Source organism: Phoxinus phoxinus (assembly GCF_949152265.1).
Source record: "Phoxinus phoxinus genome assembly, chromosome: 24".
NCBI lineage: Eukaryota > Metazoa > Chordata > Actinopteri > Cypriniformes > Leuciscidae > Phoxinus > Phoxinus phoxinus.
This window is the reverse complement of record NC_136899.1, coordinates 7,913,523-8,057,701: the sequence shown is the minus strand read 5'-3', so window position 1 is coordinate 8,057,701 and position 144,179 is coordinate 7,913,523. Positions and strand designations below refer to the sequence as shown.

General features: G+C 37.0%; 8 protein-coding genes and 2 long non-coding RNA genes across 27 annotated transcripts in view; 4 read left to right on the top strand and 6 right to left on the bottom strand.

The window, feature by feature from the left end:
- The window catches only part of zmynd11 (zinc finger, MYND-type containing 11), a 16,385-nt gene extending 8,868 nt beyond the window's left edge, over positions 1-7,517 (bottom strand). For 2 of the 7 annotated variants that reach the window (XR_013796256.1, XM_079601032.1), the window contains exons 1-5: positions 7,254-7,472; positions 4,360-4,491; positions 2,828-2,987; positions 2,079-2,102; positions 333-494 (exon numbers count right to left, since the gene is read on the bottom strand). Coding sequence is in view for 4 of the 7 variants with exons in the window: in XM_079601032.1 (XP_079457158.1) it covers positions 333-494; positions 2,079-2,102; positions 2,828-2,987; positions 4,360-4,475 (462 nt within the window). In the remaining 3 variants the exon portion in view is untranslated. Of the gene's footprint in view, positions 1-332; positions 495-1,717; positions 1,751-2,078; positions 2,103-2,827; positions 2,988-3,109; positions 3,156-4,359; positions 4,492-7,253 lie in introns of all 7 variants that reach the window. The other 5 variants (XR_013796257.1, XM_079601034.1, XR_013796255.1 and 2 more) reach the window with 4 other exon arrangements.
- Positions 7,518-12,236: 4,719 nt separating this feature from the next.
- Positions 12,237-40,611, top strand: vipr2 (vasoactive intestinal peptide receptor 2). Its single transcript, XM_079601828.1, has 13 exons — positions 12,237-12,602; positions 18,855-18,957; positions 21,881-21,988; positions 26,344-26,438; positions 32,822-32,919; positions 33,272-33,407; positions 34,190-34,340; positions 35,326-35,386; positions 35,559-35,628; positions 36,770-36,861; positions 37,396-37,531; positions 37,682-37,723; positions 38,711-40,611. The coding sequence occupies exons 1-13, from the start codon at positions 12,552-12,554 to the stop codon at positions 38,882-38,884; spliced, it is 1,317 nt and encodes a 438-aa protein (XP_079457954.1). The 5' UTR covers positions 12,237-12,551; the 3' UTR covers positions 38,885-40,611.
- A 15,465-nt stretch (positions 40,612-56,076) lies between these two features.
- On the top strand, positions 56,077-57,110 carry LOC306992229. Its single transcript, XR_013796245.1, has 3 exons — positions 56,077-56,222; positions 56,495-56,547; positions 56,770-57,110. It is a non-coding gene; the product is annotated as an uncharacterized lncRNA (long non-coding RNA).
- Positions 57,111-58,248: 1,138 nt separating this feature from the next.
- Positions 58,249-112,493, bottom strand: LOC306992225 (uncharacterized protein). 9 transcript variants are annotated; one of them, XR_013796244.1, is made up of 4 exons: positions 62,042-62,130; positions 58,768-59,085; positions 58,594-58,668; positions 58,249-58,470 (listed from the first exon to the last, which is right to left on the bottom strand). XR_013796244.1 is itself a non-coding variant. In XM_079600877.1 (4 exons), the coding sequence occupies exons 1-4, from the start codon at positions 83,001-83,003 to the stop codon at positions 58,446-58,448; spliced, it is 297 nt and encodes a 98-aa protein (XP_079457003.1). In that variant the 5' UTR covers positions 83,004-83,125; the 3' UTR covers positions 58,249-58,445. The 9 variants fall into 9 exon arrangements, 5 of the variants coding, with proteins under 5 accessions (XP_079457003.1, XP_079457001.1, XP_079457000.1 ...); XM_079600877.1 differs by lacking the exons at positions 58,768-59,085; positions 62,042-62,130 and adding exons at positions 82,727-82,850; positions 82,931-83,125; XM_079600875.1 differs by lacking the exons at positions 58,249-58,470; positions 58,594-58,668; positions 58,768-59,085; positions 62,042-62,130 and adding exons at positions 65,703-66,292; positions 66,408-66,482; positions 66,584-66,719; positions 82,931-83,122.
- Positions 76,687-77,885, top strand: LOC306993155. The gene is made up of 3 exons (XR_013796408.1): positions 76,687-76,832; positions 77,094-77,146; positions 77,517-77,885. It is a non-coding gene; the product is annotated as an uncharacterized lncRNA (long non-coding RNA).
- Positions 90,524-101,411, bottom strand: LOC306992227 (C-C motif chemokine 8-like). 2 transcript variants are annotated; one of them, XM_079600881.1, is made up of 4 exons: positions 101,143-101,411; positions 90,972-91,098; positions 90,823-90,890; positions 90,524-90,736 (listed from the first exon to the last, which is right to left on the bottom strand). In XM_079600881.1, the coding sequence occupies exons 1-4, from the start codon at positions 101,219-101,221 to the stop codon at positions 90,714-90,716; spliced, it is 297 nt and encodes a 98-aa protein (XP_079457007.1). In that variant the 5' UTR covers positions 101,222-101,411; the 3' UTR covers positions 90,524-90,713. The 2 variants fall into 2 exon arrangements, with proteins under 2 accessions (XP_079457007.1, XP_079457008.1); XM_079600882.1 differs by lacking the exon at positions 101,143-101,411 and adding an exon at positions 91,706-91,902.
- Positions 102,395-103,973, bottom strand: LOC306992224 (uncharacterized protein). The gene is made up of 4 exons (XM_079600873.1): positions 103,603-103,973; positions 103,399-103,531; positions 103,223-103,297; positions 102,395-103,100 (listed from the first exon to the last, which is right to left on the bottom strand). Exons 1-4 carry the CDS (start codon positions 103,673-103,675, stop codon positions 102,863-102,865), a joined length of 519 nt encoding a protein of 172 aa, XP_079456999.1. The 5' UTR covers positions 103,676-103,973; the 3' UTR covers positions 102,395-102,862.
- On the bottom strand, positions 108,665-110,609 carry LOC306992226 (uncharacterized protein). Of its 2 annotated transcripts, none has more exons than XM_079600879.1 (4): positions 110,335-110,609; positions 109,247-109,373; positions 109,098-109,165; positions 108,665-109,012 (listed from the first exon to the last, which is right to left on the bottom strand). In XM_079600879.1, exons 1-4 carry the CDS (start codon positions 110,411-110,413, stop codon positions 108,990-108,992), a joined length of 297 nt encoding a protein of 98 aa, XP_079457005.1. In that variant the 5' UTR covers positions 110,414-110,609; the 3' UTR covers positions 108,665-108,989. The 2 variants fall into 2 exon arrangements, with proteins under 2 accessions (XP_079457005.1, XP_079457006.1); XM_079600880.1 differs by lacking the exon at positions 110,335-110,609 and adding an exon at positions 109,980-110,294.
- Positions 112,494-113,932: 1,439 nt separating the features above from the next.
- Positions 113,933-115,513, bottom strand: LOC306992637 (eotaxin-like). The gene is made up of 4 exons (XM_079601764.1): positions 115,399-115,513; positions 114,851-114,977; positions 114,653-114,734; positions 113,933-114,458 (listed from the first exon to the last, which is right to left on the bottom strand). The coding sequence occupies exons 1-4, from the start codon at positions 115,475-115,477 to the stop codon at positions 114,423-114,425; spliced, it is 324 nt and encodes a 107-aa protein (XP_079457890.1). The 5' UTR covers positions 115,478-115,513; the 3' UTR covers positions 113,933-114,422.
- Positions 115,514-132,266: 16,753 nt separating this feature from the next.
- On the top strand, positions 132,267-138,866 carry LOC306992980 (uncharacterized protein). Of its 2 annotated transcripts, XM_079602336.1 has the most exons (7): positions 132,267-132,357; positions 132,871-132,982; positions 133,233-133,453; positions 133,572-133,686; positions 133,954-134,177; positions 138,135-138,252; positions 138,424-138,866. In XM_079602336.1, exons 1-7 carry the CDS (start codon positions 132,288-132,290, stop codon positions 138,572-138,574), a joined length of 1,011 nt encoding a protein of 336 aa, XP_079458462.1. In that variant the 5' UTR covers positions 132,267-132,287; the 3' UTR covers positions 138,575-138,866. The 2 variants fall into 2 exon arrangements, with proteins under 2 accessions (XP_079458462.1, XP_079458463.1); XM_079602337.1 differs by lacking the exons at positions 138,135-138,252; positions 138,424-138,866 and adding an exon at positions 137,581-137,744 and having other exon boundaries at positions 132,272-132,357.
- Positions 138,867-144,179: the final 5,313 nt, after the last annotated feature.

Below are 144,179 nucleotides of genomic sequence, written 5' to 3'. Positions count from 1 at the left end.
TATAGATAAATATATAGATAAATATAATAACAAGCCATTGAAGTAGATGTGTGCTGGTATTTGGTAATACCGGTTATCGCGGCATTAAATATGTACAATATTATTACCGTGGGCACTTCAAAATACTGTGAACAAGTCTAGATAACACATTAGCATAATTGTTTTCATTTCTCTGAACTTAGAGTAGCTTAATTTCCATCAACGAGTCAAGATTCAGAACGTTCTCCAAACGCAACCCTAGACACCTTTACTTTCAGCCCTGCGGACCTCAATCACGCTCGATTTTTGCTCTTTTGTTGTAAAAAGTTTGGGCACATCTGTTCTGTCCCCACCCTGCAGATGCCGCACTGCCAGTGGGAGGTTGAGTCCCGTGGCCGGTGGTCTTCAGACAAACAGCGGAGGTGGTAAACACGGAAACAGCCGTCACACTCCATCACGTCTCCGGGAAGGTGACACTCAAAGCAGTACCAGTCGTGACTTTCTGCTTCCCAGTCCTGAAACACACACAAGTATAGTAATGCACATCCCCGCCCACCTGGGCCACCACCAAGCTCACCACTGATCCAGGGAAGCTTTGTCCTGCAAATACAATCTTGGAAAATAGATTTAAGATCAGCCCTCTTTCTTTGAAATGCTTAGACTCTGGGGTTTCTGTCAAATTAGTGACCAGAGCCCCGAGGAGGCAAATAGTAATAAATATGTAGTCTAGGTAAAATCACTAGAAACATTACTTTCACATTTATAATATATACAAGTATGTATACTGTGTATATATATGAATCAAGTTTGAAGCTGAGAAAGCGCAGAGTATGAGAGCTGTTCTTATATGATTATCAGTAGAGCAGAGAGAGCAAAAGTATAAAACCCCACTCATTAGTTATAATAAAGAAGCAATCAATCAAAAGATTGTAGGTGTATATGTTTATATTATGAGAAGAACACAAGCATGTTACATTTTTGCTTTTAGGATCCATTTAAATGGCCATTTTTCCATGTTTTTACAATGCTTCTGAACAATACGTGTGTGTAGTAGTAAAGACTTAAAGCCTGTTCTACACGGATTACACACTTTCAAAGCCTAAGAAAGGCACAGATTTAAAACAAAGAAAATTCCACTATATGCTTTCAATCAAATGGCCATTTAAATCAAACCTCGTATATGACAAAATATTATTTGAACGAAACGGTGAGCAATCACATTCTCACATGCCACGATCACATCCACCATGTGTTAACAGTAACACTATCCTCTAAAAATATCATCCATCTATAGTACATTTCTCAAAACACACCAACACACACCAGAGGCAATCCACCATTTTCACTGATCTGGTTACAGTACAAAATCTCTAGGATTTGGCAAACGTTTTACTTCGGAAAATGCTGGTGCTGTCTACAAATCTTTTTATTCTTACCTTTAAAATGGGGCTAAACCAGTGTAAGATGTTACCAGGGGTTTAAAGCAAAAATGCCAAAGAAAGTGACAAAAATCACCTTAATACTAGCATAATATTTCATAAATATGAGTCGTTTAGTTTTACAGGTAATAGATTTCCATCCTTAAATAGAAAAGCTAACTTCTGACACTGGTCTTAGCCCTAGTAAACAGCTCCGCAAACACAGGTCTAACTGGTTCTGACATTGAACTGGTCTTGACATTGACATACAAAATCTTGATTTGTAAAACATGTAAGATTAATATGTGAAGCATACGCACATCTTGAAAAAGAGCATCAGTAGGCAAAGAGGGCTAGAGAAGAGAGAAATCACTAAAAATGAGCATTCAGTGGCAAAACAAGGCGAACAAAACCTCACACAGAACAGCACTGAAGTGACAAAGCTCGCTGAGGCCAGTATATCCGCAGATACTGGTATAAAAAGTGTGTATTATCATAATATTTAGATTTAGAATTAAATAGAACGATTTAGATTTCAGATTTGGAGGCAAAAGTCTGAAGGCCACGTAGAAGCTTCTTTCAGTTCAGCTGCTGTCCCATGCGCAGGTTACACATACTATTAACTAAAGGGCAGATTATATTGTTAATTAAAGAAATCACAGCAACTGGATGTGAACATACCTTGCTTCCTTCTGACATCTGCTCCTGCGATTGCAAGTGATCCAAAAAACATTGTTTAAAATCCTAATCTGAGAGCTGCGATTGGCTGAAACTAACCACAGGCGCTCCGTGTTAGGGACTCGCAGGTGGGTGTTTGGTGTAAGAAGTACCGCAATTCAGCATATTCATAAATGTGCCGTTTTTACATTCACTAACGCTCAAACTTTTGGGGTCAGTAATGCAGTAACGTGACTCCAGCCTTCAATGTCACATGATCCTTCAGAAAGGAAGTTCTTTCATGCAAATAAGCAAATATTTTACAATTTCTTTTTAAATGAAGACGACACATATGGCTGATGAAGACTGGGACGGATGCGTATATTCCCCAAAAACAAACAGTGCTTCCTTCAAACATGCTCTCTCACACAGCAGAGGAATGTCTCTGTGCTGGTGAAGGCACTGGAACATCTGCATCTGCCATTACCAGTGCATATGGAGGAAGTTTACAGCTGAAAACTCACTGTTGAACATTAGTCATGAACTTTATCAACTGATTATTTGGTCCATATAAGCTAAGCAAATAATCAAATATTTGCGGATGGACTTCAGAGGTTCATGACTGTGTTGGGAGCCGGCAGCATATCTACATTTTGAGCTCTTTATTTCGTTTGATTAATGTGTAGCCATGTTTACCTTTCGCATTTTTATCTAAGAGGCATGTAGATAAAAGTATGTTGTTTAAAATAGACATGCTCTGGTATATGTCTCACCATCTCGTCTCCTGGGAGCCAGTATCCCTCTTGCTCGATCCCGGCTTTGGAGCCTTTGCAGCCCACGGTGAGCGTCTCCACCACCAGACCGTCTTTCACGGCCAGAACCAGCTGCCTGGCCGTTTCTTTAGGGTGCATCCCATACACACGACTTAAATATCTGCATGAAAACAAGGCCATCTCTTAAGATATTTTAAATGAATACATTAAAGGTATAGGTCGCCCAAAAATGAAAATTCTGTCATCATTTACTCTAGGAGTGTAACGGTTCAAATTACTCACGGTTCGGTTTTTGTATCACGGTTTTAGGGTCACGGTTCGGTATGTGCTATGTTCAGGGAAAAAAGGACTACTGTCAAATAACAATAAAGAAAATAAGAACAAATAAGTCAAACTACAAGCAACAGCACAAATGAATACAATAGACCAAAGATACAACTAAAATAAACAGTGCTTTTTTGAGGCTTTTCTAACAGAAGTTTTCAGGTACAGAAATGTTAAATAAAATGGCATATTTCACTGTATAAAATTAAAGATTAATCCTTATTAAAGTTACAAAAGTTATTTAGTCAAGAGCAGTGGGTGATTTCCTGGTCTTTTGTTGTTTGATTAACATTGAAAACAGACAGCAGGAATATTAAGCTGCTGTCACTTTAAGACAAAGCACTGATCCAATACACTGATACTGAACACATGCGTTATCCTTCTCGACTGTTTACGCTCACCTAAGACATAACCGACTATATTTGCTAGGAATAGGATACTCGACAAGACGGGCACGTTTGACATCATTTTTGTGTGAATTTGTCCGTTCAAACACAAGACTTGAAAGAGAACTCAATGTTTGTGCGCTGTCTGATACGCGGATTTCCACATGCAAGGTTCAGATGAGTGCGCACTTTCACGTCTTCTTGCGCTTGACTGGTCATATTAGGGCATACAGCGCTCGCATTGAACAAAGTTTACAAAGAGTGACTGTTTTGTCCATGTTTTTTTTTTTTTTAAATCATCGCTGTTGTAAAGTATTGGGAAGCCAGAATGTGTATCCATCGACAGAAACATACATTACCCGAACTCTGTCTGTTTTACACACTATTTTCAACAAACCATATTCTATATGCGTCGTCAGAATTGAGATGAACCGCGGTGCAAGTGCTTGCTGAACCGTGGGTGGAGAACGGTGTGGTTTGATTTTTTTACCGAGAACCGTTACACCCCTAATTTACTCACCCTAAAGTTGTTCCAAACCTGTATACATTTCTTTGTTCTTTGTATTTTGAAGAACAGTTGTCAGGCACCATTGACTTTTATAGTATCCCCCCCCCATACTATGGAAGTCAATGGTGCCCTACAACTGTTTGGTTACAAACATTCTTCAAAATATCTTCTTTTGTGTTCAGCAGCAGAAAGAAATTCATACAGGTTTGGAACAACTTGAGGACAGTAAATGAGGACAGAATTTTCATGTTTGGGTGAACTATCCATTTAAAATGCGATAGTGTTGTTAAAGGGAGTCGAGTTACAGCAATTACTTTGAGATTCTGTCCATGTTTGCGATTTGTTTCTGATTGCGGATGACTTCAATGGCCGACCAGACATACTGAACCACCTTAGGGTCCGCTTGCCTCTTCTTCACCACCCTTGACATTGTGGCCAGTTCCAACCTAGGACGAATACCAAAACCCTTGAACAAAAACTCACGCTTCCCACAATAAACAAAGTACAGGCTTAAGAGCTTAGGTGCTTGCATTAAAGCAAAATTTGTCTTATCAGAGAGAGCATTAAATTACACCATTTCTCTAAACGGTGCATCTCATGAATGATTACCCTTTTCATCGTTGTGGACAAACAATAGATCTTCTCAGAAAATGGCACCACAATAAACATAACTTCTTCATTAAGTCTCCATCTAAATGGACTCTAAACTTTATAAAGAGCTCTTGCAACTAACCACATGAGGTTAAACATTAAGCTTTCTTATATAACTCCTCAGAACAGCAGCGTTAATGTCAAAGGATATCAAAGACAACAACAAGAAGAAAAACTAAATATAGTCCTTCCCATCATCATAGCAGAGATTTACAGTCAAAATGACATGTAGAGTTGCAAAACCAGTTCTATAAAAACCCTCAACAGTATTCACTCTGCAAAGTGCCCGCAGTGTTTTAGGTCTCCGTGTGGCATGAGGAGCAGATAAAAACGGCTGTCACATTTAATGCTGTTGTGCGTACTGTAAGTTACAGCTTCTCCACTCAACTGCCAGATGGTTCTGAAACTCCTTCTGTACGCTGCAATTTATTAATGAAAGTGCGTTCTAATGAGTTTCCAGGAATAAGAACAACAAGACACACTCATTAATTAAATTACGGAAATAACAGTTTTCGAGGTACAAGACATTAATCTAACAATGTTGTAACGCCTCTGCTGACAAATGTTGTTTCCATTTCAATAAACAAATAATGTCTGGAAAGAACAGACGTAGAATGATATGCAACACCATGACATTATTCATGTAAAGAAAAGAAAAACTTTTAGTCATTTGCATTTTGCAACATTCAAAAGTGCACTCAGTCAGTTCGCTCATGTCTAGTGCTTTTGTTGCGGTTATACTGACTCCTATTGGCCTGGATGCATGAAGTTTCGATACTAAATTCTGCTGTTACAACACACCTGTCTATCATTATACTTTGTAAAGCACATTGGTCATGCCTGAAACTGTTATAGGTAAAACATTGGGTGAATTCCAACTGGTGTTTTTGCATCCTTGAAGGGCACTTTGGGAAGGAGACACCTTTTCCAACATAAATGTTCCAAACGAAAGTGAACAACTGAATCCCTTCGCGAAGGGCCCTTCCACAAGTCTGTTAGCGAAGGGAGCATGCAATGTCACTTCAAGGAAGTAATTGAATTGTTTATTGTCATGTAACCCAGGATGGCAAATCCTCACAATTAATTTACATTTAGATGTGGCGGAAGCGTTAGAGTTAACGTATAAACAATAATTCAAGTTGTTTTGTTATGCATTTCAGATTTAGTTTAAAAAAAAGTTTCATAGGTAAGAAATGTTTTTAATGCTTCATAACTTATAAAGTTAAGAGCAGATCGGGAACAGGCACATATAAAGCATATTTTAAAAGCTTCATTATAAATGTACATTTATTTATCATATTAACAGCAATAATAGGATATTCCTGTTGTTGCTGTGTGGTGAGATTCCATGTGAAGCTAATGAGGAAATTACATGGTCTTGCTTTGCTCCCTTTGCCAAATGCGTTCCAAACGGCATCATTACACACAAGTGCCCTGCTCCCTCCAAAGTCCCCACTTCAAGGGCTCTGCCCTTCTGAGTGCAGGACATGGGGATGCTCATTCTGATTGGAATTGACCCATTGGCTGAATTCGGAACCGCATACTAGTGCATTACTCTTACTACTTTTACCATACAGTATCTTTCTTTGGCAGAAATACTAAATAGTATGCGGTTCCGAATTCAGCAATTATTATTATCATCATCACTACTAGCAACATGGTCATTTGCATGACTAGTCACGTGACGTCAACATAGCAGCACCTATAAAGTGGCGACCCGCTCCATGTAGAATAAAAACACCTTTGTGGAAGACTGATATACATCTACATTCTTAATCATGCGTATTTTAATTTTATTCATTTATGTGTAAAAAAAAAAAAAAAAACTAGTTAGCAAAATTAACTGAGTGCTGCTTTGATGTCACCAGCGAGACCTGTCGCTTTATTGCGCAATACATTTGCAGAAAGGATGAGAACCGATCGCTTCCTGATCGAATATTACCACCACAACGTTATGTTTTGTAACAATCTTAACTTTTATTCACACTATTACAGTCTACAAATGTTGCCAGTGTTTTTTTTCAAACCGCCCACAGATTGCTACAGTATCAACAGCAGCTCATGTGATCCACAGCCCGAGTGCTGGAATGTATGGCGCAAAAGCATTAAGAACACGTTTATATTAACGAAGCGACCAAAATAATGTATTTTCAAAATCCATGATGACTTTAACAGCTGCCTGTCTCATTTATGATCAATCAAATCCAGTGCAAATCCCGCTTTTCGGTCACAGTGCCTAAAAGAAACAACATACGGATGTCTAAGAGTCGCAAAACTACAAATGTTAGGACATCGTAAACGCGCGAGCTGTTTTTGTCACGCGCTTCATATAATCAAACCGCAAGGAAACACGATTAATAACCGAATCAAATTGCAAATGGAGGGAAAACCTTCATCGGTGCCTAGACATTCTTGTTGGTTGGTTGGTGAGCTACATGGACGCCATGTTGATATCCCTCCCTCGTTTCTAGACAAAACCAACCAGTTGGGAGTGGATTTTTTTGTTCTTCTTTGCCGTGAATGTCATGAAATCGATCCGGTTTATGCGCTTACTTACCGCTGTCCGACAGCTGATCAAACGCCTCGCCGTTCGGTCGCACTTTAGGATGTAACGCAGCGCTGGTTACATTTGTGTTTCCGGAGTTAAATGTCAGAATTGTGGTTGGTTGGAGGAGCCCGGCCACAGTTGAGAGCTCGGAGGGGGTAAACACACACACAGTACAGGCTGTGGGAGAACTCTAGTGGCAGGACGCAGGAGGTGCGCGCTTTACTTTGCACGTCTCACCTTTTTTCACTTTAATTTAGCCTACTACATTTCCCCCCCGGTTTCACATAGTCCCAGTCTAATATTGGAGCTGTTAAACTGAAAGCAATTTGCACTGATATATCTAAAAACATGTCAGTGCCATTGTTTTGTCTCAAGATGCACACCAGTCATTTTTTCTAAGGCACGTTTTTAAAAGCTAATTAAATGTCCTAATTAAAATGAATTCCTAATTCTGGCTTAGTCTAAACCCTGTGTGTGAAACCGGGCCTTATTTTACTTCTTCTTTTTTTGTATTCATAAATGTAAATTCACTTTTCTTAACTTGTATAGTTGGTAATGATTTATCTGACCTCTGTTAGATACGATGAGCACATCATCTATAACATGTATGCATTTATTATTATGATTCTGCAATATTTTGAGACTTTGCTGGAACATGTCATCAAATATTAAATAAGCTGTTTCATTTTTCAATTCAGTTTATATTAAGTTTGTTACTGTTAGTAAGGAACATGTCTGAATACAAACCCTTTTTATGTTTTCTAGCAACAAACTAAATTAAGTTAAATTAAAATAAAAAAATGTAAAAGATAAATTAACAAAATAAAAGGTTGCAATAACATGGTTGCAAATGTATAATATCAGGGCTGGCTATGGGAACAAATATTGGTTTGTTGTAGTTGATAAACATATATTTCCTATAAATTAAAGAAAAATATATTTTGTGTGATAATTTTTTTCCAAGTCTAACGACTATAGACTAGAATAATAGAATAATGAATACTAATAATTTATCTAAATGTGTCAACTAAATATAACTTTTTTAATAATAGAAATAAGTTCATAATTAAAATAAGTTTTACTTCAAAACCTTCGCATTGAACGAATGCATAAATATGTATGATCCTCAATTTCTTATGTAATGTTAATAATTTTAATTAAAAAGTAATGCTAATTATACTAATAAAGCATCAATTGCAGCTCTTAATATATTATAAGAGCCAGAAACTGTTTTTTAACAAACATTCTTAAAAATATCTTATTTTGTGTCCAACAGAACAAATAAAGTCATACCAGTTTAGAACAACTTAGTAAATGATGACAGAATTTTTATTTTGTGGTGAACTATCCCTTTAAGAAGATGCTCCAGCAGATGGTGCTAAATTAACACACAAAGACTGACACTAAAATGTCTGCAACCCATACAAAAAGATGAATATATTACTGCTTCATGTCACCTGTCCCATGTCGGTTTAGAGTTGTTAGTGAAAGTCTTTTTCCAATTTCTTTTCCCTTTAGGTTTGTATTGTCAGTGTGCATCTAAAGCACTAATATTACATTCCTTAACATGAATAGAACAACTTGAGTTTTGGTACTTAAAATAGTATGTTACAAGGATGCACAGTGTTTGTATAGTCTGAACTTTTATTAGCCATGTCCCTCTAAAAGCTGTGCCACTATGTGCTCATAGTCGTAGGTCATTTCCTAGAAATGGAAAGTATTCAGTTGTTTTACCATGTGCTTGACCACATTTATTTGGATCCGCGTGTGCTTACATTTTCCCTCACTTTAATATCACAACAAAAAATGTAAAAGTCTAAACACATCTCAACGGTTGACAAAATGTTTGTCATTATTTCTATTACTCTGCTTATATGTCCTTTTTTTTTAAAGAGAATTTGCCAGGAATGAGAACACTCAGAAGACACTAAATAAATGTGTTCCATGTGTATACATCACTACATAAATCATATTTTCTTATGTAAAGACTCATTTTTATTGTGCATAATGCATAAGTTACCAGCAGTCAGACATATTCCTTTCAATATTAATATTTTTGTAATATTGTATACTTTAAAAAAATAAAGGTTCCAAAAGAAGGTTTTCACAGCGATGCTATTTTTCAATGAACAGTTCTTAAAATAACCTTTTTTTTTCTTAGAGTGAAGAACATTTTAATCCAATTTAAAGAAGCTTTTGTGGGTTTAATGTTAAAGTTTCTTCATGGAACCATTGATGCCAATGAAGAACCTTTGTTTTTTAAAAGTGAGCAGTGTTCGTCTTGTTGCTAGGCGGATTGTTTTGTACAATGTAATAGTTTTTTTTTTCTCAGCAAAAGCTTTAGAAGAGAGTATGCATAACAAAAACAAAATTTGATCCCCCCCCCCCACAACCCATGAAATATGTGAGACTACCAGTCTAATATCAGATTACAGATTCCTGTCTGAACTGAATCCCTTCATAATGACATGTCCTGGATCAATCCACTATATCTGGAACTATCAGTACAGGCATTAATCTAGACTCTCATTTTTCCCTTTCAGATTTTTTTTGGGGGGGGAATGATAAACCATTGAATCTCCATAGAAGGAGAAATCCCGTCTGGGTTTTATTTGAATATACGCATCTGCCTCAAAGTGCTTCTTTTGTGGGGGAAAGTAAAAGCATACTCCAGTATCAAAAGCCATAAATGATGATGAACATGTCAGTATTTTCCTTTGTGAAATGTTCCAGTGCAGATGGTCTGGATTTGAGAGAGTAATGTCTTCTGTTCATCTCTCCACATCCAGCTTACTGCAAAATAAAACTGGCTACTCGTGCATTTATTCAAGCCGCATGAAATCCTGCGTAGTTTGACAGATCTCAAAATATACTGATTGAATTGTGTTTTTATCTGTCTGGCTAGCGTCTGGTTTGCACTGCGTTTGAAATGCGTTCTCAAACATCACATTGTGATTTATAATGTGTCACACTAGCCTTAGGACAACCAGAAGAGGTCACTGTCATGTCAAATCCCAGCCATGCAACATTAATGAGCAAATTCTCACACTATAGTCTGTTTTTTTCACATTATCCTCAAGTAAAGGTAAACATTAGCTGTACTTTAAAATACCTCGCCTTATAACATTCTTTTTCATAAATGTCAGTTTGATACACTTTTGTGTCAAGTCAATGGCTGCTCTCTGATTTACTTATTTCCACATTTGTCTCCGAACTCCATCACATGATGTTCACAAAGTCACATTAACTGACCAAGAACAAACACAATGCTTATGGAACTGGAACACTTTAGTGCTGAGAAAGTTATTATTTATTAAGCTGCCGTTCAGCGCAACTGACTTCTGTATTTGACAGTTTTATCAATGATTACTCAAAATGTATCAAGTGCATCCAATTATAAAGTGTGAAACAAAGAATTGCAGTGTGAACATTGAATTCATAGTTGAAAAAACAGTAAGGCGCAAAAATGTGCAACGTTTCCTCTATACACACAACACTACTTGAACTTATAGAGAGGATGTTTTGTTGTGGTCACTCTGTCTATTTTATCACATCTATGACCTACATTGTGGTTTGACATTGTAAAAGAGTCTTAGCACGCAGTTTATTCACAGGTTCACCCACAAGACTTCCTCTGTCTTTAAGCACGCAGAAGGACGCTTATTTTCTCAAGTTATGGTAAACTAATAAGAAAAGTCTTTGGAGTTATAATAATTAAAGAAGTGAAAAGATCCATTGCATCTTCCACTGCCTGTTAGAATCCAAGAGAGACTTCACACTTACATCTTATTTTCACACTCGTTTTCATGCGTGTTACCCGAATGTTCTTCGCAGAGATCTAATGAATTGTGTTTTTTCACAGCCAGATGTAAAAATGTTGTTTGTTTTTTACACCCAGATGTAAAAATGTTGTTTGGTTTCATAGCATTGAGCTTTAAGTTTATATGGTTTATAGTCAAAAGTCCACTTACACAAATGTAAGGAGGGCCATCATTAGGGCGGTGGAACTGCTGCGTCTGCATCGGGCCCCGCGCTTTAGGGCCCCCGCGGCGTATGCGAACGGACCGACCGAGGGTGGCCCCTGTTTCCTCGACTGGTTTTGTATGTTGGTTTTAAATTAGAATATAATTATAAATTCTGTCTTTATGATCGAACATGTTATTTTTCATAAATGTCAAGTTGATGCAAGTTGTAACACTGTAAAAAAAAGTTGCTGCCTTAAATTTTTAAGTATAATCAAACTGAATGTTTCAGTCATTTCAACTTAAATTACATTAAACTGACTTTAAAAACCAGTTGAATCTAGTTTAACTGTTTAGAGATTTCTTAACTTATTTTTATGAGTTAAAGCAATAAAAACAAATGCTGTCATAACTTATTGATGATTATATACACACACACACACACACACACACACACACACACACACACACACACACACACACACACACACACACACACACACACACACACACACACACACACATACACACACACACACACACACACACACACACACACACACACACACACACACATATATATATATATTTTACAGTGTATGTGTTTTTAATATTATAAATGTATTAAATGCAATGTTTGTTGACCAAAACAATGGTTTGATATTTTTGTACATTTTACATTTTGCCGTTTCATGAAGACTTTTAATTCAAACAAGTATTTACTATTTAAATGTTGCTGAAAAGCCAATAAAGGCTGATTCTATTGGGACAACTTAAATTGGGGCATGTTGGCTCAAAAGCCCAACATGTGTTCAGTGACCCAAAAGTTGTTTCCTGGCAGTGGAAATGTTCGATCACTTTTTTTTTTTGTGGCCAGTGATTTAGGATATGTGTCTATACAGAGACTGACTTTCAAAAATAAACCTACTCTGAGAAATATTTGCTGAAGTAAAAAGTGTAACAACTAGCACTATAGCCCATAATCAGCTAAATCACCCCAATTTGAGTGACCTCAAAGCAGATACACACTCTACAGTGTTTGAAATGAATGCCAGTGAAATATCTGTCCAAGTCCTGGCAGTGTGTGGCGCTTCTGATGATCAAGAGAGAGGAGGAGGAACAGAATCAACAGCCTCCCCTCAGCGCGCGCGCACGCACTCGCGCTCATCCATCCTGCACTCTACACACGAATTTTGCGCGCTCAGAGAAGTGTTTTCACCGGACATCTTGGCGCAAGTGGCTTGTTTTCTTCAGTCCTCCAGCATGACTTCTCGCTCTTGATACTGAGGACTGGCTGGGATTTATGCTAACGAGATATTATTTATGAAACCAGCAAGAAATAAACATGAACCTCGTGAACTGTTTGGCTCTTCTCTTAGTTTGGCACGCGCACTCGGTAAGTACCTGCACCGGTAGTTATGAGTTTGTCCGCCTCAGGTGTGCGGGTTTCAATTGTCAAAATGTTTTCATAAAGGACTGCATTTCAGTAAATGTGGGATTTAGAGTGAAAAGTCCAATCACATCAATTGCGAGTTTTCTTTAGTTGTGGTTTTGTATGCTAGTTTCAAACCATTTCTGTGGATTGTGTCCGCCAATCATATTTAGCTACAGCTACTAGTAAACAACATTAAAACCACGCGTGTTTCAGACAAGAGCTATATAATGATAGAATATTTCAATTAAAAGGTTGAACTACTGTTCTCAGGACATGTTTGTCAATGGTCACGTATTTAGTTGGCATATATTTATAGTTTTATGCAAATTAGGGTCACACTTTAGATTATGGTCCAATTCTCCGTATTAACTAAATATTAAGTACGACTTTTGCTTCAATACACTTCTAATTACTGTTATTTTGAAAGGTAGTTGTTAAGTTTAGGTATTGGGTAGGATTAAGAGATGTAGAATATAGGCCTATGCAGAACAAGGTATTAATTGTGATTATAACAGTTAATATCCTACTAATATGCATGATTTTAGTAGTGAGAATTGGATCCTAAACTAAAGTGTTACCCAAATTATGAATTATGTAGATCTATTAAATAAACATCATGACATATCAAATGAATTTGATGCGATTAAAATACCAAAATTTTTTTGAATTTCAATTTCAAATTGCATATCAGCTTGTAGTGATCAAGCTGGTTTAAGAACCTGAATGATGGTTTGTGGTACAAGGTGATCTACCAGGTTGATCTCCCGACTGCCAGCTGAGCCATTATTGAAATCTGCTTGGACAGACCAAGCTGACCACAAATGACAAGCTTGGACTAGATAGAAATCATGTCAAAGCCAGCTATCAAAAGAATAACAAATAGGCTACCTTTTACACTAACTGCTTCATTAATCATTTTGTGCTTCATAATCGCTTTAATTAAAAAAAAAAAATCTTAAAATAGACTGTTTACAGTTTAGCTATGATGTGAAAACAAACCCCATTAAGACATCCCCAGTTACTGGAGGATAACATGTACTGTAAACATCTTCAATAAACAGAATCATTTTTTTTCTTGGGGACCAACGATAAAAATATTAAATATTCACCAAGTAATCAATACTTGTTGTTTTTATACAGTATGTTTATAAAGTATAAACGTATAGCTGAGAAATATTCAAAAGTGTGAAGCCACAGTCTCCTCTTAATGCAAATAGTCAGATCCAAAAAAAAATCTGAGGTAACTAGTGTTAAAAGCCATTAGTGTTGAAAGTGCTTAATTTCTATTGGTTTATTGATCTTCACTTTGCATCAACCTTCAGTCTCTTAACCTTCAGTCATTCAGACCTTCAGCTTTCAGTTCTGCTTGCACTGGACACTCTTATACAGATTTAGATTAAATTACAATTTCAATTAGTCTTTTAAATATGCTAAAAAGAGAACATAACAATGTTTTGAAGAGAAGTGGGTCAGGGCTATTGTAGACAGGCTCTCTGTGGTGATTCAGGTGTTTCGCCCAAAGGGGTTTCACGAAAAGATTCATCGGGGCAAAAGCTCAATTTCTTGCTGTGCCGTGTAAAGCTGGTGGCTTGCAGACTAATAAAAAGCTACAATGAAAATAGTTTTCCTCAAACATTTTAAGATGTGCACGCAAAAGTGCTTCAAAAGTACTTGCATTGGTCTCCTAATGCACTTTTACAGTTATAAAGCCGGAAAAAAAGAAACATAACACAAAGTTAAAATTTGGATGCATCAAAAAAATTGCAGTTAGAAAATACACAAAAATAACAAATGCATTAATATTCCAGATACAGTACATTCTCGTATGCAGTTGTATTTCTAAGGTTAATTAATCTTTTTCTGGGAAAGATACTGATCAAAAATAGGATTTTTCCCCCCAGTGTAAATACCAATGTCAAAGATAAATAGTTTGCTGGAAAAGCGATGCACCATAAATAAACTTATATAAGCTATTGTTTACAAGCCCTGTTTTTAATCTCATTTAAATAAGCCTAAGTTTATCTATTCAAAAGTCCATTTATCAGTTACTTATCTTGTAGATCAGCGAGCATCTCTTTATGACCTTAATTAAAGTGCAACACTCTGTGTCCATATGGCTGCGTCCCCAGAGGCACAGATACACGCAAACTCAATCTTAGTATATGCTGCAGAAATCTTTAGTTGTACCATATATGAATCTGTGTAGTCGGTCTTCTATAGGAATCGACTGTCCTCGATGTGTTTTCCACTCTACAGTCTTTGTCATGGATTAGTATTGAGAACGCACATGAGCGTAATTGTTTTGTGTGCAGCAATGTTTATATTGATACGAAATAACATTTTTCTTGTTGTACTACTTTTTTAATTTGCAGTGATTTGTAAAGCTCATGCAATATCTGCCCCCCCCGAAAGCCCCTAAAACTAGGTTTCAATCCGTGGATCAAGAGGTATCTTCAGATACTGAAGACATATTACACAGAGATCCTATCAAAGCTCTGAGAGGAAGTTGTGTGTGGTTGTGCTCTATTAGAATTCAATCCATTCAATCCCTGACCAATTTCATGCAGCAACATTTAATGTCTTTTTTCTTTTTTTTTCACTACTCCTCTGTCCTCCTGGGGTTTGATGGTATTGTATCGTATTTACGTGACAGGCTTTTGTGGTGATGAAAAATTTAGTGGCAGAAAAAACAGTGTTTTCTTTCAGTCTAACCTTTTTTCCCCAACCTAGGCACTTTTCTTTCCTGCTTTTCTGAGTAATCAGAAAAAAATAGTCTAATATCATTTTTGAAAGAATTTCCACATTGTTTATGATAGTAATAACACAGCTTTTTGTGTGGAGCACAACTGTCTAAACAAGGCAATAAACTCTCAGAACGCTTTTGACCTTGAAATGCATTTCTTATTCTCGTTAATTACTTTTAGAACAATATGGGAGAAAGTGAGAAATGGAAAGTTGGCTTACATACTGATAACAGTTGCACAACTGCTTTTCACCGCAAGCATGAAACCACACGTTCTCACTTAATCAGATGATGACATTTGCAAAGTTTCATGCTTTCCAGCTGACCCACTTCAATTCAGTCAAGGACTGCCAGAATCCAGATTCACAGATTTAAATCATCTTGACTGTGTCAAGAGAAACATAGTAGCACGAATGCAAATTGTCAAGCCACAGAAGAGATAGTAATCATGTTCATCATGTTAGGTTTAAACTTCAACAGTCGCACCTTTTGTGTAACATTTCAGTGCGTTTTATTCACTAACCACCCGCAATCGAATTTAACCAAGCTATATCTGTGCTGTGAAGCGTCATCGTTTTCTGTGAAAATAAATGACCAGCGACTACGTTTCATTTGAAGTAAATTTCCTCCGTAACCTTCATATAAATCTGTAGTCCTGTAAAAAAACTTATGGAAATGAGTTTGTGGTTGCAGTTACTCCAGTGGGATTTAAACATGAGCGAGCAGGAAAGTGTGTCACACTTGCAGAGCTGTACAGCAGGGTGCAAACAGAATAGTGTGACGGAGTGACATTACTGACACTGAAATTCAAGATCACTTTTATTTAAAGAGGAAAATGCACTGGATATGCTGCCGCTTCAACCTCTGCCTGTATATATGAGACAGACCGGGGCAAATCACAAGGGCAATAGCTCATAGGAATAGAATTTAGAGTAAATAAAGTCTCATTTTTGGGTTCTCTATGAGTAGTTTTGTTTGTTAGTTTCAAATGGTTAAAAATCCTCAGGTTGGTGGAAGTAGGCACATTTTTACATTGTAAATATTTATTAACTAAATATATTTAAGTTGTATTATGGCTTTTAAATGTTTCAATGTTTTTTTTTATTAACTACAATATTTGTTGGTCAAAACAAATAGTTTGATATTTTGAATTTATTGTTTTATGTTACATAAATGTTTTACTGTTTAAATATTGCTGAAAAAAACAATAATAGGCTGTTTAATAGGTTTCATTGTGACAGTTTATCCCATATAATAACCGTTACCCCATAGGACGTGGTCTGTTATTAGAAATCGTCAACTTATGATAATTTTTACAGAAAAAAAAGAAAAAGAAATTCATACTTTATTCAGCAAGGACACATTCAATTGATCACAAGGTATAGTAAAGACATTTGTTACAAAAAATATATATTATCAAATAAATTTGGTTCTTTTGGACTTTCTATTCATCAACAAAATATTAAGCAGAAGTTTTCTAATATTGATAATAATAAGAAATGTTTCCTGAGGAGCAAATCAAGCATATTAGAATGATTTCTAACCGTTTTTTTTAATTGTAATAATATATTAATTTGTTTTTAGTGAGCAAACTTTTAAACAGTAGTGAATGTGTCAAGAGAAACGAATTAAAAAAAATAATCTCACAGTCTTGACTATATGGTATTTAAAATGACTTCTTTTCAGATAAAGGTTTGTAAAGGTTTTACTTGAAACATCCTTTAGAACTCTGATAAGTGTCATTTATCTGATTATCTGAACTATTCATCTCATTTTGACATTTTTGCATCCCCGCTACTCAGTTTACTTTGAGAAAGCTTCAATCTCAAGTGGAAGTGTTTTAAATGTTTATTGCACCAGATGCTCCCCTTTCAACAAAGCCTCTATTCGTTTTCCCAACAAATTATTTTCGAAAAACATGTCAATTCCCATGAAGCTGAAGGATGAGTCAGATATGTGCCCTGGCGACCGACTGCTGACAAGACTCAGTCTGCTAAACCAGAACAACACACTCCATGTGATGCCCTTTTCTCACAAATGTCATTAAAATTAGATGTGCAAAAGGAACACTCTTGGAGCTCATTTGGATATTTTTAGGAATGCTAAGATGTTTTTGGATTCCGACTTTTGGTAATCTACATTCTGAATCCATTCTCTCTCAGTGGAAGCTGAGAAATCAAATCTGTTTTGGACTGTAATTGCTCTCAGCGCAGCGTGCGTTTGCTCTGGCAGTCACGATCCAGAATAATCCTGATGCAATCGCTCGTGTCATTAGCTAGTGTGGCGATCGTTCTAGTTGCGATACAGAATGGAAAGCTCTGGACTCTCGTCAAAGATGTAGCTGAAGATTTTGAAAGAGATGAGCAATGACAGACTTAAAGTGTAGGCTTATGTCCTGTTGTGATTTGTCTCTGTGCTGTTCACTTGGGAAAACCCAAAGCCAAAGTGACTAAGAGTTCACACGCAGCGCAAACACGTAAGACGTACAAGGTGACCTTGTGTTTCAAACGTTTGGGTTTAAAAATGATTTGATCAAAATACATGTCAAAAATTCAGATTTTAAATTCTAACAGCCTGTGCTTTCAGAATGATTTTAGAGCATTTCCCCCCACATTTATGAAGCAAAAACTATCCATGACTAAGCCCCAGCCGATGAGATCTTTAACCGAAGACTTCATGTGACTCTGGTTAATTCCCTTGATATCATTACAGTTCTTATAATAGAGGATTTTTAGTCCATCAGTTGAACAGGCTTTGTGACGGCTCTTTGATCACGCTAGCTTTGAATCCAACTGTGTTGATCATCATTTCAGATGATGTCACCAGCAAGCCGTCTCAACTGAGTTAGCAACCTTCAGGTGACAAACCTCATGATGTTTATGCAGATCCCATAAGCTCGAGGGTGCAGGTCTATGCAAATATATATTGACACTAAGACCAGGGTTACTAAAGCTAAAACAATTAAAAAACTTTATCTACAACATTTCTCATATTAATTTAGTTTATTTTATTATTTTGTGTGTGTGTGTGTGTGTGTGTGTGAGTAGATTTAAGTTGTCCTACTTTTTAATTTTCATATTTGTTGGTCAAAACAAATATTTTGGTATTTTTGCTGTTTAATTTATTGTTTTACGTTTCATAAATGTTTAACTGTTTAAATATTGCTGTTTAATAGCAGGTTTTACTGTGACAACTTACCCCACAATGACCCCTAAAGCTGAAATAAAAAGGAATACAAACTATTTATACTTTAAAAAAAATATATAAAAATGGCAAAAACACACAACTAAATTACGAAAACTTCAAAAGTAAAATGAAAATGGAAAATATAACAATAAAAACACATTTAAAAACTATAATAATATATCTCAACGATACAAAAACAACACTGACTGAGATGTTTCTCACTTGTTCTCGGATGACATAGCATTGAGATCATACGGTTGATTTTCTGTCTTTTGCCCCTGAAGGTCAGCGGGAGACATGCAAACTGTCACTTTCTGTATGAGCTGCAGATGGCCGAGAAGGAATGTTTGGGCAAACTGGCAAACGACTTTCCTGCCAACACCAAAGGTAATGTATTAGTGAGTACGCATGATGTGCACACGCACGTTACATCATCTTCTGAATCCTCTTACAGCATCTGTGTACAGTATGTTGGATGCCCAGAATGTGAAACTGCATTTCACTAGTAGACAAATATTGTAAGATGAAAGTGTTATGTGTGTTTGTATCATGTTCCCCACAAACATTACAGTGAAAGAAATCTGAATGAGCTCTCGCCACATTGTTTGTCCCACATAATCAGTTAATGTCTCAATGTTTTTCTGTCGGTGTGTAGCAATGCTCTGGCAGATGTAGAATCACATTTACTGTTGGCTGATAGTGGTTGAGTTGCTTTTGGCTCCAGCTTTTAAGGTCAATGTTGAATGTGATATTTAGATTGTCTGGATAGTTTGGTGCAGGGATGACATGTTTTTGTAGGCCAAAATGAATTCCAGTTCCATCGTTAATGGGTTTTTTGAATGGGATTTTGGTTAAATCCTTCAAATGGGTCTGTGGTGAACGCAAGCTCAAGATATCCTCATGTTTTATTCTATGACATAAAACATACCATTAATATGGTACACCACATGAATTTTTCAAAGCTTTTATGTGTCTTGAAAAAGGCTGTTGCTAACAAGTGGCTAAATGGGACTACAGAGGTTGTCAGGGACATTAAACATCAGCCAAACGGGTAAAGTCATTGAAACACTTTCACAGCCTCGTTGTGTTTATTACAGTAAAATTACGGTTGGACCACTGTAGTCACATGGACTATTTTAACGATGTCTTTTACTACCTTTCTGGGCTTTGAAAGTGGTAATAACGTTGCACATTGTCGCATTTCATCAATAATATCATCATTTGTGTTCCAAAGATGAACGAATGTCTAACGTGTTTGGAACAACATGAGGGTGAGTAATTAATGGCAGAATTTCCGTTTTTGGGTGAACTACTGTACCCCTTTAAGTGGGTCTGGACGAGGCAACAGAAGATATCTCTTTTTTTTAATGGAATAAAGATACTCATAGTTTTATGATGAGAGCTCTCAGATCCTACTTTGAAGCTTTTACGATCCCAGATGTTTTAGTGATGACTCAGTGTTACTGATGCCAGTGTTTCAAAGGGCCTTGGAAAATATTTTCTTCTGCATTTTCCCAGCTCGTAGCATCTCTGGTCATTGGCCGCAATCATACAACCCGCGGTTAATAATCGTCAGGGACCATATTTGTCATTTGTTTATTTATGTGACAATTCTAATGTTAAACAACTACATTTAAACATTAAGCCTAAATCGGTGTAATCATTGTGCAATCATAGACAATCTGTTCTTTATTTTTGCATGTTGGGTTTGCGTTTTTCTACATGCTTTGCATCCGTTTTAGAACAAAATCAGAAGTGTGGGAACAACACTGCTTGGGTTTGCCTTGATGACAGCTGTATGGTGTCCATCAACAGACAGATGTTCCAATTAATGGTAATTATTTGGCAATAAAAACACACAGGTCTTGACCATTCGAATGGGTGAAATGAGTGACGAGTCCCTCTGGAGATGATTGCAAAAAAAAAGAAAAGAAAAAGGTTTTGGACCACTTAATGTATCCCATATTTCTGATGGTTCATAAAAGGACAAAGTGGACTGAGCGCCGACCAATCAGAAGCAATGTTTACTGTGTCTTAAACAATGCTTGGTGAGTGACCTGTTTTCTCTTAGTTTAGACTTCTTATTTTCCCTCAGAAAGACCAGCTGTTTCAGAGAAGATGCAGCTGTTTAAATGAATTGTTCCGAATGAACCGAATGAAAATTCGGTCATTATTTACTCGCCCTCAAGCCGTTCCAAACCTGTGTGCCTGACTCTTCTATTGAACACAAATTGTTGTTTTTTTACATACACACAATACTGTTAAAAGGATTTGAGGTCAGTGAGATTTGTTTTTAAAATAAAATTTGTTTTTAAAATAAAATAATACTTTTATTCAACAAGGATGCATTAATTTGATCAAAAATGACCGTAAAGATTTGTACGTTGTAACATTGTTTCAAAAAAATGCTTTTCTTTTGAACTTCCTCTTCATCAAAGAATCCTAAAAAAAATTATTACGTTTTTTACGAAAAATATTAAGCAGCAAAACAACATTGACAGCAAAACAACAATGTTTTCAACATTGATAACTGTAAAATATTTTATTTTGGTTACTCATATACAGATTGAGCAATTGGCATCTCAAGTTCCAAGTTGCCAAAAAGCAGCATAAAATTGTTATAAAACTTATAAGTATTACTAACTAATGCATTATATTTCAAGTTCAAGTGCTATATAGTATTCCAAAGATAAAAGAAAGTCATACAGACATGAGGGTGAGTAAATAAAAACAGAATAACATTTTTTTTTAGGTGAAATATCCCTTTAGTACACAGACTGAATACATGCCCTCTTTGCTGTGCCGTTTCTGAGAGTGTTTGCAGTTGTAGATGACGATGAATGGGGGTGTGATGTCATTTGCAAACCTCTTTGACCATCTTTCTATTTATGTCCAGACCTTCACAAAACACTCATCTGACCACAGATGCTGGAATTTGACCCGTCCCTGTGGGCTGGTCTCAAGAGATTCAATGACTTTCTCCTTTTTTGTATTTTTTTGGTTGTACTGTAGTACCTTTACTGCTAAATGAAAGGCAAACTGAATGCATGTTCCATGCAGTGTTTGGTGTGTTAGGTTAAAAGAGAAAAAATGGTCAGATTCACTCAACTCATAAAAGACTGTCAAAAACATTGGTAAATGAATGCGGATCTTATCTTAACCTACATTTTTCCAGATTCCTGTGAAACACATGTCAAGTTTCTCATGTGCAGTGCTGTGGTAACTTTTGTTGAAAGTTCTGCTATTCCAGCATATTTTTCACAAAATGTTTTGAGCTTTTATTTTGTTTTCTATGTCTACGTTCTTACAGGTTGCAGGGGGATGTGGGACAACATTTCTTGCTGGGACCGTGCCGATTTTGGAGAGGTGGTCGTCAACACCTGCCCCGCTGCCCTAAAAAATTTGTTCACCAGAGATGGTAATTTTTTTACTTTAATATTTGCAAACTATCATTTATCCATCTTAGCATGATCCATACCCCCCCCCCCCTCCCCCCAAAAAATAAAAATAATAACAATAATAATATTGGTCTTTACAAAGTCAGAACCACATTTGGAGGACCAGATACCCTTTTGAAAATACCTCATATATATCTCATTATGTGTGAAAGGACCTTCAATTTAAAAACTTTCTCTTTTGGGGCAACATAAGAAATGATGACAGTCTTTCCAGAATTTATATGATCCATTTTGTAAGTTCCTTAGAGAGGAACTTTATTAAAAGGTGTGAAGATTTTCTCCAAAGGGTCTCACCAGTGTATATAATAACCTAAACAGGTTCTCTAATGGCATTAGGCTGCAAATCCCTATTTTGAACCTTAAGTTTATAATCAGTTCAGCTCTCAAGTGCACAAAGCAGATATGACAATAATATGCTACTATTATTTTCAATTTGAGGGCTAGTTTTTTGTAAAGTAATTGAGTGAATTGTGCTGACGTGATTGTGAGTGTGAGTAAATTAATGAGTAAGGGAGTAAACTGAAGGCTGGAGTGAATGAATCACGTCTTTCCCCTTCTGCTCGGACATGCTCATTGACCCGTGGACCCAAGCCGAGGGCACAGGACCAGCACACTCGTTCTTCCGCACAGAGAAGTTGTCCGTCAAGCTCCAGAGTGTGGGAGTATATACAGCCCATGATTCCCCAACCAGTGTATTTCCAGCCCTTTCTAACCTGCTGGCACAGAGAGGTCACGCAGGAACACATGAACACATGGTGCCGCGGGATATCCACAGAGTTAAGGAGCCAAATTAGCCCAGAACATCTGGAAACACACGCTGAACTGTGGTTTTATAGCACACGATTATCATTTCCAATCAAGCTTTCTAATGTATGGCTGAACTTTTCACAGATGAATCACTGTCAGCATCATCAGCATCATTTATGCTCCATTAGCTGTTACCTCAGATATTATCAGCTGTTTTTTTCCTCCGCAAAGTAGCTCTCAAAAAAGCAACGCATTGCACTTTCTCAACCCAGTGTTCAGAGGCATATATTTTTAATCGTTTGACAGAGGTTAATGGATCAGATATATATATCACCGACGGTACTTTAGTTTCAGGTGCATTGGGGTTGTGTGGGCTGTAAATGGTTCATCTTCCCATTCCTCTTCCTCGGCGGAGCTCATGTATGTTACATCAGGGGTTTTCAATCTGGGACCCAGTTTTAGGGAGAGAAAGTGCAAAAACATATGTTTTACTCTTTCATTATGTTATATTTTAAACATTTTTGTTTTGACGTAATAGTTTTATGTTTCAGGAGATTCAGAAATCATGAGATAATCAATTGTTTTGGAAGAGGTTTTTAACAGTATAAAGACAAGTGAGCATATTTTGTGTAAAAAGTATTTATTTACATAAAGAGAGAGATTAACTACCTTTCTTTGCAAAATTGTCTTTGTCACCTTTAGCTTTACCTTAACACTGGGGGTTGTACAGCAATATTATCTTTAAAATGGCTTTAGAGCAATATATTGTGAAATTACCATTTTTAAAAATTATTTTAAATGTATATTATTACATTTATTTATATATATAAGTATTAGCGCAGTTGCACACACTCTCCACTGTGTAAAATTTAAAAAATCTATATTTATAATAAATTAACTATAAAACTTTCTTGTTTTTGAAAGAAGTGTCTCGTACTCATCAAGGCTACATTTGATCAAACATTTTTAATATACTTTGACATGTAATTTATTCCTGTGATGGTAAAGCTGAATTTCAGCACCCATTATTCCAGTCTTCAGTGTCACATGGTCCTATATGTGTATGTGTGTGTGTATACAGGAGCCGTTTGCAAAAAAGAAAGCCCCAGTGTTACATTACTGCAGTACACCTGTCATTTCTACAGTAGCCTTCTGGAGGACGTACACAATTACTCCACATGTAGCATTCTTCTTGTCTTTGTTGCTGGTGTCATGCTAGACATCAGGGTTTTGGACTAATGTGCCATGCACAAAATGGAAAGTAGCTGTCTGTCAGGCTTTTGCCAGCACAAAGCTCTGCGCCTTTTGCATTTGTGTCCCTGAATGGCAGTGAGAAGCAGCAAAGCAGTCCCGTTTTGTGCTCCCGCAAAGCACTTATGCTTCTGGACAAATACATGTTTGATTACCCTTCTGACATTTTGAATTCAAGATAAGAGCTCACATGATGACGTAAATTGGCAGATGCCTGTGAAAAGGACGAGTACGCTGGACCAGGTTTTCAAAGATGGGTTAGTTAGCACCTTTATAAAGCCTGAATCTGTCTGTTTGTACAGACAGACCCTTTTGTCAGGCCTGCGTGTGTGTGTTTGAGTGCCTGTACGCACGGCACGTATGTTCAGATCTGCATGGCTGGGTGTGTGTGAGCATGTGTGGGTGTGTGTTTGGGGGATTTGTTTCAGGCTGGACACGGACAAAAATAAATCTCCATGTTGATACATGTCAGCAGAGTTTACATTCTCTCTCTCTCACACAAAGTGCTCTGCAGTGATGTAGTTGTGCTCTCCCGCATATTCGGCCCCATGAAATGCCATTAAATATTCATTCTGCTTTCCTCTCAGTCCTAAAATATACATAGAACATACGCATGTCGCTCTGAGTAACACAGAAGAAGTGTTTTTAGAATCACAAACTATTGATGTTAGTAAATACAGTATTATCAAGCTAGGTCTAGGTCAATGATCTACTGATAGAGTCCAATGTCTGTTGGGTTTCTGAAGTGAGGAAGAAAAGTCCTCTCTCTGTTTTTTTAATCCATTAAATTAGCATAAAAGCAGAGGCAAATTTTTTGCCTTTCTCTGAAAAAAATGTTTGAATACTTTTAATTTTTAATCACAAAAAAGAAAATTACAAAGAAAAATAGCTTCCAAATTAAGATGGATCACCGTTTATTATTCATGCTAGAAATATGAGTGCGAATTTTCTCTGTGTATAGGCCCTATATAGTATATATACACACACATACATTATTATTACTTTTTTTATTACATAACCAAATTGCAAAAATATTTGTTTTATTAATAGTAAATTACTATTTTATTATAATAAATATAATAACAAATGTACATAATTTTAGTAGTTTTCAGGTAAATAAACCTACAGCTTGTTAACTTAGTCTCTGCATATTTAACTGGGATATAATCAAGTATTTTACCATGCATTGTCTTTAAAGTACTTTATTCTGATGGTCTTCACTCTAGCCAGTACTATTTTTAAATCGGATGTTCCAAAATGTATCTTTCAGCCCACATATTTTCTTGGAAAGGACTTGGACTTGGGTGTTATAATATTTGGTTGATTTGTAAATGTGTTCATGCACACTTTGTTAGCCTGCCAGCTGCTCTTCTCCAGGTGTAATGGTGGTCATTGATGCCGTGCAATGTGTAGGAGGCTGTTATCGCTACGGAGAGGATTAACAAGCCTACACGCAGATACTTTAGTGCATGAACACACAAATATACTGTATTTATACTTCACACTCAGCCTCTGAATGCATCAGTGATGTGCAAAACTATTCCATTATCACTTGTGCCATATGGATTTACAAGTATAATGAGTGAGTGCAGCCCATGTAGATGGAAAATGTAAAGGTAATTGCACCTAAAGATAAAGGCTGGACACAGAATAAAGATGTATTTCAGAATCGTTTTACTCTATAACCAAAAGGAAAAATATCAGTAATCTAATAATAGTTTCCTTTCAGAAAATGTAGATTTTTTTTTTAGGACCAATAATTTATTGCATGCAAAGTTATCATCTTTACATTTAAGCACATTCAAACCCCTGGTTCTCATTATCCAAATACTAATAAAAGTTACTATTCTCATTAACATAACTTAAGTAGTTATATAGTAATCATAAAAGTAAAATATATTAATATTCATATTCAAGTATTCATTGTGGTAATATTTGTTTTAAGCGTCTTACTGATCCCAAACTTTTGAATGGTATATACATAATTTTGGTTTAAATAAGAGAATACTCTTAAGTGAGAGAATGCATTTAATTATCATGAAAATGATTCTAAAATTTTGATTCTTTATGCAAAATATTGTGTATTTTTGTCTTTTGATTTTGGGTGAAACATTTCTTGGCAAGCTTGGTTGAGCTTCTCTCGATTCTTGAATAATGAACTTTATTAGCTTTCTCTGATATCTCTGGTCTCTCTGCGATCTGCAACGCTGCAAAGCGTTACCTTCCAAAACACTCACTAATGCTCGTTGTCAGACTAAATTGCCATTAATCAGTCTGATAAATTGGCTGTTAACGAAGCAATGTCTGTTTGTTCTAGGGATCATTAGCAGGAACTGCACTACAGAAGGCTGGTCCGACATGTATCCCAGCATCCACAGCGTTTGCTTTGAGCCCAGCCCCAATGCAACCAAGGTGAGTGACTGAATACATGCAGTCAGATCTTACCCAGTCAATTGTCCTGAAAACAGATGCCATCAGAATGGGACTTGATTGTACACAGTATTTAGGATCATTGCGCTAACTATCCTGAAGGAGCTATGCATGAATGGCAGCGGTAAAGAAAGATATTTTGCCTGAAAGGCGCTGTTGTTCCCTCTCCACATGTGCTACAACGACTGTGTGTGGACGCTGAGGACATTTCAGGACCCTAAACCTTTTAGTGCCTGCATCCCCGCCAGCTGGGACTACCTTTGGGGCAGAGACCGTGTTTGTGTGCATTTGGAGATGCGAGTGCGTACATGAATGCATGTGTGTGTTCATGCGTGTGTCTGACAGAGGCAAACAGTCGTGGAAAGCACTAGAGTTTTAAAAGAAAGCGAGCAGCTGGCTCAAGTGTATTTTCATAGGCTTTCAACCAAATTGCTCTCTGTATTATATTTCTTATCAGGATCCGAATTTGGAGACAAATGATTTTAGATGCGTTTGAAGTTGAAAAGAGTGCCAGAAAGCCCCCAAAAATAATGATAATAAAAGAATCAGAGCAGAGAGGTGCTTTTGTTCTTTTATGGCAGAATTTATATATATATATAAAAATGTCCAGTAAGGTAACATTTCTCATAATGACACTATTTTCTCAGTCCATTAAATAGCTTGTCGTGAAACGGCAGTCGCCTGTGAAATTTACAGTTGTATCCTGTGATTGTGCTTTAGAGATATGAATAATCATGAGCTATTGGATTGGAGAGAATCTCTGCAGGAAGTGAACCATGGCAATGCCAGTGTCAAGACCGACTGCCAGAGCGGAGGAGTGAACTGAATCATTAGGAGTTTTCTTTCGTTTTTTCTGCAAGTATTCTATATTGGGTGGTTAGATGTTTTTTTTCTTCTTCTAGTTGTACCTAGTTGGTCCGTAATTAAAACTCACCAAGCACCAAATGTGAGTAAAAAATTGGCGGATGACTTTTTAAGGAGCAATGACATAAAACATTTGACAGACTCTTTTATCCAAAGCACCTTACATTTCATTTCAAGGTACACATTTTACATTCTTATCTGTTCTTAATAGTAATAACAATAACCGTGATACAATAATTCAATCTAATTGTCAGAATTACAGGCTGAACCCCACTGATGTAAGTCAAGTTAGTTATTCAAATCAAATCATGTAACAAAGAAAACATCAGTCATGATGTGCATAATCTAAAGCTTCTTCATTGCCATTACAGGGCCATCAGGGAACATCCCATAAACTAAACTCTCCCTAATATAAACGGAAAATTAATTTTTTTTTATCCCCATTTCATTTTTGTAACCTTTAGTCAAAACATAAGTCATGAGATGTTTTTAACTCGTACCCATGACCTGTTTTGCCTTAAGATTTGTAGCATCATTAAGTCTTCATGGCATTGTTTATCAAATAAATGCTCTTAATAGATCTGTGCTGTTTTATAGGGGTAGGGAGCCTTGGGAATGCAGGGAACGATAAGAATGTTGGGAACCTTAAGCTTCAGTCGTTATATGTTTGAGGCCATATGGAAAAACTGTCATTTTGACAAAAAAGAAACATCTACAACATAATCAGATGAAACCTCCCCTGCAGTCTAACTCAAACAGCCGTCTGAGGGAAAGAAGAGCATTTAACACAAAAACCAAATAAGGCTTTAAATACAAATGTTAAGTATCTTGCTCCGTTTAAGTTATTATGACGAATAAATGTCCTATTAAGAATTAAAATGTCCCAGATTAACATAAGTCAGTTGGCAAGAGCGAAAGTTCAGCCAAAGCATTTTGAATGTAAGATTGTACAATTTAATAAATTATGATGCTGAAATGTTAGTCTTGGTTATACACCAAACTGACATTAAACTGCACTGGGAGGAATACTATATTTCAGAGAAAACGAATACTTGAAGATGACAGGGCTCAAATCTGCTATAACTCGAGAAAGTTGCAACGAAATCCGCTTTTATTAGAGGGATTTTCTCTAAAAATGTCAGCACATGTGTTGTGTGTTTTATATTACTTTTATATTGAGTGTTTGTGGACTAGCGTGGTCTCCAGCAGCGAGGGCAAACGCCTCTTATGGCTGGATAATCAGTCCTCTGAAGCGCAGTGAGTTGTCAGAGCGACTCGAGGTGATACCGAGGATCAGAGCAGACATGCTGACACGTCGGCTCTGATTGGCTAAATGTTGAAAGGAGATGCATGCAGTGACTGAAGCATCCTTGAAATGCTGCAAATCAGCCTGTCTGAGGCTATAGACACAAAAACGGGATGATCCAGCATATAAATTGGATTTGAACTGGATTTCATTAGAACCTGTTTGACATTTAAGCATAAGGTTTGCTTCATTTATAAACTGAAGTGGAAATGGGTTTCTGAAAAAAAAAAAAAAAGCATACACATTTTTTTCATGTTTTTTTTAAACACACAATATTCAGAAGTTTGGGCTCAGTAAGATGTTTTTGAAAGACATGCTCACCAATGTCTTCATTTAGTTAATCAAAAATACAGTAAAAACAATAATATTGTGAAATATTTCTTCATTTTTATTTTTTATTTTAATATATTTTAAAATGTAATTTATTCCTGTGATGCTAAGCTGAATTTTCAGCATCATTATTCCAGTCTTCAGTGTCACATGATCCTCCAGAAATAATTCTAATATGCTGATTTGCTGCTCAAGAAACATTTCTTATTATTATCAATGTAGAGAACAGTTGTGTTGCTTAATATTTGTGTCAAATTTTGGTAACACTTTATTTGAAGGTGACATAGTTACACGTTACTACATGTACTTACTAATGACAGTAAATTATGCATAATTATAAGTAACTAACCCTAACCATAACCCTATAGTACATGTAGTTAATTAATATCAGCACCTATTTGAGTAAATACAATGCAACTATGAATGAATGAGGCATTATATAGCGCTTTTCATATGTACTGTACACCCGCTTTCCTCAACCAACACTGATGTCCAGCAATGCAACTATGTTACCTTAAAATAAAGTGTAACCAAACTTTGTTTCCTTTTCCCCAATTTTTTTCACGATTCTTTGAGTATAAAGTTTATTTGAAAATAAACAGCATTTATTTGATATTGATATTTTTGTAACAATTTAAAAGTCTTTATTGTACATTTTGATCAACCTAATGCATCCTTGCTGAATAAAAGAAAACGTTTAAACTGTGTATATTTGTCTACAATAATAGAATGGTTTAAATAAATGAGCAAGTCTTATGTTATTCAAGTTTTTTTTGCACAAAAAACATAAATTTCCACTGTTTTTCTAAACCATAAAGTTATGTTTTTGCTACTGCACCTTTAACACTATATGTAAATGAGCTCTGTTATCATTGGCTAACCTCTTTCATGTGATAAACAATCACTTTCATTTCATTCAGTTCATTTCATTTCAAAAATCCTGTTTTATTGTACTTGCGTATGTTCTTTAATGTTTAGAGAGGCAGTACGTCTCCCTAGAAATGTTTTCCATCACAACTGGTCAATGGACTTTTGACATCACCCAGAGTTCAGCACGTGCTCCGCGGTAAGATGGTTGGCAGCGGTGTGGTTTGGGATGGTGCCCAGTTGAATCCGCGCTGCTCGTTTGAGCGATGAGGGGACAGTTCGCTGTTTTTCATTCTGATCCTGTGTCAGGGGAAATGAAACATTAAAGCAATTTCCTGAAGGGTAGAGAGACAGTAGCAGAGGGCACATTCCCATCCTCGCAGAGTTCTCTCGTGGAAATTAGCAGAGATGACTGAAGTCGTCCTCCTAAGGCGTTAGTAAGAAGAACACTGATCGACCTTGAGTCAAACCTGTCTGAAACCTGATTTCTTGAGCCCCGTCCTGCTTCGCTTCAAAGAAGTCCTGCCCCGGGCACCTTCAAAGAAATTAAAACAAGCCCATTGACGAATTAAATTGGACATTGATCTTCTAAACTTGGGGTATTGATTCTCTTTAAAAGGACACCTGCTATTCCTTAAGGGTTGCCTGATTGATGTACGGATAGACCGGTTTGTCTTTCACTCTTAAATTAGTACTTTAGACTGAAGGTTATTCAAATGTAATCATTTACTAATCACTTTACAGGAGACAGAGGCTTATAAAAGCATCTGGCTTTGATTTGTTGTGTAATTTCTGCATCACTTTATAATTAAAGTATTATAAAGAATTTAATTAAAGAATGTTTTCAAACAGTTTCCATACATCATCTGCTATTGGTCAGAAAATCAGATAAGCCTGCCCCTGAAACTCATGTCATTGGTTGAGCCAGCATTGCTATGTGGGATGAACTTTTGCAGAGCACTGTTTGATAGTTTGATAACCAGCCTATATTTTAACGTAGAAAAAGGACACACATCTCCTTAAAGTCTAAATAGACTACTTAGACATGGTCTAAACAATGCTCACCTTTTCCTAGGCCTTGCGTCGTTGAGGTCCAAGTGCCATATTAGTGTCACTTTTAATCTGAAGTTCTCCAGAAGTTTTCCATGGGCATTCCCTGAAACACATATCACATCCAACAATAAATAAGAGACTGTCTGAAGAAGGAAACAATCCCTCATCTCATCTAAAGCCAGCACAGAGGCTGGTTTCTGTCTTCCTCTTTTAACTGCTACAGCAGTTAACCTGCAGGCCTCTGGTATGAAAGATGTTGCAAAACAAAAGAAATGTCAACCAATGGATTTACTTCTGTATTGATATGTGTGTTTTTTTCCAACACGTTTTTGTTTTTATTGTTTTAACTAACTCTCTTGGAGTTTATATTTTAATCCTTGTTCCAAAAAAGAATAAACCATTTCAATATTTATTGCTGGAAAATTAGTGAAATGCATTAAACTTTGCCCAATTGTGACGTTAATAAAATCAAGAAAAAACTACCGGTAAGACATATGTAAACATAATTTTTTTTGTGTTTTCCAATTTTTTTTCAATTATTCGGAAAGTGCGAACTTTGTATTTATGACGCAAAATGTATAACTATGTCAAATACACAGAATATACACTATACTATTTTTGAAGTTTAATGTCATACAGTCCCGAATGTATCATAATGCTCTGAAGCCAAAGCAAAAACGCGCACACAGACAAACACATTCTAAACGTACAGATAAACCAGAAGTTGTCAAATATTCATCTGACGGTGTATTCGTGAGAATTTCGCTGAATGTTTCTTTCAGCTTTATGTTTAAAGTAGTGCAGGAGGAATGTTCCTGTTAATGTTGATGAGTGGGTGCTCTGGCTCCAGTGTGCCATGTAGTAAGTCAGACTGAAAGAATACTGTTTATGGGGGATGAATCTGTCTGAGCTTCATCACACTCTTCCACGCCAAGCAGCTGCCTGTCCAACATGCCATTTCCATGGTTATTATTCACCCTGTGATCCTTGTTATGTGATGTTATTTTACAAAAGCGTATTTGTTCATCTTAAAGTGTATTTCAGACATTCCTGTCTGAAAATTTTGTCCTAACCATATCCCTACCCATAACTTTTTCCTAAAATCAGAGGGTAATGATAGGTAAATAACACTGATGTAGAAGCTAAACTTGACATAAACTGTAAACTTGTCTCTCAAATCTGATGTTGTTCTGGGATGTTGTTCCAGAATCAACAAAGATGTTGATCCAGGAACATGTTGCACTTAGTGAAATCATGTTTACAATGTAAAATGGGATAGTCTAAGTTACTACTATTGACTATTAGTGTGCTTAACGTGAAATTGTTCATGTAGCCCAATATTATTTTAATATTTTAATTTAGATTTTTAAAAAATTAATGTAAAGATAGGTGCACATTGTGATCAAACTAACAATCAAAGAGTTCAGATTTTAACCTAGGATCAGAATTTGTCCAAAATCATACAGTGTGAACCTGAAATGATCATACAGAATACGTTTTAATAAACCAAGTGAAATTGCAACCAGTGTTAATCATGCATTTCTGTTATGAGGAAATATCAGCTTTTACATTTTGCTCTACTGGGGAAAAAAAATATGATTTTTGTGCATCATGAGCGTGGGTGGGTGATGACAGAATTTAAATGATCTGGAAAATGTGCAACATGATTAAACTAGCCAAATGTAGACATGTTATACTTTTACAGTAGGCCTACCAGTCATCTTTTTTTGCCTACAATAATCAGGCAACTAGATAAAGATAAAAAGTTATTTGAAATAATTTAAAATCACTTAAAATCCACTTGAATCAAACAGTTGTGTCCCCCCCCCATGGCATGGTGTTGTACATGCCTTGGAGTGTCAATTGAATTTTATGTCTTAATCAACTGAAAATATAATATTGCAAATTGAAGTGTTTGTCATACTCTGTTTCTCTCTCTGTCCAGCTTGTATTCTACACGGTGATGAAGGCCCTTTACACGCTCGGACACAGCCTCTCTCTCATCGCACTTATCACCGGCAGCACCATCCTCTGTCTGTTCAGGTTTGAAACAAAGTCTTAAATAGTTCCAGTAGTTGAGTCTGCTTTATATTACAGCACACTTTGTATGGATGGATGAGCCTGCCTTATATTAATTGTAATCATTTGGCAGGCTTCTGAACGACTATATTTTAAACTTTTTGACATTGAGGATAAACATTATGCTTGGCGCATGGCTTTAACCCGATAGTGTTTATCTTGCTGGAATGAAATTATTAATTTAAGAAGTTGTCTGGAGATGTGATGAATGGAACCGTGCTTAAGACGTCTTTGCATTTTTCTCACAAACTAACCGTAAGCACAATTAAAATAGAAAGAGGCCATGTTTATTTACAGCACTGTCACGCTCCAACAGAAAACTCCACTGCACCAGGAACTACATCCATCTGAACCTGTTCTTCTCCTTCATACTGAGGGCCATCGCTGTGCTGGTCAAAGATGCCATTCTGTTTTCCCACGAGAACGTAGAATGTACTACGCAGCCATCACTGGTGAGTGACTCCATCCATACAGAATTTCCACAAGCAAATTAGTGTAATTAAGGGTATGTTTACACGGCAACAATATACGAAAAACGGAAAAGTTTTTCCTTTGCGCTTTTCACGTACATGCGACAACGTTGTCAAAACGATCCTCAATCACGAGGATCCGCGAAAACGACAAAAAACGCTTTATTATGCACTCCAGGCCAGTAGTTGGCGATGACACTTTAAAAAAAAGCACTACGTGCCTATAGACTGAACACATATTATGCATGCGCATGACGTCACCGTTTTCACAAATTCACAAAAATAGGATCAGCCCCAAACTTTTGAACAGTACTGTGTAATTTCTGCACAACTAGTGACCCTAAACAAATAAAAATACTAATTGTTTCCTAACACCCAATCACCACGTAATCCCAATCGCAAAGCATTAAACCAGAAGTTGGCATACCAGACAGATCAAACAAACATTGCAATGTTTGAAAGAGCTAATACTTTTCAGGAAGCCAACCTTACAAATGGTTTACTTTCAGCTGTCTGAGCACATTAAACTGAGATATGAGACAGTATTTTAACATCGAAAAAATTACACACTTCACCTTTAAGGGTCTGAACTGAGCTAAGCCAAAACATGCGTAGTCAACAAAACAGATTTTATGCTTCATCAGTTTTAAAAGGTATTTATTTCTGTCACTGCAGACCCTAAAACCCCGAATCTTTACACATGTTTGCTTGTCCCACAGTGTTTCAGAGATATGTACATAACGCAGCTCTCTGTGCTTGTTTAGATTGGTTGCAAGGCCAGCCTGATCATCTTCAACTACTTCATCATGGCAAACTTCTACTGGTTGCTGGTGGAAGGTCTGTACCTACATACCCTACTGATGGTCATCTTCTCCGAGAACAGACACTTCATCATCTATCTCCTCATTGGATGGGGTACGTCTTCATTCGAAACAGAGACACTGACCTTTATGAGCATTTCATTTTTCCGAAATCATTTGTTAACCTTTAGAATAAATTCAAAATGACTTTTCAGTCTTTTCATGTCAGTGTTTTCAAGCAGGTATTTGAGTAAATAGGGTTATTTGAGTCTGAAGCTTAGAAAGGTTCCACTTCCCACTGCATTTAATGCGTTTGCTTTCATCCTGTCTGACATGAACAGATGCGTGCATAGAAAATCATTTGAGAACACACACCTCTTCACGGTGTAGCGCTGAATGTCTCTTCCTTAATTCATTCAAACACTTCTGAATAGATGTCGCTCACTACTCCGAGGAAAAACAGCGAAGGGAACAACATGACGTGCCATCGGTCTTGTTCAGGCTGTTTGTCTTACATTATGTATTAGTATGTCTTTGTAGTTTGTTGCGTCCCTGGAGTTCCCAGGCGAGAGAAAGGAGAGCAGGATCTTCGTTCGTTTTTAGAGGACGGGCTTGGGCGTGGCTTGCTAGACTCATCATATCAACACCTCATTACGCTTCTCTTTCATCATGACAGTGACGACTAACATGGCCTCTTTAATCATCTTCTGTTTACCAGCATTTCCTCTCCAGCTCTTCTTCTGTCTAGAGATAGTGGCCCACCTCCCAACAGGAAACTCAACTAACAGATTTTTCAGCAGGTGTCCGAGCAGAGATGCTGTCTGTCTGTCTGTCTGTCTGTCTGTCTGTCTGTCTGTCTGTCTGTCTGTCTGTCTGTCTGTCTGTCTGTCTGTCTGTCTGTCTGTCTCTCTCTCTCTCTCTCTCTCTCCCTCTCTCTCTCTCTCTCTCTCCCTCTCTCTCTCTCTCTCTCTCTCTCTCTCTCTCTCTCTCTCTCTCTCTCTCTCTCTCTCTCTCTCGCGCCTATATTTACATTGATTACACATAAAGGAATGTCCGCACAAAGTCTCTTGATATTTTATCATTCCCTCTCCTTCCCCCAGGATTCCCCACCGTGTTTGTGATTCCATGGATTGTGTGTAGGATTTACCTCGAGGACACAGGGTGAGCAGTTGAGCACAGCATAATCAGACGGTGACAGAACTCACATGAGACTCTTAATAGCGGATATTTAAACCTGAGAGATTAAAATGAGGCAAAAGAAGATGAAACGCATTCCCATTTGCTACTCCTGTTATGAAAGCACTTGTAACTCTTTGATGTCTCCTCTTAATAGATGCTGGGAGAGAAATGACGCTCCGATTCCCTGGCGGGTGATCAACTGGCCAATCATGGCATCTGTCATTGTGAGTATAACCTCACACCAGTACTTATAAACACACTGAGACCAGCCTCGTACTGTATGCATTATGTCAGGCAGGGAGGGATTTTGCCAGCAAAGCAGACACTGGGATGTGCTGAGTCTCACGAACAGTTTCCATGTCCTGGATGAGACGTGAGCGCAGGCATGTCAGGAAGAGCGAGCAAACGTGCTGTCACAAGTGCCTCTCTCAGCACGCGTGCCAGGGCTCTCTCTTGTGTCCGCGGTGCCATTTCCATTTCGTAAACCCTCACCTGCAAAAGATCAAATGTCTTTGGACAGCATGATGGCTGTGTTTGACAGCTTTGCCTGAACGCATCCAGGTCAAAATGTTCCTCAGCCCTGTAGAGCCTAGGAATGCAATAATAATAAAAAACGTCATATGTTTTTCTAGCAAACGCACTCAGCTCTGATAATTCATGTGTTTAGATAACTCTCACAGAGCATTGCGCACCATCTACCACGTATCTATGTCTCTCTCACTCAGAATGCGACTGGTCGATGAAGCTTTGGCCAAGATGTTCTGTTTGTTTTGGTTTTGGTTTTTATGGCGGGATTAATTGTGAGGAACAGAAACAGGTGCCCTCTTTTGTTTCTACTATCTGTCTGATGGATTTAAGGAAGATGGAAATGGCAGATGATCATTTTACATTTGAAGTTATGCATTTGGCAGACCAAATCCCTTTTTGTTGTTGGTGCTTTCAATGTTTTCTAAGAATCAAACACATGATATTATTTTTGCAGTGTTATTTTAAAGGCCAGATCAACTCCTTAAAGGGACAGTTCAGCCAAAATTGACAGTTCTGTCATCATTTTCTCACCCTCATGTCATTCCAAACCTGTCTGACTTCTGTGGATAAGATATACAAATATATTTTTGTCAATGGGGTCAACACTGGAGCATCTTTTTGGATGAACTGTTCCTTTAAGGCAGCAACTGCACATTTTCACGTGTTACAGTGTGTGCAATAATCCTGTAATCTGGTTCAAGTCTTACAGAATGTTGTTGAGAACTTCTTGTGTCAGATCCAGTGAACAGGATTCAGTGGTAATGTTTAGTCTGGAGAATGTCATTGTATAAAAGAGGAATGATATAAAATCTTGTTCTCTTCCTCTGTGTTCTACAGTTCAACTTTATTCTGTTCATCAGCATCATTCGAATCCTGGTCCAGAAACTGAGGTGTCCTGATGTTGGTGGAAACGATCAGTCTCAGTACAGGTATTGCAAATGGATGCCAACTAATTTTCTATTCTGCAAACATGGCATCAGCCACCATGTTTGAATCCTCTTACGGGCTATTCAGGTCATAGCTGAGATCTCCCTTTTAAATTTACCAGGAGTTGCATTCTAGCATGAATCTCTGAAAAATAGATGGAAATGGATGGCTGCTTTCCATTTTTATCCAAGGCTTCCACTATCTTGTGTCCAGTGCTAAATATATTTGCATTGAAATGGGGGTGAAATATTAATGTCGCGATTTTTAGCAATCTGAGTTTTTGTTCTGCTGAGAGTGGCACGTTCTGTGTTTGAATGCCCTGTTGCTAATGCATGAGAGGCTGTTGTCTATTTGATGGCTCTCCCAGATGCACTTTTCCCTTTTTGTTCTTCTAAAGTTGGGATTTCGGTTTGGAGCTCTCCATTGTATGCTTGGTAATAACTCTCCTTCTGACAAAAATTGCCATGCTATCATAACAGTAGGGGTCCCTCCTTATCACTCCGTCCAAATCCGGTTACTCCTCTTTCTGTTTACAGGAGGTTGGCCAAATCCACACTTCTCTTGATCCCTCTCTTTGGCATCAACTATGTTGTTTTCGTTTACATCATAGAAGAAAATGGAGAGATGGAAAACTACAAAATATTCTTTGACCTTGGCCTCGGATCCTTTCAGGTGAGGAATATGCCTGAGTGTTCACATTAAATTGATCAAAAGTAACAGTAAACATGTTAAAAAAGATTTATATTTCAAATACCGGCTATTCTTTTGAACTTTCTATTCATAACTGTTGTACCACGTTAACTCTCTATGTTCCTTTCACAGGGCTTGGTGGTTGCGATTTTGTATTGTTTTTTGAATAGTGAGGTCAGTGTGCAATCTTATCAATCTTATCGACATATCTCACTTCGGTTCTTTTCCAAAACCTAGAAGGGAGCGACTTGGAACACTTTACATAAGCAGCAACACAAATAGCTCTAGACTGAGGTTCGCATGTAGCTAAGATATGCAAGATATTCTAATAAGCATTAAAATGCATGGCACACACACATTATTGGGATAAATAACTACATTTTAAGGACACTGAAGGTTTTTAGCAATGTTTTTATATCAAATAAAACATTCTTTATTTATAATAAACTTTTCTCTCGCCCTGGACACCATTTTTATTAGTTTGTAGCAATGCATTTAAGGATTGGCTTTTGCCTTTGAATTAGGTCAAAAAGGCAATATAATTAAGTCACAGCACCCTTCATTTCCGTAACTATGCCTTAAAATGCTACCTCCTCTTCAGACAGCTCACTAGGTTTTGGAACAGAGCCGTAGTATTCCTTCCTAGTTAAAGTCAACATGAAACATTCACAACACATAGGTGTCTGTTTCACAGTCAGGGCTTAGGTTATCTTAATATATGTCAGTGTAAGTTGCTTACAGTTAAAACAGCTCAAACATGCATTTTAGTCTGGGACTAGCTTGAGCAGTGTCTGTGAAACCAGCCAATTATGTAATAAATGTCTGACATAAAGAGGGTAATCTTTGAATGTAAGCTGGACCCTATTATCAATTTGGGATTTGGGAAAAGTTGTCTAAATTATGTTGTTAGAAGTGAGGGCTTAAAAAATAAGAGGGATTGGTGACAGTTTTTTCAAAGGTGGAGCAGCAAGTAATTACATTGTGATGAATAAACTACAAAGAAAAGTATTTTTGTTTGAAATAACTGCACTGATGAATTACAATGAGTCAAGGAATGTGTATTGAGTACATAAATTGGTTCAATTTTGATTTCATGTTGACTTACCACGCTGTGTATGGCTGTGCTAATGCTAATGGGTTTTATATTTGACTGCTCTGCAGGTCCAGAGCGAACTCAAGAGAAAGTGGCGGAGTTTGCGTTTAAAGCGTTACATCGGCCGCGACTACCGTTTGCACAGTTCCTCCATATCCAGGAATGGCACGGAAAACATGTCCCAATTCCATCGTAACTCAAGAGCCCAGTCTTTCCTACAGACTGAGACCACCGTGGTGTGAGACATCCCAAGAACAGAAGCGGCGCTATATGAATCATGCTCTTAGTTCACTGCCCCTCGGCTAACAACTCGTTTTCTTTTTCAAAAGCTTTACGCTGAAGAGGACGAGGCTTTCTGAAGCATGAGATTGACATGCAGGAGACATGATGAGGATTCAGCATCTCTATGAGGCATGAGTGTGTTGTCAGTACAATGCGAAATCTTGCTTGCCAAAAAAACGTTAAACCAAACTTCTGTGAGTGAGAGTATTGGTGCATTAAAAACTATAATTCTGATCACAATATATATTGTTATTTTGTAAACACTTTCATAGCATTAGGGTCAGATTATATAATAGTGTTATGTAAATGCTACTTAAGACCCACAGCCATTTTCTTAGGCTCATGGAGATGCTGTGCCATGCTATCAACACATGAAAACACAGCCGCCACCCCAAGAACAAGTCTTGGATGAATTCAAGAAGGTATCACCTCTATACCAAACTCAAATGTGAGGTTTTTACAAAGAGGACATTACCGCTGGAGGCGTCCAGATTAGTCTCGGACTTTTTTCAGGAGAATATGTCTTTCTTCAGATACACACGGACACTGACCTACACTGAAAAGACAGTCGTGCACTCAAATGAAAAGCGGTGATTGTAAGAAAAAGCAAACATTCTTGCTCTGATATTGAACTGTTCTTGTGTCTGCAGCATTACTTAATGCCATTTTGTCATTATACGACCCCTGGGATTTTTTTTTTTAACCTTCTGGAGAGCAGTATGAGCTCTCTCAGATATAAGATTATACTTTTTCCAGGATATGTATATTCTAGCATGTGAATGTAATTAATTTCTTCGTTATTATGCGAGGAGATTCAGTAAAGTCTTATGAATGAAATGAGTTTTATCGACGAGTGTGGCATAGATATTTAGTTGGCCCACAAAAAGATCAAGCGATAAACCAAACGCGACTCGCTGTTATTACTTCGCAAACTCTTTTATTTCGTATCCCACTGATCAGTCATTTCAATGGAAGGTGTTGACGGCGTTTCTGATTATTTCGCTTTTGTGTTGCTCTGCCTCACATTGTCAGGGGGGTTGGGGAATTGTTCACTGCAATGAATCCTGCTGCCTGTGCTCTTTTCATTCAACTGAAAAACAGATAATTAATCCAGCAGACAGTTGGACGCAGATTTAGGTCAAGTGAGCTGACAAAACACAGCGAGTATGAAAGTGACATTTCAGTGGGAGCTGCGCTCTGCGTTATTGTCGCAAACAGATTCTGGGAAGTGTGGTCCACAGACCACACAATGGCTTGGAGAGGAGATCGGATCTCTTACAGCCGGGCCTGAAGAGCGAAAGGTCCCCGGGACACCACGTGCAGCTTGCGTTCATCTAAAGTGACACAGATGCCATGGGCAGGGGCATTCAGCATCATTATCAGACTGTCAGGGGGAGAAGAAAAGATGGAGCTTTAATTAGACCTGGCAGAAAGGAATTATGTGTTGTCTAAACGAAATATTGAAGGAGGCTTTCCGGGGTTTATTCTGGAGGACAGTATGCCTCTGTGAAGAATCTGGCGTGTTTGACATGATGTAAATAACGTTGTGCACTTCTCTTTTATTATATTTAACCGTCTGCAATGTTTTCATTGAAAAGTTGTTCTCAGTTTTTGCAATTGTTACATTTTTGCTGAATGTTTCTTGTAAACTGTATTTTTCATTAAATGTGGACGTTTTTAAACTGTATTCAGTCACTGTTTTAATCACTATTTAGCTGATTTCATTTGAAATTAATTTTCACCACTTGTTCTAACTCTACCAGCGATTCATACTGCGGTAATTGATATCTACTTAATACGGCAAAATTATTTAGACGTGCGATGTCGATATAGTAGATAAGGTTGTTTTTAGGATCCTGGTTTGTGAAGGGAACGATAAATGGGATGCTAAAAAAAGGAGCAGTGAAATACGATTACACTTCTCCCTTGCCGATCAACAGATCAGCTTCACCATCAACACAGATTATATCACACACAGATGAGGTTGTTTTGACTCATTTCCTGTTCTAATGTCGTCTGTTGTCTTATCGCCTTCCTGTATACTCAAAAAAGGAGTGAACATGCTCCTCATTGGAAGACAGAGAAAAAAGTAACAGTGAATAACAACTCTCATTTTCAGACCACTGACTTCCACATCCACAGTTTCGTCATGCAACACCCTAGCAGAATGTGATTTCAAAATTTTTCCTAAGCAGATACGTTTAGATGCGCCATCAACTCCATAAAAACAATTGACATGACAGAATGTCACAAATGAAATTTCACGGTAATTCACGCAGCCTGATTATGGAGTTTCGCAGCCTTCAGTGTAACAGTTGTTTGGATGAAGATTAGGGAATAAAGGATGGCACACTGCCATGGCAGAGATGTTTCAGGCCTCCTGCCCTATGCTCATTAGCAGTGTTTGCAAGCGATTTCCTGCAATTAACTAATCATTTTTGTCCCATCCAACCACTGTTATTATCAGTGTTGGGCAGTAATTGTCACGAACTTGCCGTGGAAGGAAGACGAATGATGCAGGATTCAATTAACATTAAAGTTTACAGGTGAGTAACACATAAAGCGTGAACACATTAAAAAAATGACAAAGGATGAACAGAACGGGGAGTATAAATACACAGAGTGAGGAGGGAGCTAAACAGGCACAGGTGGAGGAAGGTAAACTAATCAGGGACTAACGAAAATACATGACATCATGGTGACAGTAATTAGTAATGTTGTTACTTTTTGCAGTAACTAGTAGTGTAACTAATCACAGAGTAATGCCACAACTTACATTTGACAACAGTGTTCTTGCACGGTGACACCACGTGCACATGAATCTAGGAATGATTGTATTGTTTGATTTCAAGTCACTTGGGGTTGAAGCAACAAAAGTAATGTTGTTAGCAGCTATTTTTTGGATGGTAACTGTAATATTAGGCTAATGAAATCTTAAATAGTTACAATACTGGTTACTGCAAAAAGTCATTGTATTACTGTATTGCTTTACTAGTAATGCATTACTGCCCATATAACTTTGAGTAAATTTGTGTTACAATATAACTTTCCCATCCACCTTCATCCTGATATACATACCCACCATTTTCAAAAGACTTCATAGAAATCAAAACATTGTCCTTATGACCTTATGTGAACTCTTTTGACAACATACATAATGAAATATAATCATGTCTGGGTTACAGGTGGATTATAGCTACAATTAGCATCAAGCTAATCCCATGACAATTCCTGGGATTAATACTACGCTTTTACTCATAACTCACTTTAAACCATCATCGAGTGTTTGTATAACTTATGATTGCAATCTGCTAATGGGGATTTTGGTCATATGATGAAGCAGAAATATTTTGTTTGTAGCATTTTCGAATGAGCTAATCGCTACAACAGCTTAGCATTTCTCATGAACGCATCCTTTCTCAGACCAAATAGCCCAAATTACATGAAAATCACATAGCCTACAATATGCTGTCGTAATTGTGATTAGCTTTTTTATGTTCAGTTTTAATTTAAGCTATGCTTGTGGTTTTGTAATTTTTTTTTTTTTTGTTAGTTTTTTTTTTTTGGTAAATATTTCGATTTAGCTTTCATTCATTATTTTCTGTGAGTTTTGCATAGGCAAACACAACTTACGTTTTCTTCATAAACTTTAAAATAAGCCAGTTGATTGACAATTTTGCCAATGGAATTTGTAAATGTGTGCTAATGTATTCCTGTCACAACTTTAAGAAAATGAGCAAAGTTATTTGCCTACATTAGACAACATCAAATGCTTCTGACTTGTTAATGAACACCTGTGCCTTATCCCTTCACACAAAAAATCTCCAGATGCTTCACTTTGGCAATGATCCATCGCGATTCGTCCCGACTTATCAGCGCTGTTGACCTCTGTGCCTCAGCTAAATAATTTGACATGGGTATTAGGCAGAAATGACATGCATCCAATCCTGTGACAAGAGCTGAGTTGTCAGCCTGTGGATGTGGCAACAGTAAGAACCGTGTGCTCAAAATCCAGTGAAGTGGAAACCTCCACACACTATACTCTTGGGAGCTGCGAATCTCCTTTCAGAATCCTTGCATCAGATGGAAATAGACAGGCATTTCAAATCTACACCGTCCAAATTGCTGACTGGTATCCGTAATTGCGTGGCATAAGCTTTAGAAGGATAGAAAGGGCCTTTTGGGATGCTACGACCGGTCATTGACCCCTGTTCACACATACAATGTCTGGGAGTCTTTGAAAACATGTTGTCCACTAGGAACAGCTGTACTTTTGCATTTGCCCCCTGCTTGTCAATGTGGCCACACAGCGAGGTGTTCCTTCTGTTCTGTCCTGTTCTCCTCTGGAGCTCAGGCTGGCCTCATCGATATCTCCTGCTGTAAGCAGAAACCTCTCACTGACAAACTGCTCTTTTCTGAGTGGACGTTCGTGCCCAGGTGAGTCAGGAGTTTATATGCTGATATTGATGCCTTAAAAAAAGCCAAATCCAAAAACAATAAACATTTTCACCAACTATGTACATACTACTTAAATTGGAGATGGCTTTTGTTTACCATTACATTACAGTGCATTATAGTATCAGACAATAATACTATGATACCTTGATATATAGTACAGAAATTGCTTGGTACATTTAAAAAAGCAAGGCATTATCGTCATATATATACAAAACTACAGTATTAGCATGTTAAATTGTACACATTTTAAAAAAAATCTTGACTCCTATTCAAAAACCATGGTACTACATGGCATTACAACATAATGGCAAAAATGCATTTACGATGGTACCAAGTCCAAAAAACAAATCACCTTGGTACATGGTCAAAAGCATGGCAATACTTTGCCTTATTATAACAATTACTGTAAATAGGCCTACTGTATATTATAAAATATGTATTATAACAATTCTAATAAACACACAAAAAATGCAAACTATTTCCATGTTTTGGACATGTACCAATGTAGTGTTTTTGGACTTGGTACCATAATAATACCACAATTTACTATGGTAATGCCATACTTTTTGAATATTAATAAAGATAATGCCATGCTGACTGGAAATGTACCATATGAATACTGTTGTTTTTTCGATATGTATCATGATAAAGCCATGGTTTAGATGCCTTTGAAGGGATAAATATAAGATCAACAACAGGTGATGTTGAATTTATGAACGTGTGCTGTTTGTGGCACTGCTACAGTGAGGTGATGGAGTCAAACATTTCCACTGGCTCAGATGGACAGTGCAGTGTTTAAGCCAGACAGGCAGCAGATGGGGGGTTTATACACCTTGAATAATTAATTTCCTGACCAGGAAAAAAAAGAACACTCTGAACTCCGTCTCCAGGGACGGGTCTAAAATATCCATGAGGTGGAGAGTAAACGGGCTGTTGAGGTTTCTTAAATGCTCAACACAAATTAGGAGCTTTGGTGTGGAGCAATGAAATCGATATGTTCTATTAGATTAGATGTTGTAATAATCCATAAGAGAGGATTGTTCTTATAGTGCCAGGTAAAACAAGACTCTATGTCACCACACAGATTAATGACACGACAAATGACGTGTAGTTTGATTTTCTTGTCTACCACATTGTTCTTGGCATTGCTTGTGAAGTTTGGGTGGGCGAGTGTCTGTACTATAAATGGATCACAGCAGCAGATGGAACGGAATTCACTTCAGACCAAAGCATGTTTTTGAGAATATTCCTGTATCAGAAAGTTGCTATGTTGCTAACAATGGTGTGGGTGTGAATTTTAACATTTTAATGTATCATTCAATTATCTGATGTATTCTGAGAAATAATTATTCATACTTTAAATATACAAGAGCTTTTTTAAATAAAATATTTACATGATGTGTTAATGAGTATGGCTTTAATCTGCTGATTAAAAGTTCCTCTCTTATGGCCACTGTTGTGTAATTTGCTGTTTCCTATTATTCTTCAAGCATGAAAGGCATGAATGGCACAAAAACTCCTGAGACAGGAATACCTCAGGCCAGAGGGAATAAGTTCTTGTTCTGTTATTGAAACATATAAGCTGCTTCCTTAGCTGCTGATGTAAGGAACAAAACCAATCGAGAACAGCAAGATGCTCACAAGAAGGCTGAATTATTCCTCTCGTTCTAGGAAAGTGCTCCTCTCTATGACTTTATTCTGTATTCTCTGCCTCCCTCTATTGGCATTACAGGATATCTGCATGTACTCAAAATTGTACTCAAATCAGCACCCTACTGGAATTTTTAATACCAACACAAGTCCCCCTGGGTGAAAATCAGGTGAAAATCAAGCTTTTAATGTATTTTATTTGTCTATGTGGTGTTTTTAATATGCTTTAAGACAAACCATTTGCAAATTCATAAGTCAGCACCAAATTGACCAATACTGAGTATTTTCTCCTTAAAGGGGGGGTACAATGGTGTTTCATGTATTCAGAGTTGTTTACAGTGTTAAAGAGATGGATTATCATGCTAATAATGGCCAAAGTTTGAAAAGTTATTTTGAACGAATAACAGAGAATTTCTGTGCTGAAAATCATACTTCCGGGTTGCAACACGTTTCGGCTGGTTTTTTTCTATCGTAGATCTAATGACGTAGACCAGAGTGGAACTCCTTATATGAGCATTGCTCTCGGAAAAGCGCGTTCACGCACACGTCGACCAGAGGAGAGAAAGACCGCGCTCATCGACGCGCTACTACCGGAAATCATCATCAGCAGCGCTAAATAGGAATGGTTGATGTCAAGAATGTCTCGTCTCCAAAAAAGTGTGTTTTGGGATGTGAGGGAAAGTTTACCTTGTTCAGCTTCCCAGCGAACCCAGTGTTACTGGAACAGTGGATGCAGTTTGTATTTCCGGGACAGCAAAGGAGTTCGGCAAGTGCGGTTTTGTGTTCTGGTCATTTCAGTGACGAATGTTTTATTAACAAGGCCCAGGCCGTCGCTGGATTTGCAAACCGGTTGCAATTAAAACCTGGCGCGGTCCCAGTGATAAAACACCCCATTCATGTAAGTACAACGGTATCACGCGCTCCCGCTTGACTCTATAGCTCCGCCCACGCCCAGAATCAAGGACCTCGGCTTTTTCCGGATAGAATCGGAAAGCTGTATTTTTATTTTATAAATATGATTAAACTAAAGACTTTTGGGAGATATGAAGGACACACTATTACTCTATAGGTACTCAAGATTAACATGAGATTGACTGAAACTAAGTATTTTACCCCCCCTTTAAAACTGCAGTGAGCCAATTAAAGACTGTCTCAAAAACGCGGGTTTGAAATCGCTGGTGTTTCTGACGTCACCAACTGCCTTGTAACCAATCAGGTTAACGTGTGATCGTCAACAAGAGGATCTCTGAGCTGGTGCGAGTGAGTGGAGTCGGGGCTAATTTGCATATTCATAGAACTACACAAAGCACTACATATACTACATGAGGCAAGGATGTAGTAGAGTAACATTTAAGCTATTTTAAAGTGCCTATATTATGTTTTTTTCAAATATTCCCTTTCATGCAGTGTGTAATATAGCTGTAATGTGGCATTTTATATAACAAAACACTACACTCTTAGAAAAAAAAGTTCTGTCAGCTAGAATATTTTAGGGGTTTCCATCATGGGATCATTTTATGGATTTCATTTTAATAATTGTTTTATTTTAATTAGATTTTATGAACTCAAAAGTTTGAAAACATCCATCTGTCTGTCTGTCTGTCTGTCTGTCCGTCTCTCTCTCTATCTGTCCGTCTCTCTATCTATCTATCTATCTATCTATCTATCTATCTATCTATCTATCTATCTATCTATCTATCTATCTATCTATCTATCTATCTATCTATCTATCTATCTATCTATCTATCTATTTTGAACACTTTAAATGTTAGTTCTGGAAATATCTGTCTGTCTGTCTGTCTGTCTGTCTGTCTGTCTGTCTATCTATCTATCTATCTATCTATCTATCTATCTATCTATCTATCTATCTATCTATCTATCTATCTATCGATATCGGCTGGCACATGCTCAAATTCATCAAGCACAAGCACAACCAGTAGTTGCTGATCAGAGTTTATTTTTTTAGTTTCAGCGCACATCATCAAACATTTCCATGTTTTTCTGTTACTAATGGATGACATAGATGACATTTATGACATGGGTGGTATGGACGACATGGGAGACATGGAAGTCAGGAGCTGGATCACACTCTCAGCTGCAAACTGCAAAAAAGAAATTAAAACATTTCTATACAGATACACTTCTATACATTTTCGGAAGAAACTGCCAGTGTTACTTCAAAGGCACCACTAAAATGGTGTAGAACACTATGTGAACAGTTTATAAACATTTTATGTTGTTATAAATTCATCATACTTGTTGGTTTTAACTTACAAAGGCCTAGCTTTCTCCTGCACCCATGGTAGTCTCGGATCAAGACAGAACTCTCCTCGTTCAGTCTCAAAGCTGTTAAAGAGAATGAAAAGGTTAAATCTAGCATCAGACACTGTTGATCTTTAATCATGACATGTTTTCTTTAGAGAAGAACTGATTCTTACACGACGGCCTTCACACATGGAAGCCTTTGTTTTTGCAGCCTGACATCGATGATAGGATCAGTAAACTGTTCTCGAGTTATTCTGGAGGTGACAGTACAGCATAGTCTCACCTTCTGATCAGCATCCTGCGCTGAGACTGAAGAACAAGGTAAACCTCAATATTCCGCATCATTCTATCAGATAGAATAATATACAAACAGTTTCAAGCACTTTACCTGTTATAGTCCAGATCACAGATGCAAAAAACATAACAGCCAAACTCCTCATGAGGATCCTTTGTGTCTCCATTGTCACAGTCGATCTTCAACTCTCACTGCTTGTGTCTGAGAGAATATATGCAAGGCACTTTCTAGTTCACCTTAAATAGTCAATAAAGCGGAAGTGGGCTACACCATGTCCTTTGCAAGCACATTTATTTTTGTGGATGATTTCATCATTGTTCTGTTTTCAGTATAGTTTAGTTTGAAAGTAAACTCAGTAAACGCATGCTTACTGATTGAGACTCAGTCAATTTATTGGCAGTAAAATTATCTGGTGTATTACAGTTTTTCTCAGTCGCTTTGGTGCATTTCTCACATCACTATTTACATTTGCACAACAGTTAATGCAGTTCTCAAAACAATTAGTACAAACTGCAAAACCTAGTTGATAACCTGCAAAAGCGTGTCACTTGCTCAAAATGGATCGCTCATTCCTCAAAAGCAAGTATTCATGTCAATTAAAGTGTCAGTGTCATCAAGATGAAAAGTCCTGACACCATTGCTTATGAACAAGATAGTCAAATGGCTTTGTCATGTTTTCATTATGACGGTTTTTTTTGCATTTGTTTTCCAATGCAAAAAAGTCAGATCTTGGTGACAAAATGCTCAAGACAGCACTATATACTATTTGCACAGCCATTTGAAAAATACAGTAAAGTTACACATTACTGTATTTAGTGAGGTAACTGATTACAAGACACTGAATATGTATGTTTCACATTTTTACTGCATATGCTCTTTGCAATTCTAATTTGTTCACAGCATTGTGCAAAAGAAAAAATACACCCTTATTTACAACAAACATAAACTCCCTTTGGGTAGAGCTGTGCACAACTGTAAATAATATTGCAGTACATATTGGAACATACAACATACATAGTACTGTAATCATTCATGCACATCCAGACGTTCCTCTCTGTCTGGCCACATATTTTCATCTACATCACAGCGAATATCATCTCTTGCAATGCAGCGAGGAAAGCATCTCCTCGAGTGGCGAATCCTCTGCAGGACTCTGCTGTGATGCCATCACATGCTGCACCCATGGCCGCTAGCAGGGCCATTTGGGTATGTGGATGCCGGTCATATACCTTCCACCTCCAGGAAGAGAAAAACTCCTCTATTGGATTTAGGAATGGTGAATAGGGAGGGAGATATTCCACCAGCATTCCATCATGTGCTGCAAACCACTGTCTGACGACATCTGAGTGGTGAAAACGTACATTATTGTATCCAAAACAACAACATGCTTGCTCAGATGGTCTCCATTTAGAACCCTCTCATTCTCATGGATTATGTCCCTGTAAAGAGTGTCTAAAATAGTCAGCAGATGTTGTGTGTTGTATGGACAAAGACGGGGGAATATGGGTGAGGACGCCGTTTTCTGAGATGGCTGCACACATAATATTCCCTCCTCGTTGGCCTGCGACATCAATGGTTGCTCTCTGTCCAATGCGATTCCTTCCACCTTTTGCCAAATTGAAACACAATGACAGTAGTGCAGTGCAGATTGTGTAGTGCTGAATTACTGTCCATTTATACACACCTGTTCTCCCGACGAAATGTTTGAATAATTGAATTTACAGTATTTCTCCCAACATTTGGCTGCACCCTTCGACCAGCCTTAGCCATTGTGAGGCCGTGATTGACAACAAGATCCACAATTGTAGCCCTGATTTCATCAGGGATCCGCTTATGTACTTGGCCTCTTCTTCCCCTTCCCCTGTTTTGTCCCCTTCCCCTTCCTTATAATTTTCTTATCATTGGTTGCAACTAATGCTTCATACACCCTTTCTCATCAGTGAAAGTTGAGATTCACCTGAGAGAAATTGTTCAATTTAAGAGACATTTTCAGGAAAAAAAAGATTTAAAAAAAGTTTAAAATTTGCTTGACAGATTTTGACAACTAGTTCAACATTTTTGTATGTAATGACTCAAGCAATAAAATGAGGACTATTAGTTTTATATGGAATGACTATTCAGCATTCACAAGTATAGTTAATTTTGACTGAAATGACATAAGCAAATGATAATGTTATAAAACAGCAGAGAGTTGTATGAAAGCAATTGATGCATGTCCAGAAGCATTTGCAATTTGTTGGAAGGAATGAGAGACTGCTATGATGTGCACAAATGACTAAATGTTGTGGAGGTTGAACTAACTGTTGTGCAAATGTAAATAGTGATGTGAGAAATACACCAAAGCGACTGAGATCAACTGTAAATAGGGAGTATAGGGTGTGATCACTGTTTTAGGAATACCTCGTTGACATTTATCCACACAGCAGGAAAAATTGGGCTACACATGGACAGTGTGTGTGGACATCAGTGGACTGTGCTGATGAAAAAATATTCATACCCACTGTCAGTGAGATAGCAAAGTATGGTTTGGGTTTAAGCCTAATTAAATGTTTCAAATTAATTCATATGGATTTGGAATGATGTGAGGGTAAATCATTTTACTTCAAGAACATATCTTCCTTTAAGGCTTTTTTCCCGACTTAAATATACCAATGAAATGAACATATTCAGCAATGTCATGCATATAATCTTCTGCATTTTCTGTAGTGTTGAGTGTAGATGAGATCACTGAATATATAGAGCAGCAAGATACAAATAATATCAGTCACCCTTATCCAGTTATCATCAGTATCATCCCGTGGCTGCCTGTCGTCTGTGTGCTTCTGCGGTTACTGGTGTCTTTGAGGAACAGGATTGCAGAAAGGGGAATTTCCCTTGATTTTAGGCAGCATTAAAATAAGCTTTAAAAGCTGACGACTGTAAGACTAGAGGCTTGTCCAGACAGCAAAGCGTCAGGGGCGAAGACAAGGGGCTGAAGGGAACCAGCGAAGACGGAGCTTCTGCATTTTCTTCCGCTATTTTATTCTAGATCTGCTGTACAGCAGAAACAAACTTTGTTGCATCATTTTTCTGTTATCACTGTGAAGCTGCTTTGAAACAATCTGTATTGTAAACGCGCTATATAAATAAAGGTGACTTGACTGACGAACTGGCTGAATCTTGATACGGAGTTGGGAGAGGGAGGTTGGGAAGAGACAACTCAGACTCTAAACAGGGCGATGAAACCGGACTTATGCCGGGCAGGACCAGTGGCAATGAAGGCACAGACCATTCAAGGCTGGGCAGGACCAGTGGTGATGATGGTAACACAGAAAATACAGGGTGGGGAGCACTACCTCTGTTTCCCAATTGATAAGTCATTCCTCTTCAAAATCCAGTTCCACCAAAACTCCCACTGGTACGGATGTAGCCGGCTTACACACCTGGTCAGACTTTCTTTGGGGTTCAGGCTCCGGGTGATGGTCTGCGCTATCCTCCTGCACCACGGCAGGCGTAAACGCCATGTCTGCGCTAGGCTCTGGAGTCGTGTCTGTAGTGCGGGGTGAAGGCTGGCTGGACTCTGGGTTTGTTGCGGACGGTGGCGTGGACTATGGGTAAACACTTTCCAGACGCAGAGGATGGCCAGAAAAGTTTGAAAAAGTTGTGGAGGAGACCAGAAAAGTTGAAAAGTAGGACATTAACCTTGTCAACATTCAAGTTCACAGGCCCTATAGAAACCTGTACACACTCTGAAACAACAACCACAATCTAAATCAGTAGTTGCTGATCATGCTTTATTTGTAGTTTCAGATGCAGTAGTTCCAGCTCACATCCTCATTTCCCAATCAACATTTCCCCTTTTTTCTTGTTCAAATCAGTCACTTAGATGTACATCAGACTTCTTGTCAGGATGATGTTAGTGGTAGTGTAGAAGTCAGGAGCTAGAACACATGGGTTTCAGCTGGATTATTTCTTTGAGCTCTTCTGCTGCAAAAAAAAATACATTTACATTTACAATAGGTACATTTCCTGAAGTAACTGTGAGAGGTGTTTACTGTGGCAACACCCAATATCACAATGCCATAATCATCAGTTTTTCCCCTTGACTGTGTAACAATGTGCCACAGTGCACTTGCCCCAGGTCTCTGTGTTATTCTGACTCTGAGCTATGGCTGGTTTATGCTGCTATACGGTTGTTAGGGTGCTCTAAATGGTTGCTAGGCTGTGAGTAGACAGCTGTGAGTGTAATATTAAATAGCTGGTTGCTAGCCTGAATTAAAAGAGCCACCCTGATCCAGCCCATGTTCTGGACCAGATTTGACCCAAGGATGATTTATGTGCTACAATTTGATCCATAGCATATATGTATATGATTATTACTTCAAAAGCACCACTTAAAATGGCGTAGAATACTATACTAAATATGTGAACACTTTATAAGAATTTTACATTGTTACAAATTCTGCTATATTTCAAACATTTACTCAAACGGGATTGTTCTTGGTTGTTTCTTATCATGGCTGTTCCCTGTCCATTGCAAGCACATTTAGTTTTGTGGATGATTTCTCATCACCGTCTGGATCAGTCACACTTTATATTAGGTGACCTTGACTAACATTACAGTTTATTTTATTTTATTTGGTACTATATTCACAAGTAAGGTGTACATTTTCAAAACTCTAGTGTGTGAATATCCAAACCGATTACACTTGTAACACAGCTGATCATTCTTACAAAACCTGATCATTTGTGAACATTTCAGTCCACATAATCATTGTTTCAAACACAAGATTATTGTAATATGTAATGAGAACATTTGGTTTAAGCACCGAAACACGGCAGTATGATCTTATAATTTAGTAATTTTAACAGTCAGTTCATTCAACAGCAAACAATGTAAGATACATGTTTCAAATCCCTCGTTGCTGAAATAATTACAGTAATACTGGCTACAGTTGCCGCATTAGAAAACACACATTACCTAATTGAATCCATAATGTTTGTAACAGTATCTATCTAGTGTGTTATACAAAGGTGTGATGAAGTTATGAAACCCATGAGGTTTTGTGCTAAAACTGAGTTTGCTGGCAATACAGTAAATGTTCCCACTGTACTATATGACTGAACTGTAGTTTCGTGATTTACAGATATCTTTACAGTCTTTACATACACTCTGTAATGCAAAATGCTGTATTTGATGCCATCTGTCTCCCTGATGCATCTCTGATCAATCTGATGTTACTGTACCATACAGTCATTGACTGTTTCCTCTCCCTTCAATACTCTATCCTGCTATATGTTCACAAATTGCAAATTTCTCTCTAGAGGCGTACCAACTGCTTATTTGATTAACCATTTGTCACGGTATATAAATCCTTTGTCTCTTTCTTGTCTCATGGTCTGTTGTTGTATGTGTGTGTACTGATTGTGTGGGCGTGCCGGCTCATTAGCACTCATCAGCAATCAAGCTCATCACTCCCGTCACAGCTGCAGCTCATCTCATCACCCTATATATGCTCACCACTTTCTCATCACTATTGTCAGATCGTTGTTTGTGGTGTCCCGGTAGTGTTCCAGTCTGCGTCTCGAGTCCTGTGCCTTCCTTGTTCCTGTTCCTGTGGATTTATTCTGGATTCTCTTCCCTGTAGTGATGGCAAAATGAGGCTTCCTGAACCACTGAGACCTCGCAGCCCATTGCTTCACCCAAAGGTTCATTACTCGAAGCTTCATTCATTATTGCTCACTAGTGACACCTAGCTACTGTGCTACGATATAGCAGACAAATAAAGTAATTCTGAACCAATGATCTGAGCAGACTTATGATGTCTGTATCTCCCCCCCCCCATTTCATTTATTTATGTATTTTCTTCTCACTGTAATATCTGTAACCTTTCATTTGCAATAATAAAAATACATGACATTTGTCCATTGCCTGGGTATAAAATACAATATGTATCTTTCTTTGACTGAATTTACTTATTTAATTATTCATAAATTGTTTGGATAGTGCCAGTATGAACAACAAAAGTGAAACGAGTGCAGTGCTTATGTTGGAGGGAGTGTAATAAAGTAAACTGCAACATAATAGTCTGGGGTGGGAAAAGTTAAGAATTGTTTCTGGAAGGTTTTGTGCCGTGAATGGTTAAAGTTTTAGTGCAGTGTTGTGCTTATGGGACTGTATAGAGGAGTTTGCAGTTTGGGGTGGGTGAAGGTAGGATTACCATTGATTTTTATTGAGAAACAGATTTTTTTCAAGTGTGTTGGGGTTTAGACAATTCCTCTTCTTGGACAAAACCTCTCCAGCCTTGGAAAATATCCTTTCACACGGAACAGAGGATTCAGGGGAACATAAAAATGCCAGTGCCAGCGGGAATAAATGAGGATAGCTACTGATGCTTCTTTTGAGCCCAGACAGGGAAGGATTTCCTCTTCTTTAGCTGTCTCCATTACCAGGAAAAGTAACAAGCAAACACATCAAAAAGGGCAATCCGAATCAAAAAGCAGTCCAGTCCAGATCCAAAAATCCAATCCAAATAATCTTATATCTAATTAATATATTAATAATATAGCTACTCCCTATAATATAGCTACTATAATTAATAATAACAATTTACTATAACTATTCTAACCTGATATAATTCAATAATATACAGCCCTAGCACATATATGACACAATAATGACAATGAGAGCTAACTCTCTTACTCTGACACTACTACACATGCTTCTACTACTCCTGACAACACCCACAAGGTGGCGCGAACCCCCTTTATCTGGAAGCGACACTCAGAACGAACCGATGACGTATCCACACAAACCGAGGCCTCGTTTGTCATGAGTCACGTGATTTTCACGTTAACAACACAAGCCTCGAATCGCGGCTTCATCTGGCACGCCCATTTTTTCTCGACACAAGCTCCGACGCCTCGGTTCAAATGTCACATCACTACTTCCCTGGATTTATCTCACCGCACTCACCGGGTTCATCTGGCCATCGGGGTCCCTGCGCCGCTAGCCTGTCTGTTCTGGACTTTGACCTTCATTATAATATATACATAATAAAGAGCTTTTTACTTGCATCTTGCTTCCTCTTCTCATTCGTTACACCCTTAAGTTCAGTTGGATTAAACAATAGACAAATGTATTAAACTGAACAAGAAGAGAAACAAATCAAAAGTTTAAAGGATAGGCTACTTTGTGATTTTGTGTATTGTACTAACACAATTGAAAACATGCTGAAATGTGTGAAAAAAGTGCACTTTTGATGATCTTTTGTTATATTGGCACTAAGAGTTTTGACAATGTACACTTTACTTGTGAAAATAGTACCAAAGTCAGAAAAAAATAACTGTAAATACCTACAATAACTATTACTGAATAACTATTACTGGAAAATTCCCACATTTACTGCCAATGCTTGAGCTTGATGTATTAGAACTAAACGTATTTGTTTAGGGGTTAGAGTTTAGCTTTGGGGTAAGTGCGCTATAGTAAGTAAAGGTATTGTATCAAATGGTAAAGTATACTAAAGTGTGACCAAATTATCTGTTGTAGTATAACGAGTGGTTGGTGATCTCTGTTTTAGAAATACCTGGTTATCATACAATATCACACGATGACATCACAACATCATTTAGTTACTTTTAGCAACAAGTCGACCATGGTCTCTCTGAATACTCAATTCTGATTGGCTGGAAGTTCCAGTCAGTTTAATAATTTGTTTTCACATTGGGCGGTTCTTTGTTTCCACAGCTAACCATGAACTAGCTCTTACTTAAAGCATCCACACAAAAAAATTATTTACAAAAAAACACAGAAGTAAATTCATGGCTACAAATCACAAAAAGAGAACAAGAACATGATCCTGATACAAATTATATGTGAGTATGTGAAATTATCAAGAAATCCAAGTGTTTCTTTTTTAATTTTCTTGTTTGTAAGTTGCTTTTGTCAAAAAACATTTGCTACATGAATAAATGTCAATAATCAGATCCAGATTGTCAAGTGATTGCTGTCAAATATGTATTGTTTATTGTTTCATCTCTAGATTTCACTGTTATCTCATTGATTCTCACTGAAGGATCATCAGTGAAAGTTCATCCAGGAGAAAACACAACACTTCCCTGTAGCATTACAGATGACACAGAGATTACCTGGATCATTACAAATGGAAACCAAACATTTGTCAGAATTTTGAAACTAGAATATCTGTATGGAGGTTACTCTAAACCAGAGCCCTCCAATATTCACCCAAGTTACTCTGGGCGGATAAAAGCTCTCAGTTCATCCTCAAACACTCACTCTCTGCTTCTGATGAACATCACTGACACTGATCTGATGCTCTACTGCTGTATGGACTATAAGACTGAGCAATCTCGCTGCACAAAACTGGACTATGAAGGTAAAAAATTTTCCCCATATTTTTTCATTTAACACTTTCCTAGTGTATTTTTGTATCAAACCTCAAACTGAATTAGAAATCAGTATTTTTCTGTCATATGTGTAGATGTGGATCAGCAAGATACAGATATTTTAAGTCATGATTCAGTGATCCTCAGTATCGGCCCGTGGCTGCCTGTCGTCTGTGTGCTTCTGCTTCTGATACTGGTGTCAAGTGTCTGTGTGTGTTGGAGAGCAACAAGACCGCAGAAAGGTGAATATTACTTAAACGTGATTTTATGATAACATCGGACAGCTTTAAAATAATCTGATTACAATCAGTTACTCTAAATTAAATACTAGCTGATTACATCTTTAACAAAGTAATTTGATTACTGTACTAGATTACTTTAGTCTATACAATATTTGATGCAATTACATCAGTAGTAACTATAATAACATTTCAGAAAAACTAAGAGTAATGCATTACACCCAACACTGATTACATTATATTTACTATATTTTTGTATAATGTTTTCTCTAAAGGTTGTGCAAGAACTAATGACCTACACCCGGACTGGATTCACAATAGTGTTCAGGTCAGAATCTCTCATACATTAGTCTGCCGTAATTTCAGTTTGCAGGTTTCCAAGTTTCCCAGTATTTGAGAGGCTAGAATTAGATATTGTATATGTATATATGTTAGAGCTCCTGAAAAAAAAGTCGAACAAAAGTCGCCATAGGCGAATAAAGCTAATTCTGACTGATTTTGATTCAGTAACCTTTAAGCTGATCACATTCCCTTTCTTCTTGCTTTCCAGGGTGAAATAAAGTTCGGTCATTTTACATTGAGACGTGAGGATTTGACACTGGCTGAAGTTATTTATACACCACTGAATAATATTTGTTAAATCGTAATTTCAAAATTCTTTGAAATTTAACACTTAACATACCTACACACATTAGCAGATTATTAAATACACACTGAATGTGTTAAAACTAATTATTTTGTTGTGATTATATGGCATCATAAGCACCTCTTTCTGACTGAAATGAACAACATTGGCTTTATGGATACATTTATTATCAATGTGTTTTCTATTTGTAATTTTAATGAGATTTACTAACAGTTAAAAAAGCAACACTTATAAAAAAAAGTGCAAACCAAACTGAAATGAATTTGCTTGTGGGTGATGTCTAGGTAATGACTTTTGAACATCCTAAATGTTTTTCATGCCAACCATATAGTTTAGTGACCGTTAACCACATCTTGTTTTTCATAGTTGTCAGTCACAATGGACATTTATAACCACACATAGCGCTTTACCACAATGCACCACTAATGGGAGAAATGTACTATTGTATCTGTGCTACAGACCACAGCAGGTCCAGAAAGCGTGCGATCATTTCAGAGAACAACAGATGGAAATTCTCACCACAAGACTGCAAATGAGTTAATATCTTCTTATTTCAATGCATGATGTTTGTTAAAAAGGGCATTAAAGTGGATTGGTTCAGATAATCAACATTTTGAATAAACCCTTTTAGAAACAATCAGTTAAAGGGGTCAAGAACTGGATTATGTTATTATTTATTTTATAATGTTAGTATTTTTTTTTTTTTACATAAAAAATTGTCAGAATTTTGAAATAGAAAGCATTTTTTCTAGCCTAGGCGGTTTTCAGTTTGGGCGATTGGAAATGGAGCGTTCTTTGATCGCATTCTGTATATAATTCAAACAGTTTAAGATTATTTTCATCCTACTCAGAGAAACGATGTGAAGTTGATCTTTTAGTCACTGGCTTGATTTACCGTAGCCTACTGATGCATAAACAGTACTGAACGATTTGGAGAGAAAGATAATCTGTCTGAACTTAATAATTACACATCAGAAATCACTGACCACAGATCAGGCATTAGAATAAAGTTTACTTGCATGCGGCGTAACCATGTGCCCCCCCTCCCCTTTTCTAGCCTTGGTTTCAATAAAAGCTGTTTTCAGAATAACAAGGACGTTTTGAAACTTACAGGATATTTTTTATAGTATAATAGCCTCTTAACTGTCAAAAGATCAATAATTTTTTAATAATTTGTTATTGAACCAATCACAGCATTCAGCGAATTACCATACACAAGCACATACACTTAGATAGAAACAATTTACACAGAATGGTACAAATAAACAAATGACTCAAGCTCATCGTCGCTTTAAATATTTTCGAAATAAAACAGTGAAAGCTCTTAAACTGTAAAAATAGTTTTTTTGTATTGTTAATTTGTATTTTACAAATTTTACAAACACGCTGTGTGGTGGGACCCCCTCAAAAACGAGATGATTCATCTCAAAGAGTTAATCGAAATAAATGAATTTCTAATAATGTGCTCTCATTATGAGTTTGCTTTTAGACATTCATGATTCATGATCTGTCAGTTGATTGGGAAGATCGTCCCTCAGGAGTGAGTTTACTGAGAGATGATGCTGGTGGTGGAGTGGAAGTCAGGCTTTGTTTCTTTGAGCTTTGCTGTAAAAAAAAAAAAAAAAACTATGTGAATACAAGAATACTATGCTAAATATGCAACACTTTATAAGATTATGTTGTTACAAAGTCAGGTATGTTTCACCGCACTTGTTGGGTTTAACTTACAGAAACTGCTTAACTTCCTCCCTCACCCATGTTAGTCTCGGATCAAGACAGAAATCTCCTCGTTCAGTCTCAAAGCTGTTAAAGAGAATGAAAAAATTAAAACATAAATCTAGCATCAGATGCTGTTGATCTCTAATCATGACATGTTTTCTTTAGAGAAGAACTGATTCTTACATGACGGCCTTCACACATGGAGGACTTTGGTTTTGCAGCCTGACACCGATGATAGGATCAGTAAACTGTGCTCGAGTTTGTTTGGAGACGGCAGCACAGCATGGTCTCACCTTAGAATCAGCATCTCCTGAAACTGAAGAACAAGGTAAACCTCAATATTCTGCACCGTTCCATCAGATATAATAATATACAAAGACTTTCAAGCACTTTACCTGTTATAGTCCAGATCACAGATGCAAAAACCACAACAGCCAAACTCCTCATGAGGATCCTTTGTGTCTCCATTGTCAGTCGATCTTCAACTCTCACTGCTTGTGTCTGAGAGAATACATTCAATACTCTTACTAGTTCACCTTAAATAGTCAATAAAGCGGAACTTAACGCTTGTGCTTTGTTGAAAACCCTGCAACACCTTTTGTGTTCTCGGTCAAAAATGGCCGGCCTTTTAAAAATTACTTGTAAATAGTTTGTTATGCGATATCACCAAATGTTGTATTCAATCTATCAACTTCTTGTCTGTCAATTGGCACAGGTTTTATATTTCTTTTTGGAACGGACTGATCGTAGGCCTAGGCCTCATTGATCTGAGCTCATGGACCTCAGTAGGAGTAATAAAGTAATACAAATTGGAGTAATAAAAGCCTGATTTGTGGATAAATTTGTCAATATTCAACAAAATATGGAGAATATCACACTAGTGTGCTTTAATATTTAACCCTAACCACTCTCCTAACCCTAACAGAAAGTTTGTTTTGAAATGTTTAGATTTTTTACAAAATGGAACAAAGTCACACTTGTGGAGTTCCCAGTCAAAATGACCGCCTTACAAAAAATGATTGCTTGTAAATCGCTTGTTATGCTAGATCAACAAATATTAGATTCAATCTTTGTCAACTTGTTTTGTTTCAATTAGGACAGGTTTCATATTTGTCTTTGAAACTGACTGATTGTAGACCTCATTGATCTGACGATAAAGTTAAACATAAAGTGATGAGAAAGAAAGCCTGTAATACTCAAAATAATTTGTGTGTGTGTATATCCATGCATGCACAGGTCCGAGGCCTTTATCTTTGCAAGCACACATATAATTATGTGAACATGAACATGATGCTCCCGAGCAATAAATATGTGTCTTATTTAAAAACATATATTGTCGGATCTATTTTCGATCTCCCCGTTCATTTTCAATGTATGGTCATTTTTTTACCAATATAAGCTCAGATCAATGAGGCCCACCACAATCACTTTTTTTTTTTTTTTCTTTACAAAAAGTTTGAATCCAATTAATATTTGGTGATAATATAGCATAATTTAGATTCAAAAGGTACTTTTTGTAGGCTGTTCATTTTTGACTGGGAAACCACAAGTCTGACTTTGTTCCATTTTGTACAAAATAAAAGCATTTCAAAACAAACTTCCTGGTTAAACATGAAAGGACACTAGTGTGATACAGTGTACAGAATCATTTTACATTTTATGCAATATTGCTAAAATTACACAAAAATAATGCTTTTTTGGTAAAAAAATTAGATAGATAAAGAGCAGATAAAGAGTATCTAAAATAAAAAAATAAGTAAATAAATAAAAATCCTGTCCTAATTAAACAAGTTTACAAAAATATTTAATCCAATATTTGGTGATAATATAAAATAATGAGAAATGTATAAGCAATTTTTGTAGACCGGTGGTCAGATTTGACAAGAACACCACATGCAGGTGAAAAAATAATAATAATTTACCACAAACTGAACTGCATCAATAATCTCTTATTTTACACGACAGACTTCAATCCTTTTGACATAATGCTGACATTTACACTTGCTTTAAGAGAGAGAACATGATTTATAGATTAGTATTTTGTTAGTGGCTCTTCAACACGAACCCCTTCTAAATAACACGTCTCTGTGTGCATTGAGAATGTTGTGCTTGTCAAATAAAATCAGTCATAATAAATAAATGTCATTTCTTGTGTTTTTTTGCATCACTGTTTATTTACTGATTCTTATTCATTTCAAATACATTTTCTGAATCTTATTTATGCTACATATAAAAGTACCTAATCACGATTAAGTATATTGTATTTATGGCAAAAGTTAGAATGAAGGATAAACTGAAAAAGCATTTAAACACAACTTCTTCTCACGTATTTGAAGGCTACTACGGGCCATTGAGGGTAAACGTCATAATATGCGACTCCATATTACTTTACGGAGAGCTTACGACCCACTACCTTAGAGAAATAATTCACTTAAAAATTAAAATTCTGTCATCAATTACTCACCCTCAAGTTGTTTCAAACCTGTATGAATTTCTTTCTTCTGCTGAACACAAAGGAAGATATTTTGAAGAATGTCAGCAAAAAAGAAATAAAGGAAAAAATACTATGGAATGTCAACTGACATTCTTCAAAATATCTTCTTTTGTGTTCAGCAGAATAAATAAACTTGAAACAACTTGAGGGATGTAAATGATGAAAGAATTTTTATTTTTAAGTGACTATAGGCTATTCCTTTAAGAACAAAATGTGCAACCGAATAAAGTACAGATCTAGTTTTAAAGAAAACATCTCACCACAATGTTATTTTTGTAATCTTGACTCTGAAACTCTCACACATTCATTTTGTAATTGTAAATACTCTGAAGACTTTTGGAAGCAAGTAGCCTATCTATGATAGTTTTTGATACATTCTTAAAATCAAAATAGAGGAGTCTATAAGACTTAATACTGGCTCCAGAATTGATAACACATTAAAGGTAATAATTCTTATTGGGACGTTTCATGTAACGTTATAGGCCTACATAAAGCTAATGTCTATTACACCCTCCTTTAAGATTTTCCTAAAGATCTTAAAATATGACTCATTGAATTCAATTACTAAAAATAATAAGTGTATAAAAACAAAAAAACAAAAAGTAATTTGTAGAATTTAATGTTTTCGCCTACTCTGTACGATACTGTTATCCCCTATTCTGTTGGCTTCTGTTTGATGTTAAATATCAATTTTTTTATGAAAGTTGAATAAAAAAAAAGGACTGAGCTACGTATAAATTAGCTAATAGGCCTATTTACTAGCCTCTAGTGTGGACTTTACTTTCCAATTTAAGTAAGAAATTGTGAATGGCTGGTGCAACCCTACCCTGTTCGGGACCGTTAGTTTGATGAGAATTAGTCTGATATCTGAATGTTTTTTATTATTTTTCTCCTTATCCCTAACATATATCTAAATCAAATTAAACACCATCAATAAAAAAACTAGCTAGGTTAGCTGATTACCTTAAGAGGCCAAAATATACACAGCAATCAGGTCGTAGTTTCTCAGACAAGCGGATGCAATGAGACCTCGAGCTTTTCCTGTTTGTTCATATGACCTGATATGACAATTCGTCATAACATCGTAGTCGGTTAACCTAGTGCGCCATCTCCTGGGGAATCGCCGTCTACAAAACCGAGCACAGTAAAACTTGACTGAAAAATCCCATTTTTTGTATTAATTTTTTTGCTTAAATACACATAGCTATATATATTCTCTTTTAATAAATTGATAGGCCTATATAGATACTAAGATTTGCGGCATCTTTAGGCCTCAGTCCTCAATCTCCTTCAGACCTGGAGGAAAGATGATCACGTTATGAGTGTTTTTTTATTTATAAATACATAAGCATCATATTAAGATGTCATATTAATATAGGGTCCTTTCAGTCTGAATTGAATCCAGCGCGCTGTTGGATCAGAGCAGTACTTGTCCTTCTCTGTGTATAATCTGCAGGACAGATATACAGTACCACTGAAATGAACACAATATCAGGCATATAAAACTGTGACGTGTGTAGAGAGAGCTTACACTATAGCATCCACACACGGACTCAGAGCGTTCTGATGCCTGTATCCAATCAGTTTAACTTCAGGAGGGATTCTTCCCCTCGACACTTCCTTACAGCAAGTCACTCCAACTCTAGTGGGCCGACGATCTGAAAGAGAAACAGAGATTGAAATCTCCAAAGCGTGTGTAGTGTGCGTACTGTATACAGTATGTGTGAAAACAAGACGATCTTGATCTTGATAACGGCTCCATCAAAGAAAACTGCTATAGCTAAATGCAATCTGTAATGGATTCACCATCAGCAGAAAACCTACTCCTTACTCTTGATTGGCGGGACCTCTGTAGAGAGGGTGAGCAGCTTCAAATATCTTGAAATAAACATCTCTGAGAAATTTGCTTTAACATGATGTACAAGCCAAGTTCCCAGGTGAATAAAGCCAGACACCGAATGTACCATCTACGACAGCTGAGGAAATTCAGGGTCTCGCAAGCAATCCTGAAAACGTTCTATTCAGCAACAATAGAAAGCGTTCAAACTCATGTATTTCAGTGTGTTGTGGGAACTGCACTAATCACTGTGAAGCTCTGCAGAGAGTAGTGCACTTAACTGAGTATCACAGGGTCTGCTCTCCCCTCTCTGCATGACATCTATCTCAGACCATGCAGAAATACAGCTGTTAAAATCATCAAGAACTCCAACGCCCTGATAACTGTCTGTTCAGTCTGATAACTGTCTGTTCAGTCTGATAACTGTCTGTTCAGTCTGATAACTGTCTGTTCAGTCTGATAACTGTCTGTTCAGTCTGATAACTTCTGTAGTCTGAGGAGAAAAACTGAGAGACTTATGAGGAGCTTCTTCCTCAGGCTATTAGACTCCTTAACGTGGACATGCATGTATCATTCAAGTCTCTCGCTCAGTGTATTCAAGTTTATGAAGTGTCAGTTTGCATATAGCACTTTGTCTTGTTGCTGCCATGTAACATGCGTTTTGCACATTCTCTCTTTTTTGGACATCATATATTGCTGTATAATATTACTGTTTTATTATATAGGCTACTGTTTTTGCACTGCTCAGGTTTACTTTATATGTATGCCAGTCTATGGAGCAGACGCGATTTACATTTCACTGATTGTGTATATAACTGTGACAAATAAATCTTGAATCATTAAAGAGATAGGCTAGTCCACCCAAAAATGAAAATGATGTCAGAATTTACTCACCCTGATGTTGCTCCAAAGCTGTATGCATTTTCTTCTTCTGCTAAACAAAAATAAGTGATTTTGAAAAATTGTAATAGTTTCGTTTCCCATTTACTTCCATTGTATTGTCCATTCAATGGAAGTCAAAGGGAACAGAAACTGTTTTGCTATTAACTCTTTAAAATATCTTCTTTTGTCTTTCACAGAAATAAAGTCAACAACATGAGGATGAGTAAATCATGACATCATTTGGGTGGACTATGCCTCTGGATTATGAAAGCATGTTGATGTGGAGTAAATGGATCAAAAGTGTATAAATGTAAAAAAAGTTCAGTAAAATCAGCAGATCCATAATAATCAGTACCCAAAACTTACAGTTGACTTGCTGCTCAGTAACACACACAAGAACCATCATCATCAGAGCTAATTTCCAGCAGAGATGCATGATGTTTGCTAAAAATATTCACAAAACCAAACGTGGAAGACGTAGATTCTGTTTTGAAGGTGCTATCTAGACTCAAATCCTTTTATATGGTATTTTTCAAAGACAGGATATTGACTTCCTTTGCATCTCTAACCAGTAAGAGTAGCCTGCAGACCCCATGTGACAAACCAGTCGAATTCATGATCACAGCATTATGATATCCTGCAAATTTAGGTTCTTCAGAAGGTTTCTCATAATCAGCAGAAACAGTTTCATTGACTGTGTGCTGCATGTTTAGTTACTTACAGTTGCCCAGTGCACCAGTGAAGCATCCAATGAGGACGACCAGAACAGTGACGGTGATGAATCTAGAAGTCCAGGCCATAGCTCTCGGTGTCCAGATCACAGGTGTTGGTCAGTTAGTTGGTGTTGATAATGTGTGTTATTATGAGGAGGTCTTTTAAGAGATGTACAATAGCAGTCAGATGGAATAATGCGTCACAAACTTACCACCACTCTTTTGAAAGCATTGCATCGAGTGATCATCAACTCTGAAACATTCACACCTCTCACCCACAATACAGTCAGTTTCACCCGTCAGCATCATTTATGAGAAACCAATATCCCCCCTTAGCAACTAATTTAATGAGTTTAGTTAAGGAATTATTTTTCTGCTGTTGAAAACAACTTGAAGCTGATGTGTTGAGTTTCTGATTTGTGTGTCATTTGGTGTCCTTTACCTCAATGGATTTGTTCACCTTTATTTATTGATGATTTATCAAGTACTTTTATATTTGCGTCATGTATAACTGGGTGTTTCTTCAAATATGAGCACTTTTAATTCTGTGGATTTTTTTCTCTCACATTTGAACCACATACTCATTTCCACCACATCTCACATTATGTGTTTATTATGAAAGATTTTTAAGACAGTTTTAATGGGACCTTCATGTAACAGAAAAAATAAAATAAAAAATATGTTAGTTTGAATAAAAATTAACTCATGAGACCCGAAGGAACATCCAACTATTATGATAATATTATGAAGATTATTATTCTTTTTATGTCTCTTATAAAAAAAATGTTTTCTTTAAACCCATAGAAATTCAGATATTGTTGTCAAAATCACTTTAAAACAGTTGTTCCATTATTACCCCTTAGCAAATATTTATTTATCAGGCTGTGAAGTTTAACCTGAATGACTTAAATTAACATACTGTATATGAATATGTGGAGAAAACAATCGAAAGGGACTTTTTCATTGTCAACACTCAATCATAATCAATCATGGCACATCAATAGTTTTATTCCATCTTATTCATACAAATAGCATTTGATTATGGATGAAATTTACATAGCACAAGGAAGGACATACATAGCCGTCAACCATCTGCAAATAAAGATGCTAAAGAGAAAGAAATCATCGTTCCTGACAGAAACCTCTTGCACACATTCAGAAACATCAACCACAAGCAAAACCAGTAGTTGCTGATCATAGTTTATTTGTAGTTTCAGATTGCACTCGTTCATTTGCATAATCAACACAAAGATTTCCAGGTTTGTTCTCATACAAATCAGTCTTAATTTCACTCAGACTTGCGTCACCCTTCTTGACACAGGAGTCAGTGACACAAGTCCATTACCAGTACATTGAGTGAAATATATTTCAATGTGAAATAAAAATGTATAAGCTACCGTAATAATTTATTTAAACATATTTGTTCTAAAAGTTTAACTATAATTCGGTTTCTGAATAAAATTAATACATTTAGAAATGTCACTGTCAAAGTACATGCATTTGAAAACATATATTTTAAATATTCAATTTAAATACACCTAATTTACTAACCGTCACTTTAAATATTGTCAAAATTCATCAGCAAAATCTCTTAAACTTTTGATTTAATATTATTATAATATATATAATATTTTAAAACTCATAACTACTTTCTACTTGCTTTTAGACATTCATGATTCATGATCTGTCAGTTGATTGGGAAGATCGTCCCTCAGGAGTGAGTTTACTGAGAGATGATGCTGGTGGTGGAGTGGACATCAGGCTTTGTTTCTTTGAGCTTTGCTGTCAAACAAAACAATGTGAATACAAGAATACTATGCTAAATATGCAACACTTTATAAGATTATGTTGTTACAAAGTCAGGTGTGTTTCACTGCACTTGTTGGGTTTAACTTACAGAAACTGCTTAACTTCCTCCTTCACCCATGTTAGTCTCGGATCAAGACAGAAATCTCCTCGTTCAGTCTTAAAGCTGTTAAAGAGAATGAAAAAGTTAAAACATAAATCTAGCATCAGATGCTGTTGATCTCTAATCATGACATATTTTCTTTAGAAAATAACTGTGATTCTTACATGACGGCCATCACACATGGAGGACTTTGTTTTTGCAGCCTGACACCGATGATAGGATCAGTAAACTTTGCTCGAGTTAGTTTGGAGACGGCAGTACAGCATGTGCTCACCTTCTGACCATCATCCTGCGCTGAGACTGAAGAAAAAGGTAAACCTCAATATTCTGCATCAGATAGAATAATATACAAACATTTTCAAGCACTTTACCTGTTATAGTCCAGATCACAGATGCAAAAAACACAACAGCCAAACTCCTCATGAGGATCCTTTGTGTCTCCATTGTCAGTCGATCTTCAACTCTCACTGCTTGTGTCTGAGAGAATATATTCAAGACTCTTACTAGTTCACCTTAAATAGTTAATAAAGCAGAACTTAAACTGCATATGGTACATCCTGTCCATTTATTTTTGTAGATGATTTCATCATTGCCATGGTTTCATCGGCATATCTGGCGTTCCTAGTAATTTAGATTTGGAGTGAAGTCATTTGTCGTGGCTGGTGTAAATGTAATCTGCTTAACGAATATATGTAAATGTAGATGGGGGATCATCTTTAGATGAAATTCTCAGCTCAGGTAAAGGACTAGATTCAAATGAAGCAAAAGGAAGGAAGACCTGACGTCCTACTATTACTTCAACTGAGAGGTTTGTTGGGGAGTTTTGATAGTCGTGGGATGGCATGGGTCACGTTTTCCATTTCATAATATTCTTAGACACAGATTCTCCATAACGGTCAAATTCCTCTGAAATGCAAGACACTGTCATCCTTCAATGACAGATTTAAACACATCCACTACTGAAAAGGCAATTTTCACAAATAAATGTGTAAATACTAAATTCATATATTTAAATATATAATAAAATGGACTAGATATACAGAACAGAAAGGGGTTTCATGTATATCCATTAATATTTTTCTGTATGTTTTTATGTAAAGGTTATTCAAAAATGATCTCCAAGACTGGATTTACAATAGTGTTCAGGTCAAAATCTCACATACTCTGTTTATTCATTTTTTATGTAGGCCTATCAAATTCTCTTTTTTATCTTGCTTTCCACTGTGAAATGGGATGAGATGATTGGACACTGGCTGAAGTTATTTATCCACCACAGAGTAATATTTTCTAAATTATCATCCTTCATACACCTCTAGCATCATCTTTTGTGCTCATACACATTAGATTGTTTGTTTAATTGTGTCAGAATATGTTACAACAAGTTTAGCCAATGTAAGGACATATACTGCAACTTGAAAAGTCTAACTTTAGCATCACCTGTACTGTTGTCTTCCTCTCTCAGCTCTGATATTATTTTCTCGTGATTAGCCCATATGGTATCATAATTCATCATTCATTGCTGTCAGTCATGATGGTGATTTATAACCACACACACTAGCGCTTTACCACACTGAACCACTAATAAGAGAAATGCACTATTGTATCTGTATCTGTGCTACTGTTATGATTTCAACCTGTGTTCCCCTGTCTTGTCCCATGTTTTGCAGTTCCCTGTCATGTTGATTACTTTCCCCAGGTGTTTCAGATTAGCCACGCCCCCTTGTTATCTTGTTTAGCTTGTTAGTCTCTGTATTTAAACCCTGTGTCTTATTTCAGTGTTTGTTGGTTCTTGACTTTGTAATGTTGTCCTGGTCCATAGTCTTTGTCTGTCATGTTCTGAGTCTGTTTAATTAAAGCTGCTGCACATGGATCCTGCTTCGTCCTTTGATTCTACCTCAGTGTCTACCTCAGGTTTGTTCAAAAGGGAATTCTGTGGATCGGTTCATTTAATCAACATTAAAAAAACGAACAGTTGTGAATTCCATCCATATGTTGTTAAAGGCCCACTGAAGTGCCTTGAAACCTGCAACATTATTCAATGTGTCGACTTAATTTCCACTGAAACAGGCAGAGAAGGCGGGAGATATCGAACAGCTCCTCTACTTTTTAAAAATTGCCAGCCAATAGCGTTTAGTTTATATCACAGCTCGGCCTGAGCGGTTGAGCTTGGTAAAGCCGCAGTTTCCCCCTAATCTCTGACCGTTTCTCCTCCTAATCTCCTCCATATCGCTTTAAAATACAGCATGCAGAATTCAAAAGAGTCTGATTATACATTTTGTGCGCCGACTCGCCTATGATCCGCTCTGTGCTATCGGCTGCTAAAAAAAGTATGTTCTATATACTCATATGCACACCAGAATCTCGCTGGAAGTAGAAGATCATCCAGGTACTTTTTTTGCCTACTCTTTTATTAGTACTGTGAATTTGGACATACTGCTTTTCGTCTACTATATAGTAGGTATGTGATTTCGGACGCAGCTACAGGTCCTTCTCAAAAAGTATATTGTGATAAAGTTCATTATTGTCCATAATGATAAAAATTTAACTTTCATATATTTTAGATTCATTGCACACCAACTGAAATATTTCAGGTCTTTTATTGTTTTAATACTGATGATTTTGGCATACAGCTCATAAAAACCCAAAATTCCTATCTCAAAAAATTAGCATATTTCATCCGACCAATAAAAGAAAAGGGTTTTTCATACAAAAAAAGTCAACCTTCAAATAATTATGTTCAGTTATGCACTCAATACTTGGTCGGGAATCCTTTTGCAGAAATGACTGCTTCAATGCGGCGTGGCATGGAGGCAATCAGCCTGTGGCACTGCTGAGGTGTTATGGAGGCCCAGGATGCTTCGATAGCGGCCTTAAGCTCATCCAGAGCGTTGGGTCTTGCGTCTCTCAACTTTCTCTTCATAATATCCCACAGATTCTCTATGGGGTTCAGGTCAGGAGAGTTGGCAGGCCAATTGAGCACAGTAATACCATGGTCAGTAAACCATTTACCAGTGGTTTTGGCACTGTGAGCAGGTGCCAGGTCGTGCTGAAAAATGAAATCTTCATCTCCATAAAGCTTTTCAGCAGATGGAAGTATGAAGTGCTCAAATCTCCTGATAGCTAGCTGCATTGACCCTGCCCTTGATAAAACACAGTGGACCAACACCAGCAGCTGACATGGCACCCCAGACCATCACTGACTGTGGGTACTTGACACTGGACTTCAGGCATTTTGGCATTCCCCAGTCTTCCTCCAGACTCTGGCACCTTGATTTCCGAATGACATGCAAAATTTGCTTTCATCCGAAAAAAGTACTTTGGACCACTGAGCAACAGTCCAGTGCTGCTTCTCTTCGCTGTTTCTGGTTCAAAAGTGGCTTGACCTGGGGAATGCGGCACCTGTAGCCTATTTCCTGCACACGTCTGTGCACGGTGGCTCTGGATGTTTCTACTCCAGACTCAGTCCACTGCTTCCGCAGGTCCCCCAAGTTCTGGAATCGGTCCTTCTCCACAATCTTCCTCAGGGTCCGGTCACCTCTTCTCGTTGTGCAGCGTTTTTTGCCACACTTTTTCCTTCCCACAGACTTCCCACTGAGGTGCCTTGATACAGCACTCTGGGAACAGCCTATTCGTTTAGAAATTTCTTTCTGTCTTACCCTCTTGCTTGAGGGTATCAATGATGGCCTTCTGGACAGCAGTCAGGTCGGCAGTCTTACCCATGATTGCGGTTTTGAGTAATGAACCAGGCTGGGAGTTTTTAAAAGCCTCAGGAATCTTTTGCAGGTTTTTAGAATTAATTAGTTGATTCAGATGATTAGGTTAATAGCTTGTGTAGAGAACCTTTTCATCCCTCCGCCTATGTAGTGGTGCAATCAAGACTTCTTCAATCCCAGCTCTCCAGGTGGAGGTTGGGGAGATGCCTTTATCTCTGAGACGTCTTCAGCTTTCCACGGTATATTGGGTAAATTTGCAGGGGCATAAACAGGGTCATCCAACCAAACCAGTGTTGAACGCATGCTGGGAACATGGAAGGAAGCAATTTAACAGTTTTGGATGGGTGGGAAACAGACAAGCCGAGAAACTGGGAATAGTTAAATTAACTAACAGCTGTACAGTGGCGTTATCTGCTATTCCTCCTTGGTTATTTCCATCACCAGTTGTGGATCTTGAAATCGCAGAGATATTAAAACAGTGCAAAGAATATGGTGGGATGAACGATCTGGTAAAACAATATCTAGGTCTCAAGTACAATAATAGTATTCAAATATTTACAGACGGCTCAAAAGACCCAAATACTGGAAAGACGGGAGCAGCAGTATATATACCACATTTTCAGAAATCAATTTTAAAAAGAACTTCAGACCATTTAGCAGTTTACACTGTGGAACTTTTAGCTATTTTACTAGCACTCACGTGGATAGAGGAGGTTGGGCCTAACCAATATATCATCTGTTCAGACTCAATGGCATCATTAATAAGTATTGCAAATTGTAAATCTGTTTGTAGGCCTGACTTGATTCATGAAATCTTTCATTGTTTATATAGATTACATAATCGTAATATTATAGTGTGTTTTATGTGGGTCCCATCCCACGTTGAAATAGAGGGTAATGAAGCAGCTGATCGTTTGGCTAAAAAGACTCTTAAGTCAGACCTGCAATGGACAGTTCCATTGAGTAAAATGAAAATGAAAAGTGTCATTAAAACAGGAATCAATAGGTTATGGCAAAGGCAATGGGAAAAGGAGACCAAAGGTCGATTTTTATATAAAGTACAGAAGCAAGTGACAACAAGGAGGCAGGGTGGTTGGAAGCGAAGGGGAGAAACTGTGATCACAAGGTTAAGAATTGGACATACAGGTCTCAATCATAATCTCAGTCGTTTAGGGAAACACGCAACAGGACTATGTATTAATTGTGACAAGAGAGAAACTGTAGAGCATGTATTACTAGAGTGTGAAGCATACAGCACAGAGAGAACCATAATGTTAGAACAAGTCAAAGAACTAGGTTATACACAATTATCAATAGAGGGTTTACTTTCTTTTTCTACATCAAAACCATCAGCATGGCCAGCTCTCATGAGATACTTAAAAGAAACAGGTATATTTGATCGAATTTAAGAACAACCAAGAATATACAATATATATAATTATTTTTTTTATTTTATTTTATTTTTTTATCATTATAGGCTATATATATATATTATGTTAGTATATAAATCCGCATTGAAGCTCCACACCCCAAACTGTTGGTGGCGGTAATGCACCAAATTGGTATGCCAACCGCCAATAAATGTAAAAAGAAGAAGAAGAAGAAGAAGAACCTTTTCATGATATGCTAATTTTTTGAGATTGGGTTTTCATGAGCTGTATGCCAAAATCATCAGTATTAAAACAATAAAAGACCTGAAATATTTCAGTTGGTGTGCAATGAATCTAAAATATATGAAAGTTAAATTTTTATCATTACATTATGGACAATAATGAACTTTATCACAATATGCTAATTTTTTGAGAAGGACCTGTATATCGTGTCTCTGGGCCGGAGCAGACTGTGTCACACAGAGGCGATTCACGTCACACATGAAACCAGACTTCATTCGCCCCAAGCATATTTACACTGTCTAAATCGTTCCCTATCCCCTAGTGCACTGTGCCATTCACCATGTAGAGAAATAGTACATGTGTGAACAAGTGACTGGGGTGGGACACTTTAGAGATTAGAAAGCATTTGATTGGACAGAAAATCTGCTGAAAGGTTGATGTGCAGTGATGTCATCAAAATCATTGATCCATACTGGCAGAAGTGAGAGACGTTTTGAATGCTTATATCTTCTAAATAGGAATTTTGTCATTGTTTTGGAATACACTGCTTAGATTAGATAACAGTAAGGCTGACATATTCATACTAAAAGAAAAATATATATTTTTTGATTTCATGAACTTTAAAGAATTGGTATATAATTTATAGTATATTATGTTTCATTAGTGCCTGATTTTTTTTAAATGTTTTTTTTTTAATTTTCTGTAAGTTTTAATCAAAGATAATACTGCTATAGCCTATCTGATGATTTTTCATTTAGTTCTAATGTGATCTTTTATTTAACTCGTATTCCTATAGTTTTTGTATGACTATGAACTTGCATATATTCATACTGTATTATTTAATATATATTTTATATATCATTACATGTCTTAGTTAATGTATACTTTTGCCTATTTCTCTAAGCATAGAGTATACTTTCTTCTTGGAAGAAGTTGGAAGAAGATTCCCAAGTATGATATATGCTCTGTTTCTCCATGCATGGGTCCTCCATGCAATCACAATTTCCATAAGGAAGTGTCAGTAAAAGGGTGCATGTTTTTTGACCCACTAGGTTTTTTGATGATGATGTATTAGGTTCAACACCTGCTCGTGGAGCATCGTGTGAATGAGGTAAATACATTTTCTCACCACAAAGAGTACCAAAACACGGTACAAGAAAATACTAAAAGTACCAAGGCCTATTAAAGTATAGGCTACCATGTCACATATAACTGCCAGAGTTGGTTACTTTTGAGGTGATTTTGAGGAATGGTGTCATTAATAAGTCTTTTATAGATACTTGTAGCCCATAGTTACATTAAAATAGTATAACTTCCCAATTTTTGAATGTCTTGTTTAGGGATGCATGTACGCTATGCAAAATCATTTCTGTTTTTGTTTTATGAATCCCATAACATCTTTCATTTGTTTAGTTGCTAAACACATGGTTGACACTTTGTCAACCCAATTTGGCTGATAAATTGCATGACCTTCTCTGTGCATTAAATATTGTTCTCCTCTAGATGGCGTACATTCTGAAACACAATATATTTAGTATGTAGAGAAATATCTCACCCTAAAACGAAAATTATCTTATTATTGGCAAAATATCAGTATGCTTATCTGTTTTTTTTCCATTTAATTAAAGTCAATGGAGACTGAATCTTTCAATCTCAAAAAGGTCTCATTAAAAAGTATCATTACCCCACAGAAGAGAGAAAGTAATTTGTAAATATTTGCAGCTAGCAAGCAGCGATTGCGACCCTGGTGCCTTTAGTTACATTAAAGGCACCGGGGTGGCGGTGCCACCGGCTTGGGCCCTCCATCGCTGCTTGCAGCTATATTTATTTATATATATTTGGGGTGGAGCCGAACCCTAATACTGTATTCGGAAAGGGACAAATAACGTGTTTTTTACAAATACTTATTTCGAACACATAGTTTAAAAAATATTTGCATTCGGGAACAAGAAAACTTTTTTTTATATCAAAAAGCTGCGTTTCCTCATGAGGCCGCAGTGCATGCCCGGATGAGTGAGAGAGTGACGGACACAGGCTGCTCCACACAGCAACAGAGAGCGAAAAAACACTAAACTCCATCACTATTTTTGTTGAATAGATTTTTGTACCTTAACTGGGTTCCTGAGGCAGTTTATAACTTTCGAGAAGCGGAGTTTGATCGGGAGATTATTCCATTACGCTACATTATTGACGTCTGCAGTCGGGTGCTCTCATGTTCGCTGTTTAGCGCGGTAATAGGTAATTTAGACAATAGGCTGTTGACAGAGGGACGTTAACGTTCGGTTAAAAAGGTTAAAAATGCTTGTGTAGTTGTGTCGAATTGTATGCACGTGTGGGAGTTATATGGTACGTTTAAGTTACTCTGTCTTTTGCAGACAGCAAGATGTAGGCTAGGCTTCATAATGTTCACAATGGTATTTTATTAGTTGTTGGTTTAACCATGGATGAGGTAATGGCTGTTATGTTATTTTCTTTTCAATGACGTTCCTTGTTTCATTGCTGGATTTATGGAAAAACATCAACCAATATTACATATCCATAATTATTATAATGGATATAATTAAAGAATACTTACAATATAACGTAAATTATAAGTGTAACGCAAATATATATATATTTTTACGCCTATTTTGAATTTTACTCGAGTACAAATACAAATACTTCCCCCCCCCTCAACAAATACAGATACAAATATCGGCTGCTTTGCACACCCCTAATATATATATATATATATATATATATATATATATATATATATATATATATATATATATATATATATATATAAAAGGGGAAAAAAAAGATCTATATATATATATCAGACAAGTAATATTCACTGTCTCTGTATAATATTCACTGTATATACACATACACTTAAAAAAAAGGCTACAATGGGCCTACCTGATTTCAAACACAAGAGGGCAGTATTTTCCTATGTATGACTTAATTTTTTACTAAATAAATAGCACATTCTGGCTGTTTTTTAACTTATACATAATTCTTAAATTGAAAAAAAAAAGAATAAAATGGGTTTAGTTCTGATATTTGTATATTTTTATATAGAAATAAATGGTGTATAATAATTTTTTTAGAAGATATGAGGCTTTTAGTGTTTCCTTTTTGGACATTACTTTAATCCCTCGCCATAGCAAAACCGTTTGAGATATTTAATATCCGTTCACATTTTAGCATCTTTAATGTATTTTCATCATGTTGAAAAAGTTTGGTGTGAATAAAATAAACCACCGCTAAAAACTCAGAGTGTAAAATATACCAAAAAATCACATTCAAACTAATGAATGTAACTTAGAAAGTTGTCCGGCTCGATTAGAACAACATACCGATTCTTGTGACTGTAGGTAAAACTACCCCCCCCCCCACTTTTGTCAAAAGCATCTTGAAAGTGACACACTTCCTGCTGCCAGTTGGCTGCCATAACTTTTACTCACAATAGTCACATCCATGTGACCTCCATCTGATCGGCCTCTTACAACTGATGAAGGACCAGCGCCAGGACACGACGACGCCGCTGACCTGAAGTGTCAACCAGTCTCTCCTCCTCTCTACTCCGACTTCAACCAACCGGATCTGGACAAATACTCTGATTCATTCTGAACTTCATACACTGTTCACTCATTGGCCAGAGGAGAACTGGCCCCCGACTGAGCCTGGGTTCTCCCAAGGTTTTTTTCTCCATTCTGTCACCTGATGGAGTTTTGGTTCCTTGCCGCTGTTGCCTTACCTTCTGGCTTGCTTAGTTGGGGACATTTAATATTCAACAATATTATAGATCTGCCTTAAAGGTGGACGATGATGAAATTATTTTTTGTATTATTTTCATGTTATCACTGTGAAGCTGCTTTGATACAATCTGTATTGTAAAAAGCGCTATATAAATAAAGATGACTTGACTTGACAACGAACACACTGCTGAAGTTTCATCAAGATCCATTAATGTATGCAGAAGTTATAACACACTTCCTGTCTCTCTTTTCTCGCCATACATTTGTTTCCTCGCCACGGCCAAACCGTTTAAGATATGAAAAATCCCCTGGCAATTTATCATCCTCAATGTCTTGACTTCACGCTGACTGAGTTTGGTGGAGATTAATTGAATTCTCTAGGAGGAGTATTTCAAATTCCAGAGCATAGGTTTTTCAAGCAATCTTTAATAGCCGACTTCCTGTTGGGCTGGCGTAAAAAGTAGAAGTGCAAAGGATATATGAACTGATGAGATAAATATGTGTACCGAGTTTCATATTAATTCATGCAAGCGTGTTTGATTTATGGACCAAGTTTTCGGACAATGTTCCAGGGGGCCCTGTCGAGCCCCCCTGCCACGCCCTGGAATAAATGTCAATAATCAGATCCAGATTGTCAAGTGATTGCTGTCAAATATGTATTGTTTATTGTTTCATCTCTAGATTTCACTGTTATCTCATTGATTCTCACTGAAGGATCATCAGTGAAAGTTCATCCAGGAGAAAACACAACACTTCCCTGTAGCATTACAGATGACACAGAGATTACCTGGATCATTACAAATGGAAACCAAACATTTGTCAGAATTTTGAAACTAGAATATCTGCATGGAGGTTACTCTAAACCAGAGCCCTCCAATATTCACCCAAGTTACTCAGGGCGAATAAAAGCTCTCAGTTCATCCACAAACACTCACTCTCTGCTTCTGATGAACATCACTGACACTGATCTGATGCTCTACTGCTGTATGGACTATAAGACTGAGCAATCTCACTGCACAAAACTGGACTATGAAGGTAAGATTTTTCCCCAGATTTTTTAATTGAACACTTTCCTAGTGTATTTTTAATTTAATTAGTTAAAACAAGAGACAAAGATGTGAACTTCATTGATTTTGCGTCATCTATCAAACCTCAAACTGAATTAGAAATCTGTATTTTTCTGTGTCATGTGTGTAGATGTGGATCAGCAAGATACAGATATTTTAAGTCATGATTCAGTGATCCCCAGTATCGGCCCGTGGCTGCCTGTCGTCTGTGTGCTTCTGCTTCTGATACTGGTGTCAAGTGTCTGTGTGTGTTGGAGAGCAACAAGACCGCAGAAAGGTGAATATTTTAAACGTGATTTTCTGATAGCATCAGACAGCTTTAAAATAATCTGATTACAATCAGTTACTAAAGTAATTAAATACTAGCTACTGATTACATCTTCAACTAAGTAATTAGATTACTTTAGTCTATACAGTATTTGATGCAATTACATCAGTAATAACTATAATTTAATTTGAAACCTTAGAGAGTAATGCATTACACCCAACACTGATTACATTATATTACTATATTTTTGTATAATTGTTTTCTCTAAAGGTTGTACAAGAACTAATGACCTGCACCAGGACTGGATTCACAATAGTGTTCAGGTCAGAATCTCTCATACATTAGTCTGCCGTAATTTCAGTTTGCAGGTTTCCAAGTTTCCCAGTATTTGAGAGGCAAGAATTAGATATTGTATAAATGCATATATATTTATACAGCTGTATACAGTACATAATGCACAAAGTATTCTGTTCCAGATGTATACCACATTATAATTATTATTGTTTATTTTTTTCCCCTTAGTCTTATTTAAAGGTTATCTCTGGTCTTGTGTCATGAATGTATATATGTTAGAGCTCCTGAAAAAAAAAGTCCTCGTGTGATTGCGCACCATTGGCGAATAAAGCTAATTCTGACTGATTTTGATTCAGTAACCTTTAAGCTGATCACATTCCCTTTCTTCTTGCTTTCCAGAGTGAAATAAAGTTCGGCCATTTTACATTGAGACGTGAGGATTTGACACTGGCTGAAGTTATTTATACACCACTGAATAATATTTGTTAAATCATAATTTCAAAATTCTTTATACACCTAACATGTCTTGCGCTCACACACATCAGCAGATTATTGAATACACACTGAATGTGTTATAACAAATTATTTTGTTGTGATTATATGGCATCATATGCACCTTTTTCTGACTGAAATGAACAACATTGGCTTTATGGATACATTTATTATCAATGTGTTTTGTATTTGTAATTTTAATGAGATTTACTAATAGTTAGAAAAGCAACACTTATTAAAAAAAAAGTGCATACAAACCAAACTGAAATGAAGAAGTAAAACTTTTGGATGAATTTGCTTGTGGGTGATGTTTTTCATGCCAACCATATAGTTTAGTGACCGTCAGGGGCGCCGCTAAGGGGGGAAAAGTTAGGACGATTCTAAGGGCCCACGCACTTTTGGGGCCCCTAGAGATTGATTTTATTAATGGAATGGGTGTGGTGGGGGGCCCAACCTCATATTCTTTCATAGGGCCTAAAATTTCTAGCGGCGCCCTGGTGACCGTTACCACATCTTGTTTTTCATAGTTGTCAGTCACAATGGACATTTATAACCACACATAGCGCTTTACCACAATGCACCACTAATGGGAGAAATGTACTATTGTATCTGTGCTACAGACCACAGCAGGTCCAGAAAGCGTGCGATCATTTCAGAGAACAACAGATGGAAATTCTCACCACAAGACTGCAAATGAGTTAATATCTTCTTATTTCAATGCATGATGTTTGTTAAAAAGGGCATTAAAGTGGATTGGTTCAGATAATCAACATTTTAAATAAACCCTTTTAGAAACAATCAGTTAAAGGGGTCAAGAACTGGATTATGTTATTATTTATTTTATAATGTTTCCTGGGGTGCCCCTAATGTTAGTGTGATTTTTTTTACATAAAAAATTGTCAGAATTTCGAAATAGAAAGCATTTTTTCTAGCCTAGGCGGTTTTCAGTTTGGGCGATTGGAAATGGAGCGTTCTTTAATCGCATTCTGTATATAATTTAAACAGTTTAAGATTATTTTCATCCTACTAAGAGAAACGATGTGAAGTTGATATTTTAGTCACTGGCTTGATTTACCGTAGCCTACTGATGCATAAACAGTACTGAACGATTTGGAGAGAAAGATAATCTGTCTGAACTTAATAATTACACATCAGAAATCACTGACCACAGATCAGGCATTAGAATAAAGTTTACTTGCATGCGGCGTAACCATGTGCCCCCCCCCCCTTTTCTAGCCTTGGTTTCAATAAAAGCTGTTTTCAGAATAACAAGGACGTTTTGAAACTTACAGGATATTTTTATAGTATAAATAATTACCACAAACTGAACTGCATCAATAATCTCTTATTTTACACAACAGACTTCAATCCTTTTGACATAATGCTGACATTTACACTTGCTTTAAGAGAGAGAACATTATGTGTAGATTAGTATTTTGTTAGTGGCTCTTCAACACGAACCTGTCCCAAATAACACGTCTCTGTGTGCATTGAGAATGTTGTGCTTGTCAAATAAAATCAGTCATAATAAATAAATGTAATTTCTTGTGTTTTTTTGCATCACTGTTTATTTACTGATTCTTAATTATTTCAAATACAGTTTCTGAATCTTATTTATGCTACATATAAAAATACCTATTATAATTACGATTAAGTATCGTATTTAATGCAAAAGTTAGAATGAACAATGAAGGATAAACTGAAATTCACAGCATTTAAACAACTTCTGCTCACGTATTTGAAGGCTACTACTGGGCCATTGAAGATATTTTGAAGAATGTCAGTAAAAAATAAATAAAGGAAAAAAGTACTATGGAAGTAAATGGGGTACATCTACTGACATTCTTCAAAATATCTTCTTTCGTGTTCAGCAGAAGAAATAAATACATAAAGGTTTGAAACAACTTGAGGCAGAGTAAAAATGATGACAGTATTTTCATTTTTAAGTGAACTAGGCTATTCCTTTAAGAACTAAATGTGCAACTGAATAAAGTACAGATGTAGTTTTAAAGAAAACATCTCACCACAATTTTATTTTTGTAATCTTGAATCTGAAACTCTCACACATTTATCTTTTAATTGTAAATACTCTGAAGACTTTTGGAAGCAAGTAGCCTATCTATGATGGTTTTTGATACATTCTTAAAATCAAAATAGAGGAGTCTATAAGACTTAATACTGGCTCCGGAATAGATAGCACATTAATAATTCTTCTTGGGACGTTTCGTAGCCTACATAAATCTTAAGTATATTACACCCTCCTTTAAGATTTTCCTAAAGATCTTAAAATATGACTCATTGAATTCAATTACTAAAAATAATAAGTGTATAAAAACATCTCTTACTAAAAAAAGAAAAGTAATTTGTAGAATTTAATATTTTACTCTGTACGATGTAAGATATGTTACATGTGTCCCCCTAATGAGCTAGTTACAAATGAGCTAATAATTAATTATTAATTAGCCTCTAGTGTGGACTTTTTTGTTCCAATTCAAGCAAGAAATTGTGAATGGCTGGTGCAACACGATTGTGGTACTTTTCTCATTATCACTAACATTTAGATATCTAAATCAAATTAAACATGATCAATAAAAAGAACTAGCTAGGTTAGCTGATTACCTTAATAGTCCATATACAGCAGGTCGTAGCCTCTTTCTCAGACAAGCGGGTGAGACCTCGATCTTTTCCTGTTTGTTCATGTTCGCCATAACCTCGTATCGGTTAACCTATCCTAGTGGGCCATCTCCTGGGGAAGTGCCGTTTACAAAACCGAGCCCAGTAAAACTCGACTGCAAAATCCTAATCCTTGTATATCCAGGTAGATTCCCGTAGATGCAAAATCTGAGTATAAATGTAAAAAAAGTTCATTAAAATCAGCAGATCCAAAATAATCAGTACCAAAGGCTCTTTGAAAAAATCCCAAAACTTACAGTTGACTTGCTGCTCAGTAACACACACAAGAACCATCATCATCAGAGCTAATTTCCAGCAGAGATGCATGATGTTCGCACAAAATATTCACAAAACCAGATGAGGAAGACGTAGATTCTGTTTTGAAGGTGCTATCTAGACTCAAATCCTTTTATATGGTATTTTTCAAAGACAGGATATTGACTTCCTTTGCATCTCTAACCAGTAAGAGTAGCCTGCAGACCCCATGTGACAAACCAGTCGAATTCATGATCACAGCATTATGATATCCTGCAAATTTAGGTTCTTCAGAAGGTTTCTCATAGTCAGCAGAAACAGTTTCATTGACTGTGTGCTGCATGTTTAGTTACTTACAGTTGCCCAGTGCACCAGTGAAGCATCCAATGAGGACGACCAGAACAGTGACGGTGATGAATCTAGAAGTCCAGGCCATAGCTCTCGGTGTCCAGATCACAGGTGTTGGTCAGTTAGTTGGTGTTGATAATGTGTGTTATTATGAGGAGGTCTTTTAAGAGATGTACAATAGCAGTCAGATGAAATAATGCGTGTCAAACTTATCACCACTCTTTTGAAAGCATTGCATCGAGTGATCATCAACTCTCAAGCATTCACACCTCTCACCCACAATACAGTCAGTTTCACCCGTCAGCATCATTTATGAGAAACCAGTTTCTGATTTGTGTGTCCTTTACCTCAATGGATTTGTTCACCATTATTTATAGATGGTTTATCAAGTACTTTTATATTTACGTAATCTATAACTGTTTCTTCATATATAAGCACTTAATTCTGTGGATTTTTTTCTCACATTTCAACCACATGCTCATTTCCACCACATACATTATGTGTTTATTATGAAAGGTTTTTAAGACAGTTTTAATGGGACCTTCACGTAACAGAAAAAAAAAAAAAAAATGTTTGTTTGTTTAAAAATCAACTCCTGATACCCGAAGTTAAAGGAACTTCCAACTATTATAATATTATGTAGATTATTATTCTTTTTATGTCTCTTATAACAAAACATGTTTTATTTAAACCCATATATATTCAGATATTGTTGTCAAAATCACTTTTTAAAACGGTTTAAAAAAATCATAAGATGTACCATCTTATTCAGTTAACATTTGATTATGGATGAGATTTACATAAGTAGCACAAGGAAGGACGTAGTCATCAACCATCTGCTAATGTAAGAATAAAGATGCTAAAGAGAAAAGGTGTTCTCGTTCCTGACAGAAACCTCTTGCACACATTCAGAAACATCAACCACAAGCAAAACCAGTAGTTGCTGATCATAGTTTATTTGTAGTTTCAGATTACACTCGTTCATTTGCATAATCAACACAAAGATTTCCAGGTTTGTTCTCATACAAATCAATCTTAATTTCACTCAGACTTGCGTCACCCTTCTTGACACAGGAGTCAGTGACACAAGTCCATTACCAGTACATTTAATGAAATATATTTCAATGTGAAATATAATATATAAGCTAATAATTGATTTGAACACATTTGTTCTAAAACAGTTTCAATATAATTCAGTTTCTGAATAAAATTAATACATTTAGAAATGTCACTGTCAAAGTAGATGTATTTGAAAACATATATTTTAAATATTCAATTTAAATACTAATTTACTAACTGTCACTTTAAATATTGTCAAAATACATCAGCAAAATCTCTTAAACTTTAGAAATATTTAAATATATTATAATATATATAATATTTTAAAACTCATACTTTCTACTTGATTTTAGACATTCATTATTCATGATCTGTCAGTTGATTGGGAAGATCGTCCCTCAGGAGTGAGTTTACTGAGAGATGATGCTGGTGGTGGAGTGGATGCTGGTGGTGGAGTGGACATCAGGCTTTGTTTCTTTGAGCTCTGCCTCTGCTGTAAAACAAAACAATGTGAATACAAGAATACTATGCTAAATATGCAACACTTTATAAGATTATGTTGTTACAAAGTCAGGTATGTTTCACTGCACTTGTTGGGTTTAACTTACAGAAACTGCTTAACTTCCTCCTGCACCCATGTTAGTCTCGGATCAAGACAGAAATCTCCTCGTTCAGTCTTAAAGCTGTTAAAGAGAATGAAAAAATTAAAACATAAATCTAGCATCAGACGCTGTTGATCTCTAATCATGACATGTTTTCTTTAGAGAAGAACTGATTCTTACACGACGGCCTTCACACATGGAAGACTTTGATTTTGCATCCTGACACCAATGATAGGATCAGGAAACTGTGCTCGAGTTATTCTGGAGACGACAGTACAGCATGGTGTCTTCACCCTATCAGCATCTGCTGAGACAGAAGTAAAAGGTAAACCTCAATATTCTGCATCAGATAGAATAATATACAAACAGTTCCAAGCACTTTACCTGTTATAGTCCAGATCACAGATGCAAAAACCACAACAGCCAAACTCCTCATGAGGATCCTTTGTGTCTCCATTGTCACAGTCGATCTTCAACTCTCACTGCTTGTGTCTGAGAGAATATATATTCAAGACTCTTACTAGTTCGCCTTAAATAGTCAATAAAGCGGAACTTAAACTGCATGGTACATCCTGTCCGTTTATTTTTGTAGATGATTTCATCATTGTTCTGTTTCATCGCCATATTTGGCTTTCCTAGTATTTGTGAAGTCATTTGTCGTGGTAGGTGTACATGTACTTTGCTAAATTAATATATGCAAATGTAGATGGGGGATCACCGTTTGATGAACTTCTCAGAAGATTTCTAACCTTGCTGTCAGTCATTTAATTGATATAAATTCAATGTATGCTGAAAAATGTTTTTTACATTCCAATAGAACAAGTCATTTTATCAATAGAGTGTTTTTTATTTACTGAATCATATATTTTATCTTTTAACATTGACCAGTTGTAAATGAAGCAAAATAGGAAGAAAGCTGATGTCTATACTTTCACTTCAACTGAGAGGTTTGTTGGGGAGTTTTGATAGTGAGTGCATGGCATGGGTCAAGTTTTCCATTTCACAATATTCTTAGACACAGATTCTCCATAACAGTCAAATTCCTCTGAAATGCAAGACACTGGCATCCTTTAATGACAGATTTAAATGAAATCCTATCAAATTCTCTTTTTTATCTTGCTTTCCACTGTGAAATGGGATGATTGGACACTGGCTGAAGTTATTAATCCACCACTGAGTAATATTTCCTAAATGATCATACTTTATACACCTAGCATCATCTTTTGTGCTCATACACATTGGATTGTTTGTTTAATTGTGTCAGAATATGTTACAACAAGTTTAGCCAATGTAAGGACATACTGTATACTGCAACTTGAAAAGTCTAACTTTAGCATCACCTGTACTGTTGTCTTCATCTCTTAGCTCTGATATTATTTTCTTGTGGTATCATAATTCATCATTCATTGCTGTCAGTCATGATGGTGATTTATAACCACATACACACTAGCGCTTTACCACAATGAACCACTAAAAGGAGAAATGTGTAGGCCTAGTTGTATCTGTGCTAGGCTACAGGTGATCATTTTAGAGAAAAACAGATGGTAAGATGGACAAACTCTAAAATGGTTTATATCAGCTCAGATGACTTTAATACATTGCATAAGGTTTGTTCAAAAGCCCATTATGTGGATCGGTTTATTTAATCAACATTAAAAAAACGAACAGTTGTGAATTCCATCCATAGACTATGTTGTTAAAGGCCAACTGAAGTGTCTTGAAACCTGCAGCATTATTCAATGTGTTGACTTAATTTCCACCGAAAGGAAGACAGGGCAGGACATATCGAACAGCTCCTCTCCTTTTTAAAAATAGCCAGCCGATAACCTTTAGTTTATATCACAGCTCGGCCAGAGCGGTTGAGCTTGGTAAAGCCGCAGTTTCCCCCTAATCTCTGACCGTTTCTCCTCCTAATCTCCTCCATATCGCTTTAAAACAGAGGTCTTCAATCCTGCTCCTGTGGGCCAATGTCTTGCAGAGTTTCGTTCCAACCCTCATCAAACACGCTTGAATCAGCGCATCAAGCTCTTCAGATCGCTTGAAAATACAAAGGCAGTTGTGCTGAGGTTGGAACTAGACTCTGCAGGACAGTGGCCCTCAGTGAGCAGGATTGAAGACCTTTGCTTTAAAACACAGCATTCTGTGCAGAATTCAAAAGGGTCTGATTATAGTTCTGTGGTATGCGCTGACTCGCGTATGATCCGCTCTGTGCTATTGTGTCTCTGGACCGGAGCAGACTGTGTCGCGCTGCGCCGATTCACGTGACACATGACTTCATTCGACTAAATGGAAAGCTTATTTACACTGTCTGAATCGTTCCCTATACCCTATATAGTGCACTATGCATTCACCATGTAGAGAATAGTAAATGTGTGAACAAGTGTAGTAGGATTTGAGGGCGAACCAAACACAAATGAATCTTCCAGATGATTCGTTCAAGCATAATTTCACACAAAACTCAACACCTCAGACCCCAAATCACCAATCCAGAACTATAAAATCCAGGCTCCAGCCAGTCTGAGCTAACCAATGAAAACCCCCAGCTAAGAACTTTATGGCCATGCAAGCTTCAAAGAGATGAGCCCAGCTAAAGGAAGAACGTGTCAGCGTTTGATAGTTTGGAAGAGACTGATTGGTTCAGAGATGGCACAGCTCGGGACCCACCATCTAACTACTCGTCTCACTTTTCTTTATTTTACTTAGTTACCCTGCCTATAGGAAACGACAAAAGGGTTAAATGAATGATTGATGGTTCGTTCAGCTCATGTCTTATAAGTGCATATAGAAACTTGGGATTTCATTATCTCACTCTTAAAACTCATTCTTTCCACACTCTTTCTTTCTGCAACTCCTGAATGTGTGTGTGTGTGTTTGTGTTTGATATTGTTTTTTTTATGTGTTAGAATAATCAATAAAGCCTTGTTTGTATTTTAAAGATAATTGTTCTTGAGTTATGTGCATATGAATTTAATGTCTTAAACTGCTGATCTAAATTACCTTGCTAATAAATAGTGTTTTCACTAGTTTGGATATTTACTGTCACGATCACACACAAGACGAGAAGACAGATCCAAGTGCGGTAGTTTATTGAAGGGTAATCCGTACTCACAGTCAGTCCAGGCAAGGGTCGAAAGTCCAATAAGGCAATCCAAAACACAAGACACGAACAGTAACAGGCAGGAACAGAAACGGAAGTGTGGGGACATTAACAAGGACTCCGTGACAAACACTGAAACAGACAGGGTTATATACACAGGGAAATGACAATGCTAATGGGGAATAGGCTAAGTGCAATGATAAGTGACAAGGGACAGCTGAGTGTAATGAGAAGACAAGGATCGTGGGAAATGTAGTTCAATAGTGTGATGGACACCGTGGGGAAGGAGGACATCTAGTGGTGACCCAAGGAACATAAACCAGACACTGTGACATAACCCCCCCTCTACGGAGCGGCTTCCAGACGCTCCAAGACCCACAAAAAACAAACAAAGAGTCCAGGCAGGAGGTGGAATGGTGGAGGATCAGGGGCCAGGTCCATGGAGGGGAACAGGAACAAGAGGCGACGACTTAGCCGGCGGCCAGGGTGAAACCGACAGTCCATCGGGCGGCCAGGGCAGAGACGTCAGTCTATCGGGCGGCCAGGGCGGAGCAGACAGTCCATCGGGCGGCCAGGGCGGAGCAGACAGTCCATCGGGCGGCCAGGGCGGAGCAGACAGTCCATCGGGCGGCCAGGGCGGAGCAGACAGTCCATCGGGCGGCCAGGGCGGAGCAGACAGTCCATCGGGCGGCCAGGGCGGAGACGACCCCTCGGGCGGCCAGGGCGGAGACGACCCCTCGGCGGCCAGGGCGGAGACGACCCCTCGGGCGGCCAGGGCGGAGACGACCCCTCGGGCGGCCAGGGCGGAGACGACCCCTCGGGCGGCCAGGGCGGAGACGACCCCTCGGGCGGCCAGGGCGGTGAAGACCCCTCGGGCGGCCAGGGCGGTGAAGACCCCTCGGGCGGCCAGGGCGGTGACGACCCCTCGGGTGGCCACGGCGGAGACCTTCCCTCGGGCGGCCAGGGCGGATCCGGCTGTGCAGGCGTCCAGGACGGGGCAGGTCCTTCGGGCGGCCATGGTGGAGACAACCAGGGCGAAGACGACCACTTGGGTGACCACGGCACAGGAACAGCAACAGACACCGGCTCAGGAACTGCAACAGACGCCACCGGCTCAGGAACAGGAACAGACGCCACCGGCTCAGGCACTGCAACAGACGCCACCGGCTCAGGCACTGCAACAGACGCCACCGGCTCAGGCACTGCAACAGACGCCACCGGCTCAGGCACTGCAACAGACGCCACCGGCTCAGGAACTGCAACAGACGCCACCGGCTCAGGAACTGCAACAGACGCCACCGGCTCAGGAACTGCAACAGACGCCACCGGCTCAGGAACTGCAACAGACGCCACCGGCTCAGGAACTGCAACAGACGCCACCGGCTCAGGAACTGCAACAGACGCCACCGGCTCAGGAACTGCAACAGACGCCACCGGCTCAGGAACTGCAACAGACGCCACCGGCTCAGGAACTGCAACAGACGCCACCGGCTCAGGAACTGCAACAGACGCCACCGGCTCAGGAACTGCAACAGACGTGACGTGAAGTCCAGGCTCGGCAGACGTGTGTCCCCTCCATGCATGCAGTACTGCCAATGCATAAAAAAGGAAAACAGCCCTCTTGGCCGTGGCAGGACTTACGGGAACAGCGTCTGGCACAGGAACCGTCTCTGCATCGGCAGACGTGACGTGGACAGTCTCTGGAACGGCAGACGTGACGTGGACAGTCTCTGGCTCGGCGGACGTGCAGTGTCTCCTCCATGCATGCAATAATGCCACTGCATAAAAGAGGAAGACCGCCCTCCTTGCCATGGCAGGACTGATGGTAGGCAGTTCTGAGACGACCTCCGAGATGACAGCAGGTTGCACAGGGACGGCCTCTGGGATGACAGCAAGCTGCAAGGGGACGACCACCGGGACGACAGCTGGCTGTTCGGGCACGGGCTCCAGGACGACAGCAGGCTGCACGGGGACGGCCTCCGGGACGACAGCGAGCTGCTCGGAGGGGACGGCCTCCGGGACGACAGCGGGCTGCTCGGAGGGGACGGCCTCTGGGATGACAGCAGGCTGCACAGGGACGGCCACCGGGATGACAACGGGCTGTACGGTGACGGCCACCGGAATGACAATGGGCTGCACGGGGACGGCCACCGGGTTGGTCTCTGGTTCACTGGGGAGGCAGGAAGTCTTCCTCGTCCTCCTACGTGTCCGCGAGCGACTGGGTGCTGTTCTCTCCTCGGAATTAACCGGGAGCGCAGCACTCTCCTCCCTGAAACGAGCACACAACGCAAAACACTCATCTAAAGTCATGCGTAGCTCCTCCTCTTCGGCTCGAGGATTCCCATTCTGCTGTCTCCTCTCCCTCTTCGTGATTGAGAAAAAGTCACGAAGACTCATACCGCTGGATCTTGTGGTGACGGAGTCCTTCTGTCACGATCACACACAAGACGAGAAGACAGATCCAAGTGCAGTAGTTTATTGAAGGGTAATCCGTACTCACAGTCAGTCCAGGCAAGGGTCGAAAGTCCAATAAGGCAATCCAAAACACAAGACACGAACAGTAACAGGCAGGAACAGAAACGGAAGTGTGGGGACATTAACAAGGACTCCGTGACAAACACTGAAACAGACAGGGTTATATACACAGGGAAATGACAATGCTAATGGGGAATAGGCTAAGTGCAATGATAAGTGACAAGGGACAGCTGAGTGTAATGAGAAGACAAGGATCGTGGGAAATGTAGTTCAATAGTGTGATGGACACCGTGGGGAAGGAGGACATCTAGTGGTGACCCAAGGAACATAAACCAGACACTGTGACATTTACATCCGCTGCAGAGCTGATAGAAATGAATGCTGGATGAGTCATTTGCTCAGCCGTAATAATAAGTGATTCTTTCGAATTCCCTATATATTAATTAATAATTCCCTTTGAGCTAAATTGATCTGTCTGACCCTTACACTAGTGACTGGGGTGGGACACTTTAGATTCTAGAAAGCATTTGATTGGACAGAAAATCTGAAGTGCAGAGTGATGTCATCAAAATCATCAAAATCATTGATCCATACTGGCAGAAGTGAGAGACTGTAAGTTTTGAATGCATATCTATCTTCTAAATAGAAATTTTGTCATTGTTTTGGAACACACTAGCTTAGATAACAGTAGGCCTAAGGCTAACATATTCATAAAAAAAAAAAAAATCACTTTTGATTTCATGGGCACTTGAGAGTGTTCATCCTGTTTCCATGTCAGTATAAGGGTGCATGTTTTTGACCTAAACCGAGTAAAAATGGACTGATAACCAATCATCATCATCAAAGCTTGTTCAAGACACACGTGGTCCAAAAAACACACAAACAATAAAACATGCCAATACAAATACAAAAATAAACAAAAAACAGACCGTCTGTCCAGATAGATTGCCATTTGCCAAGGATATAATAATTTTCCCCACACAATATTTCAGCAAACATGTCCTGTCTCCTGCTATTTTTAATGTTTAGATATCGATCACAACTATTCAGAACTGGCCATGCCCGATTCGTAAATGAATTACTCTTGTGAGTTGGTTCTTTGAATTGGTGTACCGGTTAGCACAACGGTTCGACCCCATTGAACCGGTTCATGAGTCTGAATCATTCGAGCAACTCGCTCAGGCACTGAATCGTTTGGGGTGACGTGTCACTCAGTGAGTTAAACTGTAACTGGAAACAGACGGATGAAGTCAACTAATACAACCTGTAGAACCGACTTATAGCGTTTGTCAGAGATGAAAACTGTATTTGTATTAGGTTCAACACCTGCTCGTGCAGCGTCTTGTGAACAGAGTAGGCTAATACACATTCTCCCCACAAAGAGGAACACACTGATAGTACAAAGAGCATACTTAAAGTAGGCCTACCGTATTTTACGTTTTTAAATGACATTCAGAACCATGGTATAGGCCTATTAAAGTGGGTAACCATGTCACATGGAAATGCCAGAGTAGGCTACTTTTTAAAGGTATTTTGAGGAACTGTGTCATTCATAAGTCTTTTATTGGTAGCCTACATGTAGCCCATAGTTACATTAATATAATATAACTTTCCAGTTTTTAAATGTCTTGTTTGGGCTATAGGCAAAGTATGCAAAGTTGTTATTTGCTTTATGTTCATTTCTGTTTTTGTTTTATGAATTCCTTAACATATTTCATTTGTTTAGTTGCTGGCCAGGGAAACACTGGTACTTTGTCAACCCAATTTGGCTGACAAATTGCATGACCTTCTCTGTGCATTAAATGCTGTTCTCCACTAGATGGCGCACATTAATAATAATAATAATAATAATACATTATATTTATAACGCACTTTTCATCCGAGATCTCAAAGTGCTACAGGGTTAAAAAAGCAAAAAACAAAACAAAAACAAAATAATAATAATAATAACAATCTAAAAGTGACCAAAAGCTTTGCTAAAAAGAAATGTCTTAAGGCCTTTTTTAAAACAGTCAGTGGATTGAGGTGCCCTCAAGGATTGAGGTGCCCACATTCTATTACTGAAACACAATATAAATATATAGTAGGCTATGTAGAGAAATATTTCACCCAAAAACGAATATTATCTTATAATTGGCAAACTATCAGTATGCTGACCTGTTTTTCCCTCATTCAACAGTCAATGGAGACATTCAACTCAAAAAGGACTCAAAAGAAAAAGTATCATTACCTCACAGAAGAGAGAAAGTAATTCTGATTCGTAATGACACGAGGATGAGTAAATAGTGACTGAATTTTACTATTTGAGTGAACTATTTATTTAATCAGTTGAAATATAATTAAATAGAGTTCAAAGAGAAAAGGCTGGATGTTTGTGTGAAAGAATAAGCACAGTTTTTTTTTTTCAAAAGTGCATTTTAATTTTAAAGCAGATAAAACAAAGCAATTAAGTGAAACATCTTTTAACATTCACATAAGCTAAAAGAGTATCTAATGGTGCTTTTTTGATTAAATAAATGTACATAACTCTTTTTTTTAATAGATAGATGGATTGATATATAGATAGATTTGCGACATCTTTAGGCCTCCATTGGCTCAGTCCTCAATCTCATTCAGACCTGGAGGAAAGATGATCACGTTATGAGTGTTTTTTTATAAATACATAAGCATCATATTAAAATGTCATATTAATATAGGGCCATACCTTTCATTCTGAATTGAATCCAGCGCGCTGTTGGATCAGAGCAGTACTTGTCCTTCTCTGTGTAGAATCTGCAGGACAGATATACAGTACCACTGAAATGAACACAATATCAGGCATATAAAACTGTGACGTGTGTAGAGAGAGCTTACACTATAGCATCCACACACGGACTCAGAGCGTTCTGATGCCTGTATCCAATCAGTTTAACTTCAGGAGGGATTCTTCCCCTCGACACTTCCTTACAGCAAGTCACTCCAACTCTAGTGGGCCGACGATCTGAAAGAGAGAAAGAGATTGAAATCTCCAAAGCGTGTGTAGTGTGCGTACTGTATACAGTATGTGTGAAAACAAGATGATCTTGATCTTGATAACAACTCCATCAAAGAAAACTGCTATAGCTAAATGCAATCTGTAATGGATTCACCATCATTAAAGAGATAGTCCACCCAAAAATGAAAAGTAAATTCGGTCATAATTTAGTCACGCTGATGTTCCAAAAATGTGTGCATTTCTTCTTCTGCTGAACAAAAAAATATTGTGAAAAATGTCCCATTGACTTCCATTGTATTTTTTGTCCAGAATGCAAGTCAATGGGAACAGAAACTGTTTAGCTTCTAACTCTCTTTAAAATATCTTATTTTGTTTTCCACAGAAGAAAGAAAGCCAACAACATGAGGACGAGTAAATAATGACAGAGTTTAAATTTTTGGGTGGACTATGCCTCTGGATTATGAAAGCATGTTGGTGTGAAGTAAATGGATCATAAATGCTAAATCTCAGTATACATGTAAAAAAGTTCATTAAAATAAGCAGATCCATAATAATCAGTACCAAAGGCTTTTATAAAAATACAAATCCAATGATAAAAAATCCCAAAACTTACAGTTGACTTGCTGCTCAGTAACACACACAAGAACCATCATCATCAGAGCTAATGTCCAGCAGAGATGCATGATGTACGCACAAAATATTCACAAAACCAGATGAGGAAGACGTAGATTCTGTTTTGAAGGTGCTATCTAGACTCAAATCCTTTTATATGGTATTTTTCAAAGACAGGATATTGACTTCCTTTGCATCTCTAACCAGTAAGAGTACACTCTTAAAAATGATGGGTTAAAATTAACCCAACTTGGGTTGTTTTATAACCCAACCGCTGGAGCAATATTGCACCAGACCAGCAGTAGTTAATTTGACCCATAAAGATGGGTCGGTCATATTTAACCCACCAGTTGAGTTAAATATTCTACCCAAATGCTGGGTAAAACTAATTACAATTATGGGTTGATTTAACTACATATTAGTTATATAGTGTACCCAAATGCTGGGTCAAATTAATTACAATTATGGGTTGATTTAACTACATATTAGTTATATAGTGTACCCAAATACTGGGTCAAATTAATTACAATCATGGGTTGATTCAACTACATATTATGGTGGGTAAAATTAACCCATATGCCAGATTAAGTCTAACACATTACAGTACAATTTAGAAAATAAATTGCAATTGACTACCCATTTAAAACTGTTAAACTACAAACCTAGAACATTCACAGTAAAAAACTATTTACACTATTAGATAGTGTTAATGTACAAGATCAGACATAAAAGAGTCTTCAGACAGATGTATAAATCCAAAGTTTATTTAACAAATAGGCAAAGTGGCTCCTTGATAACATATGCCAGATGTGTAAAGGTCAAATTATCACATTCATGAGGAGTTGCAAGAAAAATAAAAAAAGTCAATAAAAAACATAAAATCATGTTAATTTGCCTAGACATGAACAAATATGACAGGTAGATTTGAACAAGATTGCAGAAAACTACTTGTCGACAGTTGTAGCATCCGTGAATGCAGTTCTTCTTTGTCCCATCAGCGACCAGGAAGTAGTATTTGAGTTTATTGCCATATCAGCATCACCGGCCGCGAGCAGGTATGCTGTGTGGTCTCGTCAATGCAGTCAAGGTGGTCTTGTATGCTGGTCCCTGCCAAAGACAAAAATAACACTCAAAGTCAGCTCTCCAATTGGCCGTCTTTATATTCGTTTTCCACAATACAATCAACACAAATGGCAATATTTTGAGGCAGACAATAGGCAGTGTGACAGAAATGTCCAAATTTACCTTTTTGGAGACGACAAGGTGTTGTTCAGCTTGATATGAGGACATCTTTCCAGGTCTCTTGCAGGAGACGAATTGATGCAAGATCGCTGCCCCATTCTAAATAACATGGGACAACTTCAGCAAAATGCATTCATGCATGAACGTGTATAGATAATCTTATTCTGAACTATAGTCTAACCTGAATCATCAGTTTCATCATCTTGCACAGCAGATTCTGCAGAGTCAATCAGGTCCTTGAAGGTCTTGGGAGAAGCCTTTCCAGGAACTTAGCGGAGGTCTTCTAACCAAAAATCAAAACAAAAACAAACAGTTACATAGCATAATTACAACCATATCTCTCTCAGGAACAATTCTGTTCAGATGATTGTGTATTCGCAGAGTAGCACCGTTCACACCTGGCATTAACATTCATCTTGCACAAGCGAACAACTCGAAGTACAGGTGTAAACGCACCCAAGACGCATTGAGATTCGATTGTTCTGATGAGGTCTAGGCCACATTCTTTTATTAAAGGGATAGTTCACCCAAAAAATTTTATTCAGTAATTTACTGACCCTCATGTCGTTCCAAACCCGCAAGACTTTCTTTAGTCTTTGAAACACAAATGAAGATATTTTTGATGAAATCTGACAGCTTTCTTTCCCTCCATTGACAGCTACACAACTACCACTTTGACGGTTCAAAAAGTTAACAAAGAGATCTTAAAACTAATCCATGAACCAAGCAGTTTAGTCCACATTTTCTTTTTCTTCTGTTTATGTTGGTTGATTCATGTTTATATGTGAATAAGAGTCTAAATTCAATCTATTCATCACAAAGCGATCAAGTCTCTTCAGAAAATTTGGACTAAACGGCTCAATTCATATGGGTTCGTTTTATGATCTCTTTATGAACCTTTTGAAGCGACAAAGTGGTAGTTGCGTGGAGTATTCTTGATATATTCATTTAAGTTTCGAAGATGAACAAAAGTCTTTTCGGGTTTGGAATGACATGAGGGTGAGAAATTACAACAATTTTACACTTGTGTGTCAACTAACCCTTTAACATCTTGAATTAACACAATGACATAGTGATTGATGCGTCATCATGAATTATGACAATCAAGATACATCAATCACCCAAGACACATGTACATTTCAGGTCTGAACAAAGGCATTGTGTGGTTGCCCAGTTAGGTTTAAATTTTTCATGTATTAAAATTTGTACTGCACATAGAATAAAATATAATGACACTCACGAATCTGAATTCATCTTCAGCATTCTGTTGCATTCGTCTTCATTTCTGTTGCTTGGTTTCTGTAGCAATCTCATGAGAGGAGCTTCCTTTACTTGACACTTGAGGGTTCTGGGCCAAATCTATTGAAAAAGGATTTGAAAAAAATATGTCAGTTGAGGCTAATATTTCCAAAATTCAGTAATGCAATCATTTAAATTGGGGCTGTAAATAAGGTAAAAATAATTGTGATTACCCTCAATTTCGATTATGCTGAGAGCTGTCTATAAAGCATGGGTGTAAAATTATTTATATTCAAAATATGCATTTAATCTGATTATTGAATACATTTATATAAGTTAAATGAGTAATAAGGCATCTTAAATTTAACTTGATTTTAATACGCATTTAGAATTTATTTTACCCATAATTTATTAATGGTATTTATAATGTGAACAGAACATACAGATTCATATTAATAAAATGCAGACAGATAAATAGTTAGGACATAATTTATCCCAAAATAACATGCAGTATGAATTGATAAAGACTGATTTCAAGCTAAAGTACCTGTATTCTCTGCCAGTACATACGCAAATGTACTTAGGTAAAGTTGGTTTTATATTCGCACATTCACACTTTTTTGCTTAAAAAGTGTCTCAATAACATATGCAATAAAGCATATTTTTGCAAAATAAAAGCAGCTACATGATCTTTAGGACAAGGATGGTGAACTACAACATTTTCCACAATCGATCAAAATGGGCAAGTATTGTTTTAATGGCATACAAACTTGCGAATGTTCACTGAATGTCCAATGTAGTCCGGTGAACAAGATAGGGACCGTCTAAAAAGTTGTCTTTTTTTTCATTGTGTGCAAACAGACAACTACATTTTTGCAAACTACAGATGTACCAGCAAATATCTCTCACATTATGTGTTCTAATGCTATTGATTGTACTTTAGCAACAATAAAAAGTGCATTATAATGAATGTATTTAGGAAACCTGCCTCACTGTACATAATTTACATAAGTACTTTTTAGAATAAAATTACATTAATTCACCAAAGGGATTTTTTACTATCCGAAGGTTGTAGCATGTTCCCAGTAACCAGTCTGACTTACTACAGGTGAGATTTTTTACAAAAACTCCCTTACTGTACGTACAGTTGACAAATATGTTTTTAAAAAAATTACAGTAATTCACAGTAAGTTTTTTTTCGTGTTCAAAAGGCTGTAGTGCTTTCCTACGGACCAGACTGACTTACTACAGGTGAAATTTTGACAATACCTCCCTTACTGTACAATTATCAAATATGTTTATGTAATAAACATATTATTACATATATTATTACATATTTTTATTGCATATGTTTGTGAAATAAACTGTAATTCACCTATAGTGATTTTATTTTAATATTCCAAAGGTTGTAGTACTTTTCTAGTGAAAGGACTGACTTACTACAGGTGAAATTGTGACAATACCTCGCTTACTGTACGTACAATTATCAAATATGTTTATGAAAGAATTACTGTAATTCACTGTAAGTATTTTTTCGTGTTTCAAAGGTTGTAGTACTTTCCTAGTGACCCGACTGACTTACTACAGGTGACATTTTGACAATACCACCCTTACTGTATGTACAATTGACAAATAAGTTTATGAAAAAATTACTGTAATTCACTGTAAGTATTTTTTCGTGTTTCAAATGTTGTAGTACTTTCCTAGTGACCAGACTGACTTACTACAGGTCAAATTGTGACAATACCACCCTTACTGTACAATTATCAAATATGTTTATGAAAGAATTACTGTAATTCACTGTAAGTATTTTTTCGTGTTTCAAAGGTTGTAGTACTTTCCTAGTGACCAGACTGACTTACTACAGGTCAAATTGTGACAATACCACCCTTACTGTACGTACAATTGACAAATAAGTTTATGAAAAAATTACTGTAATTCACTGTAAGTATTTTTTCGTGTTTCAAATGTTGTAGTACTTTCCTAGTGACCAGACTGACTTACTACAGGTCAAATTGTGACAATACCACCCTTACTGTACAATTATCAAATATGTTTATGAAAATAATTACTGTAATTCACTGTAAGTATTTTTTCATGTTCCAAAGGTTGTAGTACTTTCCTAGTGACCAGACTGACTTACTACAGGTGAAATTTTGACAATACCACCCTTACTGTACAATCATCAAATATGTTTATGTAATACACATTATTACATGTTTATTACATATGTTTATGTAATAAACTGTAATTCACCTATAATGTTTTTTTTTATATTCCAAAGGTTGTAGTACTTTCCTAGTGATTAGACTGACTTACTACGATTTAAATATTGCCAATATCGACCTTACTGTAAGTACAGTACATACATATTTTTATGAAAAAAATACTGTAATTTCAGCTCGTTCCATGTTCCAAAGGTTATAGTATGTTCCTAGTGATCACTCTACTCAATTAATTTTGATAAATGTTTTAGATAAAAGTAAGTATTAGAACTGCTGTTCCTTGTACAACACATTTATTTCATTGATTAAAATAACGGTAAAGATTTTAGCTTAAGCATTTTTTTTAACATTATAAATAAGCAACACCCTTATTGTAATGATTCAAGTTTAGTTTTTGTTATGAAGTCCCGAAGAAGTGGATTCTGGATTCTAATGAGTGATTTTAATCAAGGTATTAATCAATATTTTTCCTTCTAAATATCAAATGAGTTGAATGACTTCTCTAGGCTTATGAGATTTTACTTTGTTATAGAAATTACCAGTGTGATTATCGAAAATGTTATTTAATGTATCCTTTAAATGTCTGTATTTGATATCTGAGGTGTGACTGAAGGGTCTGGCCCATGCCAGGAATGCAGTAACAGTGCTTGCTCATTTAGCCCGGCTTCCAGAGATGAAATATGGACTTCTTTAACAGGTGTTACTACATCCATCTGCTTTTCTAGGGTACCCTGATAGCAATGGTCTCAGCAGGGGTCATTGAAGTCTATAGTTGAGAGACCATTTCTTAGTTAAAGTCTTTACTTTACAGTTGATTTAAAGTGTGAGAGAAAGAACATGTTATCTTGATGTTTTGAGAAGACTCTCCTGTTTATTGTTAAAGCCTGGCCAAATCCAATCTTGAAGAAACTGTGTCTGTGTGTGTTAGTATTCTTGGTTACAGGTTAAGGAACAAGTGGAAATATAGCTGCAAGCAGCGATACGGGGCCAAGCCCCTGAAGCAGCAAGAGCAGGAAGAGTAAAAACAGCAGAAATTGAACATACATGAAAAAACAGCTGGTTCAGAAGTACAGGTGAAAATTAACTCAAAATGAACAGAAGTTCAGATGAGAATGAACACATAATGAACAAGACAAACTTATTTCTAACCCAAGAGGAAGAAAGATTAGTACAATGTTAAATAATAAAGGAATCAATATGACACAACATTACACACAATTTTATAAAGTCGTTCCACACGGGCTTGAACCCACTATCTCTGGGTCAGATGCCTGACTCTCATCTCATTGCGCCACTGGGAAGTTGTGTTTTTGTGCATAAGGTCCATACTTCAAGTGAGAAGCAACTCAAAATTATAATTGTTTATATACATTTGCTGCATGTTGGTATTTATTGAGTTCCTTCACATATAGACACCATATCTGGAAAAGAAGCAACTTTTCCACCACTTAAGGCCACAGTACCTCTTGCGGTCTGGGCATGTGCCACACAGGATTCGAACCCACGACCGGAATGGTTCGGGGCTCGTGATACGTGGTTTAGCAGCTTGTGCCACTCAGTTGACACTGTCTTACTATACTGCCGAGGAGAGGCTTCAATGTAAGAATGAGAACACAAAAGCATGTTAACCAGATTAGCAAGCTAAATTAGCTTAATGCTAATGTAGCTTATGGTTAGCCTGAGTGTTTGTGTACTGTATGTACAGTAAGGGAGTTATTGGCAAAATTTCACCTGTAGTAAGTCAGTCAGGTCATTAGGAAAGCACTACGCCCTTAGGAACACGAAAAAATACTTTAGGTGAATTACAGTAATTTTTCATAAACATATTTCACAATTGTACGTACAGTAAGGTGGTATTGTCAAAATGTCACCTGTAGTAAGTCAGTCTGGTCACTAGGAAAGTATTACAACCTTTGAAACACGAAAAAATACTTACAACGAATTACAGTAATTTTTTCATAAACATATTTGTCAATTGTACGTACAGTAAGGGTGGTATTGTCACAATTTGACCTGTAGTAAGTCAGTCTGGTCACTAGGAAAGTACTACAACCTTTGAAACACGAAAAAATACTTACAGCGAATCACAGTAATTTTTTCTTAAACTTATTTGTCAATTGTACGTACAGTAAGGGAGTTGTTGTCACAATTTGACCTGTAGTAAGTCAATCTGGTCACTAGGAAAGTACTACAACCTTTGGAACATGAAAAAATCCATTTGGTGAATTACTGTAAGTTTTACATAAAAATATTTGCGTACTGTATGTAGAATACACAAAAGTAAACTAAAGCAGTCTAGGTGAATGAATACGCATCAAATATCAAACCTAAAACTATGTTTGGCAACTTTTTTTTGAAAACTTGACTATGTTCGTGGAGCTGTCCACGTATGTGGTACTGAAGGTCATGATCCAGTCTGAACTTTGGGTAAATTTGGTTTTATATTCAGATATTCACCGAGATATTCAATATCTCGTGAGCTGAATATTGTTCCTTCACAAATAACATTGTTTCAATATTTTATTCTTCCTCAAAACGAGCTTTCCTTCAGGTTTGCACTTTGCAGATGGTCCCTTCTTAGAAGCCTGCGCATAGAGATCAATGTATTTTGTCCACTGCGAAGGAAAGATCGTTTTGAGGAAAAATAGGTTGTAGCTTCTGGTGTTATATGTGTAGTTATATGTGATAGGTGTTTTGTGTAGCAACAACGTTTAGTTCACGAGTTATTGAACGCGGAAGTCCGCGAATGTGCGAATATGCGAATATAAAACCAACTTTACCTAAGTCGCAAATGTTACCTGTAAACTTGAATTGGAAGACAGATGGATTTACAGGTTAGCTTTAATGCACTTTCATAATGTTAAAAAAAAAAAAAACTTGATGGTAAGTTAGTATGTTTGTGTCTTGAGCAGATATGACGACATGATATTCAGTGCTAAGAACAAACATACAGATATGCAATTCTCACTTAAACAGGGCGAATAAAACGTTTTTAAACGTTCCCCCACCTCAGTCTACAAAAAAGTGCATTTGTTGTTTGCACTGCGCTAATTTACAGCTGTTAATAATGCGCATGCGTCACAAAAACGGAATTGTTAACGCGTTCATGTATAACACAGCCACTTTTATACACACAAAACGAATATAAACTTACCATTTGAAGAATTCTCTCATCTACGCAGAAAAAAAGAAGCCCAAATGCAGCTGCTGTTTCAGACCTCCTCATCAACCAGGCTTGTCGAAAGACCGTTTGAGGCCTCGGCGCGACTGAGGCGGGAAGGCTTTCATGAAGGCTGTCAACAAACCAAAATGAAATGAGCTAAAAATATATTTGTAATACAAATATAATTTCTAATACAAATGTATTTTAAACGTTAAATCACCTTCATCCAGGAAATCAAATCGTCATGAGAAACCTTCACATTCTTCTGTAACGTTACATCTCTGCATCTCATGAACTTGACGAGCTTCCTTAAATCCTGCCAAAAACGCGCAGTTTATCATTTCTAAATGTGTTCACCACCATATTTTACCAAAAATGTTAACAAGTGTATTTACTTTTTTATTTTAGAAAGAAAAAAGCAATTCAACCTACCGTCTCGGTCGCATGAAGATAAAATGGCGTCGTCGTCTTTCGAGGCAGCAGTCAGCGAGGGGCGGAGTCAATACAATTCGGCGCGTTTTTTTATTTAAAAAATAAAATTACACTTGTAACTACACTGAAGAGGAGTGTTTTTTAACATTGTTGATTGTTAATTTAACTCTTTGGGAATTAATAACCTTTAACACTGCAATTTTTACACTGCCGATTTTACTGTTTTCCTAATATAATTCAGCATCAATCACTCTGTTTTTGATGCAACATTCAAAAGTGAATTAATTTGATAAAAAAAATATAAACCAAAAATGAATACTAGGCCTACATTACAACAAACATTACCAATTATTAAAAATAATTCATGTAATAAATTAATTAACAGGTTTGGAAATAACATGTGTCGTATTTTACAGACATGAAGTGATGGGGATAAAAAAAATACATATAATTGTATGTAGCCTGGCCTACAAGTTATATTTATTTTTTAACAAAAAAAAAACAACTTAATATGGTGGTGTAAAAAAAAAAAACGTTTCAAAAGGTACAAAAATGGACCTTTTACATCTAAACCTAAAATGTTGTACCTTTATAAGCCGTTTTGGTACATAATTGTACACTAGGGACCAATTGTGGACCTTTAAAGGTACAGTTATATATTTTGTACCCATAGGAACAAAATTGTACCTGCACAGTACCTTTTTTTCTGACAGTGTAGTGTACACATACCTTTTATTATTTATTTGCCTCGCTGGATGACCAGTCAGGTTCTCTGCTGTGACGAGCGCTCGGTGTGTGGACTCTGCTGATGATGTTCGAAGCACAATCAACCCACTTGCTGGGTCAAACGATATATATGTTGGGTTGATGGATTTTGACTCAACGCATGAGTTGAACAAAATGACCCAAATTCCATATAAATAACCCATAATGGGTCAAACATTTCATAACCCAGCGGTTGGGTAGATTAAATAACCCAGCATTTTTTAGAGTGTAGCCTGCAGACCCCATGTGACAAACCAGTCGAATTCATGATCACAGCATTATGATATCCTGCAAATTTAGGTTCTTCAGAAGGTTTCTCATAGTCAGCAGAAACAGTTTCATTGACTGTGTGCTGCATGTTTAGTTACTTACAGTTGCCCAGTGCACCAGTGAAGCATCCAATGAGGACGACCAGAACAGTGACGGTGATGAATCTAGAAGTCCAGGCCATAGCTCTCGGTGTCCAGATCACAGGTGTTGGTCAGTTAGTTGGTGTTGATATTGTGTGTTATTATGAGCAGGTCAGAGATGTACAATAGCAGTCAGATGAAATAATGCGTGTCAAACTTACCACCACTCTTTTGAAAGCATTGCATCGAGTGATCATCAACTCTGAAACATTCACACCTCTCACCCACAATACAGTCAGTTTCACCCGTCAGCATCATTTATGAGAAACCAATATCCCCCCTTAGAAAACAATTCAATTACAGACCACAAATACATTTAGCTCATTTAAGGAGTTTAGTTTAAGGGTTATTTTTCTGCAGGTGAAAACATACAACTTGATGTGTTGATGCCCTTTACCTCAATGGATTTGTTGACGTTTATTTATTGATGATTTATCAAGAAGTACTTTTATATTTGTCATCTATAACTTGGTGTTTCCTCAACTATGTTTTTCCTCAAAAACATTTCAACCACATGCTCATTTCCACCACATCCCACATTATCTTTTGTTTAATATTAAACCTTTCTAAGACAGTTTGAATGTGACATATAACAGAAAAAAAAGAATCTGTTAGTTTGTAATGTGATATGTATGTGAGGGGTGAACTATGTTTGATTTGTGGGTAATTATGAAACGTGCTCGAGACTTCCTAAATGCTTCCCAGGAAATGAGTGGTTTTGATGCACAAAGTTGTTTTTATTGTCTCTTATAACAAAAATATTGTATTTAAACCCATGAAAAAGTAGTTATAAAATATAAAATGAAAAATCACTTTTTAAAATTGTTGTTCCATTATTACCGCTTAGTGTTTGTTTACTTACTCACTCACTTATGTAGGCTACTTCCTTCCTTCCTTAATTAAACTGTGAAGTTTAACCTGAATTACTTAAATTAACATATATGAATATGTGGAGAAAATCGAAAATGACTTTTTCATTCAACACTCAAGTTCATAAGATACCAATAATAAGAGTACCAACTTATTCATACAAATTAGCATTTGATTATGGATGAGATTTACATAAGTAGCACAAGGAAGGACGTAGATAGTCATCAACCATCTGCTAATGTAAGAATAAAGATGCTGAAGAGAAAAGGTGTCATCGTTCCTGACAGAAACCTCTTGCACACATTCAGAAACATCAACCACAAGCAAAACCAGTAGTTGCTGATCATAGTTTATTTGTAGTTTCAGATTACACTCGTTCATTTGCATAATCAACACAAAGATTTCCAGGTTTGTTCTCATACAAATCAGTCTTAATTTCACTCAGACTTGCGTCACCCTTCTTGACACAGGAGTCAGTGACACAAGTCCATTACCAGTACATTGAGTGAAATATATTTCAATGTGAAATATAATATATAAGCTAATCATTTATTTAAACACATTTGTTCTAAAACAGTTTCACTATAATTCAGTTTCTGAATAAAATTAATACATTTATAAATGTCACTGTCAAAGTACATTTGAAAACATATATTTTAAATATTCAATTTAAATACTAATTTACTAAATGTCACTTTAAATATTGTCAAAATACAACAGCAAAATCTCTTAAAATTTAGAAATATTTTAATATATTATAATATATATAATATTTTAAAACTACTTGCTACTTGCTTTTAGACATTCATGATTCATGATTTTTCAGTTGATTGGGAAGATCCTCCCTCAGGAGTGAGTTTACTGAGAGATGATGCTGGTGGTGGAGTGGATGCTGGTGGTGGAGTGGATGCTGGTGGTGGAGTGGATGCTGGTGGTGGAGTGGATGCTGGTGGTGGAGTGGATGCTGGTGGTGGAGTGGATGCTGGTGGTGGAGTGGATGCTGGTGGTGGAGTGGACATCAGGTGTTCGGTTCTTTGAGCTCTGCCTCTGCTGTAAATCAAAACAAAACAAAACAATGTGAATACAAGAATACTATGCTAAATATGCAACACTTTATAAGATTATGTTACAAACACAGGTATGTTTCACAACACTTGTTGGGTTTAACTTACAAAAACTGCTTAACTTCCTCCTTCACCCATGTTAGTCTCGGATCAAGACAGAAATCTCCTCGTTCAGTCTCAATGCTGTTAAAGAGAATGAAAAAGTTAAAACAGAAATCTAGCATCAGATGCTGTTGATCTCTAATCATGACATGTTTTCTTTAGAGAAGAACTGTGATTCTTACACGACGGCTTTCACACATGGAAGACTTTCTTTTTGCAGCCTGACACCGATGATAGGATCAGGAAACTGTGCTCGAGTTATGCTGGAGACGACAGTACAGCAACCCTTCGGTTTATCCTGCGCTGAGCCTGAGACTGAAGAAAAAGGTAAACCTCAATATTCTGCATCAAATAGAATAATATACAAACAGTTTCAAGCACTTTACCTGTTATAGTCCAGATCACAGATGCAAAAACCACAACAGCCAAACTCCTCATGAGGATCCTTTGTGTCTCCATTGTCACTGTCGATCTTCAACTCTCACTGCTTGTGTCTGAGAGAATATATATTCAAGACTCTTACTAGTTCGCCTTAAATAGTCAATAAAGCGGAACTTAAACTGCATGGGGTACATCCTGTCCATTTATTTTTGTAGATGATTTCATCATTGTTCTGTTTCATCACCATATTTGGCTTTCCTAGTAGATTTGTGAAGTCATTTGTCGTGGTAGGTGCAAATGTAATTTGCTAAATTAATATATGCAAATGTAGATGGGGAATCACCGTTTGATGAACTTCTCAGAAAATGTCTAACCTTGCTGTCAGTCATTTAATTAATATAAATTCAATGTATGCTGAAAAATGTTTATTTTTTTTTACATTCCAATAGAACAAGTCATTTTATCAATAGAGTGTTTTATATTTACTGAATCAAATAAATGTCTTGTCATCTTGTAACATTGACCAGTTGTAAATGAAGCAAGGAAGAAAGCTGACGTCCTACTTTCACTTCAACTGAGTGGTTTGTTAGGGAGTTTTGATAGTGAGTGGGATGGCATGGGTCAAGTTTTCCATTTCACAATATTCTTAGACACAGATTCTCCATAACTGTCAAATTCCTCTGAAATGCAAGCCACTGTCATCCTTTAATGACAGATTTAAATGAAATCCTATCAAATTCTCTTTTTTATCTTGCTTTCCACTGTGAAATGGGATGAGATGATTGGACACTGGCTGAAGTTATTAATCCACCACTGAGTAATATTTCCTAAATGATCATCCTTTATACACCTTGCATCATATTTTGTGCTCATACACATTAGATTGTTTGTTTAATTGTGTCAGAATATGTTACAACAAGTTTAGCCAATGTAAGGACATATACTGCAACTTGAAAAGTCTAACTTCAGCATCACCTGTACTGTTGTCTTCCTCTCTCAGCTCTGATATTATTTTCTCGTGATTAGCCCATATGGTATCATAATTCATCATTCATTGCTGTCAGTCATGATGGTGATTTATAACCACACACACTAGCGCTTTACCACAATGAACCACTAAAAGAAGAAATGTGTAGTTGTATCTGTGCTACAGGTGATCATTTCATAGAACAACAGATGGAAAGATGAACACTAAAATGGTTTATATCAGCTCAGATGACTTTAATACATTGCATAAGGTTTGTTCAAAAGCCCATTATGTGGATCGGTTTATTTAATCAACATTAAAAAAACGAACAGTTGTGAATTCCATCCATAGACTACGTTGTTAAAGGCCAACTGAAGTGTCTTGAAACCTGCAGCATTATTCAATGTGTTGACTTAATTTCCACCGAAAGGAAGACAGGGCAGGACATATCGAACAGCTCCTCTACTTTTTAAAAATAGCCAGCCGATTATATCACAGCTCGGCCAGAGCGGTTGAGCTTGGTAAAGCCGCAGTTTCCCCCTAATCTCTGACCGTTTCTCCTCCTAATCTCCTCCATATCGCTTTAAAACAGAGGTCTTCAATCCTGCTCCTGTGGGCCAATGTCTTGCTCTATTTGACCCGAGAGGGAACGCCTACTAGCAGTGATTTTAAATGGATTTCTCCAAATAGCATGACAAACTTTAGTAGAATCTTCGCGACTGTGGCATCAGTGGGAAGCCCAACCTGTGCTTTTAGCGCACGCCAGCGTGTGAACGGCTTTACGTAAACATATCACCAGAATGATTGACACTTAGGTGGACCAATAGTATAGGCTACCCACCCGGAAAAAAGAAAATCCTCCGCTATACCTTTAAAGTAGGCCAGGGTTCCTCAATTAGTTTTTACCAAGGGCCAAATTCTGCCGACAATATAAAGCCAAGGGCCACCGACCACAATGTTATGGCCTCAATGTTTGCTCTGTTATTGTTGTTGTTTTGTTAAAAGAGTCACAAATCACAATATAATTATTCTGATTTTATTTATGTTTATTTATTATTTTCTTTTTCTCATTAGTCTTTTTTATTCAAGCAATTATGAGCATTTTTCAGATACAGAAAACTAAAGAACTTTGCATTGTGGATATTAAAAACAAATTAACAAACAACAGCTCTGGATCTCCATGTCTGCATGGGAGTCGACTGATCCTGCTCATCATCACGCTGGATCTCTTGTCATCAACTTCCCTAATAGCAGATTCAATTATTAGACCTATCAGCATTAATATTTTATTGTTCTTACTTGGATCAAACTAAGTATTAACTGGCATGTAGGCCTGCCTACTCACCATTCAATGAAAGAAGCGACAGCGAGAGGTGGCCTGTTTTCAATTTAGTTTTAGTCTAGTCTTTGTGTCAAGCTGTCATTTTAGTTTTTGTTAGTTTTAGTCACGTTCATACTCTTTTTTTTTTAGTCTAGTCAAGTTTTAGTCGACGAAAACTGATGACATTTAGTCTAGTTTTAGTAATTGAAAATTGTATTTTAGTCTCTTTATAAGTAATGCAACCCAGTCAATATAGTATTTCAAACAAGATTATCTTTAGGGCTGTGACGGTGGCAGTCTTTTTTACCACCTCGGTGTTAATGGACCAACTACCGGCGGGGGGTTGTTTAAAAAAAATAAAAAAATAAAAAAACTCGTTTTATATTACCACACAAAGACGCGTGATATAGCCTACCAGTGAGAGCTTTGAGAGGGACACGAGCAGGAAGACCATCGATCTCTTTTCTGATATCTTCATGTTTTCTACTTGATGTAAAATGGTCTGAAGAGCGCATTTTATCCTCCACAGGGGCGAGACATTTAGGCTATGTTTGATATTGCGCTGCTAGAGAAAGTGAAACTAAAAATACCCCGCGCGTGTCATAAACGTTCGCGCTTTAGCCTAACTAGAACTAAACTTGCAGCATTTACGTTGCGTTTTCGTCAGGTGATAAAGGTTCGTTGACGAAGATATTTCGTCATAATTTTTGTTGATGAAAAAGCAACACTAGGCTGATTAAGCAATAGCTCTGATGAAATGGCGTTTGATATTATCAGCCAGACAGGCACTAACCTAGCCTCTGTATCTGGATAACCGATCGGATTTCTGTTTCCTGCATAATATTTAAAATAGGTCGGTAGCACGACACCAATAAGAGTAAAGATAATACAAATTAAGCAATGTCCCAATTGCTTTCACTCACTCACTTTACTTTCCTGTGCAATCTCCATCCTTAAAGGGATAGTTCACTTTAAAATTAAAATTCTGTCATCATTTACTCACCCTCAAGTTGTTTCAAACCTGTATTAATTTATTTCTTCTGCTGAACACAAAGAAAGATATTTTGAAGAATGTCAGTAACCAAACAGTAGTCTGTACCCATTGACTTCCATAGTAGGAAAAAAAAATACTATGGAAGTCAATGGGTACAGACTACTGTTTGGTTACTGACATTCTTCAAAATATCTTTCTTTGTGTTCAGCAGAAGAAATAAATTAATACAGGTTTGAAACAACTTTAGGGTGAGTAAATGATGACAGAATTTTAATTTTAAAGTGAACTATCCCTTTAAATCAAATTAGGTTTTTAGAATGAAGGAATATTTCAATATTTCACAGTTGATCATACAAAAATAACCATATAAGTCACATCATTGATCATCGGGTGATCATGTCCTATTTGCAAAGTTTACAGTAGCCTAGTAATAGTAGTAATAGTGGACTGTATGTAGACATTTCCATTTTATTTATTCTAATTTTATCTACAGTAGCCTATTAAAACTTTAAATATTTTTTAGTTTTTTTATCAAAATGTTCTTGTGTGGAAGTGTTTGTAGTAAAAGCTGTTTTGCACAGAAATTCATTGCAGCCGGCTTTGTTTTTGATGTTTATTTGTGAGTAGGTATTCTATGAATAACATAAGTCAACATAGCTTACACATAGCCTACCCACACTTTGTACTAAAGGTAAATCCAAAATAGTGATGTCACTTTCTAAGCAGAGGGATGTTGTGCAAAGTGCAAACCTGGAATATAGTCCACACATGACAAATGAGGTAATAATCAATATTTCAGAATAATTCAAACTCAGATATTGGTGTGTGATATCTGAGTTTTAATTATTTGACTACAAATCTCACCTCATCATTCCTCCCAGTGATTATTTCCGGGATAAACTGAGATGCCCCCAAGATGGCTTCTTAAAACTGACTAAATATTTAAAAAGAGCCAAAAGAGCCGTTCTTTTGAACGGCTCCTTGAAAGGAACGGATCGCCAAGATCCGGATCCCCTCAAAGAGCCATAAATCCCATCACTACCAGTGACGTGCTTACGCTGATGAAGACAATCTTGAAATAAGCGCGGGCCGCCTATTGAGGAACCCTGAAGTAGGCCTACCGTATTTAGGTTTTTAATGACATTCAGAACCATGGTAGGCTATAGGCCTATTAAAGACAAGTGGGTAACCATGTCACATGGAAATGCCAGAGTTGGCTACTTTTTAAAGGTAATTTTGAGGAACTGTGTCATTCATAAGTATTTTATAGATACATGTAGCCCATAGTTACATTAATATAATATAACTTCCCAGTTTTTAAATGTCTTGTTTGGGGATGTAGGCCTATAGGCTAGGCCTACCGTACATATGCAAAGTTGTTATTTGCTTGATGTTAATTTCTGTTTTTGTTTTATGAATTCTATAACATCTTTCATTTGTTAACTTTGCTGGCACTGCAAAACACTGGTACTTTGTCAACCCAATTTGGCTGATAAATTGCATGACCTTTTCTGTGCATTAAATGCTGTTCTCCTCTAGATGGCGCACATTCTGAAACACAATATAAATATATAGTATGTAGATAAATATTTCACCCTAAAACGAAAATTATCTTATAATTGGCAAAATATCAGTATGCTGACCTGTTTTCCCCTCAATCAATTACAGTCAATGGAGACTGAATTCTTTCAAACTCAAAAAGGACTCAAAAGAAAAAGTATCATTACCCCACAGAAGAGAGAACGTAATTTGTAATGACACGAGGATGAGTAAATAATGACAGAATTTTCCTATTGGGTGAACTATTTATTTAATGATTCATTTTAAATATAATGAAATACAGTCCAAACTGTTACAGAGAAAAGGCTGGATGTTTGTGTGAAAGAATAAGCACAGTTTAAATATTTTTTTTTCAAAAGTGCATTTTAATTTTAAAGCAGATAAAACAAAGCAATTAAGTGAAACATCTTTTAACATTCACATAAGCTAAAAGGGCTAGCGAATGGTGCTTTTTTGATTAAATAAACTTACATCATATATATTCTCTTTTTTTATAGATAGATGGATTGATATATAGATTGATTTGCGACATCTTGAGGCCTCCATTGGCTCAGTCTTCAATCTCCTTCAGACCTGGAGGAAAGATGATCACGTTGTAAGTGTTTTTTATCAATACATAAGCATCATATTAAGATGTCATATTAATATAGGGTCATACCTTTCAGTCTGAATTGAATCCAGCGCGCTGTTGGATCAGAGCAGTACTTGTCCTTCTCTGTGTAGAATCTGCAGGACAGATATACAGTACCACTGAAATGAACACAATATCAGGCATATAAAACTGTGACGTGTGTAGAGAGAGCTTACACTATAGCATCCACACACGGACTCAGAGCGTTCTGATGCCTGTATCCAATCAGTTTAACTTCAGGAGGGATTCTTCCCCTCGACACTTCCTTACAGCAAGTCACTCCAACTCTAGTGGGCCGACGATCTGAAAGAGAGAAAGAGATTGAAATCTCCAAAGCGTGTGTACTGTGCGTACTGTATACAGTATGTGTGAAAACAGGACGATCTTGATCTTGATAACAACTCCATCAAAGAAAACAAAACTGTGCTATAGCTAAACACAATCTATAGTAATGGATTCACCATCATTAAAGAGATAGTCCACCCAAAAATGAAAATAAATTCTGTCATAATTTATCACCCTGATGTTCCAAACATGTGTGCATTTCTTCTTCTGCTGAACAAAAAAATATTGTGAACAATTTCCCATTGACTTCCATTGTATTTTTTATCCATACAATGAAAGTCAATGGGAACAGAAACTCTCTTTAAAATATCTTATTTTGTTTTCCACAGAAGAAAGAAAGTCAACAACATGAGGATGAGTAAATGATGACAGAGTTTTCATTTTTGGGTGGACTATGCCTCTGGATTATGAAAGCAGGTTGGTGAGAATTAAATGGATCATAAATGCAAAATCTGTAAAATTAAATGTAAAATAAGTTCATCAAATTAAGCAGATCCATAATAATCAGCACCAAAGGCTCTTATAAAAATACAAATCCAATGATAAAAAAATCCCAAAACTTACAGTTGACTTGCTGCTCAGTAACACACACAAGAACCATCATCATCAGAGCTAATTTCCAGCAGAGATGCATGATGTTCGCACAAAATATTCACAAAACCAGATGAGGAAGACGTAGATTCTGTTTTGAAGGTGCTATCTAGACTCAAATCCTTTTATATGGTATTTTTCAAAGACAGGATATTGATTTCCTTTGCATCTCTAACCAGTAAGAGTAGCCTGCAGACCCCATGTGACAAACCAGTCGAATTCATGATCACAGCATTATGATATCCTGCAAATTTAGGTTCTTCAGAAGGTTTCTCATAATCAGCAGAAACAGTTTCATTGACTGTGTGCTGCATGTTTAGTTACTTACAGTTGCCCAGTGCACCAGTGAAGCATCCAATGAGGACGACCAGAATAGTGACGGTGATGAATCTAGAAGTCCAGGCCATAGCTCTCGGTGTCCAGATCACAGGTGTTGGTCAGTTAGTTGGTGTTGATTATGTGTGTTATTATGAGGAGGTTTTTTAAGAGATGTACAATAGCAGTCAGATGGAATAATGCGTGTCAAACTTATCACCACTCTTTTGAAAGCATTGCATCGAGTGATCACCAACTCTCAAACATTCACACCTCTCACCCACAATAGTCAGTTTCACCCGTCAGCATCATTTATGAGAAACCAATATCCCCCCAGAAAAAAATGCAACTACAGACCACAAATACATGAGTTACATTTAAGCTAATTTAATGAGTTTAGTTTAGGGGTTATTTTTCTGCAGGTGAAAACATACAACTTGATGTGTTGATGTCCTTTACCCCAATGGATTTGTTGAAGTTTATTTATTGATGATTGATCAAGAAGTACTTTTATATTTGTCATCTATAACTTGGTGTTTCCTCAACTATGTTTTTCCTCAAAAACATTTCAACCACATGCTCATTTCCACCACATCCCACATTATGTATTGTTTAATATTAAACGTTTCTAAGACAGTTTGAATGTGGCATATAACAGAAAAAAAAATCTGTTAATTTGTAATGTTATATGTGAGGGGTGAACTATGTTTGATTTGTGGGTAATTATGAAACGTATGAAATACGTGGTTTTGATGCACCAAGTTGTTTTTATTGTCTCTTATAACAAAAATATTGTATTTAAACCCATGAAAAAGTAGTTATAAAATATAAAATGAAATATAGAATAATAGTGAAAAATCACTTTTTAAAATTGTTGTTCCATTATTACTGCTTAGTGTTTGTTTACTTACTCACTTATGTACTTCATTCCTTCCTTAATTAAGCTGTGAAGTTTAACCTGAATTACTTAAATTAACATATATGAATATGTGGAGAAAAATCGAAAACGACTTTTTCATTGTCAACACTCAAGTTCATAAGATACCAATAATAAGAGTACCAACTTATTCATACAAATTAGCATTTGATTATGGATGAAATTTACATAAGTAGCACAAGGAAGGACGTAGTCATCAACCAACTGCTAATGTAAGAATAAAGATGCTAAAGAGAAAAGGTGTCATCGTTCCTGACAGAAACCTCTTGCACACATTCAGAAACATCAACCACAAGCAAAACCAGTAGTTGCTGATCATACTTTATTTGTAGTTTCAGATTGCACTCGTTCATTTGCATAATCAACACAAAGATTTCCAGGTTTGTTCTCATACAAATCAATCTTAATTTCACTCAGACTTGCGTCACCCTTCTTGACACAGGAGTCAGTGACACAAGTCCATTACCAGTACATTATTTCAATGTGAAATATAATATATAAGCTAATAATTGATTTAAACTCATTTGTTCTAAAACAGTTCCACTAATTCAGTGTCTGAATAAATTTAATAAATTAAGAACAAACATCATATATGTTCAAAATACAACAGCATAATCTGTTAAACTTTAGAAAGGTTTTTAAAACAAGTAATGTGTTTTTAAAACACTAGTAGATGTGTTCTCATTATGAGTTTGCTTTTAGACATTCATGATCTGTCAGTTGATTGGGAAGATCGTCCCTCAGGAGTGAGTTTACTGAGAGATGATGCTGGTGGTGGAGTGGAAGTCAGGCTTTGTTTCCTTGAGCTCTGCTGTAAAAAAAAAAAAAAACTATGTGAATACAAGAATACTATGCTAAATATGCAACACTTTATAAGATTATGTTGTTACAAAGTCAGGTATGTTTCACCGCACTTGTTGGGTTTAACTTACAGAAACTGCTTAACTTCCTCCCTCACCCATGGTAGTCTCGGATCAAAACAGAAATCTCCTCGTTCAGTCTCAAAGCTGTTAAAGAGAATGAAAAAATTAAAACAGAAATCTAGCATCAGATGCTGTTGATCTCTAATCATGACATGTTTTCTTTAGAGAAGAACTGTGATTCTTACACGACGGCCTTCACACATTGAAGACTTTGTTTTTGCAGCCTGACACCGATGATAGGATCAGTAAACTGTGCTCGAGTTATTCTGGAGACGACAGTACAGCATGGTCTCCTCACCTTCTGATCAGCATCTGCTGAGACAGAAGTAAAAGGTAAACCTCAATATTCTGCATCAGATAGAATAATATACAAACAGTTCCAAGCACTTTACCTGTTATAGTCCAGATCACAGACGCAAAAACCACAACAGCCAAACTCCTCATGAGGATCCTTTGTGTCTCCATTGTCAGTCGATCTTCAACTCTCACTGCTTGTGTCTGAGAGAATATATTCAAGACTCTTACTAGTTCACCTTAAATAGTTAATAAAGCGGAACTTAAACTGCATGTGGTACATCCTGTCCGTTTATTTTTGTAGATGATTTCATTATTGTTCTGTTTCATCATCATACCTGGCTTTCCTTGTATATTAGATTGTCGTAGTAGGCGTGAATGTCATCTGCTAAATTAATATATGTAAATGTAGATGGGGGATCTCCATTTGATAAACTTCTCACATGATATTTAATTTCAAACCTTGCTGTCAGTCATTTAATGAATACAAATTCAATGTATGCTGAAAAAAGCTAGTTATTTTTAATATTCCAACAGGACAAGTCAGTGTATCAATAAAGTGTTTCAAATATATTTTATCTTGTAACATTGACCAGTTGTCCATTTAAATGAAGCAAAATAGTAAGAAAGCCGATGTCTACACTGTTACTTCAACTGAGAGGTTTGTTGGGGAGTTTTGATAGTCGGTGGCATGGGTCAAGTTTTCCATTTCACAATATTCTCCATAACTGTCAAATACTTCTGAAATGCAAGACACCGTCATCCTTTAATAATAGAGTTTAACACATCCACTACTGAAAGGCCATTTTCAAAAATAAATATATCAAAACTAAATGAATATATTAAAATATATAATACAATTAACTGATACACAGAACAAAAAGTGGTTAGTGATAGTTCACCCAATGAAAATTCTGTCATTATTTAATCGCAGTACGTCGTGATGTGTCGCGTTTGCTTTCGTGATGTTTCCATGATCGTGTTCTGAGGTCATAAATAAATGTGCTTCATAATCTGAGAATGTGTTAGTTCTCAGATGCTGTGTACTGACTAAATACATGAGCAGTCTTAGATACGTTTGACTGTCATTAGTCTGGTGGAAGATGATGCACAGTTCCCATCATTAGAGTGTTGTAGAGAAATGAAACGTATGACTCTGCCGTTTCATCTGACAGTCATAGGGTGTTAGTGTGTGTGTGTGTGTCTGTGTGTGTGTCATTACTGTGACCTCTGGGTTAAATCTCCAATACTAACCAACTGCAGCTAGCCTTCTTCAGAAACACACACTATGCCAGATAACACACAAAGTCCCTCCTAGATGGTCTGATGGTTTCAAATCAAAAGATGTCACTAACAACTTCTCATTGCTGTAGGCCTCAGGCCTTGTTGAAGATCAGCAAAATTCAGAAATAAAATGACATGAGTGATCTTGAATTAAATTGGATTTAGAAAAATATGATTCCACAATATTTTTTATTAAAGTTTACATTCATAATGCATCCAATAAACTTTTGTAAGCACTTCAATACATTTAACTGGTACATTTGTAATAATTTAGAGGAAAAAAATTAAATAATAAAATATAGTCATATTAGGAAAAATAAATATGTTACTTTGTTAATAAATAAATAAAACATATTGAACAAACAAAAAACTGTTCTCCTTGCAATTGTGTAATATATTAAATTCTAAAAAGAAAATAAAGGTTTATATATTAAGCATTATAAATAAAACTAAGACATTGATATTTCAAAAATAGATAAAAAGATAAAGGAATAACCGAACCAGACTGCAGCTAAGTGTGAAAGCGAACCACAGATTGTTTCCTTAGTGAAATATGTTCAACATGTTTTCCCAGCGTATACAGAGTGTATTAAAGTGTAGCTTGACTGACTGACACGAATGGAAAAGTCTTGCTGGTGTGGCTCAAATCCCCATGTGTGTCGTTTAAGATTTAGTGAAATCTTCACATATGACACCGATCTGTTGAATTAGAACAGAAGAAAAACAGGTTAGGAAGTGTCCCTTTCCTTGATACATATGCCAACATATAGTACATTGTGTTGGTATAAACCTTGCGAGAAGAGGTTGTCATATTATATTCAGTTCAGCTGTTCTGATACGCACTCCACAGGTAAAAAAAATAAAATAAAAAAATGTAATCTGTAAATTCTCACCCTTTTTAGATGCTTCATCCTTATACTGAGCCATTCAGCTTTAGGATCGACGCAGTACGACCTTTTATTTTGATCAGTGAACCTGTAAATATGAAATGGAGAAATGAATTTAGACTGCAGGTATTGGCACAATAAAATGCTCTGACAAAAAGAGTTCACAAGCAGGCGTTTCCTTTGAATGTTGCTGGACTGACTTACACTACGGCCGCAGCACATTTGCCTGTTGCTGGAAAGATGTAACATTTTGTGATTTTGATCTTTGGTCTTTCTAATGTGAGCGTATCCTCTTTGCAGCATATTGGCTTTTTAGGGTCATGAGAGGTCACTGCAAAACAGACAGAAAAACATCCATAAATAATGGTTTCCCATTTAGTTTGATTTCAATATTGATTCTTTATGGTGTTTGGTTGAATAAATAACAATGTTCAAAGTCTAACACTTGGGGGGAAAAAAGAGCCCATCTTTTTTTCATTAAAATATGTAAGAATCATTAATACAAGATAATGTGAAGCAAAACTGCACAAGATATTAAGACTTGGAGAACATATCAGATTTTTCTCAACCCACTGGAAATTAGTTTTTTCTTGTTTTAAGCATAAATCTAAAAGAATTTAGTGAGATTTATGCCTAAAAACATAAACATTTTTCCAATCTGATAAGAAATATAGGCTAAAACTTTTTTTTTTTAAATTAAACTTTAGAAATATTGCGTGAAGAATGTAGCACAATATGAGAAGGACACTCACCTCCTGATGTAAACGCACACAGGAACACAACCAAACAAATCCAAACGATCAGTTGTTGAGATGCTGAGTACAGGTGCATGATTTCTGAGGCTTGTGTGCGGTTAGATTCCACAAATGTTCTGCTGCTCTTGGGCCGCTGTTGCTTTTTATGTCCTCAGAAAAAGGGAAGCATTGTCTTTCTTCATGCTTCCTATGAATAAAGCGGATGGAATAACTTACGCCATGGTTAATCATTCTGCAACATGACATGCACAAAAATGATAAGCATTTACATATATCTCAGTTGTTGCTTCACAGCAAGATTAGCGAAATGTTCTAATTATTTGATATGACAAATCATGGATGACGGGAATTATTTAAGAGTATCGTCATGCTTTCTCTTAAATTTGTCATTTGTCAAGCCTCAAATCAGGACACGTGAGTGTAAAATACAGGACTGAATAATGGGACATCAAGTCACCCTAGTCTGATGATGCTGTGTCACTGTTCTTTTGCAAGAATGAGCTAATCAGAGGAAAACATTGAGAATTAAGTAACTGTATCAAAACAGATCAACTCTGTGGACAAGTGTTATATCATTACATTATACAATATTAATTAAACACTATATATGCAACTATAGGACATCAGTATTACAAAAGTAAATGAAAGTAAAACTTATAACAATTTGTGAAGCGTCTGCGGCTAGTGTGAAATCACACCACATGCTTCCTTTGTGCAAAATGTTCAAATGGAAAAAGTGGCGCATGCAAAAATGTTGCAGACATTGGGCATATACATTTTTTTTTTTCCAAAAAAATATGACAGGAAAAAATATACTATCAAACCCTTATTTTGGTCAAATCTTAATTTATAATCAATTAATATTGTTTTTAGACTTTTAATTTGTTCTCATTTTTAAAACAGCGTGTTTTAAGTTAAAGGTAGACTATGTAACTTTTAAATGAACAAAATTGAAATAATAAGTCAATACATCATCAATCCTTCTTCCAAAACGTGTTTTTGTCTTACTCTGACTCACTATGGATTCACTATTTATAGTTTAGAGCAGGTGTGATGGTTTTCGTGGGATATTGCGTATGTACGCCATTTGCCCGTGTGTGTCTCATCATATCGATAAATAGAGAAAAGTTGCTCCGGCTACTTTGGTGTGTGGTGTGGGAGTGTCATAGGTTAGTTGTCACAATGAGTTAGAAAGTTTGACACGGCATGCTAAATCTCGAAACTCTCGAAATCACCCATTTTAGAAAAATGCTGAACAGGAAAAAGGCAAAAAGAGAATTTGCGTCAGAGCTCGCAATAAAACATGAATCAACATGGTCTTGGCCTTTCGTTAAAGCCACGTGGAGGTGGCATTTTTATTACTCAGCTGGCGATTCTTGTTCATTCTTGTGTGCAGCAAGTTTGAGCTTCTACAAGAACCAATGAGGTTTGTTCTTGTCTGTCAAGCAAGTACTTTTTTTTTATCCACTAAAAGTGTACCTTTACAACGGGTTTGGCCAGCTGCTGAACAGTAGGCTACCTTTTCCAGCCAGTCGGTGGGACTGTCAGTCGACAACTTTTCAATGAAATGTCATTGATTGAAAGAGCTCATTAGACTATAGACCTCACACACAGCCTCATTTTCCTTCCCGTCAAAAAAAAAGAAAGAAAAAAAGATTAAATATAGCACTAACCTGAGTTTGATCTATTATAGCTAACAAAATTAAGAACTTATTGTGTTTAATAATAGTTCACATTTTACAATGTGATCGTAATTAGATGATTAAAAAATTATAATATAAAATGCAATTTGTGTATACAGGTCTTAAAAAAAAAGGTTCCAAAAGGGGGTTTCATAGAAGAAGCTTTTTTGGTTCCCCAAAGAATTCCTTTCCAAATTTTGGAGCCAAATTTTGGCTCCTTTCAATGAACAGTTCTTAAAATAATATTTCACTAAGTTTTAAAAATCAAAAGAACCTATTTTAACTATAAAAAAACCTTGAAAGGAAAGATTCCATGGATGTTAAAGGTTCTTGATCACTGTAAGAACACTGTCACAAATGTTGGTTTAACTTAAAAAAGCAAGTTACCTTGTTGCCTTAAAAGTTTTTGTTTGTTGTAATTAAAATTTTTAGTTAATACAATGAAGAAGAATGGTTTAATAAACAGAAACTCAAAATAGTATATTATCTTCACACATTAGTTTTCGAAGTTGATTTGACAAAAGATAAAAAGTTGTGATAACAAATCATGAAAATATTTTTTTACAGTGTGTAGTGTGATACACTTTTATGTAGGCTATTAAAAAAAGTATTTTCAAATTGTTTAATGGACTTTTTTGTGACATCTTTTAAATGTAACAACTAGCCCCGGATTTCAGTATACACCATTGCCTTATTTGGTCAAGTGGATATTGGTTGCGTGTTGCTGTTGACCATAAGGGCTGATCTGTGAATGTCACAACTCACACCCTCCTTCTCTTTGACATATATGGAACAAGGGAATATACCATGTACAGAATTAGCAATAAGTGCAATATATTCCAGCCAAATGGAGTTATTTTTATTTGTGGTGGACCGTTATAGTCCAAGTGAGTTTGAGGCTTTAGTCAGGACAGGAAATCCCCATAGTCACATAACAGCAGAGTCATGGATAGTCTGTCTTGAGATCTTTCCTCTACATCATTTTGGTAATAGCACAGCTGTAACCAGTTTAGAAACGTGAGAATCCCCCCCCCCCCCCCACCCCCTCATCGACTTTGTGTGGCTTACAGATCAGCCACAATGTCAACCTGCAGTATCTTTTTTTGTGCTGCTTTACCAACATAGAGTAGATTGGGGAACTTATGATTAATGGTCATGAAATGTATTTTTTGCTCAGTCACGAGACTCCATTCTTAAACAAACCACTGAAAAACACTAAAACAGAATTATTTAGAATTACCCTTACTGGTTTATAAAGTTAGAATTTGTTGCTTTGTGCCAAATGTAACAGTAAACATGCCATTTCATTTAAAGACTCATTATATATCAATACACAAACTATACATGTATGATAGATGGCATACAATATACACAGAATGTGCATACAATACAATACAATACAATACAATACAGCAAACGATCATAAAAAAGTGAATATTAATATTAAATCAATCAGAATTAGGCATGTGCATGATATATTGGCACCATATTGCTTATTGTTTGTTAGAGCTTTTTTTTATTTATTATATTGGATATTTGATTGGGCTAAAAAGTGCTAATTTCACCAATTTTTACATTTAGATTACCTTTTTTTCTCGGTTTCATTTAAAACTCAAAATTACAGAGCCACTAAAAGAGTATGAGATGAGAGAAAAAAAATATTAATATTTTACACTCAAAACTTTTGTGTTCCTCTTAGAAACCTTGTTCACTCACAAAAAGGATTGAAATATACATTGTTTATTCCTCCCACCTCATATTTTCAATCACAAAGAGTTTTTGGAACTCAAATTTCCCAGTGCTGCCATTGTTATTGCGTTTTACCTTAATAGGGTAATATTGTAGCAGTTGTGTTGTCATTTTGCGTCCGACAGGATGAATTTAGCTTTGATTTTAAAGGGGTGATGAACTGAGAAATCAAATTTTCCTTGAGCTTTTGACATATAAGAGGTCATACTATAAGAATACCCTGTAAGTTTCAGAACTGAAAACTTCCTTGTTAGTCTAAAAAAAGTTTGCATTGACACCAGGCATAGCGAACGACTAGGTTTTTCAAAGTGGGGATCTATGACGTCAAAGGGTATCAAACACCGCCTCCGCAGAAGATCAACGCCTACTTCAACACCGCCTGTTTAGCCCCGCACGCCGACTCGCGATTAATGCCGGGTTCAGGCTACACAATATTTTGGTCTGTTATGCAAGTCGCCATATTATGCAATTTTGACTTTCTTTTTTTTTCAGCTGTGTATGGAAAAGAGCTTCTGTGCTCCTATTGGTCAACATCACAGATGTGATGGAACCTGTAGTGGAGGATCTTAAAAAATGAACATGCTAGTCTTTCTGTCGGGACATCATGAAGCGTCACTCACAGAAGTGGCGTCTGTTGTTGTACACTATGACACACTCTTTGAGATAATACGATCGATTCTTGAATTCAGACGCCTATTGTCGTTTACGAATCACTATGACACCCTCATTTTAGACTATAGGGTCTTCACAAACATAGGCAGACGCTGTGTGTCTGATTGTTTTGGTTTCATTATTTCTTCAGAAGGCAAAATGCCCCCCACAAAAAAAAAAAAAGATGGGTGTGAGGGGTCGCTGATGAGTCAAACTGTTTCCTGGTTCTCACGTCATACAAGTCCAGGAGGGAGGGGACAAACTGTTATCTGGAAATATTCTCCACCCTTTACTCTAATATATAGGTCTGATACCAACACATGTTTTTAATGTGTTTTTAAACATTCAAACTCATAAAAATTAAACAAAAAGTCTGAGTGACCCTTCGGTTGATTCGCATTGCAACGCTTCTAAAGCTCAACCGTAGTGGAGGTGATGCATGCAAAGATCGCAAGGCGAGACAAGAAACCTCAGCTCAGGAAGTTACTCATGTTGAAATCATCCCACATTGCTGACAACTGAATTAATGAGCCAGATATTAATAACCCTCCGTGCATACGGTATGTGCACCATCTTAGTGGCCCACACAACATTAAACCTCATATATATTTTAATGCTCCTCTGCATAGTGGAAACAATGTCAGTAAATGTACTATTCAAAATCAAACTTATGTTAAACTACAACCAGAGAGTTTTACAGAGTCATACTGATTGTGCAATATAATATTACTATGGCATATTATAAATAGTAAAACAGTGTAAACTTGTATACTATGTTTTGTGGTCTCGTCAAGACAACGTTTATTTGTTCCCTTGCTTTCGTTCTAAATAACGTAACATCTCTGACTTGCTTTTCTGCCTTATGTGCTATACTAACTTAGTGAAAAATGTTTGTTGATTAGCGGTTAGCACTTAGCCAAACCACAGATGAGTGCGGATAACAGGAAATAGGAAATATTGAGACAGAAAGAGTTGTTACCTTGAAAATGGTTATGACTGCGCAAAATGCGTATTAAGAAATGCTCTTTTCTACTATATCTTAAGTCAATATACTTTTCTCAAATTGTTAATGTTAGTTTACAGTTTTCAGGTAAGCTTATTGGTTACCGAGTTTTCATTAAAACATGGTTCTATTGAACTAAACAAATTTCTCTTTGTGAAGCATAAAAACATTTCTCCAAGACTTTGACATACAAAACCACTAGAAAACTTATGTTTGTGTAACTGGACATTTGACTCAAAATCTTATATGAGACATCGCCCTTGTGACAACTGTGTGAGAACAAGCACCAGACAAGTGACTATATTGAAATGTGCGCCATGGCCCATGACCTATTATTGACATATTATTATGGGGGGGTTAAATTGAGTTTATCTGAGTCATTGTTCCTTTTACAAATGTTTACTGTGGTAACCATAGTTTCCATTAAAATGGTTAATAGCTACTACAGTAATTGATCGTTCGCAAAGACCCGCCCCCCTTAGTTACTGTTGCTATCCGACAAGCTACACCGCTCTCACGCCACACCATGTTCTCACACAGTGAAAAATACATCGCGGAGCAGAGAGGAGACTGACAACGCGCTGACAGACAGGACAGACCAGGTTACTTTTGATATTAAACATATAAAACAAAGTCTCACCTTTCAAATTTGGTAATTTTTTTAAAGAAATTGAAACAATAAATACCATTTTGTGGCTCTTTAATGTGTCTGACAGATCACTGTAGAGCCTCAGTTGAAGCTGCTCGTGAACCGATCATCTCTTCCTTCTAGTTAATTTATAGCATCAAATAAACATGAATGAACATAAGAAGGAATGTTGTTTTAACCGCGGGTAGGCGTCAGTACACTCCGCTTTTCAAGTTCAAATCCTCCCATGTTAATCTACTATCTCTCCTGACTGCTTTGTCGGACAAAATGGCGGATGGCGAACTATGATTGGTCAGATCACCTGTCAATCAAGCTCCCTGCAAAGGGTCAATTAAAACAATAATTATTGTAGAATGTACTTCAAAAGTATATTCTTTTATACTAATTTTGCTTAAATCTTTTTGTATGAAACCGGTGAGTAATACAACAACATATTCTTGGTTCAACGTCTTTGTTGATTCTGGAACAACATTCCAATCAACCAATCACATTTAAAGGAAACGTTTACAGTTTATATCAAGTTTACAGTAGGCTTACAACCAGGGTTAGGTGCTTCTACATCAGTGTTATTCACTGATCATTTCCCTCTGATTTTAGGGATAAGTTATGGGTAGGGTTTAGGTGTAGGGAAAGGATTAGGACTAAATTTAGTTGTTCCACCACTAAAATGTTGTTCCAGGATCATGTCTTACTTGGCAAAATCACGGTGACCTGAGTAATACTATATACAACAGTATCACATTGTGGTGCCTATAGTATGTGGGCAGAAGCTATGCTTATCATGGTACATTTCCATAAGAGTGGTACCCAGAATTAAATGAAACAGTTACATTCGCATATTTCTTTCTTTCTTTAAATTTATTAATATAAAACAGTCTCTGATTTTAACCCTAGAATGCATAAAATTGACCCGCCATGCTGTGATTTAAAAAATATATATTTTATCAATAAAAAACATTTATTTATTTGATATTCCATGAATTCTTTACAAAGCTTGTTTCTGATCCTCATCAATGTCATTTTCATATTTCTTAGTCATATAAGATGGGAAGAAAGTATCTCTACCCCAAAAACGCATAAAAGGGGTAAAATTGTCCCATATTCATTTCCTATGGATTTTTTACTCAGCTCAGTATTTTTGGATACATATTTGTCAATAATATTTTTTTTCTTGAAACTTAAAAATCTGTTGTGACTTTTTTGCTTTGAGCCAAGAATTTGCTTCAGACATCAACCCTGATGACCCTATACAGGAGAAAAAGCAGTATGTGAAATTATTAGTATGTCTGAATTCACAGTAGGCCTATTCATAAAACAGCAGGCAAAAAAGTACCTGGATGACCTAATGCTTTACTATGGAGAGGAGTCTTGAATGGCAGGGAAACAACATAACTCACTGTATAGCTCACATGACAATGCCAACATGGTGGCGGATGTAGTGCATTACATTGACATTATATTCTTGATAATACTTTATTCATACTATAAACATGCAGACCTTTTTAACAGTCATTAAGTTCTCAAAAGTAGAATCTACTCAGACAATATGTGATTTCAGATGCAGTAGACAAGGAAGGAAAATGCAGGAAAGGACAGCTGAAGGCCAAAACAAAGAAAAAGTTATGTTTAGAAAGGTGCAAATCTTTTGAGAAATGTTCTGTTCAGTGTGAAATGTGGGTAGTGAAGGTTCAGACCAAATAATTTACAGTAGATCCAAATTAGGAGTTTGTTAAGAAAAAGTACAACTGCATTTTAAAAAGAATAACTGTATCTTTTGTAATATACAAGAAAATAAGAGAAGGAGAAAGAGGAGAAATAAACATGTTTGATATATTAAAACATTTGTGTATAATCAAATATTTTAATTATTTAATTAATAGGACACCAATTGTTTTTTAAAGAAAATATTATGCATTTGTGCAAGTTTTTTGGTTCATGCATTATAGGGTTAAAATAACCAAGTATGCAGATGCTGTTGATGTGAACATTTATTTTCCATTGAGATTGTAGCCTATTTTATTTAAAACACAGAAGTGTGATTAACACATAATTTCACATAAAATGCTGTCAAAGTACATTTTGAAGTCTTTCTCTTATAATTTGTGTAATTAGATCAACATTTGTGATGCCTTCTAGTGGCGGAGTTAGCTTCTTTATTCCACTGTTATTCTTTTTTTGGTACACGCCGCCATCTACACTGCTCATGGATGAATGTTGAAAGCAAATGTCAAACTCAGTTTGGATTGTAAAAGTATATATATTTTTTAAAATGTCATTATTCAAGCCTTTGAAATACAACAACTCCACTGACTGCACAGCACATGAATGGTGTACAAAGGGGCGCCGCTAAGGGGGGAAAAGTTAGGACGATTCTAAGGGCCCACGCACTTTTGGGGCCCCCAGAGATTGATTTTATTAATGGAATGGGTGCGGTGGGGGGCCCAACCTCATATTCTTTCATAGGGCCTAAAATTTCTAGCGGCGCCCCTGGTGCCAGTGCTATAGGTGGAGAGGAGAGCGAGAGGTAGAGCCAGTTCAGTGGGTGGGGATTATTTGAGGGTATTTGGCCAGGACATTGGGGTTTCACACCTACTCTTTTACAAGAATGGGAATTTAAATGACCACAGAGAGCCAGGACCTCGGTTTAACGTCAGTGCTTTTTACGGTAGTGTCCCAATTACTATACTGGGGCATTCGGACTCCCACAGACCATGAGCACCCCCTGCTGGCCTCACTAACACCTCTATCAGCTGCAATCCGATTTTCCCAGGAGGCCCATCCAGGTACTGACCAGGCTCAACCCTGCTTAGCTTCAGTGAGCAACCAGTCTTGGGCTACAGGGTGATATGGGTGTGACCTGGACCTGCTGCTGTTTGCATATTGGCACATATAGGTGTGATGATGACTCTGAGCACGCTTCACAGAACTTATTTTACTTTGACATGACAAACAAAACAGCCATGTTCTTTGATTTTACCCTGCCTGTCTGATTTGAGAAAAATGGCATTGACGTTGATTCACATTGGTCAAGTATGAGGTGTAAATAATTGTCAACTTTTAAGTTTAACTCTCATCTGTGTATGTTCAATTCAATAGGTCTTCATTTTAAAGTCAGTGACTAATTTGTGTCATTAGATACACATTTGTGATGCCATTAGCCCCCTCTAGTGATGCATTTAGCTTCTTTCTTTCATACTTTCATTCTCTCTCTTTTTGGTACACGTCGCCATCTACTGAGTGCTCGTGGCTGAAGGAATGTTGAAAGCACATTTTCTAACTAATTTTTGATGAGTTCTTAGGTAAAAACTTGTTTTAATTGCATGAATTTTCACACTGTCTTCATGTTGCACATTATTCAAGCCTTTGAAATGCAACAACTCCACTGACTGCACAGCACCTGGACATGTGGCTGTTTGCATACTAGCACATATAGGTGTGATAATGACTCTAGTCTAATCAGCTTGTTTCACAGAACTTATTTCATCTTGACAAGAAAAACGAAACCGCCAGGATGTCCTTTGATTTCACCCCACCTGTCTGGTATGAGAACAAGTGACCCGGACATTGTTTCTAATAAGTCAGGTGCAATAATGAGGTCGAAATAATTCTACTCGTTTAACACTCATCGGTTTATGTTCTATTCATTAGGTATTAAAATTTCTCAGTATAATTTTTTCAAGTGTAAATTATGGTCCAGAGACCAACTGTTTACCAGTTCCATTAATAAGCCCCTGCTGGTAGATGTCGTAACTACACCATTATTCAAGTAAAAGGCATGCTATGCCATTCACAGGCATTAAAAAGTTGCCATGTTTTCTGATGAAATAAAACAATGCAAGCAACATAAACTTAAAAAAATGACATTTTATTATATGCGTTTTTGTGGCTCCATCAACCAGTCACTGTGGTCATTTTCCTGACTCTGAATTTTACTCCAAAGCTGTTAGTTAAAGGGGTCATATAATGGTAGATGCACTTTTACAAGTTGATTGTACTGAAATGTGTGTTGGCAGTGCCTGTACAAAACCATCATATAATGATAAAAATCCAACCAGTGTTTTGTTTAAAAAAAAAAACTCCTTATGTTTTCCCCTGTCTCAAATCGAGCCGTCTGACCGTGTGATGTCACACGGTCGGACGCCCCTCCCACGATTGTTAATTGACAGCAGCATTTCAACACAGACCCGCCCTGAGCGAGCTGTCATCATAGTCCGCCATTGTTGATACGCTGGAGCAGAATGGCGTTTAAGCGATTGTGGTGTTCGGCTCTTGGGTGTAATAACGAACACAGCAGTCATTTTGATGTTCCTAAATACGAACCGCTGAAGACGCAGTGGCTGAGTTTTGTTTTCGAAGGGAATATTCCCCACGATCAACGTGAATGCTTTCATGTTTACGAAAAAATTATTTCTCACCAGACTGCTTTATAAACGAGAGTCAGTATAAAGCTGGTTTTGTTAAGAAGCTGCCCCTGGAAAAAATCTATTTGTGTTCCTGCTGCACCTCCAGAAGAAGTGAGTGTGTTTTATTCATCACTGACAAGATTTATGGTCTGGTGTCGCTTAATGAAAATCTGCCAGCTCGAGGGGCGGCACCAAGTATGCATTTGAAAATCTCACTGCACGCAATTGGCTAACACTACGACCAATCACAACAATACACGGGGTGACGTATCACTAAGGCCCATGCGCTTAGCTACCAGCAGAGTAGTAGTGGGAAGTTCAGATCATTTTACTGACTCGGATCTTTGAATCTCGTTCAGATAAATTAATCTTTTATTGAGTAATTTCGTTAATTTCAGCATAATATAATTAAAATGTCATGTTAAATAGCCCAACACATTTAGTACTTAGGAAAATATTGATTACATTTGAAAAGTTGGGTCCAACTTAAGTTCAGGCTTATATTGCAGTCACCTCACCTCCTGATCCACGGCGTTCGTTCTTTTGCAACTTCACATTTATCACGTCTACTCTGTTCCCGCCTGTTCCCGCCTCTCGTGTCTGTCTTCGGGTTCGAACTTGAGCGGAGCTAACTGGTAGATTATACCTTTGGGTCAATGACCCAACCAAATGGCCGGAGGTGTCGTTTCCAGACATATTTTGTTATCTGGTTGAATCTCCAGGTATGACATGTACCGGTAGCTGTAGCTATAACATTAGCCTATAACTCAATCAACTTTCGTATGCATACTATAACTCCATAAAACCTTGTCACTTGTAAGTATGCTTCACTCCAAACTATTAATCCTTTTGTAAAACGGTGATTATTAGTACGAAGTTGCCGAGGGACTGCTGACAGTTATCCCTACTCACAGACTGCAGTCTGTATTGAGTGTAGACCTCAGCTCAAACTACTCCATTTGTTTGTTTATTGGCGGTACAGTAAAACGACACAGCAACTCTTCGGCATTATTGTCCCGTGTATTTCAATTAGCGCCAAGGCAATGTTTTCCCCCATGGGCTAAATTCACATCACGTGACGGGGCGTTCCCGGGGATGTTCCCAGATCAACCTTCTGTATGTATACAAATGAGAATTTTTAATTAAAGTATATTACAAACTTTTCATTTCGACCCTATAAAGAATCATATTAACAAAAATGGCATTATATGACCCCTTTAAAAGTTATTTTAAGCTCAGGCATCAAGATTAGGTTTTAAAAGTATCATGTCTGCCTGTTTCCATTTATGTACAATGAAATGTCTTCCATTGTAGAATCCAATAATTTTTTTCATGGCTTCATGCACCCTCAAATGTTTCCACACAATCTGTATTGTATATTGTATATTTTGTATTGCTCTATTAGTGTGTATATATTGTATTGCATATTGTCTACTCTTTGCTTGGCATTGCTGCACATACATTTCCTGTCAGGTATCAGAAAAATCTACCAAATCAATCTAAATCTAGCCCCCGGAAATCTTGCGTTCAGCGATAGCATGCCATTCTTTGTTTGAAAAGTTTGCAAGATGCTGTTTACTTTGTTTACTTCAGTGTCTATAGAGATGAATGTGTCTTGGAGACAAATAAAGGTTTTGCGTGCCACTTGCACTCCCTGCCAAGCCTCGTCGTGTCTTTACATGCTAAAGGTCATATGATGTTGCAGTTGCACTACACCACAATTACTTTCCCTAGCCAGTCACATCGGTAGATTCACATTTTAAAACATTCCCCTTTATTATTCTCACCGGCTTTGCTTTCTACAAGTGTGCTGAAATGTTGTTTTAGAGAATATTTAATCTGAAATAAAGGTCTCTTGGCATAGTGAAGGCCTTCAAACACGCCAACCACCATTATTTGTTCACTGGAATAGATTATTTTGTTCAATATAAATAAATGATATAAAAACCTTGATACTAAAAAGTGTAATTTTTATTAGGAACATTTATCATCAGAATAATTATTTCCAGATAAAGCACCTACGGTGTAAGTGGTTGGATTGTTAGAATTTGTGTCCTCTGTACTTGGAAAAAGGTTGTACAAATGTTTAATGCGTATTTCCCCCCGAGTTCGGTGAATGACCACAGAGACTTTGTCACAGCAGCCCCTTCAAAACACTAACCACACCTGACTGCAGGAAACCAACACTCACAACACTCAATATTACCAAGTTAGAAAGTACTCATGAAGAGAAAATTCACAATGTTTACATTTTCACTTTAAACATTTTTTTATTAATTTTTCTCAAAATTGGTCAGATATTAACTTATATATTATTTATATATATTTATATATATGTACACATACATTTATATATTTTGTTTATTATATATTATTACCCATGCCTGTTCATTGCAACTCAGACATTACATGATGCTGTATATAATAGTTGCGGCAAATATATAATTTTCAAAGCTCATTCGTTATTGATTTTAATCTTCACTATGTGTACATCTTGGTACTTTCCACTGTATGACACACCTACATTAACAGTGACCGCACTCTTATGGTCATGTAGACCACTAAATAAAGTGATGCATCTCATTTTAGAGAGCTGTGAATGTTCCTGTATGCATCGGTGGTCGACCGAAAGGTGATGTGGGGGCTTCTTGTTTCCATGCAGACAGGTGACATCTCTGAGGGAGGAAGTTCTGATGTTCTGATGTTCATTTTCCCCCTTGTGAGGGTTTATAAAAGGGCACATTGTGGTGAGCAGAGACAATACGCATCAGACTCACACAAGAGAAGATGAGGTGTGTGTCGATAACCCCTCTGCTGTTCCTGGCTACTGTGCTGCTTGCTCAAGTCACCTGCCAACGTAAGAAGCTTTACCTATTTGTAAAAAACTACATGTGTATATTATACAGTATATATATGCCATATTAACACTTCACTTTGATTCAAATGTTATTTTAAATTAAATTTTGTTGACTTAATTAATGTCTGTGATTAAAATGTTTGTTTATTTGTATTTTTGTAGAGTCTGGCCGTTCCTGCCTTTGTTTTAAGATGTCAAAAACTGTTCTCCGCAAGGAAAATATCAGAAGTTACACTGTACAAAAAGCAGGTGTCTGCCATATTGATGCCATTGTGTGAGTTTTCTTTTTCTCGTGAAAGTGTGTACACTGTGATAGACTTCAGACACCTATTCAACACTATATTTCATGATAAATCTGAGCTTATATGTCAGAATAGTTATTTTGGCCAGGCCTTATTTTGATATAAGTTATTTATGCTTTTTACACATAATATTTCGATGCCTTGTATTATACTTGTATACAGTTTAAATTGAATCAACATCTGTACATTTGTATATTTTGTTGTACTATTATCATGCTTAATTGTTTCTTTTATGTATTTACAGATTTAAAACAGTCAGAGTTTCAACTTGCTCCAATCCAGAATTGCCTTGGGTGAAAAGAGCCATGCAATATTTGGACGAAAAGGCAGCGGCGGCAAATAAAACGACTGCCCATCCTAATTTCTCCACATCAACATTTAAAACAACATCAACGCTGATCACAACATCACACTGGAATACAACAGGATAAACTAAAAACTACTCCACCGTGGACTATGCAATAAGTTAACATGCCTGAAATGTTTGTGCTGGATTTGATTGTATTTGAATACTTAAAAATGTATTGCATACAATATACTGCATTGCTGTGCATGTTTTTTATTTAGCTCAGCTCAATTTAATGTTTTCCCCCTCCCAATATGGTTAATAACCACAAAAAATACTGTGCAATTAGGTTAATGGAGCTAGCACTAAACCTGCAGTTCAGAAGTTGTTTCATGTGTTTATTCGATAACCTGTAAATTAATTTATAATAAAAATAAAAATAAAATGTGTTATGTTAAAATGAAAAATCTGTAGTATTTTTGACCTTCTGTCTGTGTGTGTGTGTGTGTGTGCGGCTGTGCGCGCACTTGTACATCTGTCCTCACAAAGATAGATGTACAAGTGCACACACAATAAGGTTCATTAGTTAACATTAGTCAATCTATTAACTAATGAACTAACAATGAGCAATACATTTGTTACAGTATTTGTTCATCTTTGTTAATGTTAGTTAATAAAAATCCAGATGTTCATTGTTTGTTCATGTTCACTGTGCATTAACTAATGTTAACAAATACAACCTTTGATTTTAATAATGAATTAATATTGACTAAGATTAATAAATGCTGTAGATGTATTGTTCATTCTTAGTTCATGTTAACAAAGGTAGTTAACTTATGTTAACCTTACTGTAAAGTGTTACCGTTTAAGTTTCAAACCATCATAATGAGGACAAAAAGAGTAAAGTGACATTTTGGATGGTCCTCACTTTCTGAGACTTCTTTTAAAGGCCTGTTTGAGGGTCAAGACTTTGTTTTAGGGATAAGGATATAATTAGGTTTAGGGTTCAGGTTAGGCACTATATGTGATGGGTAGGGTTATGGTAAGGAGCTTGCATTGTGTCAATGAATGTCCTCACAAAGATAGATATACAAGAATGTGTATGTGTGTGTGTGTGTGTGTGTGTGTGTGTGTGTGTGTGTCTCAGTGGGTAAACTATAGTGAAGTGTTCACACATACTGTTAACCCTTGTGTGGGTTTAGACACTCAAATCCACACTGTTCTGTGGGATTTCCCCTTTCACAGTACAAATACTTTACACAAACTCACTCTGGTTTCAATCTCTTTAAGTACAGTATCTTACATTTAATATATATATTTTTTCCAGTATTAACATACAAAAAATGTTTGGATGGTGCATGTGTGCATGTGAAAAACTTCAGTTGTGCATATTGAAGCCCCCGACTCATTGCATGATGCATGCACACAAATTCCATGCGCTCAACTCGGTTTGGGTGGAGGAATCACAGGGTGGGTTTTTGTGAGAAAATGTGGGTGCTTAAAGAATGGGCTGGTGGGTTTTCCATTCAAACTCATGCCTCTCTGGTGTACTTATGTACATAGTTACACTTACATTTCACATTGTTTGAGTCTTGGCTGACCAATGCATTTAAATGATGGCTAGAGAGATGTTCTGAGATATCTGTCAGATAATGTGAGGGCCTTGTCATCATCTCTAATTTAAAACAAATAAGAGCAACAGACAGTGAGGTAAATGAAAGCTAGGTCAGGTTTTTGTGGTCTTGGATTATGGTTGCATATCATAGTATGCAACATCACCATTCAGACAGGCCGTAGCACAATCATCTTTTCCAAACTGCTTTTGCTTTTTCTTACCTATTTTCTGTACTTATTTTTTACAAATATAGTTTTATCGCTAAATTGAGTTCACCCAAAAATGTTACAATTTTAATACCAAATTAATAAATTACCTATGTGGATTTGAAATATTGATTTGGGTTGAAATTATTTCATAATTTTACACACATTATCTTGAATCTTCTACTAAGAAAATGAGTCCATTACATGTTGTCACGGATCAGCCAGGCTCCACCGTCAGCCAATCACATGCTCTCTATCACCAGAGTACTGATGACCTCACTGCATAAGCACACACCTCAAACACTCACATGGTTTGGTCTTATTTGAGCAATAGGACTCCCTTCATGCTATTCCCAAGTTCCTTTTGCCATCGTCTTCCAGTTCTTTGTTGTCTCCTGTTCCGTGTTCCAGCAAATCTGATACTTTCCTTTTCCCTCACCTAGGTGTGTATCCACCTGAAACACAAAAGACAGTGCGTATCTTTCAATTACTTCATCAGAAAACTGCCGTATCAGTCTGCAAACTCACCTGCATTTACTTGTTATTCACCTGTGTAATAAAGAAACTGCTATAGATTTCATCTCTGTCTTGTCTTTGTTCTATAGCAAATGTAGACTACAATCAATCGACCAAAAGACGACACTGCAAAAATCATTAAGGCTACAATGGATAACTGAAACACAAGATGGCACAAGTTGTGTTTGTGTGAAACGAAAGCAAGTCTGCGATGTGATACGAAAGACATGAAAGTAGTGTTATTGCTCTATATCAGTTCACTTCACTTGACAAAATGAGTTCATTTGGAGCACCTTGCAACGACATCCATCACGGATGAGTCACACAAATCATAGGTTGAGGTATATCAAATATTTAAGAATAATTAATAAACCACATTTGAAAGCCCTAATCTAAGTGATATATGTCTGTTGTGATGTTCAATATGTGAATGAACATAATTTGGTTATTAATTATATGTTTTTATTGAGCCCATAATCATGAGTTAATAGGTCTAGAAGAAGAAGAAAAAATACTACTGAAAATGTGAACCTTGAAATTTATTTAGTTTTTCTTCCCATTTTAGTCAACCCAATATTATAAAACAAATGCCTTTTAAGTCATTACACACAACATCATATGCAGTCTTCTGTATCAAAGCAAGCCAGGCTATTTTATTTTTGATATAAAAAATGGGAACAAAGCAAATTACAAACAAATATATAGAATTAAATAAAAAAATAAATATGAAATAAAAAATGAATATAGCCTATGTATAATGTCCCGCACCCCTGATTAGAAACCCTTTGGTACATTCAATGACATGTTTATAAGTCCTTCTGAGAATTTCCTGTTAAAAGTGATCATATCTGAGCCTGGCATGTGTGTGGTGTGATGGAGGGGGCGGGCTCTTTTTTCTTCATTTTCATGCTTGTAAGCTTTATAAAGGTGCATGTTGTGCGAATACGAATCAGACTCATGACAGAAGATGAGGTGTGTGTTGATAACTCCTTTGCTGTTTCTGGCTACTGTGCTGCTTGCTCTAGTCACCTGCCAACGTAAGAAATTTTAAATTTTTTGCAAAAATGTTACTTTCATTTCCTTCATGCAATTAAATGAAACAGCATAAATGCTGAAAACATCATCAGGATCGACAGGATGAACCAAGAACTGGTAACACTTTACAATACGGGTGCACTAATATGCATTAATTAATGCTTAACTAATGCACAGATAACAATGTGTTAATGTATGACTCATGAAGTCATGATATTTTATTAGACCTTTATTAGTTACAGATGCAGTAATCATTAATGAATGGTTTAGTTCTTCATGAGTCATACATTAACACATGATTATCTGTGCATTAGTTAAGCATGAATTAATGCATATTAGTGCACCCGTATTGTAAAGTGTTACCCAAGAACTTCACCTGTGCTAATTGAATTTAACAAAAGTCTGTAATTTTTTTCTGTAAATCTAGTTTAGAGTTAGTTATTGCAGTTAAATTGTCTTGACTAAATGAATGTCAGTTGTTAAAAAATGTTTTTTGTTTCCTTTGGGTTTTGTAGAGTCTGGCCGTTCCTGCCGTTGTCTCAAGACGTCAAAAACTGTTCTCCGCAGGGAAAATATCAGAAGTTACACAGTACAAAAAGCAGGTGTCTGCCATATTGATGCCATTGTGTAAGTTTATACACGTGATAGACTTCAGACACCTATTCAACACCACATCTCATGATAAATCTGATCTTATTTGTCAGAATACTAGTTCTGTTAGACAGGCCTTAAGAAAGATATTTTACCCATAACATTTTGATACCAAAACACATACTTTTATAGTAGCTACTTATTTACAGTTTTAATGAAATTACCATCTGTACATTTGTACATTGTTGTATTAACACGCTAAATTGTTACTTTTATGTATATACAGATTTAAAACAGTCAGAGGTTCAACTTGCTCCAATCCACAATTGCCATGGGTGAAAAGAGCCATGCAATATTTGGACGAGAAGGCGGCGGCAATTAAAACGACTGCCCGTCCCATATTCTCCACATCAACATTTAAAACAACATCAACGCTGATCACAACATCACACTGGAATGGACAGGATGAACCAAGAACTTCACCTGTGCTAATTGAATTTAACAAAAGTCTGTAAATTTTTGTCTGTAAATCTAGTTTAGAGTTAGTTATTGCAGTTAAATTGTCTTGACTAAATGAATGTCAGTTGTCAAAAATGTTTTTTTCTTTTTCTTTTGGGTTTTGTAGAGTCTGGCCGTTCAACCTGCCCTTGTCTCAAGACATCAAAAACTGTTCTCCGCAAGGAAAATATCAGAAGTTACACGATACAAAAAGCAGGTGTCTGCCATATTGATGCCATTGTGTGAGTTCTCTATTTTTCTTGTGAAAGTTTATACACCGTGATAGACTTGAGACACCTATTCAACACTGTATTTCATGATAAATCTGATCTTATTTGTCAGAATACTAGTTCTGTTGGACAGGCCTTAAGAAACATATTTGACCTAGCATTTTGATACCAAAACACATACTTTTATAGTACTTATTTACAGATTTAATGAAATTACCATCTGTGCATTTGTACATTGTTGTATTAACATGCTAAATTGTTACTTTTATGTATATACAGATTTAAAACAGTCAGAGGTTCAACTTGCTCCAATCCACAATTGCCATGGGTGAAAAGAGCCATGCAATATTTGGACGAGAAGGCGGCGGCAATTAAAACGTCTGCCCGTCCCATATTCTCCACATCAACATTTAAAACAACATCAACGCTGATCACAACATCACACTGGAATGGACAGGATGAACCGACTACTTCACCTGAGTTATTTGAAAATATTAACGAAGGTCTGTAATTTCTTTTTCTTTTTTTTTAACTTAGAGTTTGTTTTTTCAGTTAAATTGTCTTGACTTAAAATATGTCTTTTGTTTATGTTTTATCCTGTTTCGTTTGGGTGTTTGTAGTGAGTGGATTTTCATATCGTCCTTGTCTCAATACGTCAGAAACGGTTCTCCGCAACAAAAATATCAAAAGTTACCATATTGATAAAGCAGGTGTTTGCCATATTGATACCATTGTGTGAGTTCTCTTTTTTTCTGATAAATCTGAGCTTATATGTCAGAATAGTTGTTTTGGCCAGGCCTTATTTTAGTACATTGACCATTTTTATCCAAAACATTTTAAAACCGAATCACATACTTTTGTAGATTTGGATACTTAGTTGTATTATCATGCTAAATTGTTACTTTATGTATTTACATATTTAAAATGCAATTTGTGGACGAGAAGGCGGCAACTGAAATGACAGCACATCCCATGAACTCCACATCAACATTTAAAACAGAATCAATGCTGAAAACCACAACACACTGGGATGGACAGGGTGAACCGACTACTTCACCTGAGCTAATTGAATTTAAAAACATATGTCTTGTATAAGGTATAATATGTCATAGGTTAGTGTATGGTATAATTGTTTTTTTCTTCCCCCCTCCCCCCCACACACACACAGACACACTGTGGTTAATATGTAGTTTTGCGATTAGATGTGTATTAGAGATTTGAACTTGAATTTTGTTTCACTAATGCATATACTGCCAACAATCTGATGAAACAGAATAAATAATGTTATATTAATAATTATTTCAGTATCCCTTGAGTGTAATTTTCCAATAATACAAGCGCGTCAAATGTTTAGGCACTGCACATGTGTACGTATATGCATTGCATTGTCCTTATTGAGGCCCTGCTCCATTGCATGATGCATGAAACTTTCAACAACTTGGTTTGAGAGGAGATGGACTAGATCACAGGGATGCAAAAAAGTTGGTGGACAATGGGTTCTACATACAAAGTCATGCTTATTAGAGTTGAGCAAGGTTTAAATGTAAAATGTAAAACATTGTAAAAAATGTCAATTCAATTGCATGAGAACACATTTAAAAATGTTTCTCACGCTCTTGTTTACCTTCAGTCAGGAGATATTGATCTGCCCACTGGTGTTGTGCAGTATGTTGTGCGCATCCAGAGACACCGCTATTTAGCTAGATTGGCCAGCCTCACTGTAGAAAGGGTTAGTTGTTGTGGCGGGAACCGGCGAACATTCAAAGACTTTAATAATCAAGTACAATTAACAAAAGTAAAGGAGGCAGCCCCTCACGGACAACTGCCGCCACATATTAACAAAACATAATATCAAAAGTCCAGGCCTGGTCCTCTCTCGTCTTTGTCGTCACTGCTACTTTTATGCTTCCGAAGATCTTCCGTGAGAGATACAAGACCGGTGCATGTGTGTTTCATGTTTAATCTGACATAGTTCAGCTAATGCTCACAAATCTGTTTATATAACAGTAAAAACTCTTTTCATGTAATCATTATTACCTTATATTGTGTAAAATTGATCAAAATAAAACTACAAAAAATAAAGACCCCACGTTTTGCTATTGAAATGAGTATAGCCTATATTATAGAGTGTTGAATGAAGTGTTTCTGTTGCTACATGACAACGTCTAAAACACTTGCGTATTTAACAGATGTTTAAGTGCGAACATGTTGAAGATTAGCAGATGGGCTGTCGATTCATTAAATAAGCTATTTCCTCTCAAAAGTGGTTTATTCAGCATAGCCCCTTCTCCATTGACATCCATTAAAATGGCCTCTTGTTTCATTCCCTGCGTATCACAGCGTTAGTAGTATTTAGCCTTTGTTTTCGGCTAGGTTGCAGGCTTGCCTTCAAGTGGCTTTTGACTTGTCTTAAATAGGGGACAAACTGTGTCTCTCATTATTGCTGTTTCTTCTATACCTCTGGTCTGTAGTGACCAGGAAGTGCGAGAAAGTACTACAAACACTCAAAGTGAGTTCCGTAATAAAAGTATCGTAATAATAAACTCATATGATTGCTGGCATTCAGAAAAGCCAGGCGTGGATTAATGCGCCTGAACCAGGGTGGATGGATGATGCGTGATGTAGGCTATCCTGGATGTAGAGTCAAATCCATGCCACCCCTCGGGTTTACTTGGGGCACTGGGGAGGTTACGACATTGTGAGAGCAGTTGCCGAAAGGGCACGTAGCAGCTTGCCAGCATCTGAGTCTCCAACAGTTGTAACACAGTTCAGTGTCTATGGCACTTAAAGGAGTAGTTCACTTTCAAATAAAAATGTCCTGATAATTTAACTCACCCCCATGTCATCCAAGATGTCCATGTCTTTCTTTCTTCAGTCGAAAAGTAATTAAGGGTTTTTGAGGAAAACATTCCAGGATTTTTCCTCCATATAATGGACTTCAATGGCAACCAACGGTTCGAAAGTCCAAATGTCAGTCTCAATGCAGTTTCAAAGGCTCGACACGATCCCAGCCGAGAAATAAGGGTCTTATTTAGCGAAACAATCTTTCATTTTCAAAAAAAATAAAAATAAATTATATCTATCTTTTTTTAACCACAAATGCCCATCTTGTACCATCTCTGAGATGCTCCACGCATTATGTCATCACATTAGAAAGGTCACGCGTGACATCGTTAAACATCCAGAAAATGCACACGTAAGGACCATTTTAAACAATAAACTGACACAAATACATTTAAATATGTATCATTCAACATACAATAACTTTGAACGGTCCTACTCCAAAGTAGGGATCCAACACTGTGTCGGTTCTTCCGACTACGTCACTTGTGACTTTTCCAACATGATGACGTAATGCGTGGCACATCTCAAAGATAGTACAAGATGGGCATTTGTGATTAAAAAGTATATACTTTTTTTATATTTTTTATATTTTTTACAAAATGACAGATCGTTTTGCTAAATATGACTCTTATTTCTCGGCTGGGATCGTGTATGACTTTGAAGCTGCATTGAAACTAACATTTGGACCTTCAAACCATTGGTTGCCATTGAAGTCCATTATATGGAGAAACATCCTGGAATGTTTTCCTCAAAAACCTTAATTTCTTTTCGACTGAAGAAAGAAAGACATGGACATCTTGGATGACACGGGGGTGAGTAAATTGTCAGGATTTTTTTATTTGAAAGTTAACTACTCCTTTAATCTTCCATAGGGACCCCATAGGGACTTGGCAATATTTTAAAAATAACTTTATTTTAGGGTATTTTATATAGTCTTTTTGGTGGAGTGGCATCAAGAGATGCATATTTTTATGTGGAGCATTTAATCTGTAAATAAAGCAAGTCTAAAGCTGTATGCATTCTCACGTTTCATAAAACTGAGCATTTATGTTGCGCATGTAGGCCTGTTCCTGCAATGGAACTCCATTCATCTACAGTAGGCCTGCATGCACCCACACTGTGGCGAGCTCATCACAGAGAGATCGTAGTGTCTTTTTCCACTCATCGGATGGAGGTTCGCCTCTCTCTAACACACACTCTCTCTCACTCATACACTTTCCCCATTGTAGCGGGTTGAGGTTTGTGTGTGTGTGTGTGTGTGTGTGTGTGTGTGTGTGTGTGTGTGTGTGTGTGTGTGTGTGTGTGTGTGTGTGTGTGTATGTGTAAAAAGAGCAGAGGAAATGAAAGTGTGAAATATAAAGGTTGTGTTAAGAGTAGTTTCAGTCATTGTCTACTGCACAGCTACGATGAGGTCGCTTGTCTGTCTTGCTTTCTGCCTGGTGCTGTTTCTGCTCTGTCGTACTGCAGGTGAGTTTTAACATGACCTATTTTGTTACTCAGTCATGATGCTGGGAAAAGTCACTGTGAACATTTAATCAAATCTGTGGGGAAACTTTTTGTGACGTTTTGAGACCGTTTAATGTTTAAAAACTATCTGCAATTGTTTTGTCTTGCAGAAACAAGTCAGCGTTCTTTAAATTGCTGTTTGAAGACTGGCAGCAACAGAGTATCTAAAAACAGAGTGGTGGATTATAGAGTCCAGACAGCAGGAGTTTGCCCTATCAATGCCATTGTGTAAGTGAACAGATTCTTACTCTTCGTGACCTTTAGTTGCAGTCTTTAACTTTAAGTTATCTAATGTTTAAATCCAAAGTTAACACCTTCTGGAACTTACAGTGCTTTAAAATGTAATTTAGCACTCAAGTCATATTGAATTAAACATTTGAACATTTTTTCTCTCTCTAGCTTGTGGATTAAAAAAGGCAAAGCAAAGTGTTATGAACCAGACTCGGAGTGGATCAAAGAAATTATGAGAATGGTGGACCAGAAAAGAATGTCCTCACCGAGCCAAAATGGAAGAAAAAGAAAGGGACGCAAACAGAAGAAAACAATTTAATTATTGTTTTTTTTTAAATGTTTATTTTATGTTCAATGTGTGACTGATTTATGCTGAATGTTGACTCTCTTTTGAAAATATTTTTTATTTTATTTTATTCTTATCAAGAATGTATTTTTTTTTCTATTCAATATTTTATTCTAAAAAACAACAACAACATACAATGTCATAAAATGAATATATTGTGTATATGAATATATTTGTATTTTTGGAATTGTTGAATAAATTAAGAAAAAATATAAAAACTGGGAATTTGAGTTCTGTATTGCACACTGTTTTTAGTAGGAAGGGCAAAGAAAAAGTAAACTATAACAAACTAAAAAAAATACTTTCATGTATATTTATTATATTATGAGATTTCAAATAACATATGTAATATAATATCAAATAATGAAAGCTTTGACCACAAAGCCACACTGTTTCCGGTCTGTTTCAAGAACACCTGGTAGTCTTTTTCAACAAGCCGGAATTGAATCTTCTGAAGAGAGATTCAAAAGAAGAAGAAGAAGCAGAAAGAAGTATCGGCATCTTTAAATACAAATACACACAACACAGTGTTCGTTCAGGCATTTAGTTCATTGTCACGTTCATTATAAAACCTGGACTTTGGACTTACCTTTACGTTGTTTTTACATTGACCACTGGGTGGGGATATATGACAGGAGATACACCAAAAATCCCCCAACTGGAATCTTTTACATTTATATAAAAGAACATTATCTTCTGCTGACAGCAAGTCAAAGTAATGTCAATTGTCACTTACAGCTCACAAATTACAATAGTTTGTACTTATTTTTTTGTATTCCTGATTTGAAGTTTCACTTCTCCTGTGAGAAATGCCTTTTTTTTTTTATAAAATCTAAATCAAAGAAAATAAACCATAGGCATGCTATAACACTTCATTGATACAACGACACAGCTCATATACAGTTTTAAGTGCTAAAAATAAATGGTTTTATGTAACGTCCTCTTCGGAGAAGATGTGTTTCTGGACAGGAACTTGAAGCACCTCATGGTTTCTGCTTTTGGTTTGTGGTGAGTTTCTTTATGACTGTGAGCACTTCTCAGTTTTATACTCAACAACCAGTCTTTCTTATCTTCTATTTGTCTCTCCATCTCTCCGTCTTTATATGTCCTTTTGCTGTGTGAAATTGTGGGATTGTTATGGAAGTAGTGTGTGTAGTGTTTGAAGGATGTGTGGATGTGAGCGAATGTAGGAAGACAGGGCGAAATTAGACACCTGCTGCTTCGCTGTGCTCTCATCAGAGTGTGTGTAATGCGGTGGAAAACACACCTGCTCACTGGCACAGGGGCAAAAAGGCCGCCACACTCGCAAGATTGGTCATAGACACTTTAGCACAGGAAAAAAAAGCACACATGGTCAAAAGATTTATTTCCAACACCAGAAGGTAAGACGTAACAGAAAGTCTTGTGATAAGACAATGCATGGTGTGACAATGACAATGACAAGACAATGATATGAATGGTAATCTTACAGTACCATGTAGGGATGCTCATATTGACCGATTAACCGTTAACCGAAACTAAAAAAAATTGACAGATTATTACTGTCAGTTAAACGGTTTAAAAGTAAAAAAAAATATATATATTTTTTAGCTTTTTTTGTTGTTGTTTGTTTGCTGCATGATTTATAAAAATAGTAGCCTATATTTGTTAACTCACAGTGTGCGTCGGCACGCTACAAGAAGTAGCCTACTGTGTGGGACCATTTCGACAGAAAGGGCGACGAAGTTACTTGCAAAATATGCTACGCGGTATTAAAATAAAGCAGTAGTGCAAGTACAATGCAATAGGCTATCACTTGCGAAGCAAACATCCACAAGCAAATGAAAGGCGCTTTCCGAAGTTGGCCACTCTAGCGATACGCTATCTCTGTATTCCCGGGACATCTGTGCAACCGGAGACCCAGACTAACCCCACATCATAGACATGTTACTTTAAAAAAAAGAAGAACTAGACAAGCTGTGGAATGAGGTAGGCCTGCTATTTTTATTTGACGAAAAAACCCTGTTTTTTCAAAGCTTCAACCTGATTCAGTGTTTTCTGCTTGTCCTCTTAATTTGTTAATGATTTAAGTTTAAAAACTATATTTAGTGTAGGCCTATTTTAGTTTTTTAATATATTATTTAATTCTGTTTTTCTCTGTTGTCACTGTCAGAAATGCTGCAGGTGCGTGATCATTGGATGTGGGATCCAGGTTCTGTTGTTGATCTGTTCAACACGTTAAAATAAACCCGTGTTCATTTTTTTTTTGTATTTTTTTAACGGGTCACAGACACTCGTTAATTTTATTTTTATTTAATGCCAATTCAATATTATAATCTTATCAGTTAACGGTTAATAATCGGATAACGACCGGCGGTGTTCGGTCGGGAAAATTAACCGAAATGAGCATCCCTAATACCATGATATTCACCACATGCTACCATTTCCAGTTTATATAAATACACTCACTGGCCACTTTTTTAGGTACAGCTTGCTAGTACCAGGTTGGACCCCCCTTCGCCTTCAGAACAGCTTTAATTCTTCATGGCATTGATTCAACAAGGTGCTGGACCGAGGTTTCGGTCCATGATCACGCATTTGCTGCTGATTTTTTCAGCTGCACATGATGCAAATCTCCCATTCCACCACATCCCAAAGCTGCTCTGGATTGAGATCTGGTGACTGTGGAGGTCATTTGAGTTTATTCAACTCCTTATCATGTTCAAGAAACCACGTTGACATGATTTATGACATGGCGTGTTATCCTGCTGGAAGTAGCCATCAGAAGATGGTATGTGGTCATAAAGAGATGCATGGTCAGCAACCATGGATGCATGGTATTTAAAATATGCTCAATTGGTGGGTATAAGAGGCCCAAAGTGTGCCAAGAAAATACCCTCCACACCATTAAACCACCACCAGCCTGAACCATTGGTGGCAGAATGAATCCATGCTTTCATGTTGTTTACATCAAATTCTGACCCTACCATCTGAATGTTGCAGCAGACATTGAAACTCTTCAGACCAGGCAACGTTTTCCAATCTTCTATTGTTCAATTTTGGTGAATTGTAGCCTCAGTTTCCTGTTCTTATCTGACAAGAGTGGCACCGGTGTGTCTTCTGCTGCTGTAGCTCATCTGCTTCAAGGTTGGACATGTTGTACTTTCAGAGATGATTTACTTGGAAAAACTAAATTGTAATGATATTTTATATCATATTATTAAAATCAATAATAATAATAATTAAAATAACATTTCACATTACATTTCATATTTAGATATGTATTATATTACTTTTTTTCATATTTACATGTCAAAATAAATCTAAGAAAAAATTTGTATGCTTTTTTCCATAATTCATATACTGACTAAGATTTCTTTTTTTTTTTTTTTTGCAGTGCATTACACCAGACGGACACAGGCTGACCTTATCCCTCCTGACATCTCGGGCTCTGGAGAGGCAGTATTATCATTGGCGGTTATGAATATTGACTATGTACTGTAGATCGATACAGAGACCTTTCACATAGACCACAGTTATAATACAGCACAGATGAGGCCGCTCCATCATTTTCTCTCAGGTCACTCAGGTAGAACTCGGAGACTTAGAGGCGTCTGCGCTCTGTTCATCCACGTCTCACAGCCGTCCTGGAGCGAACATTGTCCTTCATCAGACGTCTTTAATAAAACACTGCATCCCATGTCTAATTTCAGGATCTGTTCCAAAACGGCAGCACAGCTTCAGTCTTACTGACTAAAAGGCCTCTTTAGAAAACGTTTCGGTGTGACTCCTCAATGCAGTGTACCTTCAGGGTTAGATTTACATCCTGGTGTCTTTTTGCTCCTTTCTTTCCTTTTCTTGAGTCCTTTTCGCAAGACTGCTGTTTAGAGGCTGCACCGAAGAGATAGGAGACTGGAGTTTGCTTAAGGGATTTTCGGTGTTTTAAATAGAAAGGTTAACTGGGGTCATGGCAGACCAGTGACATTTTGGGGCAGAAAGCCCATCTGTGTGCTTCTGATTAGGAAACAGTCTATATGTTGAGGATTTGCGCTTCTGTCAAGGGACTCCGTGTGTTTAGGAAGAGATGGTGTTAATAAAGTCAACATACGGCCAAAAACACTGTCATCCCAAGAGAGGGAAGGAAAGAGAAGTCAAATAATGTGTGTTAAAGATAAGAGTTAATTTAGCCAAATACAATAAAAGCTGTGTTGATGCAAAAGAAATATCTGCTGTGCAAGGCAATTTATCTAATCCTATTGCCGCAGCAATACAAATGTGATGTTCACAATCCAGGCGTATGCATTCTTAAAAATATCCCTCGTTCTCTTGTGTATTTTGAATCGCTGTAGTCCAGAAGCCTGAAGTTGCATAACTCTAAAGGAAAACCCTGCATCTTGACCTACTTAAAGAGACGGTAAGAATCGGCTGTAGCCTGTTTAATGTCGCCCCGCTCTGCAGTTGGATGCATGCAGGAAGCCTTATCACTAAATATTGATTAAATTAGGCAGAGCAGCTGTTTGATAATGAGATCTCAAATAATTACAAAGACTAATCCGCACCGAAGCATTACGGATTGATCCGTTTTTGCGCCTTGAAAATGGAGAGAAGCGGGATTCTTTGTCGGTGCCTCTTTGACAGGGACGATGGAAGCAGAAACCCAACAAACCCGAGTGATGTGCAACATCACAGAGCTGGCGCGTGAAAAAACATTCTCTCTTGGTTATTATATAACCATGCTAGAGGGATGGGAGTCTTTTTCTCTCCTCTGTGATCTAAAAGAGACATCCAGTGCCCTCTAAAGTGTTGCAGAAGAAGACATATTCCGAGTCTAAATAAACAACTCTGACAATGTTTTGTTCTTCCAGGGATGTGTTGTGTAAGTGTCTCAGGAAGCACAGAGAAAAAGTGATGGAAAAGAGTTTAGAAGTTTATATATATATACACAATAATGTACCAAAAAACTAAGATCAGCGAATGTTGTAGATCATCCCCTAACAAGGCCACATATTAAGGTCTGGGTAGATTAGAAGGTAAGCATACAATCAGGTTTCGTAATCAACGTGTTGGATGTAGGAATAAAGATATGAGCAACTTTAACAACAAACAAATTATTATGGCGAGGCGACTGGGTCCGAGCATCTCTGAAACAGCAAGCCTTGTGGGTTGCTCCTGGTCAGCAGTGGTGAGAATTTACTAACAGTTATTCGAGGAGGGACAAACCACAAACAGGCGACATGATGTTTAGCTCCCAAGGCTTATTCATGGACGAGGGCAACGAAGGCTATACCGTCTGGTCCGAGCCAACAGAAGGTCTACTGTGGCACAAAATGGGCACGTTAGCATTGGAACTGGACCTTGAAGCAGTGGAAGGAGGTTGGATCACATGGACATATGTGTGTGCCGTTTACCTGGGGAAGTGATGGCACCAAGAATCACTGTGAGACAATGACAAGTCGGTGGAGGGAGTGTGATGCTCTGGGCAGTGTTCTGCTGGGGAACCCTGTCCGGCCATTCATCTGGATGTAAATTTGACACGTGACACTTCATGACAATAGTGTTCCCTGGTGGATGTGGCCTCTTTCAGCAGGATATTGCACCC

What these genes read in the sequence shown, in the direction of transcription:
- vipr2 (XM_079601828.1), top strand. Translation starts at nt 12,552, where the DNA reads ATGAACCTCGTGAACTGTTTGGCTCTTCTCTTAGTTTGGCACGCGCAC. An exon ending in GTACTACGCAGCCATCACTG is followed by an intron (nt 33,408 to 34,189) that starts GTGAGTGACTCC and finishes GTGCTTGTTTAG; the next exon opens with ATTGGTTGCAAGGCCAGCCT. An exon ending in TTGGCCTCGGATCCTTTCAG is followed by an intron (nt 37,532 to 37,681) that starts GTGAGGAATATG and finishes TTCCTTTCACAG; the next exon opens with GGCTTGGTGGTTGCGATTTT.
- LOC306992225 (XM_079600875.1), bottom strand. Translation starts at nt 83,003, where the DNA reads ATGGAGACACAAAGGATCCTCATGAGGAGTTTGGCTGTTGTGGTTTTT. An exon ending in TGTGATCTGGACTATAACAG is followed by an intron (nt 66,720 to 82,930) that starts GTAAAGTGCTTG and finishes CTTTTTCTTCAG; the next exon opens with TCTCAGCGCAGGATGATGGT. An exon ending in CCATGTGTGATGGCCGTCAT is followed by an intron (nt 66,483 to 66,583) that starts GTAAGAATCACA and finishes TCTCTTTAACAG; the next exon opens with CTTTAAGACTGAACGAGGAG.
- LOC306992227 (XM_079600881.1), bottom strand. Translation starts at nt 101,221, where the DNA reads ATGGCCTGGACTTCTAGATTCATCACCGTCACTGTTCTGGTCGTCCTC. An exon ending in CACTGGTGCACTGGGCAACT is followed by an intron (nt 91,099 to 101,142) that starts GTAAGTAACTAA and finishes TCTCTCTTTCAG; the next exon opens with ATCGTCGGCCCACTAGAGTT. An exon ending in CCGTGTGTGGATGCTATAGT is followed by an intron (nt 90,891 to 90,971) that starts GTAAGCTCTCTC and finishes TCTGTCCTGCAG; the next exon opens with ATTCTACACAGAGAAGGACA.
- LOC306992224 (XM_079600873.1), bottom strand. Translation starts at nt 103,675, where the DNA reads ATGGAGACACAAAGGATCCTCATGAGGAGTTTGGCTGTTGTGGTTTTT. An exon ending in TGTGATCTGGACTATAACAG is followed by an intron (nt 103,532 to 103,602) that starts GTAAAGTGCTTG and finishes CTTTTTCTTCAG; the next exon opens with TCTCAGGCTCAGCGCAGGAT. An exon ending in GAGGAAGTTAAGCAGTTTTT is followed by an intron (nt 103,101 to 103,222) that starts GTAAGTTAAACC and finishes TTTGATTTACAG; the next exon opens with CAGAGGCAGAGCTCAAAGAA.
- LOC306992226 (XM_079600879.1), bottom strand. Translation starts at nt 110,413, where the DNA reads ATGGCCTGGACTTCTAGATTCATCACCGTCACTATTCTGGTCGTCCTC. An exon ending in CCGTGTGTGGATGCTATAGT is followed by an intron (nt 109,166 to 109,246) that starts GTAAGCTCTCTC and finishes TCTGTCCTGCAG; the next exon opens with ATTCTACACAGAGAAGGACA. An exon ending in GATTCAATTCAGACTGAAAG is followed by an intron (nt 109,013 to 109,097) that starts GTATGACCCTAT and finishes TCTTTCCTCCAG; the next exon opens with GTCTGAAGGAGATTGAAGAC.
- LOC306992637 (XM_079601764.1), bottom strand. Translation starts at nt 115,477, where the DNA reads ATGCACCTGTACTCAGCATCTCAACAACTGATCGTTTGGATTTGTTTG. An exon ending in GTGTGCGTTTACATCAGGAG is followed by an intron (nt 114,978 to 115,398) that starts GTGAGTGTCCTT and finishes TCTGTTTTGCAG; the next exon opens with TGACCTCTCATGACCCTAAA. An exon ending in GGATGAAGCATCTAAAAAGG is followed by an intron (nt 114,459 to 114,652) that starts GTGAGAATTTAC and finishes CTAATTCAACAG; the next exon opens with ATCGGTGTCATATGTGAAGA.
- LOC306992980 (XM_079602336.1), top strand. Translation starts at nt 132,288, where the DNA reads ATGAGGTGTGTGTTGATAACTCCTTTGCTGTTTCTGGCTACTGTGCTG. An exon ending in TGCTCTAGTCACCTGCCAAC is followed by an intron (nt 132,358 to 132,870) that starts GTAAGAAATTTT and finishes TGGGTTTTGTAG; the next exon opens with AGTCTGGCCGTTCCTGCCGT. An exon ending in ATTTGAAAATATTAACGAAG is followed by an intron (nt 134,178 to 138,134) that starts GTCTGTAATTTC and finishes TTTGTCTTGCAG; the next exon opens with AAACAAGTCAGCGTTCTTTA.